We start from the raw sequence: 123,168 nt of genomic DNA on the forward strand, positions 1-123,168 counted from the left end.
TGCCATTCCTCACCATTTTGGCAGAAAACAGCACGGTTCCAGCCATGCTGCTCAGGTTTGCCTGGCACTGAGTGTCTTTCACCTCTCTCCAGACCCTCTAGTCCCAGCTGAAGGTCCAAGACCCATGATGCAGTTACAGGCACCAGGTTCAGGCAACTGAGTTCCTCCTGTAGATGGAGGCTTAGGCACCTGGCTCACACTAAGACGTCTACACAAAAGCAGCTAAATTTAGGCATTATTCTGCAAGCTGATTCCCAGCCATGGTAATCTGCAATGGTATTCTTGATGATCTGTCAAAGGACAAGACCTTGGGAAGAGAGAACCTCTTGGGGTTCCTACTATCCCAAGACGTCTCAAGCTCCATTTTCCCTGGGAAAATCCACAAGAAGTTGGTTAAAGCAGTTCAGAGCAGTTGGATATTTTGCAAACCTCCATCCTGACAGGTAAGACGTTGACCCACGGTCACCATCGGTCAGCCAGGCCCAGAGGACTGCTCTCCATCTTCCCTACCATCATTCATAATCATTATATGCTGCTCCACTGGCTCAGTGCCACAGCTGGAAGGCAGCAGCCCTTCCAGTGATGCCAGGGGAGCTGGGAACACAGCATGTTTCCACAAGTTAAAGTCCCCAAAATGCACTTAACATTGCATGCTCTCTCCTTCTAGGCTGTCACTACAGTACCAGGGGGCTTCCCAAAAATAATCAACAATATCGTTATGAGCTGCTCCCTTGTCAGCTTGTAATTAGCAGCTACTCAACATTTTGGCTGAAAAAGGGTACCAGTGGGCATTGACAGTTCATGTTTCAGAGGGGAGATTTACACGATGCACCTTATCATTGGTCACCTGTGGGCATCTGTGGTGCGTGGAGGACAGATTCCTTCCCAACACCAGGATGCTTTCTGACCTGAAGCATGAGATCTGATTACAGCAAAGAACCATGAAAGCTATTATGGGTCATAAAGTCACTGAGGTATAAAACCCTCTATTTACTGTTTGAGATCCCAGCTGTAGTCATTGCCTCCTGTGGCACAGACAGACACCCTTCAAGGAGGAATTTCTCACTGTTTATTCTGAAGGCATAGAAGGGGTGATGTTTTCAGCAGTGTTTTTATACCTTGTTCCACTGATGGGCTCTGGCAGTGTTAACCTCTTCAGTGAGGCTGTGTGCTCATCTACCAGTCTTAGAGGGATGTCATTGACCAAAATTAGCTTTGCACTTTAGGATTTGTCAAACTACAATTTTACTAAATGCTTTACCGGTTGCAAAGTGACAGTCCTGACAAAGATAATGCCATGATCCATTGGCTTCAAACAAGTGTGAGCACAACCCCTGGCCCCTTCATCTCCTCAGGATTTGCATCTACTGAGATATATGTCACAATAGTTTTTTTGTTTTGTTTTTTTTTAACAGGATAGTTCTTTTTCATGTTTCCTGAGAATTTCAGAGCTGCACTTGGAAAATGTTTTCAAAATTTCTTCCATATTTACAAGAACTGGAAGCCCTTTTTTATGTCTGCACTTAGTTACTTCACTGAGCATCAGAAGCAGCACTGAGTTTGGGGGTGGGAACAAGGACCAGGTATTTCAGGTCTCATAGTAAAATCAGGTGAGACAGCAGCACAAATAAGCTGCAGGGCTGCGGCAAGGACAGGAAGGAAGGACTTTGCATGCCACTCTACAGAGGGGCAAGAGCCCAATGAGTGCAGTGGTTTGGGGCCCAGCCCTAGCTGGACTCAAGCTGAAAGAGTAAGATGCCAGCTGGTCCAGAAAAGATTCAGTAGTATCAGATCTCCCAGTCCTTCCCACACAGACACCTTGTGCCATCACACAAGATGGTGCTCAGAATTTGGAGGAGCCAACAGAAGAAAACTGATTTTAGCTCATAAGGTGCTTAGTCCTGTTCATAAATCCATGTGTCGGTGTTAGGCACTATAAGTTGCTAGAAAATTCCAGCCCAGATGCCCAGCAAAGAGACACTGTTTCCTTGCACGATGACAGCCATTCTCAAAGTGGCACCATTGGGACCTGACACCACTGAAGCACACCTGGCTGATGAGCATTTGTAATGAATTAAACTCCCACTGCCCTCCTGTTGTCTCTACAAATGTCCCATTAGGATATAAGCAACAATCAGAGTCGAGAATGCAAAGACAATTAAGCACTGGAATTTAAACAAACCATTAATTACCAAGATACTCTGGCAGATGATGGCACCAACGATGCTTATTACAAGAACCTTCATCAAGTTATCTGCTTTTTCATGTAAGCAGAGGTGATGCTCTTAACTGAGATGAGAAAAATAATTAAAAACCATATAACAAGATGTTTTATTAATGACACGCACGTCTCCATCACTCTAAGAAAATTGGGCAATCTGTTCCTATACCACAGCTCTCCATCAAGGGTTTATATTTACCATCACTTTAATAACGACTTGTTAAAGTGCTATCTCATTCCATTGGGTTGGCTTGAAGGAGGAGGGGACAAAGGAAGCATTTATTTATTAATGGCACCCATTGAGAAGCAGTTCTGTGGCAAAAAGTGGGGTAAAAGAGGAATAGAAAAAAGCATTACAAAGAGGATTCCTTCTTAGCTCATAGGTCTGTTTTTAAGGAAGGGTTTCAGCAATGCAATAACAAAATGCAGATTACTTTAAAAAAATCTCTAGGAAAAATAATTCCCTCCCCCCCCCCCAAAAAAAAAAAAAAAATACCCACCTCGGTTTCTCTTTACAAACCTAAGTCTGTTCTCAGTTGAGCTGGTGTCAAAGGTCTTCAGTGGGAGCAGGAGCAGACCCACCAGGGAATTTGCAAGGTTCGGTGAACCTGAGTTCAATGAGGGGACCACAGAGCACAGCTCTGGGACATGAAACTTATTTTCATTGCCCTTCATAGAAAGCATGAGGTTGATGTGTCTGAAAACTGAGGTCCTCTCTTGAGCTTTGATCAAACCCTCAACCAAACAAGCTTTTCTAGACTGCTCTGTCAGCTCGCCTTGGTGCTGCCTTGGAGGACTGCACACAGGAGCATCCACTTTTCCTGTCCTCAGGCTGGCACTGACAGTGGAACCATCAAGGAGATGACTCACCAAGGTGCTGAGCACTTTGAGTGCTGTTCCCACTGAACTCTAATTTACTTAATCACTACAGATTAAAGCATGTCGAACTAAGGACAGGCATTAGATTTGATGGGGACCCGGTTCTTGTTCTGCTCACACACTATCTAGCAGGGCAAGTCCATTGTCCCTCACCTAGTTTCAGGCTCTAAAACTGAAATGTTTTCTTCCTTTTCCAACAGCAGTTCAAAGTGTACATTTCACCTAAAAAATGAGGGTATAGAAGAACCCAGTTTTCAGATCAAAAGAAATATTTCAGAGGCAACTTTCTCTCTGTCCCACCTATTTACATGAATACACTGGGTCCCAGCAGGGATTCAATAGCTGTGCTTATGAGTGGGCTGAAAAAACAACAAAATATTGTTATAAGTAATAGAGAGGGAAGGTCTCTCACCACAGGCTCACTGCCCAGCACAACCACAGCTCTGCAGAGAGACCAGGAGGGACTAGGACCCTTCTCTGCAAGGACTGCTTTACTCTCTGAAGGCACAGCCTCCGGCAATGTGGCACTGAAAACGGTTCCACCTCTTGCACATGTAGCCTTGGGTGAGTCACTTTACCTCCCTCAGATACTCATTGTACGGCTAGGGAGGCGTGGATACTCCATTTCTGTCATCATTTGGCTGATGGGATTGTAAGGTCTCTATGGTGGCATCCATCTGCTAATAGGCGTGGACACGTTTCTGACATTGGAATAAATAATAACAGCGATATTTGGCTTCTCTAAGGCACTTACCGCAAGTGGTCTTGAAGTGCTTTCTAAAAGGTGTAAAATTTCATTATTCTTGATCAGCAAATGCAGCCTTACCCCTGGCAGGAGTGTCTACAGAGTACCACAGCGCCTTTCATCCACTGTTGTCTTTGAAATACAGTAAGCAACCAAATTGCCTCATAGGATCATCCAGGGCTGTGGGCCACGGGTGGTTTGTGACTCTCATTCATCAGAGCACTTCCACAGCCATGTCTCCCTGACCTCCAGGAGAGCCATGCGCCCGCTTAGTTTACAAACAAGTTTCAGAAGGCGTCTGCTGGGCTGGCACTCTGAAGAAGCTCAAGTTTCACTTCCCCAAATGATGAAGCACTTGTTTAGCACTCATTTGGTCAGACAGTACAGTGCAGTTATTTAACCCTGCCAAGGTTTCACTATGAGAAAAGGCAAAATAGTTGAGGTCTACTATTATTTGGGCTTTTTTTGGTATTTAAAAGTAAATAATTCCAACAGAAGAAGCAGTTGCCTAACACTGAGGCGAATCAGGGCGTGCACAGGATTGTGCAGCACAGTGGGCGTCTCAGCCGCCCACCCTGACACTGTCATCGTGTGGCCAACACAGCCTTCAAGACCTGCAAAGGGTCTCTCATAACAGGTCACAACACGGATGTGCCAAGGGCTTCCCAAGGGTCTCACAGCTCCCTTCCAGCAGGATGCAGAGGGACCAGCAGTGTCAGCTTCCTAATTAGAGGAAGGGGCTGCTGCAAGGTCAGGCTGGGAAAGCAGGGTGCTGTGAGCACCATCTGTGTTGCAAACGCAGCGATGCCAAGGGAGTGAGAAGCGGTCTATCAGCCAGGAAGAATACAAGCCCAAGGCCAAAAGCAGGGATACCTGCCCAAGAAGAACCAGGAAATCGAAATCTGTCCCCCAGCAGACGCTGCATGCTCACAGCCTCTAACAGCTGGCAATTGGGGTGATGCAGACACCCAGTGCCCTGAGCTGTATGCAGGGAGCCATGCACAGGTGTGGCCACTGTGGCAACAGTGGCATTCGTACCCCCCCAAGGTCCACCAGCCCACGCATGCTATAGTGAGACCCCAGCTCTGCAGGCACCTCATTGGGATGCCAGGCGAGGCCAAACCCACATGCTTTCAGCGAAGAGAAGGAAACAGCAGGGAGTACACGTCTGCATGTGACCTGGGTGACACAAGCCTGCAGGCACAAATTACATACTTTACAAGTGACATTTGCTGCCATGGGGGAAGATTTGAGTAAGGCTATTAAAAATTCAGCTAAAATCTGCCTGGAAAGAGGACAGCATGTGGTCTTCTTTTATTTTGCACCCCCCAGGGTAACACTGTGATGCTTCTAGCAAGGAAATCCCTCTCCTGCTCCCAGATATGGCAGTGGGTTTTGCCCCAGGGATGGATTCACATGTTGCATGTGAATCTCTGGCTGCTTTGCAAGCTCCAGGCCAGAATCCCCGCCAGTAAGCACCATGGGAATTGATTTACACCATCAGAGGGTCTGCGTTAGACCAGCTGGAGTTACACAGCTCAGGAGATCCTCAGCAGATTTGTCCTATCAGCCACACTGTGCAGATAGAGAAACTGAGGCACACTGACTCCATGTGCCTTTCCAGTGCAGGCAGTCATAATGAGAGGTCATAACACAGCTCTGCTCCCCTTGATCACATCATCTGGAACAGCACCCACCTCCTCTTTCACACTACCTGCAAGGAGAGTGACAAAAGAAATGGCAGCCGTGCACAGAGGCTCCACCTGGGATCAGAGGCACTAGGTGACAGTGAGTAGGGGGTGCCTTAGCACTCTTCTGGGTTTTCATTCAAGGTTTTCTCTTGCTTGATGTGCAATACCCACATCAATGGACTTCTCCCTCACTCAGCCTTGAATCCTACTAACTTCAGGTGTCCTATATGCCTATCTTCTTAGCATCTCTCCCACAGGGTATGAGGCCAAGACCTGTGAAGTCATGGTGTCAGGACCCATTCTAAAGGAGATGAGATCACCTGCTAGCCGCACAATTACTTTCAGCCTTCCCTCCACTGAACTTTCTCCATTGCTTCTTCTAAGCTGTGCAGTTTCAAAGGGGGAGACAGAGAAGACCCAACATACTGTTCCAAAATCTGGGATAAAAGAGGGTATTCTGAAAAAAGTAGTCATAATGCTTCAAGAAAGGCACCTGTTCTGGGTTGTGCTGAAGCAGTTGTCAAAATTCAGAGTTGCTTCCACCAGGAGAGATTATTGTAGGATCAAGATCTCCGCAATGCAGTCTTGTTCATCGAGTAAGTCGGTTTTTTTATTTTTTCTCTCTAGAAATGGTGGAAAATAAATGAAAGCTGTTTCTGAGTTCACAACTCCAATATAATTTCCAGGTAGGACATGAAAATGAAATGTATTGTTGCTCTCCTCCTCTCCATTTTCTCAGCAAATGCTAATGGTATTCCTGTGACTACATCCATTGGATATTCTCTCTCCAGTTCTCTGGTCTTTCTCACTCTCTTTGGATATACACACTTCAATATAGTTAAACTCTTCAATTCATATGTGGCTTGCACATTACTTTGCTTTGTCATAGATGGCTACATCACCATGATGATGAGACAGTTATCTTCTTACATGGAATTACTTAATAACTTGCTCCATTTTTCCTCATTGACAGAAACAATGTGTTCAACCATGTGTTATCTCGGTTCTTAAGAATTTTAAGCAATCTTGCAAGGCCTTGAACAGCTCCAGCTCTTTATTTTATCAATGGGATGATCAGAATACATGACTCGCTGCAGTGCTAAAGGATCCTTCAATCTACTGAAGAGAAGCAGGACATAAACTGAAGCCAGAAGTTCAAACCAGGCAAATTCAGATGAGACAATTCCCAGTCACAGGGAAAATCTATCAAAGGAAGAGTGGGACTGCCTATCTCCCGAAGACACAATTCTTCTGATTAAATGACTATCCACACGGAAAAGCCAACACTGACTCCTGTCTCGCTATATACCTTTTAGATCCTGTAGAGATCTAGTCCATGTGGTCAGGAGAACCAAAGGGTTATTCTTGTTTTCCTAGAGGACACATCTATAACTGGGCAGATAAATCATGCCTTTGGAGCATGCATCTGCTACTACTGATGGTGAAAGGAGCTGGGAGCAGCCATATTAGAGGTAACTATCTATATTGTGATCGTCTACTTCGGAGAGAAGAACTCAGTTTTGCTGCTCAGCTGCTGGCAGATATGATAAAAGACCTATGGAGATCTGCACCTGTCTGGAACTTGGTGTCATCCAGACCTGGGTCTCCTGTAAGTCCTTTATCACGTCTGTCACTGCAGATGCCCACAGATAACCTGGGTATCAGCTGTCTGGGGTAACCTGAAGCATTTCACATAGCAAAAGGTGCCAACGCTTAGAAAATGTAGGCATTCAACAGAGCTGCTCATCTGACCAAATCAATCACTCTCTGGGATCTATTGACTGGATGGGCAAGATCTCCACTGACTGTAACTCAGACATTCAATGCTCACATGGACACCACTCTGCAGATGCTTGAATTCAGCTGTCTCTATCTGTGACTGAACCCTACCCTTCATACCATGCAGGGAGCTCAACTCTGTTGACAAGACATAGATCTCTCACACCTCTCAAAGGTCTTGGGGGTATCTTGCCCAACTTCCAGCAGCTGCTCCAAGACAGAGAGAGCCTGTAGACCTGCATCACGTCCTACTAGACTTGCATGGATGCCTCAGATTCCCACAGCATCTCAGAAAAACTCCATACACCCCCCTTTAGGCAACTGTGCCCTGTATGTTTTCCAGGAACAGACGCATTACTCAAGAATGCATTGCTGGACACAATGCAGAAATACGTGGGTGAATTTTTATGGCATGTGTATACAAGTGCTCAGACTCAAAGATCGACTGGTTTTTATGGCCATATAGTTTCTAAATGCTCCTTACCTATCTTACAGGATGTTTGCTTTGCTCAGTTCATTGGTGTAGGCAAGGTACTTTTACCGTGCTTTATCACAGGATCTCAAAGTATAAATGTTTTATATAAATCCTGATGTTTATTCTATCAATGGGAACACTCAGTGAAGTTAAGATATAGTCAAACAAGATGCACTAGGACAGAAAACCACGAGCTGCATTTCATACATGTCCATAAACAATCCCAGCTTATCAGAAAAAACAGGTCCAAATGTGTAGGGGGGGCAAAGTAAGCTCTTGGTTACACAGCTTCAAGATCATAGCCAATGTGACTATTAGACGTTTTTCAGATGAGCAAGTTATTATCCATGATGGCATGTGAGAAATAAGGAATTGGTGGCACTCATTAAGAAAGAAAAGAAACGGAAAAACACAAAAAGGAAAGTAGCTTCACTAGTGTTTCCAGTGCTGAATCATTGGCATTCAGGGCTGTGGCCAGGCTAGGGTGAGAAGGCATCTAATTTGGGTGCCCCACACTGACAAATCCTATGAGGGAAAAAAGCTAACCCTCTTCCTCTGGAAGCAGGGGGGGAAGGAGGGTTAGAGCTCAGCTGCTGCAAGGGTTTCCCTTCCTCCACCCTCCCCAGGAAAGCCATCCCCTTTCAAGCACCCCACTCCACCCTGGCCACATCCCAGCACTCGGCTCCCAGCCTCACTTACCCATAAAGGCTGCTCTTAAGATGTTCAACCCCCTCCTTTCCCAGCAGAGAAGGAAAATCCTGGCTGTTTAGAACTAATGGCAATATTCTCAGAATCTGCGGGAAAAGCAGAAGCATTTTCCCCATTTTCCTATGTCCAAGCTCTTACTGGTGCAGACTGGGAGCAAACTCTGGCCCCTCTTGCCAGCAGTGCTTTCCCTATAAAAATAGGAGTTTCCAGCAGAACAAGTTTCCCCTAATCATTCCTGGCAGGTGTTTCACCATCAGCCTCTCCATGGGCAAACCGGCTACCAGTCCCTCCACTAAAACCACAGCAAACAAGGTCTGGAGAACAAGACTTGAGATGACAGTCTTCAATAAAAAGGAAGGAAGGAAGAAACAAAACGCTGTGGCAGGCACATAATCGAGTGAACCAAAATGTTGCTACCAACAACCGGGTGACCAGCCTGCTTGGCCAGGGTGTGAGAGGCAGAGCAAATGGCTCAGCAAACCAGCCAGGGGCTGAAATTCAGCACCCGATGATGAGTTGCTGGGGCCAGGACTTGAATTTAGTGTGATTAGGAGTGGAGAAGACAACCTCATGCTGCCCGCAGCACCTGCGCTCTCCGGGGAGATGCCTGTCTCCTGCCTGGTCCAGCACTAGAGGGTAACAGTGAGTCAGGCTGCTGGTGACACATGGCTGGGACAGGTCTTGCTGATGGAGGAGTTGGAAATGGTGATCCCAGAGAGGTAAGAGCGGGGAAGAGCAAATGAAGGGGCAAGTTTCACAGCCCTTGCCACCCTTGCTATGGAGTACTTGTGGGGCTGGGCTGCACTGAGGAGACAGAGGCGGGTGTGCTGGGAGGGTGTCCTGGCACACTGGTGGGAGAAGAAATGAGGTGGCATTCAGAAATGGGTCACTGAGCTTTGTGTGAGCTCAGGGCCATGAGGTGGGACCCCAGGAATGGGGATGAGGAGCCTGGTGGAAGGTGCCTTCTGGCCCACACAAGATGACTTTGGGAAAGAGGCAGCTTTACTGCTCAACTTCTGCAAGCAGAGCAGGAGGTGCATGCACTAAACTCCATATGTTATTCTCAAAGCCTGGGTTGCCTGTATTTAGCAGCTAAATGACACGCTCTTGAACACATAATGCAACAGAAGCCCAGTGTAAGCTGTAAACCCACAGCTTGCTGCTTCTGCAGTTCAGGACCTCATCTTCTGCACATGGACATACAAGGCACTGCCAGACACCTCAGCTGCCCGCGACGGCAGGAGCCAGACCTGCTGCCCGTGTCAACTGGCATCGAGCCTAAGACCTCATGCGTATGCAGAGCATACACCAGATCAGCTCTTCTTAAATAGCGCTTGTATTCCCAGAGGGGCTGTGCCCGGTCATGCATTGCCTGGTAAAGTTGTAGTGAATTATTTTTTCCTTTAAAGCTCCAATATTTTTTGAATCTTTAATCAAAACTGTAAAGCCTAAGAACAGGTTCTCTAGCAATTGATGTTAGGTATCTAGTGGTTAGAAAGGACCAGCAGTCAGGACTCATGGGTCCCATTTTCAAATTTCCCACTGACTCTTCGAGTGACCTTGAAGAAGTCAATTAATTTCTCCATCATTTTCCAGACAGGTAAAAATGAGGAGATAATTCTTCCCCAGCTCGCTGGGGGATTGTGAGACTTAATTGTTTGCAGGGCACTTTGCTATCCCCAGTTGAGAGGTAAAGGACTTTTACTACACCATAGCTGGAGGAAGGCTGAAGCTCAGCATGGAAAGCCATGAATACTTCAGGAGCGAGACTGCAATGCTCAGAGGGCACACCTGTCTTTGCTGCAAGGAGGCAGAACCGCTCAACTCTGGCTCCCGCGCCTTATACATATGGAAAGCAACTTCCTAGCAGAGAAGACCAGCGGTGCTTTGCACCTGGTGGTCCAGCTCTCCCCATCAGCTGCCCTGCCCCAGGATTTCATCAGCTCTGGAGGTTGATGTCACTTTGCAGTCACGTTACAGAGACAGAAGCAATAAGAAGGAACCAGCTGCCTCCACCCGGAGCCACTCGCAGACATCCATCGTGCACCCCCCCAGGCTCTCAGCTTTGGCACGTTTGCCGATCCTCACCGATAACATGCTGATACCTCACCAAAAGGGATGATGCATTACCAGCTGGCAGCCTCTCAGCATCCAGCCACAGCTATGAAGTCCCATCTGGCCTATCAGCTGCTTTACAAAGCCTACCAAGAAATCCTTTAGGGCGTTAGCTTTGCTGGAAAATTGAATATTTGACATATAGAATGGGGTGATCCTTTCACTGGGGTGCTCTGTTGAGGTCAGTGGAACTGTGTCAGGCCATGCCAGCTGTCTTGGGGTGTAAACGACTCCTGTAGGAAAGGATCTCTGAGTTTATAGATGTGTAAGTTTATTTTTGCCTTGAAGGGAAGCTTGTCACTGCCCTGTCTGCAGAGCTGATCACTGCACAGGCTTCCCTGGGCAAAAGAGAGCAAGAGGAGCTGCCACCTGGGAACTCCATCCAAATTAACCTGCTTGCCAGGCAGCTCTCCTATCTGCGCTATGAGAGGGGCTGTTTGTTTGCTTTAGGCCATTTCTGTGCAAGGAATAACTAGAGATGAGCAAAATTCAGAGAATTTCTGCTCACATGGGAAATTTCAGCTTTTCAGAGGTTGGTTTGCATCCCAAATCGGGCTATTTCAGCAAAATGAAATTCTGGTTGAACTCACTTGAAACAGTTGGATTCCCCCTGGTGAAAACTGGAATCTGGGGAAAGAAAAGCAGGGAGAAATGGGGGAAGTTTTCTCTTACTTACAGGAAACTTCCCTTTTACAGAAATTGTATTTTTCACTTGTTCCAGTCCCAAACTGCTCCAGAACTTATGCCAGGAATTCCCTCATCTATTTATACTCAGTTTTGCTGTCTGGGTCTTATTGTACCTGGCATTTGCTGTGACACACGACCATGTTGCAAATAATACCAGGAACATTTACCTTGTGGAAGTGTCGAGGAGGGAGGGATTCCAAGAGCCCTTTGTTAACCTGCTGTCACCAACATGCAAGGACTGTCCCAGGTCCCTCCCACCCTGACAGCAAGGGTCCAAAGCCCTGTGGCTTTTTGAATACTGCAGCTGCAACAGCGTGGGTATGTTTTTGGGGGCCTAAATGCTCTTTTCGGTGAAAAAAAAAAAAGCAGCAATGCTGTGAATTTCTATCAGTTTTGCCAAATGAATTCATCTAGAATTAAAAAACATAAGTTGCTTGAGATGGATTTCACTATGAAATGTCTCTTTGTTCAGAGATTTCCTTTTACTCTGTTTTTCTTCTTAACGTGAAAAATGCTTAAAAGCAAACTTAAATGTTTTCTCTGGGATTGAGTGAAACTTTTTATTAGATCAGGAACAATATAGATGTGTGCAATTATCTTTCAGCATTGCCAGCAAACCAAAACATCTCTTACTCACCTCATTGTAATTGAAAGCGTCGTGGGACACCCCGTTAAAATTGAATCTGTCTGCAATTGGCTTGAATCCAAACAAATAACTCGTAACTGAAACTCTTGTTTTTACACAAAGAGCCATGAAAACATTACTATAATGAGTATCTGTCAGAGCTTACTTTGGGGGACAACTGCCAAATGGTGGCTTTGAATCTGATCTCATCAACACTGCTGTAATTACAAGTAAAATCAGGTCCATGGATTGCTGTTTTCTTGGTATTAAACTGATGTCAGTGTGAGATAGACCAGATCCGGGATGAGGTACATCTGATTTTATGTAAATGTCTGTGTTTGAGTGCCCTTTGCAGCCTCGCACAGGTCCCATCTCCTATCTGCCAGCCTTATGCAGATGCCTCTGATAACATGGGGCATCTAAAGCAGCACATGATGACTGATTAATTCCCTGAAGTTGCATGAGATGAAAATCATTCCCAGAGTCCTCAGGACAGTGGGACTTGGAAATTATGATTTGAAAGTCCCCCTGATGGGACAGTATTTCCAAAGATGGATCATGTAATGGCAGCCTGCAGCATGGCAATCCTGCCCAGACTTTCCGGAGGTTACCCAGCTGAGTCAGGCCATCTCTCGTTATTTTACATAATACACATGGTGAGAGGAAGAACTGCCATGGAGACTGTATGGTACTTTCTTGGAAGGTCCGTGCATTAACTTCTTTTGTCACCTTCCATATAATCGCTTCCATGATTTTCCCGCTGACAAGTCACACCTCTTGCTTTGGGGTGGCGCAGCACCATGCCAAACCGCCCTCCCTCTTTGCAGCGGCAGAGCTTGCTTGCACCACTCTAGGAAGCAGGAGATTTACACCAGCGGGATTGCATAATCGCTCCAGAAAAGAGGAATTTAACATGTCAGCACTGTCCATGTCTTTATCTCTGTAGGAAAGACATATAGGAACACGCAGACCTTTGTGAGTTGACAGAAAAGAATATCCTTCCCCTGCAGTCTGTCTGAACACAAGTGGCATAGAGCAGATAGCACCATTTGACCAACAGCCCCAGTGCTGTTTATCTGCTATTAGACCAGAGCTGGCACTGCTTTAAATCACACATTTCCTCTTTGCTGTCATTTATAACCAATAGAGATATTTTGCATTTATATATCTTCTTTCATCCTAAGGATCCCATGGTGTGTTGTAAGGTATGGTCCAGATGTGGCTCTCCTGTTCAGCAAGTACAGTGGCTCACGAGGACGTCGTGATGGGTTTTGTCCAGGGTGAACTTGCCTGGGTTTTCTGCCCTAGTTGCTTTTTTGCTCATGGGTGCTCTGGTCAGTGGTGGTTTCCCAACTAGTAAAGGAAAGAAGTACAACTGTCCCACTCACTCCCCTATTACGAAATACGTCCTAGAGGGTGGTTTGAAAGGGAGGCATGCCCCAGGGCAAGAAACTCATGAAAGCATGATTTCTGCAAAGGGTCACATGTGCAGATGTTTTACGGACCAAATTCACATCGTATCTCAGAAAGAGGGCAAATCCATCTCCAGAGATGACTGACTGAAGTGAAAACAGACGGAACAGAGGTTTGATTTTAAAATCCTGAGATCCAGAGAAAACTAGACTGTGAATCTGAGGCTCTCTAATCAAATCTCCATAGCTCAGCTGTAGATGTCTATCTCTGAGCTTACTTGCTAGACCCCATTAGAGTCCATGAAGACAGCCAGGGTCTTTTAGGGCATAACTCAATAGGGCATGTCTTGCAAATGTCTCCTTTAGGATGAGGTAAATTGCTGGAATGCAAAGAGAGTCCAGGATGACTACTCAGAATTAAATGTCCCCATCTCTCTTAACTTCAAGAGAGATTAAAGTTACCGGACTGTACCTTGTAGTGGCACCTGTGAGCCCAAAACAGAACAAGGGATGGAAGTCCCGCTTTCATCTTGACCAACACCTTTGTGTTCTCTGCCCTGCACCTTTCAAAGCAATGGAGATCTGGCAAACAGCACTGGGCAACTTGTTACTTTGGATCCGTATGACAAGCCAGGGAAACAGGCCTTGCTGGACAAAGCCTCTAAAAGCAGTCAAACGATTGCTTAGTTTAATTACCCAGGCCAGAAGTTGGTATAGAAATCAGCAAGTGCAGAACTGCTGATTCACACATACCCAGAAATAACAATCTTAATATTTAGACCACTGAAATAAAAAGAGTGAGCTGGAGATGGGATGAGAAACAGTAACCTTTAAAACACGGCCCATTTTAATGTTTCTTTGGAGATTATAATGAGAATTGTGAAATTACAGGATAAGATGCAAGTTCCCTATTTAGCAAATTAAAGAGAGGTTTCTAGGCTTTCCAGACGCTTCAGCCAGCTTCAAAACAGAGTGGACCAAAACTAAACATCACCCAGACTAGTCACAATCCTGATCAGAAGAACAGATCTAAGAGTATTCTCTCTGAGCATCTGATTCACAATTGATGGGAGTCTTTCCACTGACTTCTCTGGGGTTTGGACTCATGCGGAGCTTTTTCCCCTTAGACGCAGATGATCTCAGACCCATGCCCACAGCTGCTAACAGAGGCAGTGTCTGCCTGTCTGCATTCCAGAGCCTGGAATTCAGCCCCTGCAGAGGACTTTGCCTCACCTCCAATGCACAAGGTCACCTCACCTTTGATCCTCTGCATTGGTGTGAGGCTATCTGAGGAGGGCTGTGTAACAACTCAGCAGCTCACTGCCTGCAATGTTTCTCTCTTTAACTGGATTTTTTGCTCCAGTGAAGCTGTTCTCAGAATGGCTGAAGTTCACATGCCCGATCTTAAAGCTAGCGAGAGCGCGATTATTCAGCAGGTGTAAACCAGCTGATGCCAGTACAGTGCAGCTCAGGCATGCATCAGGCAGGATGATGTGTCAAATGATTGTGGTTGTTGCCATGGGAATAACAACACAGGAGAACAGCATCACGTAACATCATGGCAAACTGTCAAATGTCAGCAGGCCATCCATCTTCACCTGCTTCACCTCAGCTGGAGAAGGGCACCATGGTTTGGAGACACTGTGTACATTTGGGAGAAGTTTTCATATCAACTCAATCAGTCCTATTTGTGCTGCTAAACCCCAGCAGTGACTGACACTCCTGAGCTCATGAGACACATACCAGAATCTTAAGGTGGCCAAAAGCCACAAGACAAGTGACCAATGGAAAGACAGATTGAGGGGAGGGCTTAAGAAGGAGCATGTAGACCAGCTATGTCAACTGCTTCTTAGCTTCCTACTGTTCCTTGTGGGAAGGAGTCTGGCCATCTGCTCTAGTCCCAGAATGGACTCGTGATGTCAGCCTGAGCAACCTTGCCACCTCCACTCTTTCCTCAACTCAAACTCTAAATCACACAGCTGCTTCAACACCAGCAAAGACTGAAAGGTTTCTACATATCCTAGACCAGAATGGCAGATGCACGTGAGTTAACATGCAACTCAAGAGCCCTAGGTGGGCCACACTAGAGGCTTTAGGAGAAAACTTGCCTAGAGTCTTGCCTAGTTTTCCTTCACTCCATATCACTGGTACTCCTACAATCACTACTGCTAGTGAAGTCACATCAACTACTGGACAACACATCACCACATCACACAGCTCTCTTCAAACATCTCTAGAAGGACACGGCTCTGAAGACACCACAAGTACCCCCAAGACACTGGCTGCATTAGTTCTCCCTGAATTTCAACCCTTACTAATGTCCACTAATTAGTACTGTTGGGAACTCTTGAGATAAGCACAGACAAATACTGAGAAACTACTCAGTGCCAAAAAGCCTAAAATATCATGGCTTTACCTAGTTTATAGTGTATCGTAGAATCCAACTTAGAGCACAGGGCGCAAAAATAGCTTCCAATGATGTTATGATGGGCTAAATTCAGCCCTGAGGGGCCGTAGAAATTAATGGAGTTTGGCCCAACATGTGGTTAATGAGGATGGTCTATTTCAAGCCCATAAGGTACCACACTTCTGCCACTACAGATTGGCTGGGAATAATTCACCTCTTTAGAGGCAGTGTATTCACTTCCAGCCCTGGCTATGTTTGCTCTAAATAGAGGCAGCAAAAATAGACATCAAAACCAACAACATTTCTTTCAAACTCCAAATGCCTCTGGCTCTGATTTTGATCTCACATGCAGTAGAAGCTCAAGTGAGTGTAGAAGTTTATTTCTCATTTGTGCCAGTAAAAATGGAATCGGCCCACTATGTTTAACATCGCTTTACAATGCAGAACATTTCAGACAGTATTTAAACATGTAGAAAATGCTAACGCTGATTAAACAAAGCTAACCTTTACTTCTTCAGACCTCTTCCTATGGATAATCTCTTTGCATTTTTTGATTTCTGTAACCACTTAGTTTCTAACTTCCCTGCCCGTACAGCTAAATCCACCTCCCCAGAAGTCCCTTCTCAGGAACTTCAGAATCAAACTCATCCAGCGTCAGATTTCTAGTTCTGCACAACCCTGTCCTCATTTCTAGAAAACATGTAAGCCCATTCAGACCTATTCAGACCAATATATAAGTGTTTGCTTGTAAGAAGAAGTGCATAAGGATGCTTTCTTGGAGCCTGCATTGTTGCTCCTCCCTTTTGCATCTTAGTCTTAGCACTCAATTTGAACTTGGCCTTTATGTCTTTGCTGCTGTTTGTTTGTTTTGAGTCAGGACACAGACGGAGAGGCTCCAAATATACCCTCAGTTCCAGTATCCAAATTCTCCACCATGCCCTCTACTTTCCACAAACACTGAAAACCTCCAAAAATGCAAAATGCTCCAGAAAGTACTAAACTGCAATTCAAGTAGTGTCAGATCTTCCAAACAGTCTTGTCATTTTCAATGTGGATCATTTGTGCAAAAAATCTCATATATTCCCTCTTCCTTTTACAATTTATCTCAGCTATTCTTAGCTGAAGAGGTGGGGAAGGATTTCCCCTGAATGTCTGACTACAGCCTAAGAAGTTCCAGCTACACCTCTTCTAGTGGACTAAATTGTGCCAGGGAGTATTTTATGGTCCAGAGGCCAACTACCATAGACTGGCTGTGTCCATACTATCAGAGTCCTTCAGCCTCCAGAAAAGGGCAACCTCATCCAAACAGTCTATAGGGAAAGATTCTTTATCCATGTGAACTTCCAAACAGTGACTGGAAACTGTTTGGGACAGCGCTAGGTGGCCTGGGCCAAAAAATGTGCCACGGACCATTCTAACAATCAGAAAAATAATAGAAGGCAAATTCTATGGGATCAACACTATTTGTTTCACTATTGTAGAGGTATCCTCTAAAACCTTCCCATCATCACCAAAAAAAAAAAACAAACCCAAAACTGGGTAATTTTTTCTGGACTACTTGCTTTTAGCTTACAAGTTGTTCTCCTTTTCCCAGAAAGAAAAATATTCACTGCTGCTAACAGCTGTGTAAGTGGAGCACATGTACATCTTTCCTTTGGGATAAGCTTATGATTTCATTCCTCTGGCTCATAACCTTAGCTCCTCAAACCTGTTGACTTTCAGCAAGATAGCCAAAGGTGGGACTTGGGACTGTAAGTATGGACTCATGTCACCTACAGCTATGTAGATTAGGACTTTCCAAGGAGGCTAAAGAACTAAGCGCCCAGCTCCCTTCAGACCCAAAGGCTCTACCTGGGCTTCACTGATACAGACAGTACCTCCCAAAGCACCACTCCGTGTTCCAACAGAGATGATGAAGGGGAAGATAGTGAAGGGTTTATGTTTAGTCTTTTACCACCCCCAAGCATACTCCATTAATTACTTGGATCACAGTAAAATAAGGAGCTGATTTGAGATTCTCATCTACTTAGTCATTTGTTAACTTCTGATAAAACTGAGCTTTGTCTTCTTATCTCTCTTTGCCAAACAAAGAGGCCAAGGCCAGCAAGTGAACCTCATCTTTCACACTACTCACCTGATTCAATCAGTTACGTATTGTAGTTGATCATTACATTTTCTAGATAACGACTTGCCCTCTATTCTATGATGTAAAAACTGTTTGGTGTGCTAACCAGCACTTAATGGGAAGGAGGAGAAGAGACAAAGCTCCCCTGATATCATATCTTTGTTATCAGTTTCATTGGTGTAAAACTGGCAATAATTCAGCAATGTGTTTGGACCATAATCATTGGGAATAACTCATCTCTCCAGAATGAAAACATAGGCTTTATCCTCAGTATAAAGCCATTACACCTTATTCTCCACAGACCCTCGTAACAGAAAAGTTTCCCAATGAACAAACTCGACCATCTTATTTTTTATCATTATGATTTCTGAATTCTCAAAATACGAATCTGCTCTTCGTTCAGGGAGCTCTGACCCCACTTACTCCATTATACAATCCAGGTTGAAGGCCTAGCCCTTACTCATGGATGCTCTATGTTTCTTGGGATCTACCTCTCAAATACAACCACCACCAGGCTTCACTTTTCTGGCTAACATATCTGCTCATATCTATCAGGCCTCTCGTCTGGAAGACACTGGGACTTTCTTGGGAACAGACTGACATCTCTAGCTTACAGTCTTTCAAGTCACAACTCCTAACTAGTCATCAAATCTGAGGGAAAATGGAAACTTTGAAAACTTTGAAAATTTACTTTAGAAACTTCACTATCCGTTCTGAAAATCTCAACTTTGGACTGATGCCCTCACAGTGGAAAGAGATCTGTTTTCATTTGGTAGTAGTGATAAAATTTTACTTTCATTTCTAACAGCGTAATTCTGGAAGCAGGTTTAGTTAGCCCCTACAACTATTTCTTTTGGCTAAGGGCAGATTTACACATATGTAACAGATTATATTACCTTTCTCCCACCTACTCTAAAGCTTTGGCACCACATGTATTTATAGCATTATGCATACAGTAAACAATCACCCTGTAAAATAGGAAGGCAACTCCAGAGAGCGAGTCGTTGCCAATAGCAAAGAGCTGGTTACTTAAAAGGGTAGGTAATGTTCTGAAATACTGAGTGGTTAACAACATGTCAAGCGGCTGCTGAGACAATGCTCATATTTACTCAGAGGTCAATTATTCACTCATAAATTTATTGTTTTAATTTCCTTGTAGTCTATTTCCTCTATTACATATTCATAATCATCATCTCTTAAGTTCTCCTCCTACAGCTACTAATTATTCTCTATGTTCACCACATACCCTTTTGTGCCATATAGATGGTGACTATTAATTTCTGTAGAGGAGAGGTTTTTTTAATTAAAACAATGTTCTTTAGAAATAAATGTAAGAACCATCAATTAAATTTAACAAATAAGGAAAATTCATTAAACAGGAATGCCAGTCAAGATGCCAAGCTGAAATTCAAACAACATCCATCACAATTCTATTGTTCCAAAAGGTTGATATAATCAATACAAAGTCCATAGGGTTTCAGTAAGGGAACCATTCATACACTTCTATTTCTCTGGAAGATGTAGTTACCAGCTCTGTACCTGGGGCAATCAAACAGCATCTCAGCTACTCTGGAAATGTGTGCAAAAGGTGTGCTCCATGCAAAGTGCTTCTGAGAAATCAACAGAGAAGACATCTCAGACTTTGCATGGTGTCCTCACTTCTCCACATGAACAAGATCAGGTGCAACGAACTGAAGCATTTGAAATACATCACTGGAAATAGGGGGTCATATTCTCTGGGGACTCCAAACTATTTACTTCTTCAGGAGAGAATCAGGTGTCATTCCTTTTTCAATGAGGATCTTTAAAAAAAAAAAAAAAAAAGAAGATGCACAAGCCTTTTAAGGTCTGCAAAGGGTTTTTTTTTTGCATCAGCACTTCCCTATTCTGTTTAATTGAAATAGCTGAGAGGGAGAAACTAGAACTAGATTAAGAAAAGTAGTCTGGTGGGTCTCACAAAATGCAGCACTTTGGATCTTGGCTCCAAGGGAACGGGGTAAGAAATGCACAACTCTGGAACTGGATATTGTTGAGCATTCATTTCATACAGCTACGTTACATAGGACTGAGCAGTTACACATGGTCATTCATACTGTAGTTATACATAATAAAAAAACCATACAATATCGTGCATCTTGCCAATTCTTTTGTAAATACCTATTTGGCCCTGAGCAAGAAAGAAATAGTAGCTCCTGCAGTAGAGCAGTCTCTTGGTCCAGAAGTTGGATTGTGTCCTAGAGCTACCTCATAGATCTGCTTTCCAGAATTGCAGCCAGACACACACAACTCCCATTAAAGTAATTGATTGTTCTGTGAGTTTAATACTTCAATATCCCAGAATCTATAGATTACAATACGCTATATCATAATATATAGCAAATAGCACCGAAGTCAGTTGGCACCAGCTAAATAAAGACCAAACAGAAGATGGATATTAGAGTCCAGAAAGAGGCACAAGGGATATGTTAGAAGCCAGTAGCCAGCTGTGCAGAGTTTAACCTGCCTATGATATTTCTGTGAGGGCTGCAAGCAGAAAATCCCATCCCATTATCTCCAGAGAAGGAAGAAGGATCGTGAAGAGAAAAGGGTGAATTATTAAAGGATAGGCCAAGTATGACTGAGAGCTTATTAAATAGGGAGGAGGATGGGTAAGCGGAGAAACAGCTTGCCAGGCTGGTTCTATTAAAATCTAAGGCCAGATCCTCCATGTAAATTAGCATAGCTCCATTGACTCGTGTTGACTGGTTGACTTCTCTGGCTTTATGGCAGTTTACCAGCTGACATTTTAGCCCATTAACTTGAAGCATTGCATGTTTTCCTGTGAGCTTGGTCTTTGTTTATTCTGTCCCCTACTCTTTTTTTTTTTTTTTTTTTTTTTTTTTCCTGCCAGAACTGACAAAATTCTTCAGCTGAAACAGCTGAGGAACGACATCTCATCAAAGATGGACGTTTCCATGGAAATATCTGTTTCAGATGAAATTTTTTGAGCCTTTCACAGATAAAATATAAATAACTGGTTGGACAAGTTTTCAATAAATCAAAATAGAAACTTTGCTGGAGAAGCTGAAATGTTGTTTGGGTTGCATTTTTCCACTCTTTTCTCTAATAAACAACATACAATGCCTGAAGAAACAACCAAAATGAAAATTTGCTGAAAACTCCCAAGAGGAACAAAACCATGTATCAGGTTATTCCCCCACAGATGCCCACATTTATAGCCCTGAGGGCAGAAAGAGATGATGGAAGAGCTGGTGGCAGTGATTGCAAGGCAGAGGAGGGAGAGAGAAGCGCTCCTGGATTCTCTCTAGATGAGGGCCTTTTCTTTTTTCTCCCTCTTTTCCCTACTCCTCCCTTCCCACTCATTGCAGCTAGTGCCTCAGACCGTAATCTGCTGGAAAAAAACCCAGAGCAAGCTGTGCCTCCCCTGCACCAGCCGTTGCTGATCGAGAGATACTCTGACATGAATCTAGAAGGTTTTTTCTTCCTCATTTTGAGCACTGATTTAGCCATTCAAATGGACTGACATTTAATCATATGGGGAAATACATCCCAGGGGTGAAACTGCTGTCACAGTCACAGGACTGTTTCCCAAAATATGGTCCAAGGAAGCAGAACTCATTATGGAAGATTATGCACTGAAAATGATTTTAAAAATGAGTTTGTAAAATAAAATGCAGAGTTCTGTTCAAACACATAGAGGAGTCTGACCACAATGGAAACTGGTAACTAACATCCCTGAGAGTCCCGACTGGCAGTCTCGGCCCAAGAATACTAGAGGGAGCAGGAATGCACCCAGGATCCTGGACATATCCACATCTGTGAGTAGTCCCATGCCCTGAAATAATGCTGGCAAACCACTCTTGGAGGGCCTACCCACTTTGTGTAATGACAGCTTTACAATTGCTTTTCAATGCAAAGATAGTATTGAAGATAGAAGATTCAGCTGAGTATTTCCAGGGCTTTACCTTACCACCACTACCCCGAAAGCTCTCCATAAACAAAATGTTCCAACTTAATCCCTGCTTCTGGATATACAGTACTAGCTTCCTTGGCACAGTTCAGAAAAGCAAAAAATGTAAGAAGCCTCCTACAACTGGGGAAGAGAGCTAGAGCTACCAGCTGCTTTGAACACTTGTAGAGGAGTACTTGGGGACTGGGTTGCAAATACACCAATACATTCCACTTTCCAGGAGTCTGAAGTATGTTTGGCAATACACAGGAGAGAACTGCTGTTGGTGTGAAACCTCGACTGGGAAGTTGATTAGAGCAGTGCATAATCCCACACATGGATGAATATGGTCATGCTATTTCATTGCCGTCCATAAAGGCCCATAAAAAATATGTCATTTGACTTACTTTTCCCACATAAAGAATAAGATATGTTTAAATTATTGCTAGCTTTAGGCAGTGCTTAGCTGCTGACCAGTGTGGATATCCCATCTGATGGAGCTAAGGAAGAGACATGCAGATTCATCATCACTGCCAAAGTGCTTTTGTACAGCATGTGCTAATGCAGAATGAGACAAGAACTATTTATTTTGGTGGAGGTAAACTCCAGCTTTTCCCGTCAGCTAGTTAGGTGAGGTCAGCCAATTCTTTTATTTTTTTTTTTTTAAAAGGTTTGTTAAACCAAAAGTGCAATTAAAACCAAAGAGACTGCACTGGGGATAGGTGTTATTCAGTGTGTGTGTGAGGGGGTGCCAGAATCTGGCTCTGAATAGTTTTGATTAACAAACCTGAGTCCGAATTGTTAGAGAACTGTTCATTTCGTTAAGCCATTATTCATGGCCTGTGACTGGTCATAAGTAATGTTCTGCATCCTGATGAGAGGATTGAAGCTTACACTGGAATGATGAATGCCTGACAGCAGATAATGAATAGTGTACTTCCCTCACAATTCACAAATGCTCTAGGGTTTTTGAATTGTAAACTACCAGGCCAACTCACTGAACAAGTACATTGAAATAACATTCCCAAAAGCAGCAGGATTTCAGCTCTTTCTCTATGGGGTAGAGTTTAATTTCCCTAAATCAAAGCAGTACAGGTCAAGCAGGTGTCCTAGAGCTGCTTGTTGGTTTTGTCTCAGGCCCAGGCAGTCTGCAAATACAATCCAACCCCTCAGCCACAAAGTCCTCCTTAGGGAGAGAGCTGGGGGGTTCCCTGTGAAGGCAAAATGTAACTCTCCCAAAAAGTGTTATCGCTCCATGATCCAGGCACTTCCACTTGTAGTTGGAGCTGCACAAATATCTGCAAATAATAACCCACACAGTCACATAAATAGCAACCAATGAAAGCCAAGTAATTCATTTATCAATATATTGGCCAGCAGACTGTCTTAATTATTTAACTATTCTGGTAAAAGCTAATGCATAAAGAACTTAAATGGTGCATGGATCTTGCACAGGGCCTTTAGCCAAGGGGAAATTTCACACAAAACACCAGGCAGCTCAAAGTCTTCTCTGCATGCAAATGGAACAGAGTACACTTGTGCTACACAGAGCTGCAGGGGGAAAGCATTGCAAATAATGCTTGGACCAACATATGGTGATACTATTTCCCAGTTTTATCACAGTCTCCAAAGGCCAGTTTGGCTTGTCCTCCATCATATGTATTTCCCCAAATGAACGTAATGCAAGTATGCAAGGAAAATGTTTCAATTACTGTCGCAAGGGATAGTCAAATGTAGAATACCAGTCAAGTGATGCTTGGAGAAAATCACCTGAGAACATCAAGATGCACCATGTTGCAGCTGACATTTGACAGACAACCACATGCAGAACACCTTACCCACTACAGAAAAGAAAAAAAAAAATTGTTTGGCTGCAGATATCTGCACTTCTCAGGTTGACCTTTCAACCAAGCTGAGGAACCAATTAATTGAATTAACATGGTATATCAGTCTCCGGAGCGCTCAACACTTTGCAACTGTGTGAAGTCTGTTGCTGTGGCAGGACTGCCTACACATCTTCAGCTAATAGCGCTACAATCTATTTGCTTCCATTTACAGCCACGTCTTTGCTAGCTGTAAATGACAGCGATGGCACTCATTAAGTTGGTGGCTTGGGACAGGCTTCAAGTTGGAAATGGCTTATGTGAGAATCTCTGTTCAGCAGTATCCTGCTGGGATGGTGGCTCCAAAAATAAACAAGCAGAGGCTTCCCACTGACCCACTGACACAGCATCAGTTACATTTTTATACTTGGCACCTTTTTAGCAAACGATTGCGCTGCGGTTGCATGAGGCAATAGTACACCCTCTGTGAGTCCTTTGTGTCTGTTTGCAGGACCAAGCTCCCGCATCCCCATGGGCTGCTCTGTGCTTCTGCTTCTGACAGGTGGGTGACAGCACCAGGAATTATGGACTTTGCCTCTCTTCAAGGAGTAGTACACAACTTACCACACTATACTCTTTCCTGTGCCTTTACCGGGTTGATTTTAAAGACCTTAAATGATAGCTTCAGTCTCAGAGTGGAGAGGTAGCAGATCAGGTAGTCCCAACCCTGCCAGAAACTGTAATCTCAGTTGAATTACTCTTTCCATGCTTTGGCTTTCCACATGAAATTATATTTCTTTTTACACTTCAACTGTAAATCTTTAGGCTGTGGGTCACCTTCTACTACTCTTCATACAGAATCCAGCACAATGAGACTAATTTTGACAAGAGTATTGAGTTACCTTGATCTCACCATCAAATATTTTTATTAACATCAATTTCATCCTGATTGTCCTACATAATTGCATCTTCCTGATGCTTAGAACCTTCTGCTACTTGTAGATACTTATCAGAGAACCTGTTTTGTGTTCCTTTTAATGGACTACAAATTATTCAGTGTAAAGTGTAGAATATTAATTACTCCAAACTTTTTGTGGATGGCCAGTGTCTCCTGCTTTGGGAGTCACCAGGAACCAGTCAAGCAGCAGCATCTCCACAGCTTTGTATATTCAGGAAAGCAAAGTTATGTGGAGGTCCTGGTGTCCACTGTACTCCTTTTCATCACACAGGTAGCAGAAGGAATATCTCGAGAACAGAACCATACTATTCCCAAGCACAGCCACAGAACTCCTTTAAATTATCTTTGCTCTTCCAATATCTAGAGCTTCTTTCCCCAACAAATGCTGCTAAGTTTCTTTGCAGCTCTCCAGCAAGCAGGTGCTGAAGATCACCCCACATTTAAAATGCCCTGCTAGGAAATTCTCCAGGGGGAAGCCACTACAATTGAAATGCTGAGAGTTGTTACGAGCTTTTCTTTAACAATTTCCTATTTCCTACCCTTTCTGTGGTTCATTTTTCCTTTCCTCTGCCTTACCACTTCCCCCATCAACCCTTCCCCCTCACAGCTTGTGTACAGAACTCACACATGCCTAAGGCTCCCTCTTGTTACATCTGCAGATACTCTCCCCTCTTTTCCACACTCAAGCCTACCCACTTTGACTCAGATTTCTCTACTTCCAGCCACACAGACCACCCCACCACATGCAAAATGCTCTTTCACATTCCAGACACTCTCCTGTTTCACTAGCAGCCGTGTGAACAAAATTTCAATCAAATGGTCAGAGCAACAAGTAAGCATAGCTCCAAAGACTTCAAAGAGTCTGTGGGTTTCATGCTAGCAATTTTTTGTGGTAGTCATTCACTGCTAGTTAGGTCTAGTATCAGCCTTAACCAATCAAGCCATTTCACTTTCCAAAGCCAACCCATAATTAAAAAAGAAGGCCAATAGACTCTCAATGATGATGCAATGATGTGTTCTCAGGTGCTGTTCTAGGCACGAGGCCAAAAGCAAAGTTACCATTTATGCAATTTGAAATGAATGGCATAAAATTAGGCACTGACTAGAATTTCTCATTGCAATTGTTAATCGTTTTGACTTTATCTTCCCAACAGTCAGCAGGTTTTCCTTCTGAGAAGTTCTTTCAAAAAAAAATTAGATGGCTACTTACCATGACTATCAGTTGACAGGACATTGCACTTACAAGACCTTTCACGTTCCTCACCTCTCCTTTTCTGTTTCTCAATTAGGCCAAATTCTACTGCCTTTATTCATACCATTGCTTTATTTCATAGCTCACACTGATGATTTCAGTAGTGACTCCTAGAATAAATTACCACTTCAGTGTGCCAAGATGACCTGAAGTCCTTGCTGAGGGCTGTTTCAGGCCTTTGTCATGCTTTTCTTATCCCATTTAATCATCCACAAAGCCAGGATTTTCTCACAGCTCATCAGCTGGTTCCCCCAGATTTGGTAGACAAATATTTTTCCATGTGTACTGTACTTAATGGGAAAGCATAACTGCATCACTAACATGGCATGCATCTACTGTTGCTGTTATTAATGTAGCATTCCCATCATGTAGCTATCAGTAAGAATGGTATTTGTTGCCCTGTTTCAAGGAGGCAAGTTTTATATGTGATTTATAATGGTTGCATTAGTCAATGCCTCACTGAATCGGGTATTTCACCAATAATTCACATATTTGGGGTTTTTAAGAATAGGTACCAGTAATCGAGATGGGAATTCAGAACATTTAGAAGCATTTAAAAGTATAAACCTCTAAGAGTTATTAGAACACTGTGTACCTTTCTTATTTCCCTCCAGTAAAAGTCCAAACAACTCAGCAGATCGCTTTCAAGTGCTGTGAAGATACCCACCTGAGCTGGTGCACAAGGTAGAGCTTAGTTATGGAGCCTCTTCTTGGAAATCAGTTGGGACACTCGCAAGTATAAATCATGGAGCAAAACCAATTGCTTACCAATACCAGGAGCACAAAGTCAGATCTCCAAAAGATAGGGAAAGCCAGAGTTAAGATGAACATGACCTAGTCTGGAAAGGACAAGCTGCTACACTTGATGCTATGTAGCCTCAGGGGAACATGCAGTAACTGGTTACCCCAGTGCCCTATAAAATCTTCTCCCAGGCTTTCCATAGTTGCTATAAATAGGAGTTATAAACAGCCACGGAACCATAACACGAGATTAGCTGTTATTACATCTGTTTCACAGATAAACTATCCGACAACCAGTAAAACTGAAATGGAAACCAAGTCTCTACAGCTGTATTGGTAGGAATGCTATAGGATGATACAGGGGAACAGAGTGCTCACAATGGGTAACCAGATAAGGGCAAAGCCAAGTTTGACCCTATTCCACTGCTGTGCTCAAGTGAAACAGAAGTACAATCAAAAGTGAAGTCACGTCTTGACTGTGGTCCCTTGATGACACAGAGTTCCCACCTCTTGTCTCTGACCAACAACACAATGTTATAGCCTGGATATCGTCTAAGGCTGCAGATAGACAAGCAACTGCACTACTTGAAGTTACTGTTGCCTCCTAAATGGTTGTTTCTGGCCCTGTGGTATTGCTTCCGTAGTTTCATTTAGGTTGGAAAAGACCTTTAAGATCATCAGGTCCAACCATTCACCCACCACTGCCAAGTCCATCGCTAAACCATGTTGGTAAGCACTGCATCTACTATATGTTTTTAAAATACCTCCAGGTATGGTGATTCTACCACCTCCCTGAGCAGCCCATTCCAATGCTTCACCAACCTTTCAGTGAAGAAATTTTTTCCGAATATCCAACCTAAACTTTCCCTGGCATAACTCAAGACCACTTCCTCCTGTCCTGTTGCTAGTTATCTGGGAGAAGAGACCTACCCCACCTGTCTACAAACCTTTCAGGTAGTTGTAGAGAGCAGTAAGAACACCCCTGAGTCTCCTCCAGACTAAACAAACCCAGTTCCTTCAGCTGCTCCTAAGACTTGTGCTCCAGACCCTTCACCTTTGAAAGATTCAGAGTAAGCCCTAATTTGGTTTAGGCCATATTATTTAGGCTAAAGAATTTACATAGCTGCCTTCAGTCAGCTGGTTTTAACTAAGTGGGAGCTTTCTTGCAAATGTCTCTGCTAGCTGAATTCTGGTGGCAGCTCATCCAGCTCCAAGATGCTGATGCGCATCTTAGGGCAGTAGGATACTGTTTAAACTTGACCATATGAAGCAGAAGATGCAACTAGCACACACAGTGAATGGGAGACTTTGCTAGTCTTTCAAAAGGCTGGAACATGATTCGGTTGCTTGCTAAAAAAAAAAACCAAACAAAAACCAAACCAAAACAAAAAAAAAAACCCAAAAAAGAAAACAAACCATTCTCTCTTGCAAAAGTTTATCATTTGCAACTAGGGAGGACTGGATATGTCATTTGTAGTTCACCAGGTGATGAGTTCTACAGAGCCTTCCACCTGTTGGTCACCAGTTGAATTCAACTCATCACCAAAATTACAGCCAGGCATTTTAATTATATGTTTGCCTCATAGTGGGTTGAGTGCTTTTTAGGCATCATTTCTCAAGTGGGTGGCTAGCATCTGGCACAATCAGGCCACATCTGAGTTGGATTCCTTAAAGTTTCTGGATTAGGAGTCTATAGGAATGCAGGATTGAACATAAATTGTTAATGTTAGTAAAAAACCCATTCACCTTATCTTCGGCACTAACTTGACCCAAGCTAATGATGTACATTTTCTGCTACGATATGCACAGTGAAAAGTCAAGGAGAATAAAAAACAGGACCCAAAATTTGTAATGTTATCTTCCTCGCAGAAAAACTTTTATTTTTTTGTTTTACTGGGGAAGAAGAAGGGAGACAATTTATGTTACAGCTCTTAAAAGTGGCTTTCATGAATCTTTCTCGCCTTGACAGTAATACTGATTCCTCCCAAACAACTCAGCCTGAAACAGAAAACTCAGAATGTTAAAGTTAGGTACAGTTACAGTTGACTGAAAAAAGGACTTAGAATGGAAATTGTTATGCAACTGCTACTTTATGAATTGCTGCCAGATCTGAAGATAATACTAAAGCAGCCTTTTCCTTCTGATTCATTTGGTACTCTTTTACCCTTCCCTGGGACAGCAATAATAACCTCTAATGATAAGTATAGGTTGGAGTTTTCTCATTTCTTTTTGCACAGACAAAAAGAAATAAATACATCGTATGCAAAGGCACAGAATTTTTGGATTTCACAGCATTTGGTGAAACAAAAAATGATCAAGTAAGTACTAGTTTAATAAAATCTGAGATATTCCAACAGGGAATATGCTATGTTTTACTTTGGTGAAAGCAGAGTCCCAGCGCTCTTAAATGCTCTACTGTTTTCTCATCAAAATCTCTCCTGCCATATCAAATAGGTCACTGCACTGAAATCACAGCTACATTTTACGCAGATTGCGTTAACTTTATGAATGCAATCATAAAAAGGGAACTCCATAACTTTGTATTGACGTGTTTTACTGCTGCAATTTACCATTGTAATGGCACTATTTAGGAAACAATGAATGAACTGCAATGAGATAATTAAGGAATAATCTCTGTTACTTCCAAGTACACAAAGCAATAAATGGCTGCCAAAACTGATTAATAGCTGAAGTGAAGTTAAGACATGTAATCAATCTAATAAACCATCTATTGCAAGAATATAGAGGCTTACACTAACTATGAGACATTTCTCTTATTGATACAAACTGCAGTATTTTCCTTTCTTTAGGACATAATATCATGAGACCTTGATTGTTCTTCCATCAAAGTCAAGGGTAAAACTCCCATTGTGGGCCCAGGGTCAAGCCTGCACTGAGCTGATATCAATGAAAATAAATGCTTCCTTTTCATGTAGAACAGTTCTGCTACAAAAACATTTTTTCCCCCTGTTATAAAACATCCTATGGCATTGAAAGGGGGACACGTTTTAGTGGCAAGGACAAATATCAGAAGTCATGATGAAAATCTGGATTCCTCCTAGCTTGTACTGCCATTTCCTGCAAAGTGTTGTTTTGCCTGTGCCTCCACCTCCTATCTGTAACATGGGGATGAAACTGTTCACTTGTTCTACCGGATTATTCAGGATTTAGTTCATGTAGCATGTAAAGAAACATAGATAGAAGACACTGTATACACTTCAGAGTGTCTCTAAAGTCAAAGCGGAAAGGAAACAACATGGCTTGCTCTTGATTCTGTTGCACCCATCTCATAACCTGCACAGGAATGGGAGTGAGAGGGCTGGGACAGGCTGAACCACATGCTTGGAGGAAGGGAATCATTTCCTATGTTACAACAGTGCTGCCAGTACCCGCACGGCTGAGCTTCCCAAACTTCCATTCTGCCTCCCACTGCTGTGCAAGAGCATGGACTTCCTATAGCTCCTAGTGTGTTATCAGGATTCTGCTTTTCTGCTCTCCACTTTGGACTGGAGGAGTGACGGAGTGCATGACAGTGGCAAAGGGACAAGTATAGGGTGAGATATCCCCTCCTGGCACGTACTCTCATGCTACTTCCACTTTATGTATCACCATAAATAGCAGTTCCCTCTCTAAACTGAAGTAAGTATCAAATTCCTTCATAAGATAAACAAACAGCTAGCTGTTCAACTGGAGTTTTACAACTTAAGTTGCAAAACCAATCCTACCATCATTTAAAACATATATAACACATGGGCCCAAGGTGAACAATGCATTTGTCAAGCCTTGTAAAACGTGCTTTTGAGCAGACAAGTTGTTTGTATCTCCTCATCCCTGCCTAGAAAAGAGGCACTAGAGCACGTGGTCTCCTAAACACACGTTATAATTGCCCTTTCCCTGCAAAGAAGTGGAAGATGTTTTCAGCACTGGATGACTCTCAAACTTGCTCTGAAGCAAGCCCCTTTCGCTTAACACCAGTAGGAAGCTACTTTCGTTTTATCTGAATATAAATATTGATACAGAAACTCACACCAAATAATAACAAGAGGTATGAATTTATTGTTTCAGCAAAAGCTTCTATGCAAATTAACCCTCAGATAATTAAAAATGCCTCCAGTGCCTGGGCGGGTAAAAGATCAAGCACTTGCTAGATTACAACATAACTAGTGCTATGATAAAGCTTCATAATAGCTTAGGAGCAGGAGCTCTCCACCTTTGCAGGTAGCAGGACTAATTCCATCAGCCAACACATACTAACTTCTATTCATCTGTGCCCGATCTAACCTGTAAGGGACTGTTTGCAACTGCAGGACTCTTGTTTTGAGAAGCCAAAGCTAAATCGCAGGTTGAAACCTGCACAATTGGATGCAATGCAAGCAGTGGCATTGCGCTCATTCCCTGTGCAAGTGTTTGTCGTAAGAGTAGGACGGGCAAACCTAAAATACGAGTCCCAGAAACCTGCAATACTGGTATCTCTGCATGTACTGCTGTTTAGGGAGTGTTAGCTTTGGGAGAGAAAACACAGCTAGATTTTGAACAACTTTTTCTACATTGAACAAATGCAGCAATTTGAAGACTCACAGCAAAACGTTTAAGCGTGTTGACTGTAGGAATGCACTCACTGAGAGTGAAACAAGGCCCCAGAGCTTTAAACAATTTTCCCCAGAAACTAGATGTGGCACTACCACAGATCAGAAATTCCTTGATGCTGGGCCCATAGCCTCCCTTCACGGTAAAGCTCTGCAACAAGAACAGCTGCTTGCTGTTGGTGGAATTAAACACAACAGTCATTTCTGCAACCTAGCTTGGCAGTTGAAACGCCATGTTTCTGCTACTGCTAGGTAAAACTGTTCAGAACTACATATATATTTTTATATACGTATTTTTAAAAAGCACACAGGCAGTGGCTTTCTCTTTTAGGGCAAAAAAAAGATAGTTGTAGCTACTGTTACTAAAATTCACGTCACCTGGGTCTATGCCAGCTACAGAAGGATTTTCCCCCAGTTAGTTAATGGAACTTAAATTTATATCTGTCCTTTTTGTAGCAAGGTTGCAACAGAGGCTTGCACATGAAGTATTTTTTTCTAGGCAAGAAAGGAGGTTGCAGTTCCTTATTTAAATATGCCACCATGCTTTCTTAAAGGTTTTCTCTTGATTTTGCACTCTGACAATCCCATAAAAGAGCCATTTTTCCGGGTGGGCTCCCCCACCTACCTTCCCCAGCATCAGGGCCCAGCCCCTGGCCAAGGGCAGGGCCCTGAGGCGGGCAGGAGCAGGGCAGGCAGCTGCACCGTTTCCCGCCGCACACAGCAGCACTGGGAATTCCTGGAGAGTCAGACATGCCTTTTAAGATGCTCTAGGGGAAAAAAACCAAAAAAACAAAACCCGAAAATAATAGTGTTTTCTTCGAGAAAAGCTGCCAAGGCTGCCCTCTGTACTTTCTAGTTACACGCTCGCCTCTGAAAAACACTTCACGGCCACCTGTAAAAATATTTCATTCCCCACCGGCCACATCGCCTCCTCGGACGAGTAACGCCCATACCCAAAGTAAACCAGCCCCCACGCAGCCCCGCACGGCCACGGGACAGCCCCTGAGGGGGGAAATGGCGCTCAAACGCCTTCCCGCCTCCCGGGGCGGCCACACCCCGCCCGCGGCCGGCAGAAAAGCCCTTTGTACGCCACGACAATGGCCACCCCCACCCGCCGTCTCCGCAGGCCCGGTCCCGCCGCAAGCCCGGTCCCGCCGCGGCTCCGCCCCCCGCCGCGGCTCCGCCCCCCGCCGCGGCCCCGCCCTCGCCGTGGCCCCGCCCTCGCCGTGGCCCCGCCCCGTTGTTTACCGCGCAGCGGGGCCCGGGCGCTGCCCGCTCCCCGCCTCCATGTTGGAGCGTCCCGCGGCGCGGGGGCGGAGCGGGGCGGGGCGCGGGCCGCGCCGGGCGGGCTGACAGGCTGCGAGCGCGGCGGCGGCGGCGACGGCGGCGGGTTGTGGCGCAGCGCGGGGAGCGCGGCCCGGCTCGGCCCCTTTCCCCTCCCTTCCTCTCCTCGCACCGCGCTTCCCTCCTCGCCCGCGCACGGCGGCGGCCCGTGACCCGGGAAAGGGGGGAGGAGGAGGAGGAGGAGGAGGAGGCGGAGGAGGAGGGGGCGGCCCGGCGTCGCTCCGCCGAGCCCGCAGCGCTGCCCGCGGGAAGGGGGGTGGGGGGGAGGGAGGGCCGGGGCGGAGGTGTGAGGGGGGCCGGGGCGGGGGGGCGCGGGGATGAGATAGGCGCGGAGGAGGGCGGCGGCGGCGGCGGCGGCGGGGTATGTAGGCGCGGGGGGCTGTGCCGGGGGACGCGCTCGGGGGAAGGCCCCGCGGGGCGGCTCAGGTGGATGCGGGGGGCGGCGTGAGGCGGGGGCTCGCCGCGGGGGAGGCGGGCGCGGAGGGCCGGGGGCACTTCCCCCGCCTCGGGAGGCGGCGGCGGCTCCGGCGGGGGCTCGGGGGGAGCGCTGCGGAGGGCTTCCCGGCGGGGTGAATTGGATTAATTAATTTTGGTTTTAAGGGGGGGGTTAATTTGTCTCACACCCCCCCCCCCCCTTCCCCCTCCCCTTCCCCCCCCCCTCCCCGTGAAGAATTGGCGCCCGGAGGAGGCGGCGGTGGCAGCGCTACCGGAGGGGCCCCTGTGCACGGTGCTCCCCCCCCCTCCCCCCCCCCCCCCCCCCCAGCTTGGCATCGCTCCTGGAAGAGTTGGGTTTTTTTGTTGTTGTTTTCTTTTTTAAATATAAATCTGCGTGTTGATTTTTAAACAACAAACAAATCCCCCCACCACACCCCCCCTCCCCGCACACAAGCCTGCCTCTGGGAGGGAAATAGCCAGGTGGAATCTCACTCTGTTTCCATGGACAACCCGTCCATTATCACCCAGGTGACTAACCCCAAAGAGGAGGAGATCCTGTCCTGCACTCAGGATAAAGGTGAGCTGCCTTCTTTCTTTCTTCGTGTATTTTTTTTTTTGTTTGTTCTGTTTCGGGTTTTTTTCCCTGGAAATCGGTGCTTAAAAATGCACGTAGTAACAACTTGCATTCTTCAGTGACCATATAATCCTCTCTGGCTGCTGGGAATAGAGGAGGGTTTGTTGGATTTGGTTGGGTTCTTTTTGTGGGATGAAGATATTTGCATGAAGGTCTTGGAAACTACTTGCTGGATACAGCTGAGAACTTGTTACAGTGCTTTAACTATGGAGTTTAATCAGTAGCTATGTAAATAAAATACTCTTGTTCCTCGAGGGTCGGCGAGGTAACTTCATGAGGTTGTCACTTTGCAGTTAGTGCCCGGTTTCAGGGAAAAGGATACCTGTGCTGGATGTGTTGGAAAATTTTCAAATCTCAGCTGTAAAGATTTAATCCTTCCCCCCTCCCCCTCGCTTTTTGGAAAAAGGTTTCCTGATTACTCTCTACTTTCCTGCATTTCTCCATGCCTCACATTTAAGAATCTGTGTAGCTTTCAGGTTTTGCTGTTGGAGGATACTTAGACGTCTCAGAAAGAAACATGGGCTGCTTTTAAAAGTGGGCTCTGTTTACTCTGTAGATAAACAGTTGTTGCTTGCGTAAGGCATCACATTTGGATTGCGTTTTACTCCAAAATAAGATGAATCCAGCTTGGCCGGAGGAGCTGCTGCTTCTCAAAAGTCTGCATATTGACGAAATCCCTTAACCTTATTTCCTTTTGGAAGCTTGGAGTGGTCCTGGGCTGCAAGTGGTTGTGCCTTTGCAGCTGGCAATGAGGAAGGCATGGGTAAGCAGCAGTGTTCAGGTTCTGGGGAGTTGTGTGTGATTGCTCACAGATCTTGGAAGTTGAGTGACAAGTTTGTGCTTTGTTACAGGCAGTGCTGGTAAAAAGGGGAGAAAGGACAGAAATGAGAAATAGTGTGGCGATATGCCCTAGTAGGTATGGTAATAGACCTCTGAGTGGTCTTCTAAAAATGGAGATTGATATATCTCCCCCTAAAATCAATGCTTTTAGTACCCAGAAAGCTTCCATTTTTATGTGACTCATCTTGTAAATACTGAGGGGTCCTGTATCGTTGGAGAAGTTGATCCCTGTTGCTTTCAAAAGGCTGTATGTGAATTCTCTTGTCTTCTCATCTCACTGTGGTGACTGCAGGAGGAGTGTGGAGGTAGATTTAAAAAAATAAAAAGCCGTCAGGTTGGGAGGTGTCTCAACAAAAAAATATTTTTTTGTTCAGTATAGGAGTGCTGATGTAATTCTCTTTAATTCACATAGCTTGTGAAGTGATACTTCTACCACAATGCCTTGTTTGTCTCAAGATGTGTTTACCTCTGTTTTGGCAATGTTGAACGTGGGGCATCTACAGTCAATAAGGTGCTGGTGCTCTGCCTACGATGTCTCCTAAGACCGGGTTTGGAGTAAACTTACGTGATTCTGTGCTCAGATGTTGTTATGACTTTAATGGCCTATATTGTATGTACTGGAAGAGCTTTGCTAATATTGTCAGCAGCTGGTTGAAATTTTAGTGTAAAAAAGCCAGCTGAGGCAAGCAGGAAAATTTGACAGCTTGAAAGAAGAGTAAGCATCCACATCAAACAAGTGTCTTCAGAGTCGTCGGTACAGTGAGCTACTCTGTGTAGCGAAAATATGCATATAACTTGCATAACTATGCAGTAACTTGCATAATATGCATTGTGTTCTTGCTATTGGTTTGTCTTTGGCTCGGAATCATGATGGTCTTAATTGCATAGCAAGGGCTTTTCAGGCTGCGCGTTAGCAGGGGAGGGCTGGCAAAGAGTGGAAGGAGAGTAGTTGGAGTTTGAGGCAAGAGGGGACCTCGGCATGATCTTAATACAGGAGGTGGATTAATGTTTTTTCTCTGTGTTTTTTGGGGGAGGTTTTTTTGGGTTTTTTTGTTTTTTTTTAAATGCTGTTGAAGTGCATGCTTTGGATTGACTCTGTGGTGAGATTTTCCAATAGTGTCAGAACAACTTTTGCAGAAAAGGAATTGCAGGTCTGTCCATCCTGCACTCTGGAAGGAGAGTGCTGCTTGCTGCTGCCTCTTCCACTACAGGTTTTCCCACTGCTCAAGGTACAGAGCTTGTGAGAACCCGTTGCGCTACCTACTTTCCTTTCTGGTTGCATATGGCGTCACCCAATTTTCTGTTACATTTCTTAACAGTTTTAGCAAAGCCTTTGGGTTTGGTGAGCTCGCAGAGAGCCTGACACTGAAACGGTGAACACGGACAGGATCTTAGACACTGATGTTTAAAGTGAATCTTCACTGCTAATTCAGATTGAATGGAGTATATTGGTACAAAATGGCAAACAAATACTTTAAAGCGCAATGAATTAACTCTTTATTTAACAAATACAAGAATCACCTGAACCTATCTTAAATTTTACGATACAGTGAATTACAACAGCACTGTACTGTGTGAGCAAAGGCTGTCCAGTTTAATGAAAACCTGATTTTCCCTTAGAGTTTAGCATTTGGCTGCAGAAATATGCTTCAGGGTATTAAGTGGCATGTAGTGGCTTCAGGAGTCAGGGTTTTTGTAGGATTTTTGGAACCTTCTGTTGCTGTTTCTTATGGAAAAAATTGGTATTTTTCTTTAAGCTGGAGAGAAGCAGTTTTACAGTAGCTGAGCAACTGCTAAATAATGCATGTGTATACCTTCCAGTGTTCAGTTTTTTTTCCCTAAGATTTTCTGAAGCTTTTAATCAGCCATGAGTTCAGCATTTAGCTTGATTTGTTTTGTAAAAAATGCGGTTTATGTTTTTAATGCTTATGCCCAATTTCGCTTGTGCAAGGGAGCGTGATTGGCAAGAAACAGAGCTGTTCTCTGGTCCTGGGGCAGTTAAGGTTTTAGGTTAATACTGTGCTGTACAAATAAAAATGCCTGAATATTTTTTTGCTAATCCAGATGTATTAAAAATTAGCTTTTGAGCCAAGTGAAGCTGTGACAGCTCGTTTAAAAGGAGCTTTTTTAATACTAAGATGGGATTGTTAACATTTATTCTTAACAAATAGTAAAAAATTTTGAAAGTGGAAAAAAACAGATCTTGGTACGTGAACCATTCGTGAGTATGTTGCCACATGGTGGTGCACTGTATTTAGTTGTCTGTCAAAATGAAAGCTGAGCATGGAAAGTTGCTACAATTAAATTGTATTATTGTAACGTTTGTTCTGAAATGCCTGTGGTGGTCATGCCTCCGGAGGTTTTTCGTCCCTGTCTATGTTGTTAAATTAGTTCTGGCAAACAGAAACTTACTTTCTCCCTACTGGAAGTGATAGTAGGTGATTAAAGATATTTTGAGCACTAAATTCATTGAGAATTGAATTCCCTGTTTATTTTTTAAGTAATGAAAGTGGTAATTCTTGCAGAAATATTTTATGTTGTGGTCATTTGGCACTTCTGGAAGTTGGAGGCATTAACAAGACTTGTAACTTGAAATTAAAATGGGGGCTTAAGTTTGTGAAAAGGGATTTATTGTATCGCCAATAAAGGAGAGCAGCTAAGAAAAACTATAGATGAAAACCACAAAGAAAAACTGAAAATCTGAATCCCTGCATAATCAGTTCTACAGATAAAATGTTTATTTTTATAAGGAAAGTATTAACTCTTATTAAGGAGTTGAACAGTGACTCTAATGTAAAATCTATATGGTTAAATATAGAAAACAGTGCAGTACTGACAAGTCTTTGCACTGAGTGTAATGTAGAGAGTGTGATCATTGGTGGGTAATAGGCATTCAGTCCAAATAAGTGAATTTCTCTATTTTACCTACATGCTTTAATTTGATCCTCATAAATGATGCAAGTTCTTCGACATTTACATGTGCCAAGTTAAGTAGTAGCGTAATAATAGTCCAGCCTCCTTCAGGTATCACCCTCAGGCTGTGGTGTTGTGTTTTCTCTCTTCAGATGCATCTGTCCTGACTTCTATAAAATTTGTCTGTCAGCTGAGCATCTATTGTCAGTTATTTAGAGTAACTGAATGTTTTACTGTCCCTGCAGAAGTGTACTTTATTCTGCAATAGATTATTCGAAAAAGGTTCACAGTGGAAACTAAATCATTACAATAACAGTTCTTAAGATCTCGCATTAAAAGCCAAAAGAAGTGTCCTTACTGTGTCTTCAGTAAAAATAATTTTGAAAACCTATGAAAATATCTTGAATACTCTTTTTTGCCATTACATCACCTGGATTTAGAATACTCAAACATGTGAACGTATGTTAATGTTCCTGAGACATTGTTTCAACAAATTTTTATATTAACTTCAGGATTTTAACTATAAACTAGTGTTAAAAAAAAAAAAAAAAGGTGTTTGAAGCCACTCCAGCGCTACATTGGAATGTGAATTGCTCACAGAGGATAAAATTTTAAATCATTAACTAATGACAAAGCTGTTATATGAAACCAGAGTAACCATACAGTAGGTTTTATGTACCAGGGAGACTGTAGTAACCCAGGATTTGATTTAGGGTAGCAGTTAACAAGCTGAAGTGTGCTGACAGTAATGTGGATGATAATTTGCATGAATATCTAGTATTCAGTCCATGTCTGTAAGCTGCAGCATTATCATTTCTTCATAGTGCATGTCATCTCAAATTCATATTTGTTTCAATGCAGTGATTTAACTAAAGTGTTTAGAAGTTTAACATGCCTTTAAAAAACCAAGGTTGACCTACATTTTGTCAATTCAGTATTCAGAAATGCAAATACCATTTCTGACATAATCACTGAAATGCAGTGTGATCGATGCTACACTTTCAGAATTTAAGCTGAACATTCCGAATAAGCCTTTGGATGATGGGTCTATGTTTGTTTCTTTAAAGTGATAATGAAACTAAAATGCTGAGAATGTGAAAGCTAAGAGAAATGGAACTCGCTTCCCTGGTCAGTGTCAGTGAAAGATGATATTTCCATTTGCCAGGTAGATGGGTCTAACTGTGGTAAGCTTATTTTTCCATCACAGAACACTTAATTTATGGGGTTTACTATCTTGTAAAAATCATCACCCAAATATAAAAATGGTTGCAAATTAGTTCTAGCCCACAATTTTTGTATATGTTGAATCTTAAATATTCACTCAGTAAGCAAGTGTGCCTTTGTTTTCTGCTAAATTTTGGGTTGGAAGAGCTGTTGGTAATGATCACTAGTTGCTCAGTATTACATTTTCTATTAAAAGTCTAGTTTCAGGCAATCCTGGATATGGAAATGTTAACCCGGGGAGTGAACTGGTTCATTACTCAACCCTACCTGATGGAGAATTTTGCATGGATTTCTTTGAATTATATTTGAACTATTTCTTTCCACAAGATTTAACATTTTCCTTCCAAAAAAAAAAAAAAATAAGAAAAGCAAAGCTTGATCCTACAGCCTTCTTAGGTTTTTACCCACTGTGTGGATCAGTACTGGAAGATGTGGTTCATCCTTCTTCCTGCTCCTCCCCTTCCTCCTCCCTGCCTGGGGGATAGATCTTGCTGGGAGAGAAGATAGGCATGTGCATGTACATAGGACGGGTATGAAGTCTTGGTTCTTGAGGGCTGCTGGGCCCCTATGGGGGCTGATAATAGGATAGGGAATAGGTTTAGTGTCTGCTACAGGCTCTTGACCTGCTCTGACCCCATCCATCTTCGTACTACTCCTGGGTGGTGGGTACTCTTATGATGAAGTTGGTGGGTCTCTCCACCAGTTGGGGGGTTGTCTGTGTTCCCTTATCCCAGTTCATAAGTATTCCCAGAAAGGGGAAGGAATCTTCCAAGCTGCAATAAGAGAGTGGTTGATAGAGCTGAGCAAGCCTATTTAGATCTTTAAAGACCACATCTGGATAGCTAGTAAGGGTTGTGTACCATTTGATTCCTCTCAGAAGTGGATACTGGCTTGAAAATCATAGAATAATTTAGGTTGGAAAAGACCCTTAAGATTGTAAGAGTCTAGCTGTTAACCCAGCACTGCCAAGCCCTGCTAAACCATGTCCCTAAGTGCCACATCTACACATCTTTTAAATACCTCCAGGGACGGTGACTCCACCACCTCCCTGGGCAGCCTGTTCCAGTGTTTGACAACCCTTTTGGTGGAGAAATTTTCCTAATATCTGAAAAAACTCACAAAAATGTTCAGCAGCATCTCTGAAGTCTTCATGTGTCTATTCTGTTGAATGATGCTGATACAAGCTCATCTTCCTGGGCAGGAGGCTCAAACGGGATGACATTGTATCAATGGGTTTAACTGCTCTGCTCAACTTCCAGATCTTTTTGTAAGGGGCTGTGGGCAGGCAGAGAAGAAAGATGCTTTTTGTGCTGTAATGTAGCCAGAGGCGTTTTTAAGAGTTTCATGTTGGAAATGTTAATATTCTATAAACTCTGCTTTTGCCAGAGTTTCACGGGAACTTGCTTTATTTTTACTTGGAGAGGTTAAGGTGTAAAATGGACATAGATGTGACAAATATGGAAGCGTAAGTAGCATCTAAACAGATCAGAGTAAAAATATGTTCCACACTGTCTACTGTGGTACAATTTTGGCTTCTTTTTGTATTTCTAGAATGTTTGCTATAAGAAAAAAATCCCAACAAAGTCAGTCCTATACGGTCCTTTCAGGATCAGCTACTACTGTGTAATATAGATACTAGTAAAAATACCACCTTTAGACAGATGAGCAGAAAAAGTTCTGTGCGTGGTGTTGGGCCTACATAAATTTTGTAGGCTTTAGTCAATGTGTTATCAAAATGAACACTCACAATAAAGTGCCAGATGTTGTTTTATTTGTACAAGATAATAAAGTATAATTTGGAAAAAAAAAAAAAGACCCCATTATTAGAAGCGATTGGCTGTACTAGAAGCTAGAATTCTATTATCTAGAAAATCTGTTGAGTTAAATCTGAGTATATATATGGTAGATGGGTTCTAAGGATGTTGGGATTTTTTTTAAAATGAGATCTTTTTCCTTACTCCTTTTTGCAAGGAAGAACTATTACTCTCTTCTGAGTGTTATAAGTAAATTTAAAGCCTGACAGAGTGAATAAAATGCCCCAGGACATATTTTGTACAGAGAGCTACCCCGAAAGAATGATGCCTGGTTTGTCAAAACCTCTTTTGTATGTAAATTTAAATTTTTTTTATAAAATTCAGAACAGTTTTGTAGGAAACAAATATTTTATGAACATCAACCTGAAGTTACAGTGTGTATATTGATGATAGTGTTGAAAGTCAGATCATCTCTGGTGAGTAACTGATTGGTCAGTTATGTCCGTTGTTTTTTGCTACTGTTGCAGGACCTTCTTATTTTCTTGGTAGGAAGTGATGTATTGATTTTCATTCACCACAGTGCTCTCCCCTACCCCTGCAGCTGTCATGCTTCCTGAGTTGTCTTCCAGGATTCCCAGCAGAATTAGCAAGTTAAACTCATTTTGCTGTTTCCTTGTCTGCTGTAATCAGCAGTAAGATTTTCAATTTTCTTGTTTATTTGATGATTTGCAAAACTTGGTCATCTCCTTGGTGTATAGCACTGCTCTCCTGGCCTCTGGGAGTCAGAGGGAGGGAGGGATTTGTCTCCAGCACATGGAGATGAACTAGCCTCGGGGAACATTTTGGGGTAGATGGATTGGTTTCATTCTTCCTTGCTGTCAGAAAGAAATTCTTCCACAATGGGTGCTATTACAGTGGACATGCGTAGAAGAATCCAGGCATGTTTCTTTCAAGTGATGTTCATAAACAAATCTTTTTAAAGGTATGAATTTTGTACAAAGTTGTTCTCGGTGTGCATTTAACAGTTTGGATGCAGTGCTGCTTTAGTTTTGTCCACAAAAGCTTTTTTGTATATACGTACCTGAATACCTACGTACTTGCATGGGTTACCCATGAATGCAAGTACATGCGGTTACCGGGGATCTAATCGGAAAGCTTTAGTAAAGTTCAAAATGGTGGGCATAGGTTTTGAAGTTGTAAGGTTTACTCGAACTGTGAAGTCAGCAATTTTTCCTAGTGATAGTTCCAACAGAAGTATTCCATTCTGCAAAGGAATGGTTCATAGTGACATTTTCCTAGAAGATACTTAATAATTTATACTTGCTTCAACCAAGCACATTGAAAGATCTAATATTTACCACCTGGAAAGATTTTAAGATTATAAAGGATCTCACTAAACTTTAACAAAAGCCTTACCAATTTTTTTTTAAAAAAAGGGCTTATGGGACTTCTTGTAAACTAAAATTGGTTAAAGACCTACATTAACCGTTTGCTGAATACACTGTAAAGCAAAGCACGTCAGGAAAAACATTTTAAGCATGTCTTTTGCAGGGATTTTTGGAGTGAAGCTTTGACCTTTGGTTGTTTTTGTTGTTTTTTTTTTTTTAATTCTTTCCCTGGCTGTATTTTGCTTTCTTGCTGCTTTCTCGTCATAAGGTTCTGGATTGCAACAGCTGCCTCTTTGTGCTCTGATGCTGAAGTTTAAGGGGCTCAGAGGTGTTTGGCTCTGGTGACTGTCTCCAGGGTTAATTCTAGTATGAGAAGCTGTAGTAGATGTTTGGGGGTGAGATAGTGGTAATGAGGAACCCTGAACCATATTGCACGGGCAGATTAGCTCCTGGCAGGTTGGCCAAAATGACATAGGAGCTAGCTTAGGAGGAGATACATTCTCTCTTTCTTAACTCCCTATTAAAATCTAGGAAGATAAAGGTCTTCCATCTTGAGTCTGATGCAGGATCACTGCCACTGTATAGCAGCTTTGGTAAAGCAAAGACACTCATTTCTTCTTTGTAACTACCAGTTAAAAACCTTGAGTGAATGTTGTGCTGTGTTTAAAGGGAGGAGATGCATGAAAAATAACCAGTATAATAGAGAAGTATGCCAGGACTCTCCACAGTACAGCACAGCTTCAGAATTACAGAATATCCCATTTGGGTGAAAGTAAGCATTTGCTCACACATTGTACAGATGACCTGCATAATCCTTGAAGATATGGTTGCCAAAATAGTTTATCTGGGAATTCCTAAACTGAATTAAATGACAGCAATTTGCATTTATTATAATAGTAATCTTAGGAAGGTACTGAAAAATAACATTATAAAGGTACCGATCATGTTTCAGCATATGAATTGTGTGTCAGTAGGGGAAGGAAGGGGAAAATATCTTTACACAGTGAACAACTGAACATGTCAAGTATCTGCACTTGTATTTATCATGAACTTTCACCAACAATCTTCCTGCAATGGATTATGTGTGCTGGAAGGTGATTCGCTCCACCAAGCCATTTGTTGGCCAGCTGCCAATTCTCATGACTTCTTATATGAAGCTGATTTTGTTGAGAATCAGTAAGTTGAAAATTATTTGAGAGTTTTGGAAGTGTGGAGGGGGAAGGTTATGTTAAACTGAAAAAGTTTACAGATTATATAGATCTACACTGATGATTTAGATTAGGTATGAGGGAGAAATTCTTCCCTGTGAGGGTGGTGAGATGCTGGCACAGAGCAGCTGTGGGTGCCCCAGCCCTGGCAGTGCCCAAGGCCAGGCTGGACGGGGCTGGGAGCCACCGGGGCGGGGGGCAGGTGTCCCTGCCCATGGCACGGGGGTTGGAACTAGATGGTCTCTAGGGTCCCTTGCAATGCAAACCACTTTTTGATTCTACACGACTCTATGTTAGTTGGGGAATTAAGAAAAGAAAAGGAAAAGAGTACTGAATGCAATCTACAGTGCAATTCATTTGCTAATGAGACATTGACATAAATTGAAGAGTCCCAGAAGGAGTGGGTTTACAACATAACTGTAAAACAATTTGCATCTGTGTAGAGGTCTCTGCTTATCCACAAAGGAATGAGATTTTAAGTGGATTTGTTTAATCGGGTTTATCTGAGTACATAGTTGTGGGGCTCTTTTTTCCTCACATTTCAAAATCTTGTGTCTTTCTGGAAGATTCCCTCTTGTTGAGATTAAAGATGTCTAGGATGTAAGTATGGTGAGGTTTAATGGAGAATGAAAGTGAAACCATAAAAAAAACCCAGAGAAATGTCCCTCAGAGTGGATTGAATACTTGAATGTTTCTGGCTCCAGGCTATCGTGATAAAACTGACAATTTGATGCAGACTGTGACCTGAAATTCGAATGCTTTTTTTTCCTGCCCCATAAGAAATTTGAAACACTCCAGCAAATTCTTGATATCTGTATTGGAAAAGGATGCTTTCAACTTAGACACACTAACATTACTACAAAGAGCATTTACTGTTGATATTATGATTGTTTGAGGCAGGGGAGTAGTGGTATGTCTGTAAGTCTTCTGGTCTTGTTGGTACCCATCATGCTACCCTACAGTTGCTGCCACTTTTTTTTTTTTTTTTAAACATGTCATGGCAGGAAAAAGGATAAAAATTTGAACAAAACTGGAAATCAAACTTGGCAGTTTTGAAAGAGGAATCTCTTCAAGTCTCATTCCTGTATTTACTTGTACTATTATTGCTGAACTTTATTATATTACCTGTTTGGCATTGTTTGAGCAAGGAAGCGAGTTGTGAGAGCAGAGTGGTTTTAAAAATGTCACTACCTTAGTTGTTTCAGTAGTGATGGACTCTTCAATACCTTAGAAATACCTTTTAAATCCAACAGTTGTTAATCTTAAACATAGTAACGGAATACTTTTACTATCTCATGTTATAAGACTGTAATATTAACAAAAGGAGAAAAATGTGCTTACAGACAACACCTGCCTCAGGCGTAAGAAACAATTTCAATAGATTCCTAAGGACCAGATGCCCCTAGATCCATCAGAAAGGTGCTGTTTCCATGAGGTGCAGAATAGCACTTAGCAGCTACCATACCACATCTCAAGAAACAATGAGATCAGGAGGAGGGTTTCACTTTATAATTTCTGTTCAAAGTGTTCTTTCAGGATATGTACTAAATAGAGAGAATGAAATTATGCCATTTCATTTGGCACTGTGCAATATGCTAGATTAAGCCCTGAAGTGCAAAACTTAGTCTTGAGCTGGCACCACTGTGGTTCTGTTCAAATACAATTTCTGCAGTGGCAAATTCCTGTTGCACCAGAAATTTCTGGTTCTTCCCTCAACAACCCAAAAGTGTTTGTATCACCAAACTGTTCAAATAGCGCTTGCAGTCTTCCTACATTGTGTATCTAAAAATATTTATTGGATCTTTGCAACCTAAAACATAATTCTTCTGTGCTCCTAAAACCAAAAAAACAATACATACACCCCCACACACCAAAAATAAAGCAAACAAACCAAAACCAAGCAAACAACAACAAAATCCCAGTAATATTAGCAGGGATATACGCTGTGAAAAGAAACTAATCACAAACGTCTCAGAAGGCAACCTTGTGACGATGACCAGAAGGGATTAGCAGTACGATTTGTACTCGGTCTGTACAAAACATACTCCAACCCCTTGAGAAGGTGTGATGTTAGTGTACAAGGATGTGCATTTGTTTGAGTAGTGTTTGTACTAAAATGTAGAAGTAACACTGGTTTTGTTTTGGAAATAGCTTCAATGGGTACTAAGGAAAGATAAGAATAAAGTAGGGCTGCGCTGACTCATCACAGAATATGCTGAGATAGTCCTAAATTCAACATCTTAAGGTTAATAATCTGTTTCGTTTAGGCTTTGTTTATCCTTTGTGCTGTGGATGGGGCGATGTTGCAATTCACTTTAAATCTGTAGAAGTACATAGGTAAAAATTCATTATTTTGTTTCAGCAAACAGTAATGTATCTCCTACTTACCAGAATGCTTGGTTGTTTGGGTTTTTTTCCTTTACTAATGGTGCAAGGTTGAAGTAGAATGTTTCTTTTGGCCGATTTAAATTACCAGTTGGAGTCAAGGTGGGAAAACAAACCCAAAAACTGATGTGGTGTTTTTAAACTATTTTCAAATAATTGTCAGCCCAATACATGCTGTTCTTAAAAAACAAAACAACAACAAAAAAAAAAAAACAAAAACAAAAACAAAAAAAAAACCAAAACAAACAAAAAAACAAACCAAAAAAAACAGCTCTGCAGGTTTTTATTGTGAAGATGGTTTCTTAAGTCCCACTGTAGGTGGTCTTTGCATCAGAGCCTTCAAGTAACAAATTACTTTTATCTTCTCCTCTGCTAATAAGGTCAGTAAAGATTTATTTTTGGATAATAGTGGCTCAGTTTTGAATGCATAATAGTTCTGACTGGGGAACAGGTTCACAGTTATCACCTTTTTAATAGCTGATTAGGTGATAGTCAGCTAGCTGGCTGTTACAAAGTATTTTACAGAAGTAAACATTTCTTGCTTTAAGACTGTATGTTTACAGCAGCTGTGATTGTTTGGGAGTCTGTAGCCTGTGTTTTTGGTTAAATAGCTGATATAATGGTGCAGTTGTGAAAATGAAGTACCAAGTCCAGTAGGCAGATGTCCTTTGAAGGCAGTTTTAGTTTTGCTTTCTATTTCTTCTACAAAGCAACCAAACATTTATTGATGTTTGATGATCTTGTGCTGTAGCAAAATAAATACTGAATAATTTCCTAATGTGATAAGGTTACTGTTTAGACCCAGTATTCAGAAACACTTTTTTTTTTTAAATAAATCTCAATTTTACTAAGTGGCAATGCCTATAAATTCATGTGTTTTCTTTGCAAAGTCTGCATGGGTTAACTCCTCTGTAAACAATTGTTTTGCGTGTTAAATAATAGTAAAGATATATTGAGCAAGAGAGCTGAATATGAACATGTTAAATTCTTGATTTGTGTTCCAGTGAAAAGAAGCATCGAGAATATACTAGTGAAGTCACTTTTAAATTCTAGAAAAAATTAAAACATGTCAAGTGAATGGCGTACTCGGATACTTAACCTGAAGATACTACTTTGGCAGTGTTTGGGTAGAACTGACCACCAACACCCTTCCCTCTGGAAAACATCACATCTATTCATAGCACTTCCCAGAGGTTAAATGAAGCCCTTGGAACAGTCACAGGAAATAATACCAATGTGCTCTTAAACCGTGACCTTTTGGTCAAAGTGGCCAAATATGCTACTTTTCTTGATTACTGGGAGGACGACATATAATTATTCTTGCCCTGTATGGAGCCGGGAGGTGCCAGGAGGTGTCCCAGGGCCCTTGTGCTCCTGCATGGCCATCACTGACTCCCCTCCCTGCTGGACAGGTTTTTTTGCTGTGTTTATTCACAAACACCACCTGTATATTGATTTCAGCCTTTTGGTTCTTTTTGAGGAAAAGCTGAGCCAGATGTTCTGTTGTCCATCAGCTGAGGATGCGTAACTGAAAGAAATGGTGCGCTGCTCATCTTTGATGCTGTTCATTTGGCAGTATTTTCTTAGAAACAAGGCTTTCTGCTGTCATAGTATTTTAAGTACAGTCATTTGCCTCACTTGGAGGAGTTCTAAATAATGCAATACTTAAATATCTGGTAGATTTTTTTCAGTCAGGTACTCAAGCTGTTGGTAGCAATGCTAGAAGTGTTTTCATGTTTGAAAAATAGAGATGTTGCTGTGCCTTACCAGGTGGTCAGAAACAGGAGAATTTCCTTCCTTTGATTGATAAAATTAGAAGTCAGGGCATCTTCCATTTTTGTCAATGTGTTTCAATGTTTTTCAATTTTGTTTTGTTTGGTTTTTATGAAGTCTGTGATACTCAATAAAAATTAACGTGGCATTGTCATGTGTGCATGTAAGGTGAGTTTGTTTTAATAATTGGTGGAGGAAACACAGATGCTCGTATGATGCAGTTGATTGCACTGTTGTAGTTTTCTGCTTTAGGATGACATAAATTGTGTCCTGGAGACTCCATTAACAGTAAAGGAAGCGTGCACAGTTTTTCACTGATCTCCATGCTTGGCTGTGTGCAAAGATAGGTGGAATGGAGTTCAGAATCCTAATTTGACAATTTTGTCATCAGCTCTGCACACTGTACATGCCACACTGGTGTTTGGCAGCACTGAAGTGTAACCAGGGATACGGACTTGCAGAGTCCCGCTGTTTATCTTTAGCTCCTCTTCAGAGGAGGAGGAGGAGAAGAGGGAGAACTTGGCAAAAAAATTTCAGCGGTTGGTGGTGGTGTTCTGCTTCTCTAAGTTTAGCAGCATTGGGGGTGGTTGTTAAAATGGGCTTTCAGATTTTGAAACCTTCTGTTCTGAGCAGCATTAAGTAACTTGGTGCTTCAGCACAGTGGTAGTCTTGATTATGGTGCAGCTTCCAAAGCCAAAATACCTGGCTGAATTTAATCGGTAGTTTAGTAAAAATGGAAGAGATCTAAAAGCCTTCCCTGTTGCAGACAAGAATTGCGTAGTTCGCTCACAGGCAACTTCAGGCAACATACTCAAATTGCAATTTGTGGAAATTTCATGTCACACAGAAGTCCTGTCGCTTTACTCCATAGAGGCAAACCTGAACTCAGCATCAGCAGTGGCTTGTTGTTTTGCCACTGTAGAGAAACTTCTTGTGTCTGTTACACAGCCAGGAGAACAATATAGAGGGTTATGGAAAGGCTGCATTATTCCAGGGGCCTTTCTGACTGTTTTCACAGTTCTATAGGATGTTAGCAGATCTCCCAATGCAAAAAGCTGCAACTGAATTTGATAAAGTATCACCTCTTCTAATTCCTTCTCTGATGGATTTTGGTAGCTGGCTTCCTGAGTGAGTATTACCAACATTTTTATGTGCTTACCCTTCAGCATTTCCACAAAATCTGCTATAATTGTCTGTTTCTGAATTTACTAAGTACACTTGCAAGACTCTGATCCTTTGCATAATTATTTTTTTAAAGTCTTTGTAAGAAACTTTTTAGTTCCCTGCTCTCCTGTAGTCTGCAGCATTGAAGGGGAATCAATACAGAGTTATGGAAAGGGGGGGGGGATTCATCAGGGACAATCACTAACATTGGTTATAGAAGGAAATGGGATGCTGTTGCGGAAGGAAAGGGAGAGATCACACATACATAAGTGTCTTGAGTGGATTCTGTCTGGATTCATCTCTTTATGCTTGCTGATAGCCCAGGGTACTGCTAAGACTAAAAAAGAAGTCTGAAGTCTGCATTCCATTGCAAGAATTGCTATACTTCTTTTAACGTATTCGGGAAGCATGAATTTTCTGCAATCATAGCAAAATCAAATTTTCATAGCTCCTTAGAACTAAGACTTTGTATTTTTTTATAAATTTCCTTTGACTTAGACTTCAGGTTGCTTGCATCAGTAGAGGGAAGTGATATGAGAAGCCTTCACAGAGCTGCATGGCCAAGCCTGGGATGGGGTTCTGACCAATACTCTGCTCACAGGGCTTCCATCTTCCTAGTACCCATCTTCCTCCTTTCGTGAACTTAAAGCTGTAATATATTGGAATCTTGTCTCATTGATGCCACAGGTGTGTGGGGTTTGGCACCTGTACAGAACCGCATTTGTGTGAGTTTAAGCTCTAGTTCAAGGGGAGGCATTTTAATGCAGGTACTTGCTATGTGGTTTGGGTTGGGGAGGGGGTTGAATTTACAGCCAACCTGAACCTTCCTGTTCTGAAATTCTACTTCAGGACTGGATTAAGTCATTCCATAAGCTCAGTGGTATGATTTTAATGGAGCTGGTCTGTGATACTAAGGATAAAATTTAGCTCGCTGCTGGGCTTTTGTCACAGTAAGATGCATGATGAAAGTTTGCAGTTTGGTGAATATTTACAAGGTGTTTAGCAATTGGTGAGATGCTAACAGTTCTCATCATTTTTTTTTCCTGTGATGTGATTGGGAAGGCGGTATTTTTATTTCTACCGGCAAGCTATGGTACTGCTTGCTCTACCTTTACTATTAACATCCTGGGAAGTAATTTAAGGGAAAGAGAATGATGGTAAGGATCTGGAAAAGGAAGATAGGGTGATATTTCTGAGGTAAACAGAAAACTGAGAAAAAGGAGAGTAAAGTAAACTGGTGGAAAGATGCATGAAAGCTTTTAAAGTATTTAGTGTGATGTAAATGTCAGTTTAAAAAAAAAACACCTTTCAGATGGCACACAAGCCCTTTCTAGGTTTTCATATTTGTCAGTATAGTTTTTCAAGATAAAAATACTAAGCTTTAATTTTCTGCTACATAAAAGAATGTAAAAGAAAAGGCTTATTGTTCTACAAGACTGGCAGACTAATGTTAGAAAATGATTTTTTTTTTAAGTAGGAATTTTTTTTTAACCCATTAGTAGTATTTCAGCTGTTGTAAAGACTTCTATACATAACATATACAGGAGCGCAAACTATAGATGTTAATCATCTTTACGTAGCAGGGTTGGTTGTTGTGATAGGTGGTGTCCAGGCTCATGGCACCATACAGTAGTTTAGGTTGGAAGGGACATCTGCAGGTCCTTGCTCAGCGCAGGGCTGAGGATGCTCTTGAGTCTTGCCCAGTCAAGCGTTGATTATCTCCAAGGATGGAAGTTTCACAGCCTATCTGGGGCAACTTCTTTTAGTGTTTGACTGCTGCAGTTCTTAGTATTTAGGAGGAATTTATCCTGCTGCAGCTTGGCTTTGTTGCCTCTTCTACTGTTACTGTGTATGTCCAAGAGTTTCATTCCATCTTTAGGTTGTTGTATCTGCTTAAAATGTTAATCTAGACATACAAAAGAATAATTAAATACTTGCTTGTCTGATGTTTCCCTCTTCCTCAAGCAGTTCTCCACTCACTTAAATACAATTCATCTGCAAAGAGCTTTCTTTTCCATTATGTTTGCAGTAATTTTCAGTTTAAAGCCAGTGCTTCTGTTCTCTCACTTGCCTTGGCTGTATTTTTTCCTAAAGATAGGAAGATGCTATAGCTATAGGTTCCTCACTTTACGAAATAATACAATTTTGTCATGCTCTCATATACTTATTTAAGCCATTCTTTGGTTTAGCATAATCACCTGTTAAAAGTATTTATCCTACTGTGCATACACAGTTCTTAAAATTTTCTAGAATAAACAAAATCCCACTTTAAACAGTCATGCTGTGTGTCAAAACTCCCTCAAAAATGTTAAGTCTCTTGGGAAAATGGAAGCTGAGTACATTCAAAGGGGATGCTCTTCTTTTTCAGCACCCTCTTGTTGGAACTTACTGGTTCTTGAGACACTGTACCCAACTTACTAATTGTTTTAATAAATGCGTACTGTTAATCCATGAACTTTTCTTAATTGCCCAGTGACATATCCAGAAAAAATATTTTGGTAAGGGTGAAGATGCACCTCTGCTTTTATGACCATGTGTTGTACAGTGTTGCATGTCTGAGCTGTAGTTAACACCCCCATGTACCCACCCACCCCCTTCTAATTGGGTTGATTCTCTCCCAGGAGAGAAGATGGGACTGTATGGTCAGTGGCAAAGAGTTCTGCCAGTTTTAGCAGACTGTGTAACTGTGGTTTTACATCTTCACAATGTTAGGATAGGGACTGTTGTGTGTTAGGGTGATAGCTACAGTGTTACAGTAAGTAGGAAGCACACTTCTACAGTGTTACAGTGCTTATATCTGTTCATTACGGTAAAAGCCAAAACAAAAAGCATAGTCTCTCTGAAAAACAAGAAAAGGGTAAGCTTAAGAGATGCTGTTAATGAAAATATTGCATTGGTTCCTATTTCAAATAGAGCAACAGCATGTACTTTCTCCAAAAATAAAATTTCCCAAAAATGGAAGTTTCGATAGGAAACCCAAAACCTTTCATGGCTTTTTTTGTCCACTTTTTTGTGGATAAAAATTTTGTTTGAGGCCATCCTACAGAATGCCTAGAGATGCTTCGCTATGGTTGTATACAAACTATTTTTTCTGGTTATGTATTTATGTGAAGGTAATAATGGTTTCAGCTAAGCTTTTCAAAGATGGTAAGGGATAAAATGGTATGTTGTTATTAAATTACATGTGTTTTTCACTCCTTGATAAACATATTCCTGAGTAGTTTGCTGTTGTTACACAGTGTATACTCATTTGATCTTGAAATCAACTTCAGCTTGTCTGGTTTTAAAATATAGATGAGATCCTTTGCCTCTAAACTTAACTTTCTCTGCTTTAAAACTTGGTAGGTCGTAATATCCTGCAGCAATGTTGCATGGCAGTTTGATATATTTTCTGGCGACCACACAGAATCTGAGCCTGTATAATCTCAGTGAGTAACAGTTATGATAATGGCTCTTATATAGTACAGTATGAATGTGAGGAAACTGGGTACTAGTCCCTCCAGAAATGACATGATGATCCATAAACAGCTCTGCGTTCCTGAATAAGAAGCTTAAATAGTGGGCTACTTTTGAATAAATTGCCACCTGACAACTTCTGACATTTTTTTCTGTTAGATTCCCCGCCCCCCCCCCCCCCCCCCAACTGTATAATGATTTAAAATAGAATTTGGAATTATACTGTAAGGTGATATGTGAGGAAGTCATGTAGAGAAGATTCAGTTTTGAAAGAACAGCAACATAGAAGACCTTGGTGGTTTGGGGTACTTTTTCAACTCTTCTTTCATTCTGCCTGTTACTATTTTCTGTGCCAATTATGTCTTACGTCACCAGGAAGTTCTGCAGGTTGCACAAGAGATGGGAATGTCAGGCTGGAGTTGGTATCCTTCAAAATATTAATCTTTACTCCAACAAACTGTTGCTAGTATTTGCAGTTAACACAAGTCCTCTTTTCAGTGCTGTGCTTCCCAGATTTTCCTCACTTGTAAAACTGAACCACTGACAGTCGTATCTGCACAAAGGGGCAGGGAGAGCAGGGGTTAAAGATTGCAACAGGGGACAACTTAGCCCTTGCAAAATGTTCTTCTCGGGTTACAGAAAATTACTGTTAAGACTAAGTAGGGATTTTTTTGGTGGTATTAGTGCTGGAGGTGCTTTGTATTTATTTTATTTTTTTAACTGTTGGGTGGAATAATCTCTGCTGCTTCAGTTTAGCTTTCCCAGGACGTGTAGGATGACAGTGGTTTAGGTAACACTTTTTGCCTTAACTTCTTATTTAGCACAGAACCTGCAGAGGTGATATAGCTTAGTTCTTCATACAACCTGCTGTTCACACAGCCTCAGGAACTATTATTGTTGTTGTTATGTCACCTTAGCATTTCATCAGAATACCATGAATGTTACTTTTCAGCACAGAAAATAAAAAAAAAAAAATGCATGGTAGATACTGCTGTAGAAAATCTGTACCTCATTGTAAAATTTCCCCTGAATCCTGTCTTCAAAGAAAATAAAATACAAAATTCTTTCTGTGTCTCCCAATAAAATTCTGATGTATCCTTTCTTTAGGTTCAGCTTTACCTTTTGCAGTATCCGTTGTTTTATTGCTGTAATACCAACTAGTCCCTAAGAAGCCAGCTCTTTCCCTTTAAACTGCATTGTGATAGTAGGTTGCTTATATTCTGTTAATTCTGTCAAATAAAACAATGTGTGTTAATTACTGGTTTTGTTTCTCACATAGTTGAGCATACAGCTCTATTACACTCAATAGCATGTTTTCTGATTGTTTTAGTGACAGTATTAGTATTTCACTTCAGTGTTTTAAGATTAACATAATCATTAAGCTGTGTAATAAGATACAGTCTTTATTCTCATGCAGTGAAATGGCAGGGGAAGGCAGGGCATAGTTTTGTGGTTTATTCAAGAAAAGTAAGAAAAATAAAAATAAATCCCTGAAAGCAGATTAGCCAATTACTTGGCGTTCGCTGTTATGGGATAGCAAGGCCAAAACTGAAGCATTTACAGTAAAACCCATGTTCATGGGAGTGGATTATTTTTCCATTTTTTGCCAAATTTGCAAAACACTGAATGTTAGTACCAAAATAATCTTTGTAGCTAGTTTTTGCATATTTGGGAACACGTCTTCTATGATTTACCAGTAGTATTTGGTATACTTTTATAATATATTGTGCTGTATGTCTCCAGTATGGTTAAACAGAGATGACTCTGATAACTGCAATTTGGTAGATTTAAGAGTTGAGTGTCTTTGGTTTTGGAGGCAAGAAATTAATCTTTGATAGCATATTTTTGATGTGTTACTGAAATTCATTTTGTACACTAGCTCTGCTGCTTTTTTCAGTGTTTGTTGTGAGGCTCTTTTCAGCAAAAGTTCTGTCAATGATAGCCCCGTGGAAGCGAAGTAGCAGCTAATCAATATGTGTTTTATCTGTGGACTTAAGTGCTTAAATGGAAAATTGTTTTATAAAAATGAAAATCTTCCCAATGCAATGTGACAAGCTGCTGCAGCCTCATCTTCTCTGTTTCGTTGTGTGTGTTTGGCTCCCTTTCTGGGTGTAAGTTTAAACAGGAGTTGTCAGACAGAAGAAAGGTTGTGTCTTTTGGGTTTGTCTTTTTTTTTTTTTTTTTTTTTTAATCATTATGCTTCACAGGGCTTTGCCTTTAAAATGTGGTTCCACGTGGAATACATCATGGCTGTTTCTCTTGTGGCCTGTCATTGATGGTGTATTCTCTTCAATTACTATCTTCACTAGTACCCGAAAAATGTAAGACATTAGGCTATCTGCTGGTAGTGTTCCACATTGTTTAGCATAAAAGTATTTGGAAATCCTGTACTCTGAAGTATTTCAGAAAGGTTGCCTCAAAAGTTCTTGAAATGTGTGTGGTCCCTCTTGGCACAGAGACCTGGGATGTGGTCCTGGTAGTTGTACATCCTGGTCTGCCACTGATAATTGCTTGGCTTCTTATTTCCTAAAACAAACAGTATGTTTGGAGTGTGGTTAATAATTATTTCTTACACTGCTGTCCATGAAAAGCTGTTCTTAATGTGAACCTGCTTTTTAGTAAAAAAGGTTACAGCCCTATTCCTTTAAAAAAAAAAAAAAGGGGGGATAATCACGTCACTTCCTGGAAGTATATAGAGTCTGACTCTTACAGTCATCTTCATAAATTACAATGGTTTTCCTTAGGATTCATCCTTTTCTTCCCACTCTCTTCTGGACTTCATGAGCTACCTATAGACACAAATGTGCCAAACATTGTTAATCATTGTGGTTGCTTTTACTGGAGTCTATAGTAAGACATCTCATGGCTGAAAGGTGGTTGTACATGTTGAAAAGCTGATAGATGAACATGTCACCATTGACATGAAACATTACAAATGTGCCTGTAGTCATTTCATTCATCACTACAAATGCGCTTCTCTTGATCTGCTTGGCATGCATATATATGCACAGTGGCTGAACGGATTTAAGCATGCCTGTGTGTCAAATGATAGTCTAGATGGAGCATGGTGGTAGAAACACTTCTTGTTACAAGAGACAGTTGTAAGTTCAGGGGCCTCTGTTAGCTCTGCTGCATGACAGTGGTTATTTGGTTATTGCTTGGAACATGATGGGAAACCATTGGTGTCCATCTGAGCTGTAAGCATCATTGGTCTTGAACATTTTGTTTCCTCTTATATTTGCACTCCTTGAGTTCTGCAGGTTTTGGTTGGTTTTTTTCATGTTTAAGCTTCCTATTACTACGAACATTTGGACATATGTAATGCTGTTCAGAAGTAGTCCGTTTACAAAAACTATAAAAAAAAATAATCGGCCTGGGACAACCACAATAAAATTTTTATCAGTTCTTGTAAGGATAAATAATATTGGTTAAAGTAGTGGTTGATTGGTTTATATTATACTATGTAAATAAGGGAAACTTTAAGGAAATGCATAGGTGTTTCACTGACTATGAAGCCTGTGGACCTGTGTTTTTTACTAATATGCCACATTATCTTCAAAGGTTAATAAAGAAACAATACAAAATTGCGTGAAGTTTTTTTTTTTAATATATATATACACACATATATATCCTTTCTCCCAGGCATTTGAGTTCAGAATTAATTTAGAAAAAACCTTAAACAAAAAAAGCACTAACCCCCCACCCGAAACAAAAATATTTCAGTGTGGTTAGTCACAAAGTGGAAGCATTGATCTCTGTGACAGCTTTCTTAAAGGGAGCTGGGCACCTTTGCAACTCCCACAGAAAAGGCTATAGGCAGGTCCTCATTTGATCAAAAGGGGAAACGTGCCCTGTTGGAAGGTGCTTGTATGGGGATTTTGAGCAGAATTACAGATCACTTTTGTGTGTTACTGCCTGTGGCACTTAATAAACCCTGAAAATACTAAAATTGCCTGCTTAAGAAAGTGAGAGTCATCTCTTAAGGATTAATATGCACTTCTCTCAAAATTACTTCCATATTTCATAGAGACATGAAGATTTGTTACAGCAATTATTTTTTAAAAAAGATCTGAGATGAATTGTGCATTTGTGGAAAAGGTTCGGTGCAATGCACATGTTGTGGCAGATGTGGTAAAAGCAGTGGTTATGATGAAAGGAGGTGATCTGCAAAGGCAGGAAAATGCAGGGTCTGTCACAGGAGGGAATCTCAGTTAGGGCAGAGTCCTTCAGCTGTGACAGATGACACCTCTTTAAGCCACGTAAGAACTTGGGGGATGCAGGAAGAGACAGTCCATGGTCTACGTTCACACTGCACAGGTATTATAGGGTGGAGTAAGATGTACTTTATATGAACAGGAGCAGTGAAGATGTTACAGAGCACATAAATACTGTTTGCATTTGCTTTTTGAAGACTGCTGCCTTGCACTGTGGTACATCGTAACAACGGACTTTCAGTGCTGTCCTTGCTCAATAAATGTGTGTCAGCAGTGTCAGCTTCAGAGTGCTCTGTTATGTGGTGAAGCACCCAATGGCATTGTGATGGGTCTTTATGACATTGTAATAATCAAACTTCATTTATGGAGTTATCAAGAAAGATTAAGTGTTAGAAATAATAAAGTTTACTGTAAAGTGGTAGCACTGGAAAGTTTCTGCAGTAACCAAGTTGTATGAATCATAGAATGGGTTGGGTTGGAAGGGACCTTAGAGACCATCTAGTTCCAACCCCCGTGCCATGGGCAGGGACACCTTCCCCCAGCCCAGGCTGCTCCCAGCCCCGTCCAGCCTGGCCTTGGGCGCTGCCAGGGCTGGGGCACCCACAGCTGCTCTGGGCAACCTGTGCCAGTGTCTCACCACCCTCAGGTAAAGGATTTCTTCCTTATGTCTAATGTAAATCTCCCCTCTTCCAGTGTAAAGTCATTCTCCCTTGTGCTGTTGCTACATGCCCTTGTAAAAGCCCCTCTCCAGCTTTCTTGTCAGCCCCTCTAGGTACTGGGAGGCTGCTGTAAGGTTTCTTCTTCTGCTGTACACACTTCTGCTGCAAGCGCCTTCTCTTCCCCAGGCTGAACAGCCCCAGCTCTCCCAGCCTGTCTGCACAGCAGAGGGGCTCCAGCCCTCTGAGCACCTTTGTGGCCTCCTCTGGACTCACTCCAGCATGTCCATGTCCTTATGTTGGGGGCCCCATGTGAAAACACATGTCTCTTAGCAGAATAGGTGGTAAAACTGAACGCTACTGATGATGTAAATACAGCCATGTTGTGTAGATAGTTTTTCCTTGGATCTTTATGTCTTTGCATCCTTACTGTGCTTTCATTCAGGTACCTGACAGTATCTTGTAATTAGCACATGCCCTATGCTGTATGAGTCCCAGAGTGATTCAAACGATGGTGAAGCGATTTTTGCAGCTAGGTGCTTGGGGAAGGAGTACAGCAGGGCAAGCTGTCCAACACGTCCTCCTAGCATTCAAATAGACTTTGATGTAGGAAGGGCAGCTGAGAGAGATCCTTAAAGGCGTGACCCTGAAATCCTAGGGAAGGAGGCACCAGGAGCACAAAAGTGGAAGGTGACTTAGAAAGGGCGACAGTGAAATGGTGACATTCATCAGAGGATTCAAGGGGGAAGAGAGAGAAAGAGAGCGTAAACATTAAAATCTGTGAACTACAAGTTGGCAAACCTCAGTAAACTCAGAAGCGGGAGACGTGGTTCAAGAGGGTTCTTTCAGAGGCAAACCTGAAAGGAAAAGAGGAGACTTAAGATGAGGTAGCAGTTTAACAAAATTTTTTGTTATGGAGACAAGCACAGACTGTCCCAGTTCAAATGAAGGTAGAAAATACAGTAACACACTAACTTGATACGTTTTTCCAGCATGAGAGGGAAGTTAGGAAGGAAGCAAGCCTGTGGAAAGTCTGACCTAGTTTCCAATAGGGATAAGTATAAAAGAATGTTTATGTTTCTCTGGTTATTTTTTTTGTTGTTTTTTTTTTGATGTTCTGTGACTTGTGCTTGCCAGAACATGCACCTAGTAGTGGCTGTGGGGAAAACAAAGAATCAGAGTATTGTAGTAATGAAAGGAAGACAAAGGACTTGGTCTGCTGCTCAGCAGGAAGTTACCAACTTCTGACACTAAAATATTTTATTAAAATGGGGGAAGGGAAGCTTGTATCAGTCTTTGGCTAAGACTTTAATTGAGAGCAGATGGCAAATTAAATCACTGGATGCTGAGTGGCTGGTGTGAAATTATACAACTTCAGAGCTGTGAGCTGTTACCTTTGACACCTTGGGAAGAGTAAATAAGCTTCTAAAAAATCCCAGAAAGAATGAACATAACAGGCTGCCTTATTCATAATTTTTAATTTCAGTTTTCAGAAAGGAACATGGAAACATAAGAACTGTTGCAAGAAACCAAGGAAACCAATAGTATCCAGCAAATTTTTCTTTTCAAAAATAAACCATGTCAAAGAAACTGAATGCATTTCTGTAACTTGTTAACAAGGAAAGGATTAGTACATTACCATGAATTGAAGTGAAGCTTTTAAGATGCTAAACTAGAAAACTGTGGTCTGCATATAAACTGCTATAAAATGGGTGGAGAAATCTTTTCCTAATGTATCAATAGTCCAGGGCCCTGAAAGGGATACGGCAGGTGGGAGTGTGTAGCAGCCTGTTCTAGGTCTGGTGCTGGTCAGTCTTCAATGAAGTGGATGATGCAATGGAGAACATATTGAATCTGCAGGTATTGAAATAAAAGACACACACTGGATGTTTCCACTAAAAATAGAAAGGGACTGGATGAGCTAAATGTATAGTCTGTGTTTTTCATGATATTTCATCAGACTATTTCAAGATTTTGTGGAATAAGCCACTGTGAAAACTGAGAAGGGACAACTAATTGTGTTGCTAGTCTGTAGAAAATCCTGAGATACTTGTAGGAGTCAAATTTGACATGCAGCAGTAAAAAAAAGATATATGCCTGTTTACGCATTCCAACATGACAGCTGATTTGTGAGAATGGTGAAGTCGTCCTGCTGTACCCTGTTTCAGAAAGACTTCTTCTGAAGTGCCGTGTAAAGCTTTGAGCACTGGATTTGGATCTGAGTTTTCCAAGGAGCTGGGAGAAAGAAATCAGACTAGAAAAGCAGACCTTCAGTGAAAGGCTGAACAAATTGAGAATTTTTTTAATTTTTTTTTTTTATCTCTGGGAGAGGAATTCCTGATTTTTATTTATTTATGTATCTGTGTGTTGTTTCTGTGATTGATGTGACTGCAACATTTCAATAGTTTGTTTGCCAACAGAAATCATAATAGTACTGGTATTGGCTTACATTTTTTTCTTTTTTAAATATAGAAGAGGTGTGTTGGTGTGGCTAATTCTGCATGTAGTTAATGTGTGTCTAGTAACTTACTTTTTCCCACCTCTTCTTGATACTACATTGTTGAACATTACATATAAATGGCTATGGGATCTCTGTAGTTGAACATGAAATAAAGGATGAGCATTTAAAAGTGTCAGGTTCATTCATAACACTGGAAGCACCTTGAATCAGCAGGTCAAACAACCTAAAAGAAATCAAACCGAAATCAGTTTGTGTTGGAAGAGACCTTAAAGATCATCTAGTTCCAACCCCCCTGCCACGGGCAGGGACACCTTCCACCCGACCAGGTTGCTCTGAGCCTCATCCAAATTGGCCTTGGACATTTCCAGGGCTGGGGCAGCCTGTGCCAGGGCCTCACCACCCTCAGAGTAAAGAATTCCTTCCTTGTATCTAATCTAGATCTCCCCTCTTTCAATTTGGAACTAAATCAGTTCAGCTGTCACTTAAAGCAGTAGCTCTTCTTCCTGCCCTTTTGAGAAAATAACTTTTCCCTTAGCCATAGTAAATGCTTTTTGCAGAATACCTCAAGGGACTGATGGTAGGGGGGTGCTCCAATACACCCTCATTTTGTGGTGCCCTTTGCACGTCCTGCAGTACTTTTGGTCGGTAGCTGGTGTTACTCAGCAGACCATAGGCATATAGAAGATACATCAGCTCCTTTTGATGAGGCTGTCAATACAACAGTCAGTGCTTAAGTTAACAGCTGCTGTGCAGTCTGCATCTTAAATGCTTTAAAATTATTGAGAGTAAATCCAGTAGAAACAGTAGTGGAGTGGCTGCTGATCTTAGTCAGCAGCTGAAGGAATGGTGAGTCTGGGAATTGGGCAATTGTACCCTGAAGTGCCATGTATACAACTCAACAAGTTGCCAGATGTCTTTATGTATAGTATAGTAGTTTACCTGGAGTCAGTAATTGAGGAAGTGCCAAAATAACTGGAAAGGATGACAGGAAGGGGGTTTTTTACTCTTATTTTAGGCCATGAGATTCAGGGAGAAGGAATTGAGGAAAGCTGTTGGGACACACACACAAATAACATTACAAAACACTACATTTCAAGATAAAGAAATCTGACGGTTGGTTGGTTGGTTGGGGTTTTTTTCTTCCCCCTGGGTCATACTGGGGTGGTCTTGACAATGTTGTATTGGCCAAGGGAGGGAAGAAAAGGAGATATGCCTTCTTAAGCTGAGGAGGAAGGAAGCTGTTCTGAGGGTGGAAGGGGCTGATGGTAGAGCCTAGAGACTGGCATGGAGTAAGCAGGCGGAGCACTAGAAAGAGACATGCCTTAGCGCAGAGAAACTCAACTGCTTTGAGACTAAAAGATGATAAGTTGGAGTTGTAGACTCTTCCTTCCTCCCTTGACCACCTCAATCTGCTGCACTGTGTTCCGTGGTTGCCATAGCCAAGCTGTTCTGCTTGCAGTCATGTCTTTTCCGTCTTCCTTCCTATCTTCCACAAGTCTGCTATTGCTGCCACTTTCCCAACCCCACAGAAAAACCAGTGGAAGTGCTCCAGTGCAGCTGCATCAGGCTCACATGAAGTGCCTGAAGCATAATGCTGAAAGGTGAATAAAGCTATGAGGACATTGGTGGGTATCTGCTTGTTGTGGCGTTGCAAGGTTTGTTTGTACATTTGTATTTGGATTATCTGCTCTCTTGGTGAATAATGTTTAGTGTGTTTGTTCAGCTGCAGGAATTTGTTAATCTTTCTTTCCTTCACTTTCCTCCCAGAAATGAGAATAATCTCACCATGGAGCAGTTCAGCAAAGATTTGATTGCAAGAGCTTTCGCTGCTTGCGCTTTTCTTTCCTTTTTTTTTTTTTTCCTGTCGCTGGGAGAATACATTTGTAGTGGTAGCTGGAAGAGAAGAAAACTGAATGTGCAGGATTAAGCTTGAGGCCCCAGCTTCCTGTATAAGGGGAGAGGAGCTCGCGAGCCCAAGCCGCCAGGCAAAAGGAAAAAGGGTAATGGACAAACATAGACTGTGCCGTTTGCTGCGCTGCATTCCAGCTGCTGCTGGGTGGACCTCCTGCTGTGGGACATGAGTGACATTTGGGGCAGTCACCGTCAATGCAAAGCTGCCCTTTCGCTGTGCTGAACACGGGAGCTAATGAGGGAAGGTTGGCAGTTTCTCATGGTTTTAACAGTTCAGAAAGCAATAGGGTTTTATTTCTGAGAGGGTTTAGGTAAAAGAGCACCTCATATGAATTTTATTATTCAAGGCTAAAGCAAATGTTGAGAAGTAGGAAAATAGAAGTTCTTGGAAAAAGAGCACATGGAATTCGCCACTCTTCAGTTGAAGAGCCGCAGGTTTGTTGGAGGCTGTCTCTTGAATGCCGCAAAGCCAAGCAGCTTGGGAGTGCCCTGTTCCAAAACCTGCCTGGACCTCTCTTCCCTTTGAAAACTCACTTAGAAATGTGGGTTTTGTAGAGTTTACAGCTCGTTTTCAGTCTCTGATGGGGAACAGATCATCAAACAATATTTGCTACCAAGTTCTCTGCAAACCAGGCACTAGAAAGTCTCCATTTTCCATGTCTTGCACCTTAGATTTGTCTTTTTGTAGGGAACATGAAGAGCCACCTGAAAATCCAACCAGAGTGAAATCTTTGAATGACAGTAACTTAATGATAATTTTAAAAGGACTTGGTAGTAAATTAGGTTTAAAATAATACTTTCTGTTTTCTACTTTCTTGCTGTGATAATAAGCAGAGTATCCTAGCTCACATGCAACGTGATACCTTAAAGAAGAAAAAAGGTATCTTTAAAGGGTAATTGGGCTGATGGTTGGCTTAAACCTGTAGCTGCAGCCATACAGTCCAGTACGTACCATTTCTTTCAATCACTTTAACAAAAATGACTTTTCTGCCCTTGATATCCTTCCCCTGTTCTACTTACCCTTCCAGCAGCGACAATGCGTAGAGATGAAGACAGAGTTTATGTTTGTTATGTTTGTCCTTCGTTCTGCAGATTGTACTTCTTGTGCTCCTTTCTCAAAGGACACCTTGTCCAGTTCCTTAAGCGACAGCTTGCTGGTGGCTTCCTGGAAAAGATACTTGAAGGCTCCAGGGAATTGAACTTGGCGATACTGCCTTCTAACACAGTCTTGCAAGACACAAACACTTAAAAATACTTCTGTGGTAGCAGTATAATTGGACTCTTGCTTTCTAATTTCTGAAACATCTGGGTTCATATTCCGCAGTTTGTTTATTTTTATCCAAGCCTAAGGATTAGGAAGCCTGAGGCCGTAGCGGAGCCATCAGTCTGCAGAATCAAGGCTTAAACAAGAAGGATGAGATCAATGTGGCCATCGTTCTTAGAAGGACTTCTCTCTTCCTAGAAGTTTTCATCCTTTATAACAGGCTGTTCTTTTTCTCCCTCTGCTTTCTTACATAACTTTTTCTGCTGTAAATGATTTTGCTTGTGGGATTTATTTTTATTTACATATGCTGTTAGTACTGTGGACTATAGATGCTTACTTGAAGCCAGGATTCTCTTTGTCTTCTTCATGTAAACAAATCAGTTTTCATGTATAGCTGAAAAAAATCTGTTCCACTTCAGATTATAACACAGTTATGGACCAGAATGTATTATACTCCTTATTGTGGATCCGGTAAGTGATTATCTTTTTTTGATGGCAGTTATAAAGCTACAAAGTATTGTTTTAAAATCGGACTGGTAAGTGGTAGAATATTTTGTTACAGCTTAATTATGGAAAACAGGAGCTTATGGTTTACCCTTACTTAAATGTGTACATGAATCTTTTTAAAGTAATAGGGCAAATATAGTACTGTTTCTGGAGGCTTAAAAAGAGGATTTGTTCTGTAATATTAAATTTTTGATGTATTATTCATGAGGAAAGCAAAGCTGAAAGCTTTTTTCTCCTCTCAGTAGAAATGAACTTGGAGAATACATTATCTGTACAGAGAAAAGAAAAAAATAAAAGTGACTAACGCTTTCTCATACTGCAATGGTGCGTGCAAGTACTATGAGAATTTCCTCAGGGAGAAGAAGCCAGAATTTTATTGAAAATAAGCTGATACAATCATTGCATAGTTAGCACAACATTACTGTAATTCAGTTCCTAAAAATAGTTAAAGTAATTCTAGTTAGAATGTGTTTTTTAGAATGCCAGAGTGACTGTTTATTGAAGTTGCTTTAAACTCCATGTTTAGGAATTACTACCTCTGGTTTGGATACAGGGCTGGGCTGCATATTTTTGTTAGTTATACCACTTTCAATCTAGCTGTTCAAGATGTATGCATATGCATGCTATGTATTCATGCATGTGTGTATGTACTGTTGTTCTAAGGCAGGCAAACTTTGTGTGAGCTTTTCTATTTATGGCATGTAAATGGCATTTGGAGAAACATTTAAACATATTTAGCATTATGTAATATAATAAATTCTTTCAATATGGAATATTTTAAACCTGGTGCAAACTTAGGTTTGTAATTGTATTTTCTGCTATATATATATATGCTATACTACTGTCTGCTATGGTAGTATCACAATAAACAACAAGTATAAGCTAAGTGATGTCATTTTTAGTGTTCTTTTTCATTTGTACTTTCTCATTCCTAGATCATGCTTGGTTTAATTGCCTGAAATGACTCAAGAAAAAAACAAAACCAACCAAGCTGCATGTTTAGACAAGAGCTCTCAAGATTCGTTTTTCCATTGCTTTACTAGAATCTTAAGCAACAAATTAGTTTATTAATAGGAAAAATATCTGTAATTACTAATAGCCAAACACCACAATTATATTTTGTGGAAGGTGTACCTTAAATTGTTACTTACGTGCTAAGGACCTCGTCTAGCAGTGTTTCCTAGATATGTTTACTGTCATTTCTAGATGTTGGATAAAACAGTGCGTGATACCACTGCAGGAATTTATGGTACCTATGATAAGGGAATAAAGTTAGGTTGTTAGAGAATAAAGTTAGGGTGTTACAAGCTAAGTACTTCTCTAGACCTTACTATTAAATTATATGAGTACCTCTCAAATTTTTATATATATTCAGCCCCAAGCTCCTAGTGGAAGGCTGTGTGTGTGCTTTACCTAAGAATAAAAATAAAGGAGGAAATGTTTTGTACGTGTTTTTTACCCTGGGTTTAAAAAGTCGTTCTATAGACAGGGAACCATAGCACAAAACATATAAAGCCACTTGACGAAAAAACATGGAAATTCAGAGTGGAGCAGAAAAGTGAATCTAGTTCTCTTTAGACTTTAACTGGTGGTCTTAATTGGTGGGGTTAACCTTTTTCTCTTTGCAGTACATACATCCTATTTAGAAGCAGAATAACAGTATTGTCTTTTGTCACTTCATCTAAATCAATCCTCAATTCCATATGCCCAGTTGTTACTTGGAGCAGTTAGTACCTTCTGGCATTACTTGGATTTTTGTATTGTCTTTGCTTTTAACAGGAGTATCCAAAACATACAGTTGCAAAAGAAACTGCATATTTCTAGCTCTTTTTTTACATACTCACTTCCAGCCATATTCCTTAATATTTGCTGTGAAATTACAGTGACATAAAACACAAACTGATACAGATGTTTGTACCATAAGCAGAAGAGCAAGAGGAATGTTGCAGGTTAGTAGAACTTGGCATTTTTGAACATTATTCATGAAGATACACCTATCTTTGGGATTGAACAGAAGACTTAAGATAGGAGTGGGAAACCTAAAACCTGTGGCCAGAAAGCAGGCACAAACATTCGATGAGTGTTATAATTACCTCGCATTGTTATCGGATGGTGGTGAAGCATGTTTTAACGCGTGGCTTGTTGAAGGTATTTGGAAACAGTGCTCATCCTTCATTAAAGGGATGAAACAGCCTCTTCAGTGCTTGAGCTCATCTATAAATGTGCACTAGGTGATTAAATAAGATCTTTGAACAATTGCATTTTCTCAAATGAAGAAAAAAAAAAAACTGAGTTTTCTGGATAATGTGCTTGTTTAAGTACTGCACAACTCGGTGTCCAAGGTATTCTCTGTATGAAAAAACATTCCATTTTCACCTCTTGGCAAAAGGAGGGAGGGAGAGTGGAGAAGAAACTGCTGTGAAAGCCCACCCAGCAGGTTTGCCCTGTTCGTGTAAGCTCTTTCCCTTGCAAATTATGTTGTGGTCTTTGAGCTGGTACACATAATCTTTAGGGCAAATAATCTTCCATCAAATGTTCTTTCATCAGACTGTTCTGTACCATGGCATTTTTCACACAGCATATCATGGAGAACTTGCTGGAGTCCCCAGGAATCCTGAAAGCTGGGGTACATTTGGTGGGTGCAGGAGATCATGTTTGGTGTCCCTGTTCCTGATTCAGTCTTGCTGAGGAACCTCAGGTTAAGCCCTAGTCCCGTGTTTTGTTTTTCTTGCGAGCAATCTTTTCTGTTTGTAATTTGGATGTTCAGGTTTGTAGTTTCAAGTGGTTGGGAAGTAGTTGCATTGATATGGGTAGAGGAGTAGAAGGATTCAATGAAGGGGTTATTTTGCAGAATTTTTAGGATAAGCAGGCTTGATGGATTGTTTCTGGTCTTAGCCAACTCCACTGACTTACAGGAAAGACTAAAGCGGTGATGTGGGGGATGGTGATCTTTCCCCTAACTGTAAATGTTTGCAATATAAACAGCTGAGCTATTCATCAGGGGCTCTCAGTGGAGAGAAGAAAAAAAAATATTAGGTGTTTTTAGGGTGGGTTCTAGTGTAGACAAATTAAATGAATTACAACCTACAACTGCTTATCAGCTTGGCTTTGTGAACGCTGCCTGTGGTCAGCTGGACTGATGAGTGAGCTACCAGGAGGTTATGGAGGATATCCACATAAATTATTTTGGAGCTACAATGATGTAATTAAAACAAAAAATAATAATAATCATTCTGTTCAACATGGAGACCCATTACCACCCAGAAACTTCCCACCACCAGCCGTCTGGCCCTTGGCAGTAGATTTTTGGCAGTGTGAGTCTTAAACACAACGGACCTTACTTTGTTTATTTTGTAGGGCTGGAGTTCCTTGCTTGTGTTGGGACCATGGGAGGAGAGGACTTGTGCCTTCGTTCATGCACATGTGTTTCTGGAGTAGAGTTCTTCAGCAGAAAAGAGAATGTCTTCAGAGCATTGCAAGAGTTAGCTCCAGATTTGTACTGTTGGTCTTTGTTAAATTTTGGTCTGGGAAAATCCTGTTTGGTCATGTCTTTCTCTTGTCATGTTGTTCCCTGTGTCCCCAAGAAAAATAAGATTTTCCTAAGGAAGGCAGTAATGAAGCAGATATGCTGCTATTTGTCCTCCTCATTTTGGTTATGTAGGAGCGGGAGAGATGCCAGACAGTTAGCTTGTTTTGCAGCAGGCACACAATCACATACAATGCTTTTCTGCTTTAGCTTTGTGTAGCTTTGGGAGATTAATTCAAATGCAGAATTTTAGTAATTCATTGATTATGCTGGGGCTGGGCAGAAGGAGCTAAATGGGCAGGGAGAGGCTCTGCCCGAACTGATTAGCACTCAGCCAATAGCCAGAAGACAGCTTTTAAAACTGCTTGTGCCATGTTATAGTGCAGCAAGTAATACTTATTATTTGGGCCAAAAGGGATTTTTAAAGCTGTTAGGATCAACAGCGCACACAGCTGTGGCAGGTGTGACCGTCTTAGGCGATGCTTTTCTCAGTGCAAGTTTTGCTGCACGCAGCCGGGGATCCCGGAGGCACCCGTGCAGTTTTCGGTTAGAAATCGTTGTTGCTGCCCCCCTCTTCCGCCTCAGTGTAAGTTACAACCCACATCACCGGGGGTTGTTGTAGTGAACACCTGCTTGCAGAGCCGGTGCAGGCGTCTCAATGCCAACCGGCAAAGTCAGAGTCAGAGTTGTGCTGAGCGTGTGAGATGACTGAAGAGGAGTGATGCGGAGTGTTGGCTGCTGGCTGGAGCTCTGCAAGGTTAGAGCTTATTATTTTGGGGAGAGTAGAAGGGGCAGGTCTTAAAGATGGCCTTCTAAGTGATTGAGTATATGCTGAGGTATAAATTTCATATGATTTAAGATTTATGGGTCTGTATGCCTGGGTTTTTCCATCTAAGCTAAGTGCAGTAGATGACTGGATCAGTCATCTGGTTTGGGCTCCTACATGAGATCATACATCAGCTGCTTTTGTCCCCTGAGCCTAATTGGGACCTCTGCTATTAGAAGTGCTCTTAATAAGACAAGGGTCCTGTCTCCCTAGGAGATGAAGTGGCCTGAAAGACCTGGCTTTCCTTGGTGCCAAGAACAACAGGACAGTACGGTCTGTTTAATGCAAATGGTAAAAGTTTGGCTCCTTTATCCCAAGAAAGAAATGGATGCAAAGCGGTGGGGGATAGTATCGTGTTACGTGCACACCCTCGCCCCTGCATCGTTGATGAAGGGAAACAGCTCTTTATTTTTTTAAATTTTTTGCCAGATTGGGCAGAAACCAACTGATTGGAAATGTTCTGCATAAACGGCTTGGGCAAGAATCTACATTGAGAAACTAGGGCCTGGGCAAGCAGTAATATTAAGAGTAATTTCTGTTGCATCATGCCTTGGTTATCTCCTACAATTAGCACAAAGGCATGTCCTGAAGAAGTAAGCTAGGAAAGAGTGTTAATTTTGTTAATGGGTGCAGATGCTATTTTTACCTTCTTTTATTTTCCTTTGATAAGATCAATATATGACCTTTGTTTGGGGATAACAAGTGGGGTTTGTAGAATGTATCCACATAATTACAAATGTCATCATTTTTGCTTTGGTAAACAACAAAAAGTTACTGTACTGCTTCGGCTATTTTTGTGTTTAGTTTTTTTCTACCACGTTTTTTTCCTGGTAGAATTAAGGAAACAGTTTAAATATAAACTTCTGCAAACTTGGTAGTCATGAAGACACTGGGTTTTTAACATCAGTTATACAGCAGTCAGTCATTTATGCTTTCTCATGACGTACATGTACAATAACAAGTGGGTAGCTTTCTGCTTTATGGGATTGTTAGAAGCTAAAGCATGGGTATTAAATTGTGTGCATTCCTTCTAGTACAAAGTTTAGGATATTTCAAATAGGTCAAAAGTACTTGATGTTCTGGGTATTTGGAGAAGCAATTAAACATGTCTGCAGCTGTTCCAACCTGCAGCTGAACTGTCAGCTTGGTAGAGTCATCCAAGTACTTGTTCAAGGCACCAAAATGCTTTTTAAAAAATGTCCTCCTATTAAGATTTATGGAATAAGAAAAAATAATATTATTTTTTAAAATTTTTATTATCTAAATTTCTAAACAGGCAGTAAACTGTGGCTTTATTCTAGAAAGCAGTTGCTGGAAACTGGGCAAATTCTGTTACTTTTCTTGTCCAAACTGTAGTAAATTTATCATACAAAACTTGCAGTTTCCCAATATCTTTTGTTTCATTCTTAATCTAGCTTTCTGAATATCATACTTGCAGGTGGGAATTTGTTGCTTTTAATGGCCTGGGAATACAGGATGGATAAAATAATCTTGAGTTCAAAGTACAAGGTCAGAAGAGCTAGGAATTAATATTTTCCAATTTATTTCTTGGCATTAGTTAAAAATATACTTAATACTAAGCAGTACCTGCAGTCCATGCTGTTAAAGTGCTTGCTGGCATTGTTTGAAGTACTTTATAGACTGTTGATAGTTACCATTTCAGGCTTCTTAATTCTTAATGTGAAATACTGCATTTATCTCTTTTAATAAAATTACAGACTTGCTGAGTAAGGTAAGTTGAACATTTTCTTTAAAGGTGGTTTTGATATTTAGTTAAGCTTTGTGTTTTGGTACAACATACATACTCAGCCAGTGGGGAAATAAAAATCTTTGTATCAGACTCCTAAACATTTTTAAATGATGTAAGATGTATATTGGTTTTGGCTGTTCCTTCCTCTATAGTCAGGGTTTGTTGTTGTTTGGGTTTTTTTTAGTTGATCAGGATTCAGATAGACATTTAGATGTTTTAAACTTAATCGGAGTGCGTTATGTTTGTGTCTCAAAAATGACAGCATGTGTCCTGCTGGCATTTTTAAATACACCCCAGGGAAGACAAGTTTGAAAGCCAAGGAAGGAGGGTTTGTGCTTCACCAGGGCAATGCTAGGTATTTTAGCAAATGATTAATAAGAATTCACGGTACACTCGTGGGGTTTTTGTGATGTACCTCTTTACTTAGGAGTGCAGATGCTTTGTTACACAAAGATGAAATGCAGCTTAAAATTTTCGTCAGAGAGATCTGGCACTGCTGCTGTTCCACAAGTGACACGCTGAATTGAAAAACTGCAGTGATTGATGCTGTAATTACTTTAGATTTAATATAGTTACTGAATATGTGTAGGTCTTACAGAAAACCTAAATTCATCAAAATTCTTTCTAGTTTAACAGGTGAGGGCGGATGCAACAGTTTGAAGAAAAAAAGCAGCAAATACAATTACAAACATTTTTCTGTCTGTAATATGCACTAGCATTACATGTCCATAAATATTGTATTTAAAAAAAAAGAGAGAATTTATGAAGGATAATCTTAAGGTTGAGTAAATCCTATTCCATGGAAGCTGAAGCTGGAGGAGAAACTACTTTGGCAACAATTCTTCTAAGTCAGGTTTTGTCCCAGCAGATGCACTCGAGTGTCTCACAGCCTGCTCCTTGAGAAATCCCTGTGACTAAAGATGCAACAATTAAGTTTATAATCAAAACCTGATGTTTTAATTTTGCTCCCAGAAGCACTGGATTCAAATAACCTGCTAAAGTGATACTAGCTGTATGCTGACTGTAACTTGGTTTCAGGAGTGTTTTTAGTTGTTAGAAACAGCTGTTACTTTTATATTAATGACCAAAGCACAGATGATGCAGTGATTTACGGCAAGTTTCCTCTTCCAAACGAGTGGGGTTCCTCTTTCTTCCTTTGTATCTGGGTTTCCTAGTACAGAGAAATTTGGGGAGGAATGGGGAAAAACAGTAATTGGTCCAAATAACATCATCTCTATTAAAGGCGATGTCTTTTGAAGTTATGCAACATCTGGTTTTCTTCCAAAGAAGGTAAATATTTCAGAAGTAGTCATGTGTGTGCCCTTCTCCATTAAGACAGTCTTTTCCAGAAATTACATGATTTAAATGGCATTGGTTCTGTTAAACATGTTACCAGAAATGTTAGCATCATTTTAAATGTGTACTTTCTCGCAGAGTGGGTAATTTATGAGAACTGCACTCAATATCCACAAAATAGGAATGGGTTGGGAGAAATAAGTGGTAATTGGAAATAGAGATCAAAGGAACTAATTAAAGAAAAAAAGTATCCTAGTTTGATTTTTACTGTTAAGGATGTATCTTTTGGGGAGAAGACTTTGGATGAGCAATTTCCCTGGAAGGAATGAGAATTGTAGCCTGTCCCAAAATTATCCCCAGGGAGTGAATGAACAATTCACAAGGCAAAATGGAAAACCAAAACTTTTCCTTGCAAGGGAGCACCCTTTAACAGCATTTTGGTGAGATGCATCTGTTAGATAAGAGCTGTTCCTAGGAAAGAGATGAGAAAGCTTACAAAAATAGACTAATGCTTTAGATTTGATGTCTTACTGAAGTATTTTTTGCAAAAAGTACAGTTGGGAACATTGCTGTCTCTATGGGAACATCTTACGGCTGTATTTAGGAAAAGTAAATTAAGCTTACTGTCCTCAGATGAGCGAGTTTTTGATAAAGCTTTGGTTGGAGGTGTCCTAGTATTTCTGAGGGGAAAAAGAGTGGAAGCATTTTTTCTACATTTGGGTTTGATGAACCACTCATCTCATGCTTTCAAGGCAAAAAAAGTACCAAAACTATCCCCTGTCTTTGAGTCAACCTGTTTGCAGCAGGAGGCAGAAAGAAACTCAGCTCAATTTCACAACCTGAGGTTGTGAATCTGGTCATTGATGGGGAAGGGGGGAACCCAAACATCTATTTATTAAACTGAACAAACTTGATAAGGAAGCAGGTTGATCGTAGGTATGGTGCCCAGCAACAGTCTTAAGGTTTGGATCATGCTTTGACTTGAAAAATTAACAGATTGGGTAAAATAAGTGCAGCGGGTGGATAGCTTGGTGGTTTGCATGGAGCACAGAAAAAGGGGTTTTTACAGCTCGTCAGTAACTGCATACTGATTTCATGGCATAACTTCTTAAAGAAAACATGGCCTGGGGTTGCAGAGGTGTATGTGTCTGTGCCATGGGTGACTGTCTGTCTGTCTGTCCATTCATACCATGTGTAGTAAGAAAAACACACCCTTCAAAAGTGCTCTTCTTTAGCTTGTATTTCACTCTCTCTTTATTTTTAAGGAACACTGGTTCGAAGACTCGTGTGTCTGTGTGTGCGTGTGTGTGTGTTTGTTTGTTTATCATACCAGCTTTGAATTAAATTACAGTTTAGGGAAAACTGTTAACTGGTTTGGTTGGGTGGTGGCTTCAGATGCCTGCCCGTTGCTCGCTTGTATCTGCTTTTCCTGTGTTTTAGCTGCTCAGCATTTGGCGAATTGTTCTCTTCTGCCTTTCCCACCATGGTACATGTAAGCACAATCCAAGGCAGAGCAGATCAGATACTGTACATATTTTTGCTGTATAAACACATGCTTGTTTACATTTGCTTCGTTGCCATTTTGACTCCAATCCTCTTCCGATGCCAGAGGGTATCAGCCGTGACTAACAAACTCTGAGATACTGCCATTTTGACCCCGTGTGCTGCTCGTGTTTCCATTTGTTTGTTTCTCCTTTGCTTTCCCTCCCAAGTATTTAACAAATTATTATTAAATATCTTCCAGAATGTAAGAGGCCAACCTGGGAGCAATTCAAAAGAGTTGAGATACACAAACATATGTTCTGGTTACTAACCGTTTGTTACTTTACAATTAAAGGCAAACTTAAGTGCTGAGTCCTCGTTCATTAGTGCTGCACATAAAATGGAAATAAAACAATCTTTTTTGCAGATAGGTCTCTTTTGCTGTACAACATTCAGTTCTGAGTAACTGTTGCAGCTTGATTGTAAGCTGCTGCTAATATTTGGCAAAACCTTCTTAAAATAAACCCCCTGACATATGTGCAGTTACTGCTCACTTACAGCACCCCACAGAAGCTCAGCTTTGCAGATTTTGCATCTTTAAACTTCCAGGTCTTTGCTGATCCAGCTTCACAACACCATGACGTTACACCAACATTGCAAATGCATCAAATTCTTTTTTATCAGCAGAAAAGGCCGGTTTAGATTCATAGGCCACATCTGCTGGTGAACTTTGTGCAGTCTGCCTTTTTTTTTTTCAGGTTTTTTTTTTTTTCCTCTTTTACTAGAAGAAAGGTTTGTTTGTTGGCTGCCTGCTCGGGGTGGGACAGGAATGTAATGCATGCACAGACTGCGCAGTATTTCCTGTTCAACTGCTGCTCCAAGCTTCAGCACTGGGAAAATCTCCAGATGGAGCAGCTCAGGCCTCACTTAAACAAGACGAAATGCTACAGCTTCTGAAATGCGTTGGGTTTTTTAAAGAAAATACATTTTTTTTAAAGTGAAATTTCAGGGTGTGCTGCTGCTTTAAATGCATCAGGTTCTGTGGCATTGCTTCTACACTTTATAGATTACTGTGGCTGAGACAAAACACTTACTGAAGCACTCCATAATGTCACTGCAAAAAGTTATATTTATTTTGTAGCATAATACATCTCCATAACATTGCCTGCGTATTCAATTAGCTTCTTTTCCATCCAGTTAAAAACAGTAGTAATCTTTTGGCACTGGAGCTACTTTTGCATTATTTGCTATATTTTATTTTGCCCTTAAACTATTTTGAAGTGTTGCTTTTGCAGCACATGAATTACTTTAGAAGTGAAATACTTTTGGTTTAGCAGAAGGAAAAAAAAAAAATGGGTTTGATCACTTCTGCCAGTGAATACTAAACTCCAGTGCCGCAACCTTGCCTTGTGTGTAGCGTAAAAGTGAGGTGGGGTTGGGGGGGTGGGGGTGTTTCTTTTAATGTTTTGTCTTTTCTCAAGTGGTTCTGGTCCTTTGTATGTGTGGGAGCTCTGTTACCATTTCAGACTACCAGCTGATGGAAGGGTGACTGTGGGGCATCGCTGGTTATTTATTTTATTTACTAATTTTATTTATAATTTTAAACAGATACATGATTTGAGAATTTCTATCCGTAGGCTCCTCTGGAATGTATGAAGATGGACTATCTCCTAACTTCTCCCTTGTATTCTTACCCACCTTTTCTGTCCCTGGCTGTTGCAGTGGCAAGCAATACAGGCACACAAATGAAAGTGCTAAGCATTAATTAGTTCCTTCCCGGATCACAGGGAGACCTACTTTTCAGTCCTTTGGAGATACAGATGTACATGTGCTGCTTCTCTAAATTGGAAGTGGCCTCAGTGTGGCCCTGTTAGCTTGTCAAGCACTGGAGCAGGAAAGGAGGCAGCCAGAATCTGGTCTGTTTAATTTGAACTTGAAGGTATTTAACTCAGAACATAGTTCAGCAGGTTAATTAAGTTGTTAAAACAGTTTTTAACTTTTTGGCTTCATTATGAAATTTGGATGCCCCTGAAGCAGTAGATCTGCCTTCAGTCTTCCAGCTGAATAAATGCAAGACTTTGACAGATGCATTTCTTTTAACACAGTATTTCCTAGTAGCAGCTCTCCTAACTTTTGAATACTGCAACACTGCATGACAGTGCAGGTGTTTAAGTTATGGCTTATTTGAGAAGCTGACACACATGATGTGAAGGTTATACCATCATGTATGTGTGTCCAACCAAACCTCAGCCTGCAGACTGAAGTGTACCAGCTGCTTTAGGGTTTTGGAATTTGCCTTGAGATGCATCAGGTTTTTGTGCTGTTTTGAGCCTTTTCATGGTTTCTTGTCCCTCCTTGTCAATTGACTTCTGTGTACAGTTGCTGTTAATATTTACCAGCTGTATCTCATGATGCATCACAGCCTTGTACAGAGAAAGCAGTGCCACCTTCTCAGTCCTGTATTAAAAAAGTTACTTTAGAATTTCACTACTTTTGATCCTTAGAAAATGAGCATCCAATAACCGACAGCAGATATTTAATCCACTAAGATTTGAGGACCGTAGTAAATAATTTATGTAGGGCAAAAGAAGTTTTTTTGCTTTAAGCTGCCACAACAAAAATGTTTCCAGAGCTTGCTTTGGTTAGGTAGAGGTCTTATTTCTTTCTCATTCGTCCCAATGTTTTTTTCTCCTTTTGTCCTAGGTACTATGTGAAAGTGTATTTTTGTAGGACTTCACAGGTATGGAAAGCAAATTGTAGTATTCTGATATCCACTAGATAACTTCTTTTTGAATGAGATAAACTGTTCTTGCATAACAATTTGATCTTAGTGTACAGGTGCAACTTCTGAGCTTGTTTTCCAAAACATCACAGAATGGGTTAATAAGATTAGTGTTCACTTCTTCCTAAAATTCCTAAAAGTTCATAAATCATAGTGACGGTTTTTTTCAGGTGGAAGTGCAGTGACCTACTTTACGTAGATTAAAATGAGATAATGAGATTATCTCAAAAATAAAAATAAGTTTCTTGGTTATTTTTCCCCTATGTCCCCACCTGTGTTACGTATTTAAGCTTTTATTTCTTGGCCCCTAGCCATGCAGTCAGCTCCATCCAGAGCAGACTAATGTAATGTGTAGGAAAGGGTTTGGTGGGGAGGGGAGAGTTAAATGTTTCAGAAAGATTGTTCTTTCACTAAACTGGTCTGGGATCACTCCCTTCAAAGAAATAATTTCAGTGGAAAAACCAAAACTTTACGTTTACTTAATTATGGTTTTAGGGGGAGGAAGGTTGCCAGCTTCAATTGAAATTAAGATAATTCAGGGTTATATCATGCAGAATAATAAACAGAGCGATTTGCTTGGGTTATACATGTTTGAAAGTTAAACCAGTTGCGGGTGGTTGTTTCAGGTATGTGACAGTGCTGGTATTGCTGTATTTTCTGCAAAGCTTACATGGAAGATTAAACTTTTCAATTACAAACTGCAAATGGCATTTAAAACCAAAGCTGTGTGGGCATTGCTTACAGATTCAGTGCCAAGTGTTGTAAAATACTTTCTATCCTGGACAATACGTGACAAAACCAGGAGCTGTATAAGCAAAGTTAGTGGTTTTCTGCCACTTGACTGTTTCTAGCTTGAATCATGTAGGATATAAAATTCTGTTTTTCTAATAAGATCAGATGCAGCCTCTTAAGATGGACAAATTATGCATCTCTAATCATGTATACATTGCAAAACGGCTTCCTTTTGAAGAAAGGCTTTGTTTAATACCACTTTATTCTGGCTTGTATATTTCCATTTTGTATTATAAACAAACTTGTTAGCTGAGAGCTCACGATACACAGATGTTCTTTTTATTGCATTTAGCAAGTTCATCTGTAAGTGCATGGAAAGTCTCTTCATTACCCAGTTCATATTATTTGGGAGAACTGGCTATTGCATTCATTTAATTAGGAAAAAAAAATCAGTGGTAATTAGCTCAGTCATGCACTGCAGCAGGATGGGCTGGATTAGGAGTGCTTCTGTCAGCCCACTGTGGCTTCCTGCAGCAGCAAGGAGTTCATTGTACAAGGGCAGCATGACAACCTTTTTTTTTAATTTCACACAACTACAGCAAAACTTGATGGGAGAATCCCTGAACTATACCTTTTAGAGGACAGTGCGAGAGAGAAGCTTTTTCTTCACTGTTTAACTTCTGCTGTTGTTGAAAGTGTCCTGGGTGGGAGAAAAGCAGTGCAACCCTCTGCCTCCAAAGGATGGTTTGGGAGGATGCTGTTAGATTACTTCTGTTAGCATGCTCTTGTATTAAATTCTATTATAATATTTTTCTGTAATACATGGAATTTGTTGTGTTGTCTTTTGCTTCCTCTTCTCTTTGTATAACACAACCACCCAGTATGGGTGCATATCTTCCCTTTAAGCTTATATGATTATAGTAATTTATTTTAAAACTTGCCTTTATCTTTCCTTGAAGCCCTCCCCAGGCTTAGTAATGCCGTGGGTTTGTTAAGACTTGCCAGAAGACCTCAGTAAGCACATTTCTGTGGACCGTCGTTGGATTCCATAAACTTGTAGGCAATTCAAGAATTAACTTACCCGCAAGCAGCGGGTAGCACACAGGTTATGAGCAGTGAGGCTTGTTGTTAGAAATAGGATCTGGAAATTATAGGTGAGACCTTGCACTTTCAAATCAGGGAATATCTGTGCCAGAAGGACTTTGCTTCTAGACAGGAAGAGCTGTGCTCCTGTTTCTGACCCTGTCTGCAATAATCTACAAATCCAGCTAATTTGACAAAGTGCTTGGCTGAAGGCTCTTGCAAACCTCTGTGAGATTCCTGGGGAAGAAGTTACACAGAGATCTGAGCAGTCTGCTCTTCAGTGTAGCATTAAACCATATGGAAAAGGGAATAAGGAAATAAACTGACAAAATTTGTAAGGGAAAGGAGTGTGTATTTGTTTGTGTGCAAATATGTATGCATATATGTGCATCTGTATATAGATTTAAAACTGAAGAGTTACAGGAAGGTGACATGATTTTGAATGACTGGACTCTAAAATAGCAGATGAAATTAAGTGTAGATAGATGTGAAAAATTCTGCATGGGAAGAGATAAAAACTCTTGACTTAAATTTGCAGTGATGCCTGAAATAACTACTAATAAAGATATCTTGGTGTTACAATAAGATCTTCTGAAAAATCACATTAGTGCAGTCCTCACTTGTAAAACTCAAGTAAGATATTAGGAATTACTAGAAAAGCAAGAGAACAGAGAACAAAGTGTTGTGTGGGTGTATAAATTCATGGTGCTGTCCTTCCATCCCGGATATTGTGTGTGGTTCTAGTCCCTCTCCTCTTGCTCAAAAATATGAATCGGTACAAAGATAAGAAACAAGGAGAGGTTTGGAATTACGAAACAGCTAAACTGTTGGCTGAGCTGTGGGCCTTCTTGTCACAGAGTGCTTTTGGCACTAAAAGTTGACGTAGGCTCAAAATGGGACGGGACAAAGTCATGAGAGAGGAATTTGTTGAGGGCTGTTCCATACGCAGTTGATGCCTTTGGGTAAGTTGGTCCTTAAACTGTGGTTAGAGTGCACCTGGGGGGGTGGTAAGGGAAAGCATCGCCTCAGTCTTACGTTGTTCCTTTTCTTGAGCTCTTCTGTAGGTATCTGCAGGTTACAGTCTTCTCTGTTTTCAGGGATAACATGTTTTTGTATTGTGAAGTTGTTTTGCCTGGGCTTTTTTGGTATGTGGTGTTTTACATGTTTGGTATGCAGTGTTGAAGATGTAAAAGGTCAGTTAAAGTTGTCTTCGGCTTTCAGTGCTGATAGGGGTAGTGAGTGTAGTGCTTCTATGGATGTTACAGGAAATCAGTTCCGGAAAGAGAGGTTGTAACTCCTGAAAGATGGAGAGGAAAAAAAGAAAGTGCTCCAAAATTCCATAGGCCGGGTGCTGCTCAGGGTTGGAGTTGACATAATTCAGCTTACCATTCCAGTGTCATTACTAACTGGGTTTACGGATAAGCTTTTAAGGAACATCAGCTTTTGTCCTCTGGAGTTGTTTTTTTTCTCTCTTTAAAAATTGCTGGCATCCAGAATACCTAAATTTATGGTAGTGGTTCAATATTAATGTTTCTTTGCACCTTCAGAGTTACAAATGTTATATTTGTCACTGCTTCAAGAAAAGCAAATCTAGCAAACAGCAGCACCATATTGCATGTAGTCCAGTGTAACTAGGGAAGGAGAAAGTATTTTCTGTGATGCACAACACTGTCATAATTGCTAAAAATGAGACATGGTGCAGATCTTTTCTACATATGCAATACATGTGCCTGTTTATTAATTAAGCACGGCATATAAAACCGCTTGAAAACTTCTGTTCCTTACTGCATCCAAAATTGTAGTTCAATAAGTCACAGTAAAGCCTCTAGAATGTATTATTTTTAAAAATGGATCTCTTTAAAATAACATTCAAACTCATGAAAAGACCTATTTGAAACAGTGCTGTATTACGAATGGCAAAACTGCCAAGATGAAAACCAACATTATTTTTCCTCCAACAAATATTTCACAAAGTGAAAGTGAGTGGCCAGATTGCAAATGTATAATTTGATCAAGGAAAACAAGTGTTCTTAAAAGATTTGAACAAATCAGTAGCTTTTGTCTGAGATTTTTGAATGGTTATTTAGACTAGCCATAGAATTATTTAGCTCAGGAAAAATAAAAGCTTGTAATAAATGCTGTTTTAAGAGCATTGCTATTTTAAGCAGTCAAATGTAATTATTTGCTGTCATATTTTTAAGTAGAGGCTGAAGAAAAAAACCAAATTATTAGGAAGGTTTCTGTGGCACTAGCTGTAGGGAACAGCACACACAGCATTGTGCTTCCCATTCTAATTTCAGCGTATTTCAGTGTCTAAGGTCAGAAAGGAGTTCTCCTTGCCTGGATGACATTGCAATAAACTTGCTTGTGCTTGCCATACCAGTTTTCTTGAGTGCTGTTTTGAGAAAGTCCTTCATAGCTGCGCAGGCATCCTGTGGGAATTTCTAAACACGTTTCTGCAGATCTGTTGCAAATAATGTGACATTTTGAGAGTGAGTCTTTTTTTACTGTGGCTTGGACCATCAGTGGCCAGAGTTTTGCATATTTTCTGTTTAACTGGAGTATTGAAAAGCAACATTTAGATTGGTTTCAGTTTGCAAGTGTCTTCAAAGAAATAAATCGCTTCCTTAAACACACAACGCGCAAATCTGTACACAGTTCCAACTTTATTCTGTTGTCTGAGCACTTTAAATGGTGAAAGTTTAAAAAAACGATTCAGTTTTTGATACCAGTACATTTGCCTCTTAGTAGCAATTAATAACTAAACCTAAGCATTGCTTACTCCCTTAAGGCAGGAAAATATTGTGGGAAATATGTACTGTATAGAGAACAAAAAATTACTGTTAGACCCATTGGACACCTTGCAAGTGCTTTGAGAGGAGAAGGTGTAGATGTCTAGCTTATGCTGACTCTACAAAATCAGAAGATTTTGTTTGTACTTTCAGAGAGTGCTTGAAAGTTCACTCAAAATCTGCACCATGAGGCTTTCTTGTCAAAGCACATACATGTACCTGCACACCTTCTGACTTCAGAGGACAATGGTATCTCTTAAGGCTTCCAGGGGAGATTTGTTCCATTTCCTACACAACTCTTCTTTCACTGATATTTTCTTCATATAGTAATAATTGTATTATTTGTATTTCTCTTGCCAGTTGCCTTGATTGCACTTGATATATTTGTAGTATCAGGAGGAAGGTAGATACATGTGGCAGTTCCCTAACAATCTGAGAGAGGAGGAAAGAAGGGGAATTATATATTGATGTGTGTAATGGAATTTGCGAAGAATTTCACTTACCCTCAAACTTTGGGATGGGGAGAATGTTTTGTTCCTTCTAATGCAGCAAGTAAATAAACTGTGTAGCGCATGAATGGCTATTAATCTGTTTGGTGCTACAACTTCCACAGCATCCTTTTTTTTTTTTTTTCCTCAGTGGAATCCACCTTCTAAAGTTTGCTACTTCAAGGTGTGTTGCTGCATAGCTATGAAAAAAGAATAAAAAGTAACTTGTTCGGGCTTGTTTCCATGTATGTTAAATGAAATCATTTGTTGACTCTGAAAAGGAAGCCATTAATCTCTGTAGTCTAAGGTGGTACTCTGCTGAACGGAGGGGTGGGTTGGTGCTGGGTGAGGTAAGGCGGTACAGCTGAAGGGAGTGCCTGGCTCTGGCAGGGGTGCGTGGTGTTTCGGTTTGCACAGTATTCATGGTCACAGTTGCGGTAAAGTAGTTATTTACAAGATGCACATGCCCCGGCTGTGTCTCATTGTGTTACAACGTGATGATAACAAGTTAAGGATGGATAGCATACAGTTCTGTGTGTTGCAGTGGTGTAGATAAACATCAAAGAAAAAGGGCTGCGTGAAAGGCGTAAGATGAAGAGGATGCACCTGCTGTCCCTGCCCTGGAAGGTGCTAAATCTGTTGGGTATTGCACTCTGACATAGGAAACAAATAAACAAATACTTATAGCTAACAATAGGTCATTAAACTATTTGGTGATCAAATTGAGTATTACTTAAAATACTCTTAAAACTCTTTTCCAACTCTTTTTATTTGTATTTTAATTTTTTTACTCAATTATTTTATTTTCTATTTTATTTTAACGTGTGTTCAAGATCCTAACATTCAGGAGTTTGAATCTTAAAGAAATCACTAGATGCCTTATGTGCATTTCTCTTCTCCAAACTGTTGCTTCTATTTACAGGTTTTAGTCTTCAAAAATCCTATACTTGCTTTCATTGAACTGTATGTAATGTTTTACCAGTTTGGGGGTTTTTTTTAATCCTGATAGACCAATAAGCAAATTGAAAAGAAAGGCCAGGACTTCTGCTTGTTGAGTAACACGCTCTCCAGATTTATTCTGCAGGCAGTGTTGCAGCTCACAGTGCTGCCTCTGTCATGTCTTTTGTCTTCCAGCAACGCTGCCAAACAGTAACAGATGAAACTCAGAAACATCTCAGATCTTTTTCTGACCCTAGCAGGAGTTTAAATGTTGCACATGTGATCGTTAATTTAGCTAGAAAATATGCCTGGGCCTCAGTAGGCATTCATTGCGTTTCTTCTGTTTGCTTACTCAGTCCTGTTTGCTTCCTCAGTCCAGAGACATATTCTAGCAGCAAGTTATTTCATGTAATTTACAGTAATTACTACTTTGGATATTTCTAGGAAAACTCTCAAATGTATTCTCTTAGTGTGGCAAGATCTTTGTTGTGCTGATATGTCGGTTGGCTATAATAGGTTAATGTCACCATGCGAGTTTGACAATGAAAAAATGTGTCGATACGGAAGGAAGGGGATCTCAATGGGATGGAGAACCTCTTCGAGGTTATCCTAAGACTTGAGAAGGACTTATGAGGTTATAACCATGCGTCTTAAATTCAGTCATTGTGGTCTGGAAAACTTGGTCTGTACTACATGAATTTATTTTTCTGTTTGTTTTTTTTCCTCCCCTAGTGTCCCAATGTAATATCAGCTTGAAGAAGCAGAGGAGTCGAAGTATCTTTAGCACCTTATTCTGCTGCTTTCGTGACTACAATGTCGAACCACCATCTACCAATAGCACCAGTGCTCTTCCTCCTTTGGTGGAGGAGAATGGAGGACTTCAGAAGGTCAGATTTTTATCTAATTTTGCTGTCATATGGGTCTTCTGTAATGAAGGTTTAACTCTGCACTTCTGAAGGTTTGTCTTAATAGATTTCCCTCATGGGGAACACGTTATGAGTTAGGGAAAAAATTACTGTTTTGATGGTGAATTGGTAATACTACCTACTCAGCTGCAATTCAAAACCAACTGGTCCATGAAGGGTATTGGCACTATACATTTTAAAAAGCAAATGACATCTAAAGTAAGAGTAAGACACTAAAAAAATGTGGACTTCTCATAAATCTTCAGATGCTTGCTGAGTTGTCTCTAGCTTTGGTCCCAACTACAGGAAGGTTAAAATGTGTCCACTGGAGCATAGTGGAACCTCTTCAATGCCAGTTGAAAGAGTTTTCAGTGACGTGAAAACAGTTTGAAAATGGGGAGAACAATAATTGTTAGGACCTTTTTTCTAACCAGTTCACCTATGTTTAATGCACACCAACTCCAGTGGTACTGGCTTTTGGCCATTTTTCCAAGCTATTAAGTTTTGTTTACCTAGTAAGTCAAATTGATAATACCTTTTAGCACTTCAAAGCATTGTACGCCAGAGCAGCATGTTACTTTCCTGGAGTTCTAGTAATTATATTGCCTTGTCATATTCATAAAACCATGACTGTTCTTTTTAAATCTGATAACACTGAGAGTGTTTGTGTTATCAACTGAAGAATTTCCGTTCAATACAGCAACCATTTTTCCATACCATGTTGTTTTTCAGCACTCTCAAAACTCCACTAGTGCTGTACTCTTAACTGAAACACCATTCCCCTAGCACTTATCCCAGACTTCAAGAGATTGCAGATATAGGTGTATCCATGATGGGGAGTAATAGCAGAAATTGAGATGTTTCTGTCTTTTTACCCTTCTGCTCTTCACGCTAATTTTTCATATTTGGTGCAGCTGATTTCTTACCTGCCTTCTCCAGTCCATTTTATTTTGTTTTGAATTTTGCTGGTTATGTTTGAATTTTGAAAAGCTCAGGAGAAAGAGCAGAGGAACTGTTTGATGGGAGAGAGGAAAGGAAAGCAAATTTAAATGATGGATACTAAAAATACATGTAAAGGTGAAGGTTGAAGTGCAGCAGTTCATGCTGACACTGCTCACACAGAAGCGCACTGAATATTCCTCTGCCAAGGGAAGGAATTGTATGTGTATTTTTAGGCTTTTGCTAGCCAAGGTACATTTTCACTGAAATGAAAGAAATGTAGCCTGGATGTGCTGAAGGGAAAGCAGAATAGTGGGTAGCATGTGTGCGCACATTCACCTGAGAAACAAAAGGAATGGGAAACTAGTAAAATTTCCCTTTCCACTATGCTAGGGAATAGGAATGAGGCAGAAGTGAGGCTACTAGCAAAACTACAACTGAGAGAAAAACATAAAGAAGAGTTTTGGTTTTTTCTGTAGAAAAATGTGAGTTAAAATGGTCTGGAGTCGGTAGTTTTCAGATTGCATTTTTAAAACACTTAATTACTTTCCAGATGTATCTTATGCCTTGAGCAAGTGATAGCATGTGTGTTCACACAAGTTTCCATCCTCACTCTGTGCTGCCTTAGCGAGCAGTTTTAAAGTTGTTCAATAGTTGTACAGGAGCCCAAGACACAGATCACAGAATTCATAGGATTATCAGACTGCAGCTCAATAGAGTAAAGAAGTTCAAGGAATATGTTAAAAATAAATAATAAAGTTAAAATGATAAAAATAAAAAATAAATATTTTCTTCAAATAGAATGAAAGGCACTCAGATGCATACAGATCTTCATAGAAGAAATGAAGTATAGCTAAACTTTTGGGTAGTTCTTAAGTGAGTGCAAATAAGTCTGTGACATTTCTATTTTAAATGCAGTATTAAAGACTAATAAGCTTTGTATGTGGTTTTATATGCTGTTTTTATTTTGAGTGCTAACATGGTTAGTGTAAGTAGGAAATTCTTTTAAAGAAAGAAAAACAGCATTGAAGATTTAGATATATTTAAATACTGTTACACTGTCAAGCTAGTGCTTTTTACCAGGAGAGCTGTGGTTTAGAAAAATGCAGGCTGGTTGAATTTGATCGAGTTACACTGAGCATCTTGTCTAGATCAGAAGTGATAAGTTCATTGGGGTGTGGAGTGGGCCTCTACATCAAAATTGTTGAAATTAAATGTCCAAGAATGAGAAAATTACCTGTTCAAGGAAAGAAAAGAAAGCCTGACAACATACTGCTTAAACTTCTCTACTATTTAATTAAAGCTCTTTTTGCATTATTCTGCCTGCCAGGTTAGAATACTTTAAATTCTGTTGAGCTGCTGTTGAAATGGTCGCTTACTTATATCTGCTATCTCTTTTGTGTGTTTTATTAATTATTTATCACATCACAGGTGACCTCTGACTAAGACCCAATCAGGTCATGTATTGTGACTCTTCCCTTCAAAACTGGAAAAATAAAAATTGTCCTATCATTTTAAATAGTTACCATTAGAAACTAGTATAAAATGGCTTGGATGTGCTTTCCTTCTGTCTTTACTGGTTAGTAGTGTTGTTACATGAAAACTGGTGATAAAGACTTCAGAGGAAGGAAAGGAACAGAGAAAGCTTCTGCTGGCTTCACAGGAATTCACTGTTTGTTTTATATTGCTTCTGGCATATTCTTTGAAGTTGGTGTGACAAGCTAACTTCTCATTAGGAATCTTGATTTTTTAAAATGCTAACCTGTTGAAAAGGAGTGAAAGCAGGGAAGAGTATTTTATAAAGTAATTGAAAACAGTTCTGAAATTTTGTTCAGAGTAATTGCATTGTGTGATTTTCATTTTATTATTATTATTATTATTTTGCTGTATTAGAAAAAATGAAATTAGTGCTTCATTTAAAATTTTACCAAACGATGTGACTTGGTTATGCTTGGCAAGTCAAGTGTCATGTCACCTCTTCATAGGATTGGAAGAAACACCAAACCAAGCATGATTTCGAATAAACAGGGTTTTTCAGCACTGACTTCTATTCCATTAGGAGGAAAAAAAGCCCAAAAACTTCTTTAAAGTATTGAGTTAATTTTAAAAACCTTTTACTCACAGAGCAGCTGCTTGTCCAAGTGTGACTCTAATACTGGTAATGAATGGTCTGTTCTGTCTCTAAAGTTTCAATACAGCATTTTCCAATAATAACTTGTATTTACTGAAACTATTGTATATTTGGTTTTCTTAAAATGCAACAGCTTTTTAGTGCAGCATTAAGATGTATTCTAAGACATAATATCTATTACAGTGGGTATATCAGCCTCTCTGCAGCTTGGATGCCGAGCCAGATGTGTCATTGGGAGCACACAGTGTTCAGCCTCACGGAATCCTTGCTAATTTTTTCCTGCCTCCTCAGCAGCAGGCAGCTCACCAACACCTTTCAGCCAGTTGCTTTTTTTAGGGGATGGAGTGTTGGAAGAGGGAAGCGTCTTTTGTTTTCTTCTGAGTAAATTCAAATCTCCATTTCTGTTCTTCAATTAGCAACTTGACTCAAGTTGTCTATTTTCTGGGCATGCTTCTGGGTGTAAGGGGTGTGTTTTCTGGGTAAGTTTGCTACCTGAGTTTTGAAGTGTTTGCAGATACAGATTTCATCTGCAGACTTCAAGGAGGGATCCAGATAGAGAAAGGTGAGAAAAGCTAGATGTATACTAGTTCTTTCTTCCTTTTGCTTTCAGTCATGGTGGGTGAGGGAGCTCTGACAAGTCTGCCGGCAGCTTGCCATTTCACTTACAACCCACTTCCACTAGAGTCATCTTTACTTGTGTTTCACAGTTAGATCCAAATCGTGCGGATGGCTCATGTTCATTAAGAGAAGCATTCATGAGGAAAGGGGGTTTTATACTTGCTGGATTAGAGGAGAAAGTCTTGATCCACACTCAACAGGGAAGAAGACGGAATTAGAAGAAGGTTTATTCTGGGGGCAGCAGCTGCCCCTGCTGCTTTCCCTGTGACAAGAATGAAGCCAGAAAGGTCAAGTCCTTGAATTTCCACCTCACCCATCCTAACCACTCCAAAAGTTAGGTCTCCGTCTCCCCACTGCTTTTTGCAGCATAATGCTGTCATCTCCAAGGTGATGCTGGAAAGCTGTTTCAATGACGTGTTGTGATGTCTCCAGCACTTGTGCCTACTTCAGGGATCTCTGTTTATAACACAGTGCAGGAAAAAGCATCTTCTCTATACCATGTGAATGTGGCTTACCAAAGCGAGAAAAATGGCTTGTAGGGAGCACATTCTTGAGGTCAAAAGTTGTGTTGTCTTCATGCAGGAGACCTGTAGAAGCAGCCTGAGCGTGGACTCTTCGACGGGGAGGTTATTGGCTGTGGACTTTCTGAACAGATGTGGAAAGCAGTCTTACCCTGCAGTGTGGAGGAAGATGATTGAGATTAATGTCAGTAATAGTACTCTTTCTCTTAGCTGATCAGAGCAAGAAAATTCCTAGTGTTTGGTTCTGTTGGTCACCATCAGTATGCAGTATGACAGGTCTATTTAGAGATCAAAAAACCCCTCTGCACAGCTACGTTTGGCTCCTCTCTCTCTGCCAACTCATTCTGACCTCCTTTGCCTCCCAAAAACTCTTCTATATGAAGAGACAAAGCTTGGTATTCCAAGTCAACAAAAGAGTCAAATAGTAACTATATTATTGTTCCTAAAGAACTTACCGCAGTCTGAGATAACCTTTGTGTTAAAGAAATGAGTATGATAAATCTATTCTTTTGATCAGCTTCTTCTCTAAGGGGGTTATTCTTTAAAATGAAACAGCTTCTGATCTTTGAATACAGACTGTTCTGAAAAAAGCAAAATAGCGTAGCCTGTCATTTGATGCTCATTGATACCGTACATGACTGTAGACAGCATTAATGAATGGACACAGTACTGAAAATGTTGTGTGTCTTGCACTAAAATTACATAGCTAAGGGAAAAGGCAGAATTTATTGTTTCATCTGTATATATTGTGCCATAAAAAACCCCCCCTGATGTCAGTGGCTGGAGCAATCAGTTCCTGGGTTATATTAGTGACACAGTGGGGAAATTTTGGCATTCTAGGAACCGCTTTGTCCTGTTACCAGTATCGGGAGCTTATGGAAAAACTTCAACAAATGCAGTCATCTATCATCTATTTCAAACGATACCATTATGACCTATTTCCCTTCCTGTTCCAAGGCATCAGGAAATGAGACAGAACACTTTTTAAAGTTTCCCATAGCACACTTGTTTTTAAAAAGTATTTGCCTGTTCATGAACACTACGCTTTACCAGCAGACTCTTGCATTTATCTTCCTGCTTGTTTTTACAGTTGTCATCATTACCATTTTGATTTTTGCAGAGGTACTTTTAGGGTTCCTTTTAGGAAATTAGCTTGTTTTCCTTGTTTTTTGATTTGAGAAATTCTGCAAGAAAAGTAAAGGAAGTAGTAATGCAAGTCCTTTAGCAACTTAGGTTCTGGATTCCCATGAAAGTCAAGTTTAACAGTAATACCATGGGGTGCAGCTCTCTCTCAAGGAGACTGCCAAAATAGAAAGCAAGTTACACTGCAGTGAGTGCCTCTTGAAGCCTGTGGGAAAACCTGAAGTGATACAGCTGTATTTGTGTCCACAATTAAGATAATCTTGTACCGTAACTGTGGATATGCCTCTTCCTCTCATAGATTGTTTTCATCTGTTGACAGAAGAGAAGCTCCAGTTGAATTCTCTACCAGTCAATCCAAAAAATGCCTTTCAGAACTAAACAAAACATGGGTTCACAGTCTGTGTTCTGCCTGCGTAACCATATCCTTGATAACAGTTTGATCACAGGCCAGCTAATCCAGCTGGCACCTACTCAGATTCACTCCTTTCTGAAATGGCCTGTGAACTTTGGATGATGTTCCACTAATAGGACATTAACGTACTGAATTATATTTCTTTTCTTTTTGCCATTACCTTGAGGAAAATTTGGATTCTTACCAGGTCTGTGATGTCTTTCTTTTTATAGAAATCAGGTACTTTTTCCTAAAGCAAACTTCTTGATAGTTCATGGCAGTTGCTGCTCTCTAGCTGCTTCATCATCTTCTCTGGATTTTGGTCAAACTTCAGTAAAAAATTGTGCTGTTATAGCAATAAAAAAAGAGGACTTTGAGAATAGTATCAAATGACTTTTGTTTGTCAGTGATGTGTCAACACCATGTTAGACTCCCAAACAAGTGAGCATTAGACTTTTTCAGCTGGAAGAGGATGTTTTGGTATTGAAAACAGCTCTTTCAGTAGATAGTCAATCTGCTGGTAAACAGAGCCTGTGTTGTCCAAGTCATCAAAGAATGAAATCATCTACCTAAGCATCATCTGTACGAGAAGGGACAGCTTCCTTTTTTTTTATGTGCTGTGCCCACAAGAAAACAAATACTTATTTTTGACAGATCAGAAGGTTTAGAAAATACAGTTCCTGCTTCCCAAAACCTCTTAAGTATTTGAACTGGTGACCCAGTGACCAGCCTTTCTCCTTTGGAAGCTGTCTTTGTCTCCCAGTGTCAGGGCCCAGGATCAGAAGAAAAGGTCAAGTTGGCAGAGACTGTTTTGCCTTCTTCCGAGTACAATACAAAAGTGAGACCATGGGAAGAGCACTGATACTGTTGCCTCTTTCTGGGTGAAGAAAGTGGGGTTCCTTGGGTTAGTTTATCATCGTCATGTCCTCAGACTGTTTTGCTGTTGCCTGCATGGAAATGCCTTTTTTTCTGAGGCAGTTGTCTCAAGTGAACTTAACTTCAAGTGGGCTTCTGCCCTGCTACCGAGGTCTGGCTAAGCCTCTTGTTGCTGCAGTGAAAATAGACAAATATACCCATTAGTAGACCTTAAAGCTGAAAAAGTTACAGTAAATACAGGTACTTTCTTATTGTCATCTCTTATTAATCATAGCATGGGGTTTACCAGTCCAGTCTCCTAAAAATCATAAATGTTGATATACTAACAGATCATTTCAGTGACTAAAATGCAAGATCCTGTTTTTATTTATTTTTTTTTACCCCGGTTTCTTGAACACTTTGACCTTTTAGTTTAAAATGTTTGAGTGCTACATTTACTGCTTCAGACCTTTGTTCTACCCTTTAAAAGCCATTACCCTTACAGTGATTTTTTTTTTTTTCTTTTTCCCCAGGGTGACCAGATGCAGGTCATGCCTATACCAAGTGTATGTATTTTTATCCCTTTTTCTTTTAATAATTTTCATAACTTTTGCTTTGATTCATCTTATGTTGCAGTCTAACAGGTCTGTTTTGTGTTGCATGTTAACAAGAGGATTTTATGTTCTGTCTGTAACATTGTATACTCAGAGATGAATTGAACTGCACGTGTTGTACAGGGACCAAAAGAAGAGTTTGGGTTTTACATGGTTTTCGTCTTGCATCTCAGTTAAATTCATTTCTGAATTTTTATTGTTTTGAAAGTGCTTGAAGTAGTCTGTAAGTTGAAGTTACTTACTTTAATTGTCACAAAAGGGGACCCATCATCACTGTGAGAGACAGTTACAGAAACCTTTTCCTCTAATTTTTCCCTGTATTCTAGTTGAAAAGAAGAGTTAGAAACTGCGTAATTTTTTTGAAACAAACCACTCTAGGAACACAAAGAGTACACTGACCATAACTGCATTACTGCACTCGTTTGAGGTGATGCTTTCCCTGTCAGCTGCTGGTTTTATGGGCCTTAATGTTTCTACTTATCTTCCCTGGATATTCCCTTGGAATGCTGTTTGACATCTGAATTATTTTTCAAAACTAAATAATAGGGAGAAAAAAGATTATTCAAGCTGAAGAGTTTAGTCTTTCTTTTCATTGTTGTTGTTACACTTGGACTCTGTCTTAAAGGTCTTTTCCAACCCGAGTTATTCCATGATTTTTTTGGTTAAAAAGCTGCTCTTTTTTTTACTTATTTTTGTGTGTATGAGAACGTAGGCTTTTTAAAGCTGGAAATATTTTTTTTTCAGCTCCTGTGCTGTTTATAATACTTCTTTATTGCAGAATTTTCCAGGAAATAGCCATGCTGATGTGTGGAGTTACTGACACAGCCCTCTTTCTTGAGATATTTGGTAGCCCCTAAAGACCCAAATATTCCCCAAGATACCGTTTTTTTCATCTTTGCCTTCTCATGTAGCCCAGCACTGTAAGACCTCCTGTAAGAACCCTGGCTGTGCTGCGGGGCAGTAGTGTCAGGAGATTACCCTAACTCTGCAGATCACTTCTCTCCTTCACCACGTTTTCCTGGATTTAAGAACTGCTAGAAATTACTCTTTATTGCTTACCTATTATTTCTAATATGAAGTTAATTCTAATATGGCTCATGCATATGTTTGCGTGCATGTGATGTATATGTACACACATGTACATGCATGTAACTTGTTTATATGAAAGTCTGCAAATAGAAAACTTCGTATGTATGAAAATACTGATTTCTAAATTACTTCTCCTTTTACATACCTGCCAGATTCCATTTGGTAACTGTAGTTACTCTGCTAGTAGTTATTTGAATATGAAATATGTTCTGGCTGTGCTCTGAGCTGAAATAAAATTTTGACTAAAAGTGAGCATAGGTATTAATCAGAATTAAAACAAAACAAAATTTTGAAACAACAAATGAGTACAGTTTTGTCAGGTACAAACATGAAATTGAGATACTTTACTAGAACACTGTCTTTGCGATGTTAAAGCAGTGCTCTGTTAGATTTGGGTAGTGGTAGGCAATTGAGTGATTCAAGAATGGGGCTTTTTCCTTTTTCCCAGCTGTAATTGTGCTGACCTATATTCCCAGCACTTTAAGTTAGTAAAATTAGCATATCTTTGCAGTCATGACGTGCAGTTCACAGTGAGCAGGTGACTTTAAACACACTCATTCCACTTCTCCGATGCCATCTGATGCCTTCTTCCAGCAGGACATGCAAGTGTTGTCAAGCGACCATCAACCACAGGCAGTTGTGTCGCATTTACTATCGGAGTACAAGCACTTCTGGCTGTCAAACAGAAGCCAGCTAGCATTAGGACATAATAGTCTAAATAAAGACAGAAGCAAGCCGCCTATGGAGAGAGTGGTAGGAACGAAGATACGTTATATTATAAAAAATCCTAAAATGGAAGCAGTCCTCTTTGTCAGTCTTGCAAGGGTTGTTTGTCCTCAGCACGGCACTGGAGCCCAGAGGTTCACTGCGAAACAGCATTTAACTGTGTGTTTAAGACCCGTTAAGGCAGAGATTCTTGATGCTCTGCTACATGGATGAGAAGTGGGCTGTTGGAACTGTACATATTGTACATACCAGGAAGAAAATCTTCTAAACAGCTCAATCACAATTAAGTTGGGCATTTACTTTTTACAGGGCTCATTGCAAATGGAATCAAGTGTTTAGAGAATTCCTTAGTGACTCTGAAAAGAGTGGTGCCCGCTTCCCACTCATTAAACATTAAAGCTGAAGCCTCCAGTCAAAATACAAGGTTTTCTGGAGCTTTATCATGCATGTATGAAATGTGTCAGTCAGCTGAAGTCACCTGTTTGAAAACTTCCATTGCTTTACGTACATATGTGCAAATCAGTGAAGTGTATCTTCTGTTCAGTCAGATTTTTCCTGTATTAATTGCACTTTATTTAAAAACTTGAAGTAATAGGTATTTTCTCTTGGCTATTGATAGAGATAACTACTAAGCAAGAAATATTCCAACTTCAAGTTAGGTTCTTTAGAAAACAGAAACACTGTGACTTTGGATTTTTTTAAAGGTGAACTTTAACGGTTCCCAGATAAAGCATAGATTAAACAGCAGCATAATTAATTTTTTCTGATGTTGCAAAATTACTTAGTTTTAGGGCTGAAATAAACACACACAAAATTAGGAAAAACAGATGACACATTATGATGGACCTGACAAAAACATATTAAGCGTAGCTCAGAATGCCTGTGATTTCATGGATTTTTCTCAGCTTTGTTTGGAGAGGAGTACGGTAGAGAAATCAAAGTAGACCCATAGCAACTTCAGCAGTTGTTCTTACTCTTTTGAATAAAAAGGTAGATGTAAATACAAAGCCATGTTAATGCACCTTCTTAAATGAGTTGGAACATTTCTTTTGTTCAATTTAAAATCCTGGTGTTAAGGAGCAGTACCAAAATTAGTCCTCAGAGTCCCTGCAGAAGTTAAATCTTAGCACTGAGATACTGGTTTTTCGCTTATCCTCACATACTTTTAAACAATTTCTTGTTACAATTTTTTCTAGAAAAAATTCTGTGAACTGCCTGTTTCAGAACTGGAGCTAGCATCTTTTGGCAACTGTGTTTTAAGTGGGAATAATTTATCTTCTATAAGAGTATTTCTGTGTGTAACTGCTGGGAGAAGCTGTTAGCTACGTAGACTGCAACCAAACGTGAATTGAAGGGAACATGAACAGCAAATTAATGTGCTACGCTTAGGCTAGACAACATTTCAAGTATACGAAGAAAGGGCTTATTAATTCTGATACTTGACTCTGTGGGAAATACGGGCCTACAGGGAAGAAAAGTTATGATTGTTTTATACAGTAATTTTCTGAAAGGTTTGTGTTGACCAGCTGTTTATGCTTCAACCAAAAGTCCTGTTTTCTTGCCACCACCACCCCCTTTTTTTTTTTTTTTTTCTTAGGGAATATACTATTTCCACGGGACTGAAGCAGTGCAGCAGTCGTTTCACTACAAGGTCTGTTAAGCTGATCAGCCATGAGACCTGGCTGGAATGTATAAATTCCAAACAGTGACTAGTTTAAAAGCTTTAACTTGTATACAATTTATGTCTTGTTGGAATTGAAGACCAAGCTAGGACTTACAGTACTGAGATACCACATGTTATTTTTCTGCTGAGTTCTGTGGAAGTCTGCATTCTTTCAGAGAGTATTACATAGTAAATATGGGTTGCTGATAGCGACAATTAAATACTCTTAATCATCTTAGATATCTTTGAAGCTACTGTGTTTAAAAAAAGAAATTATCAAAGATCCATAACTATTTGCTATTAACTATGGTGGGAATCTGGTAATTAGAATTCTGCTTGGATATGTCTCCATTAGTGAGGAAATTAAAATACAATATTGAGTAATGCGTGTTTCTGCCTAAAAGCTTTGCTACTCTTGGCATGTGGAATTTGCTTTAGATCGAAAAGCTTGAACAGCGAAACAAATGGATTGACCCTATGTACAAATCCTTTAAGTTCCTAAAGCCTCAAAAATGTCATCCTTGCTCCAAAGCCCTACACAAGATGTTTAGCAGTCTTGCAACTTAGTAGTGCCTTCAGCTTCAGAGTACTTTCCTTATCCCTGTTAGATTATCAGGGGGCAAATGTGTTTTCAGAGTTGAGGCAACAGATACATGGGGTTTGAAATGGAAAATTTATTTATTCTTATCTTCACGTGTGCAAACTGTTGACTAGGTGTCTTTGAAAACAGGATCGGATTGAATTCAAGAAGCGAAAGCGTGTAGGAATGTTGGTGTGTAGTAGTGGGAGAGTGTCGCCAGGAAAAACCTTGAGGTGTAGTCTTGGTAGATCGTTAGGTCAATAATTACACATTGTCTCTTAAGGCAGTAGTGAAAAGGGAGAGAGACTAGCAGTAACCAGCATGTGTGTGCAGGTGCCGCAGGTAAGCCTTTTCTTCTCCCGGGTGCTGCTTTTGAGAAAGCAAACAAAGCTGCAGGTGGGTGAAGAAGATGGGCACAGGCAGTCTCTTGCCGTGCAGTCAAGGAATTCAGGTTCTCAGAGTTGAAGGTTCTCACATTTTGTAGCCCTTGGTCTATGTCCATCCTTTTCTTGGCGACAGGCATACTAGTTTCCAGATAAAAAACAAAGACATTTGTGATAAGACAGTGCTTGTATTTTTCATACTCATATTTGTATATGAACGAATATCTATTTCCATATAAAAAGATACCCATAGATATTTTCAGTGTGAAAAAGAATTCACGTAGCAGAAGAAATTGCTGTCTTTGGACTGCTTTTTCAGATTAACTTGGTCAAAAACTAAATACTAAGTCTTAAGAGTACAAAAATTAACTGAACTTTTGTTTAAAACAAGAAGTACACTTACATTTTCTTGGGACGTTCCTTCCTTTTTCTGTTCTTCAAAGACAAATCAGTATCAGAACATGGGTTTTAAAGATGATTGTCTTAAATGGGTTTGGGGCTTTTTTTCAATAACCTTTTAGTCTATTTAAGTTGCAATTCTGGATCCTTCTTACATGAAAAATTGAGATGGGGTGCCTAAATACCTTTTAGGTTTTGAAATAGAAGTGAGAAACCAAAATTCTGTAGATCTGATCTTAGTTGCAAACAAGCAGTGGTGGAGCTCAAGCAGTTGTTGAAGTAATGTATACATGGGACTGTCTATAACCTTGAAAGGGTGTCCTATAAATTTCAGCCTAAGTTACTGTGACAGATGGATACTTTACAGGCATTAAGCAGAAGTTGTTGGGGGTTTTTTTTAAGGTCATTGTTAGATGTGTGCTGAGAGAAAATGCATAGAGGCAAGGGGGTTGTAAGCAAGGCAGCTTCCATTTTGCTAGCTGAAGAAACAAACTGTTGTTGATCTTACTTGTAAGAAAATAAATCAGTTTCAGTAAGCACTCCTAAAAAATTCCCCAATAACTTACACCTCAGCTAAAGGCACTTTAAGTCCAGAATCTCATTTGTTAGTTACTTCATTTAAACAAGAACTTAGTAGGCATCATTGGCCAGTGTCTAACAACTGAAGATGACTGAAATCGATCAGCGGTTAATAAACTGTACTTGCTGCTAAAGCAAGTGTTCGCAGGGTGTCAAACTCATCTGTCACCCGCTGTCTGCAAAGGGGTGGCCTCAGATCTCTGCAGCCACCTCTACAAAAGGCTATTGAAAAGAACAAAAACCATGATAGATGCATCCTTACCAGAGCAACATTGTCTGAACAGATAAAAAGACAGCAAAAAAAATGAAGTTAGCATTCTGTATCCAATTCTTAATTAATTTAATATCCTCTCAGTCTTGAGCTTCTCCCTATTGATACTTTTCTATAAAGCTGGTCCTTTTCCTTCATCAAAAAGAAAAACCTCTTTAAGTGAGTGTTTCAGCTCTAAGTGGAAGCATTCTCTCCCATTCCTGTTATTTCAGGAAGCATCCAGTACCAAAGTGTAAAATAACATAACTGTATCGCAAACTGGTATGTTAAAGTGGGGAGTGAGCGATCTGAAGACTACATGACTGTCTGCATTGCTTTCAGAAAAATTGTCAATTCATGTAATTGGTACCATTTTCTAGTAAGGGCAGCGTACTGTAGAAGAGCCTGGTTTAGGTTCTTTACCGCAGTTTTAATACCTTGATTGGGAACGTAACCATATGAAAGCTCTTGGTCAGCACCCTCACAAGTGGTAAAACTGAGAGTAGAGATATGCCCTGGAAGATAAAACTACTAATGCTGTCCTACTCCAGGACTGATTTCTCCACTGTAGTGTCTCTCATGACAAACAGAAATCATTTATATAAATGTCCATCAGTGTGATATGGCTGGAAATGGCTTTGACTGTGAATAACCTAACAAACAGGATAGCAACTAAACCTCAGGTGTTAGGAAGAGGGCCACTGGAAAAAGATACCATTCTGTCAAATGTCCTGTTTTTCTCGGGTTTTTAGTTAGTGATGGTGTTTTGCCATTTTCATTTCCAGTGCTTTGGAGATCATTCTAAGTCAGTTTCTCATTAAAAAAAAAAAAAAAAAAAAAAGGAAAAAAGTCTATATGGGTATTGCGTGAGCCATTGATTTCCATACATGTACTTGCAATGAGCCCAGAAAAACATTCAACTTCGAGTCATGTATTTCAGTTCCCAGTAATTACTAGAATAGTGATGTTGGCAGAAGAGTGCCTCTTCAATAGAGGTTTTACTTTTTTTTGTTGTCTTCCTCTTTTCTTTTTGTTTTTAGCCACCAGCTAAATACCTCCTGCCAGAACTGACAGCATCAGACTATGGGAAGAAGTGTGTGGTCATTGATTTAGATGAAACTTTAGTGCACAGTTCATTTAAGGTAAGTAAATTCAAAAGCAATTTATTGCAACTTGAATCTGTCAGTGAATGTTGTAGGAACTGTTAAGCGTCTTAACACATTAACTGGTCTTACAGGCTCTCCCAGGAAGCCTGGTAGTTCCCATTGTTACCCCTATGATTATTCATCCGATTTTAGCTGTAAGGGGGGTAACACAGACATTGCTGATTTTTTGATTCTGAGAAAGTCACACTGACTGCAACAAGGCCTGGGGTAGTTACTGACTTTATGGCTTCAAATGGCAACTATTCCAACAGAGACCTGTATTTTAACAGGTATAAAACTTGTTGCTCTGAAAATAAGTTTCGTTTTTGATGTTTACATGATGCCATAGTTAGTCCAGGAGAGTGGAAACACAGTACAGCTTTATGCTGGGTAGGCATACCTTAAACCAGTTGATTTGGGGCACCAGTGATTGTTGTGCTGTGTTGCTGGAGAAGATTGCTTTCCGTATCTAGCTGCCGTCCCAATCGCAGTAAGTGTTTTTAAGTAATTAGCTTTCACAACAGTAAAGCAAATAGTGTTAGCTATAGCTGATGAGTCAGTCATCTTCTAGAAGCAGCTTCTATAACCCCTCAAATTTCAGTGTGTGATGGAAGTAGTGGTATTTTTCTATTGTTTAAGTAGGGCTAAAATTACAATAGGAGAATTCAAAAATACCTAAATTGGCTCAGAGTACTGTTAGCATTTCTCATCAGTGTCAGTATATAGTTTTGTACTTCGATTGGAGAATTTATAAGAATTAATAATATGTTTCCTTACTAGTAGCAAACTAGAATTACCAACTTCATAGTCTTCTAGTTTTGGTTGCGCTCCATTTTTCACTGCTAGCATAAACTCAGCATTTTAATCCTGCAATATTTAGTTGCCAGCATTTAAATACGCAAACCATGATTCATGTTGTGGTTAGATTTTGGCAACAGCCTGTCTTTGTTGACTTAAAGAAGACCTTATATGGAGATACTAGAACAAACATTCCTGTGCCTCAAACTGAAACGAAGAGATTACTCTCTTTATTGTGCCAAATGGTATGTAACAGTTTGTGGTGGCATGCAGGAACCTCTTAACCTCACTGCCAGATCCTTGTCTTCTGTACCCAGACTGAACTTGCAGTAGAGAATTTTCCACGGAGGTCAGAAACACAGCTGGGTTGGGAAGGGAGGGACCATGGCTCCCCAGTTATATGAGAGCCAAAAGCAGGAAGGGAAAGCTGAATTTAAAAGTCTGAATTTACATAAAAATAATGAAGTCTAGTGTTATCTGAAATGTAAAAATAAGTTTGCTTTCTGAGTGCTGTGGGTAACTGCTGTGATTTTTCTGGTTTTTGAAACAAAATGAGATTCAGTTTAGGTGGTTATTTTCTTTTAACCGTTTTTAAAAAAATATGTGTTTAATGGTTGACATAGTGTAAATCCTTTCTTTTGGGATTGAGGTTTGCCTTTATTGCAGAGTGCTTTTTTAGTGGGCTCATTTTAATCATCCCATTATTCAAATGATATTTAATGGGCATTTAAATGATGTTAAGTAGATACTTAAGAAAAATCAAAAGATTATTCTGTTTAATCTTGAACACTTGAATAATGTTTTGTGTTAGGAAAAGAAAACCGGTCCTTTTCTGTGTGAAGTAAATTAGGCAAATGCTGGAGTTTCTGCAGTGTTATGGCTACATGGCTTTATCTTGATGTGAAGTCCTGTGGTGGGAGTCTGTAGGAGAAAAGCAAGTGTTGGAGGAAATGGCTTTAGCTGTTCAGTGGCAAGCACTGTCCAGTGGTGCTGTTTGGATTTTGTTTCATAAAGGGAAAAAAAATCAGCTTAAGTAAGACCATTTGTGGTCATCAGAAATAACAAAGGATTTCCAGAAGAGCAGTGGGTTTAACGCCTATATGCACACTGCTCTGCCTGAATAATCAGCTTACTTTTGCAGTTTCTTTCAGTTGGGGTTCCCCCCGCCACCCCCAACTAAAACGTGTCTGCTCAACCCAGGCAGGTCCTCACTTAAAAGCTGTAAAACCATACATGAATTTGTGATTTTTTAGTACAATAGGGTTTATTTAAAACACATGATATTTTAGAATTCATAATTCTGTTATGAAATAGGCTTCATATTTCAAATGCAGATAATTTTTTTTAACAAAGCCAGAGAGGCAGAATATTTAAAGTGCTTTTTTATGAAAGCAGCAACATCTGAAGGAGGGTAATTCTTGTCTTTTTATGCCCCTGCATATTTGTGAATCTTCAAGGAGGTACTAGTCTTTCATGTTAAGTGCATATTAAAGGAATAAAGTTTGGGGTGCTTTGGCAAGAGTAAAAAAGGAATAGATAGACAGTATAGTTATCATTCCCATCATAAAACAATAATAGAAGAAAAATCGTAAATTACTAAATCAAGGAGATGCAAACATGGTTTTGTATAAAATGAATTAAACCACATGCAAGTCTGGAATGTAATCGTATTCAAAACTGGCTGTGAAACACTTTTACAACATTTAAAACACTGAAGCTTTTTATTAAATAGAAACAGTTCTAACTGAAGTAAAAATTTTCCATGGAAATACATTGTTGTCTTTCACACTGTCTCTGTGCTTCCCACTCAAGGCATGTACATGCTTCAGGTGTGCAACACCAGAAACCTTTATCCAGCAAATTCTTGCAGACTTTTCTCTCCTGTCTTCCCGTCAAGAGGAACACAGAACCCCAGTCCATGCTCCCTTCCTTACCACTTGTGCCAACAAGAAAGCTACATAGTACCTGAAGTAGAAGCGGGGGAAGCAAATAATGTAGTTAAGAGTAGTTTGGTTAGTGTTACAAAGTCTAAGGGCGAGTTTTATTTGTTAGCAAAAACTAAGTTGTCTAAACAGAATGTGGTTTTCTCTGACATCTGGTTGGCGTTGCTCCTGTTACAAAAGTTTAGTAATAGCTGTAGTTTTACCAGTGGGCTTCAAAACCTTAGCAACTTGCAGTGACCTATTCTTTTTCTGCTGCTACAGAATATTTATCTTGCTTAAGGGAGTCATGCATATATAAATTCTTCAAGTGTGTGCAAGTCTCTTCAAAGTATGCACAGAGCTGGCACCCACTTGAAAACTGGTGGCTGGGTCTTATTGACAGTTCGTTTGGGTTTCTTAAGGTGAAGCTTTAGAACATTTTTGTGTACCTGTTCTGTGGCTATTAAAGGTGCTGCAGAGTATCTCCTCTGTCTGAGGGGCTTCAAGCAGGTAATGAATGGGAGCCTCCCCTCCATCTTTTTCAGAAGCAGAAAGGGGAATATATCTTGGAAATTGCTTCATGTCAGCTAAACCCAAAAATAACTAGATTTTATCTGTGTGGGTATTTGAGGAATTCTTTAGATCATACTAGTGCAGCGGTCATCGACAAGATGGAGTTTTCCAACATCAGCTGCTCTGGAGGTTTGGTTGCCTTTACTGGTTGGTCAGGATGAGTAGATTCAGTGTAGCTTCTCATTTGCCCTCTGACACAGCACTTGCAGATGTCAGATCAAACCATCTTTCTTATTACTTTGCTGCTGAGAGAGGGTGTTGCCCTTCTTATAAATTCTTACAGTCATTTTGCTCTCCTCCCAGGAGGCTCGTTTGACGCTGGAATTGGAATCTCATCTTTTCCAGGGAATGGGGTCAAAGTGGTGCTGTCAGTTTAATACTGCAAGATTCTTTTTTCCTACCATTTTTCATAGAGCATAGACTCACCAGTTTGTGATCTGCTTCTCAAGGCTCCTTATGTTGGCTGTTTCTCTGCTTTCTTGGCACCCCCTTTCCCCCCACAATGGGTTTGAAGGCTGTTTCTATTCTCACGGATTGTTCAGAGGCACCTCCTTAGTGTGGTACTTGAGATCAGCCTGTTAGCTCATCCTGAAAACCAGGTGGGAAAGTCTGTACGAGTTTAATAGAGCTGAGTGCAGAGGTTTTCCAGCCTTAGCTTAGTAATGCCTTACCAGTTACCAGCCAGACTACTCCCAGCCTTCGTTTTAGGCTGTTACCGGTGAAGCGTATTGTCTGTCAATCAGTCACATTAAAACTCTATTTGGCAGCTCTGAGTCTCAGCCATTTCCAAGCTGCAGACCGTGGAACGAGTTACAAACTACAGCCAGGGATGTTTACGTGATCTTTTTTTTATCGCGGACATAACGCGTGAGCCATACTAGAGGGTTCTGCCAAATTTGATGTCCACTTGAACAGTCAGCAGTGTGTTCCCCCACCACCACTGCTGAGTAGCCAAGATTAGATTGTGTACTCTTAAACTGTCGGCAAGGACACTTTTCTGTTGGTCAAGTAAAATTACTTTGGAAAGCAGATTTTCATGGTAAGTCTTAAGAAATAAGTTGTAATCAGCAGGCTAGAAAAATGGATTCAAGACCTTGCTCAGAGTGTGCCTGCACTTCCCTTTTGAATTAAGTTTTACATGATTAATTTGATACAGCATGTTCTTGAAGCATCGCATCCTGAGAATCATTTAACTATATGACTTCAGTCGTGTTGCAGCTTGTTGCAGTTCCTGATTCAAATATAACTGTTTGGTATTACTTTTACCACTATCTTTATTTTTAATTAATTACTGATTGATGACCCAGAGTAGAATACGCGAAGCACATAGCTGAATTTCTTTGTCATCCACACAGACTTGAGGAAAGAGTTATCCAAATAGATTTTTTTTTTCCTGGCAAACACTGTCAGTGCTAGTGGGGGTTATTCAAGCAGTAATGGATATTACATTGTACAAACCTTAAAAATACAAGAGAAGAGGGAAGTGCAGTATCTGGTGAATACAGCTGTGTAAGGCTTCTGACTTACGTGTGTGTAAAGGGTGCGCACACAGAGTGGATCTGTGTAGTCAATAATGCTTATTAACTTGTTCCTGAGAAGTAAGTGCTCGTCTCTTTTATGCCTCTGAATTCTCCCTTCTAATGATCTTATTTTTAATGTCGATTTATTTCCTTGTCACTCTTCCTAGCCAATTAGCAATGCTGATTTCATCGTTCCTGTTGAAATTGATGGAACAATACATCAGGTAAGTGCTGCTGTTCTAGTGATGGAGCTGTCCCAGAGTGCTATCATTCTCCATTTGCTGCTTTACATTCAATAGCATGTCCTTTTACAAAATACAAAAGCTGTGTGTACTGGAATGTATCATCCAGAGAGGTGTCCCTGTCTGATCAGATATGTAGTTTCTAACTACTAAGTCTCAGTTTTAACTTTTTCAGTTCTCCAGAATATGTCTCTCAGGACTTCAATACTTCACTCTCAATTTTAAAACATTTTCAAACGGGAAATACACTAGGGATGAGTTTTCAAACATTGCTAGGCCCAGAAAAAACTACTTGAATACTGCATTTCACATTCTGTCCACAGATAAACAGGACAGAAGTTGGTTTTAATGTCTGTTTGGTAGTTCATATGGACAAAGCTTTATTAAAATATTAAGGAAAAACAGACATTTCTTCAGCTTCTGTAGCAATCTGTGTTTAAGTTCTGTCCCCATTTCTTTCTTTAAGTTATTTAAGTTCCTCTGATAAGGCTTTTTATATACTTCAGCATCTTTAAAAGGTCCAGACAAAATTGACGAGGAGACTAATTTTTATGTCTTATTCTGTAAGAACTTCACTTAAGACTCTGAAATGGTTTTCAGTAAATGCAAAATACCCATAATTTGAAAATCAATCCCCTTCATGTATCTTGGTGCCTTAGCTTTAGTGTATTTAATCAGTAGTCATCTCAGAAAGCACTGAATGAGAGAAATTACAGCGCCATAAATTTTCCTCTTCAGGCAGACATTAAAGTTCTTGCTGGAGATGGGTTATACAGGCTAATGTGAAGTTGAGCCTTCCTGATACATGAATCTTGCAATTTGTTTGAAACGGCTTCTGTTGGTTGTTATCGGTTAAAGATAATGCAGTTACTGAGTTGCAGATCTTCCCTGGCTGTGATTTAATGTAGATTTTAAATACTTTAATTTCTGAAATGTTGTGTTTTATGTGAATTATTTTCACTTGGACAAATAGGTTCGTATTTTGATCTTAGAACAATTGATAGGTCATAGTGTTAATTTCCTATTATGAAAACAGTCTGTGTAATTGTCACTCTTTAAATGATATACTAAATATCAGTCAGTGGATTGAAATGTGTTTTAAAGTGATAGTTGCTTTGACAGTTTTTCAACTGTGCCTGTTTTATGTAGAAAAATTCGATACCTAGGGTACTTAAACCTGTAATGTTCACCAGCACTGAATGCTTAAAACATGTAAGTGATGGTTTGGGAGGTTTATATTGTGGTATAGTTGGTCCTCATTTGACCTGGGCTTTAGTTGTGTTTGGTGCTGTAATGTGGACTTTTTCTCTCCTAAAACTTTCTAGATCGCTTTCAAGAGGGGACCTAACAGTTTTGAATTGTGTAGGATTGTGATCACTTAGCTTGTCAAGATGGTATATTTACATTTTGAAACAAAACCCAATAAAAGACTGGCTGGGCTTAACAGTCAAGCATTTCAAAAACATGTCGCTTTTCCACTCCCTGCTGCAAACTTTCAGGTTCTTCATCAAGCATAATGCAGCTAGGTACTTGAGATGACTGCATATGGGAGACAACAAAAGAAAACAAAACACCTGGTCAAAGGGAGTGGATCTGTGCATACCCTAAATGTGAACAGGAGGAAGGATGCTCTTAACAGAGAAGGTCAAGTGAAGTTAGTCTGACTGCTCTGCTGGAGACTTCCTTCGTCTTTCCAGGAAATTGCTTAATCTCTTTGTATTTCAAGTTCTTAATCTCTAAAATAGGTAAATATCTCAGTTGCATCAGGGCGGTAGAAGTAAAGTTAATTGTGAGGACTTTGCAATCCTTGAAATAAAGGTAATTTATATAGTATTTATGCAGAACAGGCAGTCTTGGGTTCCCATGTTTGTAATTCCTCTGCAGGCAAAGTAGTGTACTGCTAGCCAGCAGTCTTTTAAAAAAAACTGTAATAACCTAAAGGGCAAAAGTGGCTGTTCTGGCTTAGTCTCATGTGCATTAACACAGGCTGTAGAGCTTTGACAACCAGTTCCTGCTTCAAACCTGAATTTTTGTATTCACTTAGAGCATAAGCAAACAGCTATCAACAGGTTTTCTTGTCTGTCAGAATTTGTCATCTGTATAATGCTTGTCCGTTTTCTTAAGCAGTTTATATACTAATCATTGGCATTGGGAAATACAGCCGCATTTTTAAAACGTCATGGGATATGTGAAAGCATATGTTGTGGAACCATATTGTCCGTGGTGCATATCCCTACCTGCTTTACCAGTAAGCCTAGTATCTTGGTAAGCAGGAGATTGTCTGAGAGAGTATTGTTGTACTTGAACTCTGCCTTAGACAGAACCCCATGGAAATCAAGTGGAGAACACCCATTTCAGAAGTGCCCATTCAGAAGGAAATCTGAAATTATACGAGATGCTTCAGATCTCGTATACCAAAAATACAAGTTGTGGCAAATTCAGTATGCTTGAAAGAGTTTTGAGACTTACCGAGCAAGTTTTGTTCATGGTAAATGTAATTTTTTGTTGTGCAACAGAGGTATTCAAAGAAGATTGCCTTTGGTTCGGGATTTTATTTTCACTTACGGAATTTATAATCCAAAGGCCAGAGAGATTCTTGTTCTTCTATAGGGAAGACAATTTAAATCATAATCTTGATGGGTGCTTGGGTAAACCAGCTTCCCTAGATTAAAAAATAGCTTTTCTGAACACCTCTTTTCCCTCTCCCATCTTTCTTTCTCTAGCTTCATTTACCTTGTCTTTAGAAAGGATTGGTCATTTTATTTTACAAGAAAATAACTCCTGTGTTGGAGGTCCCTCTCATTCTGTTATGGGTCTTTAGATGCCTGCAGAGACTCAGCCCATCCACCCATTTACAGGGCAGATGAAGTTACAGGAGGTGAATCCCACACTTTCTGTTGGAAACAATGGCATAGATACAAAAGCACAGTTCTAATGCAAGCTGGTGGTTTTCTGGCCAATTCTCTCATTTCTCTTTAATTCTCTGAATAAAAGGAAGTCAGAGCTGGTCCCCTGCTCTACTGAATTATAGGTGAGAAACTTTGGGAAGTCCAGTTAAATGTGTTGCAACTGAGAGTGCCCTTTAGAGGAAGTTGCTGAGGGTGAAAGTAGTGGCTGGAGAAAGATGTTCAACCTGTTTTGTACCCTTGACGTAACTTCTGCAAGAACATGTCCTCTCTTTTGGAGCATGCTTCCCATGTAACAAGTGCAGGGCAATCACAATCCCCAGATTAGAAACTGTGCATCAAGTATAGCTTTAATCGCCCATGAGCGAAGATCTGTAGGGTATGGTGCTCCTTCTTCTTTTATCCAAATTGATTTGCAATGCCTTTGTGCCTTGCTGTCACTGTCAAAGAGTAAAGAGCCAGGCAGAGTTGGATTTGGTGTTGCTTGGAATTTCGTTCTTGAATGTAATTTATTAGGTGAGTAAAACCAGTTTTTAAGTGTTTGTGTATGCTGTTCTAATTCAATTAGCAATTGCTTGGGTTTAATTGTTGAAAGCTAAAGAAATGTTTCCATGCATACCTTGAATGTAACGTACAAAATGTTTTTTATTGGTGAGGGGAAATGCTGTTTGAATAATAAACTTCCTTTCTGTGAAGTACAAAATGTATTGATTTTCTTACAGAAGGCTGTGGCCTGGTTCAAGTAATCCAGGATAGGCTGTATCCATTCTAGCTGGCCTATTCTTGGTTACTTGCACTGGGAGGCAACCACAACTGCGTGAACCAGAAAGACGAGCCTCAAGGACACACGATAATTTCTGCTTGCTGTTAAGAAGATGCACCTAGTCCACAAAACAGGACGTTACGGGAGCTTGAATTTGTCACAGGCAGAATTCTTTGTCATTACTTGAAGATTTCGTTATTGTAAATCTTGTTTTGAAAGGCAGTTCTTTGTGACCTGTTTAATTGATTACAGTTGAGCTGGGTTTCTCTTTTGGTTTACAAATACTGAGTCTTTTTAAGACTGCTTTGAGGTATTGAAAATGTATGTGGAAATACCAAATGCTCGAAAACAATTAAAGATCATTGGTTGGGTTCTGCCATTAGCAGCTTAAGTACAGATTCCTGTGAAAACAGACCTACTGCCTGATTTGTGCCTTAACATTTTAAGAGTAGGGTTCATTTTAAACTTAAAAAAAAAAAGGAAAAAAGAGAAAAAAAGACTGTATTCCTCTGAATTCTTACTGATAAGGAAGAAATTAGTGAGCATACGATACAGGAAAACTGGAGGGGGGTTTTGTTCTTTAATGCCCTGAAGACTGTATATAAATCTCAGAAAAATGCCAGGAGCCAGTTAGTCTAGAGGCTTAAACTGAAGACATCAGGCAACAGAGGAGAAAGCCAAGCCACAAATAACCATGCGGCATTGAGATTCAAGTCCAGCCGCTAACAAAGTAAAGGGGAAAATTTTCCAAATGAGGAGGAAGAGGAGAAAAGAGCTGCACTGTCAGCTGAAGAAAGCTTTTTATGTGAAGTAAACCAAAGAGATTTTGTAGCCCAGGATACCAGTACACTTGAAATTTCTTCCAGAGTCTAAGTAGGACTTCTCAAAAAAAAAAAAAAAAAACACACAAAACTTCAAGGAGAATAACCATCCAGAGTATTAAGATATGTTGTTCTGCAGAAAAAACAGTGCTAAACAAAAATAAAAAATTTAAAAAACACAGGTGAAGAAGTTGGGGCTTTATGGAGAGGGAGAGAATTAAGGGAAAAAATTGGTGAGACCTGATCCTAAGAGATCATATTTATGATTAATCAGGTATGAGAAGTGGGGCTGTTGGCCAGAGCCCAGTAGATAAGATTTAAGGCCAAACAGCAAGAGAAACTCAAGCAGAGGAGATTGACAGTGCTCTGTGGTGAATCAGGAGATCTAAACTGCAGAAGGGAGACAATATAGCTTAAAATGCTGTGTACTTACAGCTAATACTGACTAGATGCAGTATTAGGACACCAACAAATTGCCAAAAGAGCATATGTTGCAAATCCTTGCTTTTATAGGGCCACTCCTGTCCGCAAGACTGTGGTTAAGGAGCTCTCAGTCTGTAGCTACTGAGTTGATTTACTGCATGCTGTCTTTATGGAGGAGGTGGGTTATGTTGCAAGCAGCAAAGTCATATCCTTGGCTTGGAGTTCGTAATCACATTCCAAGTGGAAATACTTCAACACAGGCATAGATAGGGATGGAGAGTGAAGAGGAGGCTTCTTTTGCTGTGGCTGAAGCCACTAGGTTTTGAAAGGGAAATAAATACTAAATTCCAGCAGTCACTATCCGAGCATGACTTTGAGACTCTGGAGTGTCCCTTTTGTGGCCTCAAAAATAAGCGTTGGAATATAATTTAAGGCTAAAGAATGAAGGACTTGATTATGAACTGTAGAGTCAAGGAGTAGTTTGCGTCCTGCTGTCTTTCCTCTTATAACTGGCAAGTCAGATAGTTTCTTTCTGGGTACCCAAATACAGAGGAACTGCAATTCTCTTTGTGTCTTTAAAAAATTTGAAGGTGTAATTTGGAAAGGAAATAGTACAGAACAACTTTGTTTAGTAAGATTGAAGTGAAAAATTAATTGCATTGTTATAGGAGAGGAAATTACTTGCTTTATGCCTAGTGAAATACAGGAAACCACTGTAATTATCTGGAAGGAGAATGGTGTTGAAGTGCATCTGTTAACTGTCTTTAATTCATAAAATGTCACATTTATTTGGTTAGGTGCTGCTGTGGTTTTGAAAAAAATACTACAAATCAAAAGTTACAAATTGTCATCTGTATCAAAGTTTGAATATATTGCTTGAATTGGAGGGGCCAGAAATAGTTTAGTTCAGCTGCATAAAAGTAACTTAAAGTGAAGTCTTCATGCTCTGCACTATATGCTACATTAAGTGGAAAAGTAATTAACATTTCTGCTTTAGTCATTGAGGTACAGCTGCATCATATATGTTTTTAATAAAACTTTGCTTTCAGATTTAGGTTTTCAGTTTCGGGTCCCTATTCCACAACTGTTTTTCTTTTTTTGCTAAGGACTTGGTTACACTTCAGTTCAAGCTGGCACTTCCATATTTTTCTCCTTCAGGCTTTTTCTCTGGCTGCCTTATGTTTTTTTCCTCTTTATGAATATGAATCTAGTAAAATACATACAATTAATCTTAGCTCTGCATATCAAAGAAAGAAATTACTGGAATTGCATCAGTCTTGCAATTCTTCCTGCATTCAGTTCTGTGCCAGACTTCTCCACTTGAAATGTCCAGTATTAAGGATTAGTTGCCAGAGAAAGATAAAATGCTGCCAGTGTTTTCTCTAAAACTTCTAATCTAACTGCAAACAAGATAAATAAGTATTTTTCAAGCAGACTCCCCTCTTCCCCGTACATTCTTCCCAGTATATTGTGAACTACTTCTGAGCTTTCTGAGCAGCAGTTATCTTATCTTGGTATTTTCTGTGACTGTAGATCATCTTGTTTGCTCTGGAAGGAGAGGCGAGGAGGCTCTGACACCTATTAATCAGGTTGTTGACAGTAGGCAGCCAAGCTGCCTGTATGGTTGTCAGTGCAGAAAGGCAATGTAGCATTGCTGAAACCAAGCTGCTCAAGAGGAGAGAGATCCTGAGTATTTACCATCTTTAAGGCAAGGTCCCAGTAGAAGGTGCTGTAGACTTCATCACTGAATTCTGAAAGCAGCATTTGCTAGACATTTGGCATGGTGCTGTGAAGACTTTTGGTGAAAGCTTGTCTGCAGAGCCAGGTAACCAGTAACTATCCATAGTGAGAGACAGTGCTTACTGTCTGGAATTTAAAAAATGAAAGAATTAGCCACAGGAAGAAAACAGTTCCCTGTTGTGCTATTCCTGTTATTGCAGAGGTTTCATCAGATTTATTGCTTCTGTAAAGCTCTTCAGGACTGAAGACACCAGCACCAAAATAGGGTCTGTTAAGAGACCTGAATCCTCGCTTCTTGAGAAGCCCTACTTTCACTCTTTGCCTTTAATGAGATTTTTCAAGAAGCATCACTCCAGATGATGCACAGTATTTGCAATTGCATAATCAGCATGGGTCTTGGCAGCCCATGCATTCAAATTTCTCATTATTGGATGACTACTTTCATCTTGTATACTTTTTTTTTTCCTTTCAGCATTTCATTTGAACTGCTTCCACGTTACCTTTTGTTTCTTCAAGTGTTAGGATCACAGGAGTGTTTGGGGGTTGTTTTTGTCCTTTCCTTTTACCTTAAACATCATTTGACCTAAGTAGTCATTATCATTTCAGGTTTATGTATTGAAACGACCACATGTGGATGAGTTTCTTCAGAGGATGGGAGAGCTCTTTGAATGTGTACTCTTCACAGCCAGTCTAGCCAAGGTATGTTCCTCTCTCCATCTCATTAGCCCTTACGGCGCTGATCAGTGGACTTTTGGTCGGGTTTTCTATGGATAATTATTTCCACAGTTGGTACTATCTTAATTTTTTCCCCTTCTTTTCTGCTTCTTTGTCTGACAGTGTGTACTTTGTCTGCTAGTGTGTGGGTAAGTGTTTCCATGGTAACACCATCACATATGGGCTTGTCTCATAATGTAGCCTCCATGCATTGCTCATAATGCCAATATGAAAGGCTTACCAAGTTACCATGGTTATAGTGAGAAATTAGAACAAATAGCGTGCAAGTAAAGCAGTATATTAAAGTTGGGCATGAAATAAAATACACTGTATTTAATGCTATCTACATGATCAACCAGTGATTCAGAAATTTTACTGTGTCTGAAAATTGGGAACACGTTTTTGTTCTGTCAAGGTGCAATTACAATCTGAAGTTAGAAAATTAGACATTTTGCGACGCTTGAAACATCAGCAGGAATATTTTGTGCCCTCTGGTCTCCAGTAGCAGTAGTACCTCGTAGGTAGTTTTGTGGTAGACATTACAGTAGTAGACACCTGAAGTTCTTCGTTTCTTTCAGTGTATTGTATTTGTGGTGGTTTTGTTTGTAAAATCATATTGATTATTTCCAGGTAATACTCTCCCCTAGTAAGCTTTTACTCCAACTTAGCGTAGAGATGGTGGAAGGGTGCAGGACCCTGTTTGATCTGCTATATAGTGCCTTCTGACCAGGGGAATCCTCCCTGCACTCTCATTCCTGTGTTCTGTTCAGCCACATTGTGAAAATCCTAAATAATGGAATAACTTCATACTGAAGTTAGATGTCTGACAGTTCTCATAGCTAAATTGGGATGGATTTCAACATCAGTTTTTGTTTCTTAGTTTAAAATATAGGAAAATGGTAACTCCTGTAAGTTTTAACTACCATTGTCAAGTACTTGGTTATTTCATGTTCTAGTTTATTTGGATACTTTTCCTTGGACAGTTTATATCAGTTGTTGGATTCTAAGCAGTGCCTCACTCAAAGTATCATCTTAGATATAAAATGATAATTTCCCAGTATGGGCATTTTTTGTAATAACATCTTTGTCTGATCTTTTATTGCCCAATTATGCATTTTGGTAATCTGAAGATTCTTACTGACCCAGTCGCTCCAAGGGCATCATTTGAAAAACGACATCAAGCTCAGATTCATTCATTGCAGTTTGTCTTCAGAGGCACATGGAAATGAATGGGCTGTGGAAATAGCTTTATGCAGTTTTTCTGTTAGCATTGGCTGGTTTTATGGTAACGTTAGTTGTGAACTCTGGATCCATCAAATTCTAGGTAACTGTAAGTTGGCCCTAAGAATAAAACCTAATCAATAAATCACAGAAAATATTAGGGTGCAAGTTAGCCTTCCACAAAAAGATAACTGTCCTACTTTTTGTTATCTCCCAATTAATCACTGCAGGTTTGCAGGCATGTAAGTTAATTAACAAGGAACAGGGAAGAAAATGAAGAAAGGGCATTCTATCTGAAATTATTGTGTGTGCCTTCTTTGTATAGTTCTGTGAATTAGCCTTATCTGCAGTTTGCTAACTTTGTGTTTCTAACTTCTATTTTTAAGTATGCAGACCCAGTAGCTGACTTACTGGATCGCTGGGGTGTGTTCAGGGCAAGGCTCTTTAGAGAATCCTGTGTTTTCCATCGAGGAAATTACGTGAAGGATCTGAGTCGACTGGGACGTGAGCTGAGTAAAGTTATTATAGTAGATAATTCTCCTGCATCTTACATCTTCCACCCTGAAAATGCAGTAAGTATTCTTAGTATTTTAAGTACTCAAGTGTAACTTTATCCTTCTGGTCCTTGCCCAGACTTTCTGATTCAGAAAATAGCTTTTCAGAACACTTAACTTGTACTAGTTTCTGTATGTTCTTAGACTGCAGGTAGGTTCTGGTATTCACTGCCAAATGGTGAAGGGCTAGGGCAAACTGATGTTGACAGTGTGTCATAGTAGTGACTGTTCGTCTGCTTTCGGTTTTAGCTTTTGGCATGAACTCCATCAGTTTTGAGAAATACCAAGCGGTGTAGAACCTGAATAACTAACCTATCTCTAAAAAGCGAAGCTGCCCTCCGGCGTAGTTTTTGTTCTTTGGAGTGGTGATTATGAATGGTTTACTTGAACTGCTTTTAATACTCCCATCTTTTTTCATTGTGTGGATAAAAAAAATATTAGACAAGATAATTAATGCTTTACTGGTTACTATCTGAGTTCTGTATTCGTGGCTAAGGGGAGGAAAAAAAATCAAGATCCTGTTGTGTTGTTATGTTTCTCCTTTAAGTGTTTTTGTGCTAACTCGCTTCATAATTAGAAATGTTAGTCAACAAGTTCTTCAGGTTTTAGGAATAATGATAAAAGGCAGGCAACAGTACTTCAAGGGAGAATAATTAGGAGCAATGTACATTTTCACTGTGTGTTTCATATCAACTCCAGAAGCTATGATGGAATGGTCTGGCACTTGCTCCATCCATTCCTGCAATCAGTACAGATGCTTACATCTGTTTTATAGCTGCCAGGACAGCAAGCTGGAAGTCCCCTTAGATATACTGACTTTTAAACAACCAGGCTTTGCAGGGTTTTCTTTGATGTTTTTAGACTGCCTTTCATGTGAACTGTTAAAATTAACGTAGGAAATTTTTAGCAAGAACCCTATTTTGCATGGTCCTGCCTCTCCAGAATTTTTTTTTTTTAATGTGAGCTATTTGTCTTGCAGCAGTCAGCTTTTAAGTTTGGATCCTAATACTCTGATGCCCAAAGTGATTGGGTGAAAATGTTTTTCTGGTTGGTGCCACACATGGTTTAAAGCTGCTGTTTATAATAACCAGGACATGTAACTCTAATTTATGTTCATGGTTAAAATTAAAAACCTGATCCAGATCATCATTTGGTATGTCGGAATTCAGTGCCAAGAAAATAACAAGCTGTAGAAATTTGGGAGGTGAAATTAAGGGCCTTGTCAGAGTGGTTTAATCACGTATGGAAAAGTGCTGCTAGCTAACTGATACTCGAGCCTGTGCAGAAACCAGAGCTTGTAACAAGATCCAAGATACTCTTTGGAAGACCTCAGTATACTTCCTTAGTGAAGACACACAGAGCTCCTTCCCCAAACCCAGCCCACGTATTTAAGGAGTGTTATTACATGCGTTACTTTCTGAACGTGTGCTCAAGGTCTTATGTTTTAATCAGAGAACTGCTCACTGTTTAAATATTTCCTCCACAACCTCATGCCAGAAGGGGTTGTTGCTGCATGCCTATGTTTAGTGACTCACACCGATAATACTTAGAGGGGGAGAAAAAAAAGTTGCCCGTAAATAAAGTGTCAGTACAACTTTATAACCGGTATCATCCTTCCAGTGTGTTCTGAGTGTCAAAGAGGCAGAGCAAATTGAGTTGTCCGGTGCTGGGTCGTGTAGGTTACCTGGACATGTAGGAGAGGGGCAGCTGCATGTCAGCTGGTTTACAGCTGGATTTGGGGGTGGATGTTGCATACTAGAAGACGTGGACTTGAACCTGGCGCTCTGCTTGAATGCTAATGACTAGCAGTTTGCCGTACTGTGATGGCGATGAGTAATCTGCCTAGGCAAAACTCACATGTTCTTCACGTCATGAAGTCATCTTAGTATTGTTGGTTGCTTTGTTTCAGGTGCCTGTGCAGTCCTGGTTTGATGACATGACAGACACAGAGCTGCTAGATCTTATTCCTTTCTTTGAAGGACTAAGCAAAGAGGAAGAAGTTTACAGTATGCTTCATAAACTCTGCAACAGGTAGCCCTTAACTTTGACTGACTTCTGCTACTAGATTGTAGTTGCTAGAGGCTGTCTCCATCTTTTTCAGCTCTTTCAAATGTAAGCTTTGGGGAAGTCGCCCCTGTCAGAAGTGCTACTCTTGATCTTCCTGTTACATTGGACACGAAGGACAATCATGAGTGATGCTATTAAGCCTTGAGAAGCCTGACTCCTAAGGTCATGTGTTCAGACTACTTTTTTAAAGGAAAACAAAAAAACAAAAAAAAAGAAGCTATTTTAAATGGGACTCTTTTAATGAATTTCATAAATGGACATCTTTTACTGGATCAGCTTTTCTTAAAACATGCCAAAAAAAGAAGCTTGTATTTCAGCAGTTGAATTTCTCTCCCTTTCTTCCCTTCCCACTATGCAGACAATTTTACCCCCTGCTTAGAGCAGTTGACCTGACTCTGAATTTTTTCTTACAGAATGAAGTGCCTTTTTGAATGTTATTTTAAGATAAAAATTCATTTTTGTATAAGACGTATTTCCAGACATCTTTTAGTCTTGTATTGTCTAAATGCTTTAAAAGGAAAAAGGAAAAATTTTATAGAGCACTGTAATATATAACAAAGGAAAAAGTTGAAACAAAGATGCTGGGTTCCTGTCTCCACAATGACATTAAGTTGTATTACATTTTGTCATGCTCAGAAGGTTGAAGCGTTTGTGGGAGGGGTGATTTGGGTTAATTACATGGTTGTTTCACTGATACGATTTTGGGCACAGTTTTGAACATATCTGCAGTTGTTTGAGTATTAGGGAATGATGGAATTGAGAAAATAAGGTGGCTAATAGATCTAAAGCACCTTTTAGTCTAGACAGATGAAGTTCTGTTGTCTCTGCTTACGCACAACTGCCATGCCTCTCGTTTTTTGGAAAACCATTATCTTGGGAGAATGGGGAGGAGATCTATTTATTAGTTTAAGATTCTTTTCTTAAAAAAAACCCATCTGGGTAAGCTGGATCTGTATTGAGCTGTTTGGAGTACTTTTTTCTTTTAATTGCTGCTACTGTATACTCACCAAATGGAGTTGACCATCGGCTGTTATACTGTTTTTGCCACTGTGCCTGTGCTATGAAACATTTTCTGTAAGCTGCAAACTTGGGCAATAAATAAAATGCAGGCTTCATAACCCACCCCTATGTATTAATCCTATGGTATCTGATATACCAGAGAACTCATTTAAAGGTGACCTGTAAAGGTTATTTAAAAAAAAAAAAAAATTCAATTGGGATGAAGCCCTCTCCTTTCTTTGTTATATAAAAATGCACAAAGTATTTTTCCCACATCTCTGTGAAATTGTATTTCTTTTTCCCCAGCGTGTAAGGTATAGATGGGGAGCTTTATTGAGTCTCACTAGAAGGGCGGATGTTACTAGCCTAGCCTAAAATTGGTCCTCTGGCTTTGGAGCTGAGTCATTCTCATCTCTAAATCTGAGAACCTGCTTAGCATCTTCTGTAGTGTCATAGGTACCCTTTCAAAAGGATTAACTTTTAAATAGATTAAGCCTTTGAAGAACAAGGCACACCTCTTTTTTTTTTTTTTTTTTTTTTCCCTTTCCAGTGTCACCTTTTAATTACCTGCACCAGAAATCTACAAACAGAAAAATTACAGCTATGTTAGCTGTCATCAGAGAAGACTAAATAGACTAGTTGGTGCTTCTAATTAGCCTAGCGCTAAATTCTGAATGGTAGATCCCCTTGGCCTTTTTCATTTTTTTTCTCAAAAAGTCTTGATGACTTGGAAAAAAAATTTGGAATGGACTTGGATCGTCATCCTTGTCTAAAACATTGGTGAAGCAGCTTAACAAATTCCTTCATAGAAGGGCAGGCCAGCCTACGCAGGCAGTGAGTAGGTTGTCATAGGTGCAGTATAAAACTGAAAGATGACTTGTCCCCTCGCAGTGCAGCTGTGCGCCAGCTTCTGACTGTGCTGGGTAGCGAGGGATGTTGGAGGCAGTCCCGTGACACTCGTGAGTCTGTACGGCATCACCGTTTTGTTTTCTTACCAGTTGGCATTACCTTAGTACTGTATAATTCTGTGCCACAACAAAAGACAAAACCTGTCAAATAAAAAAAAAATAAAAATTAAAAAAAACCCTATGTTGTTAAAAAAAAAAAAAAAAAAAAAAAAAGACGTATGGATTCTGGTTAGTCCATTAACGTTTACTTTCAGTTTAAGATTGTTTAATTTTGTATTTGACTTCAGAGTAATGAAACTGTAAGCTGCCAAAAAGTTGTTCTCTGAGCAGTATTTTCAACTGTGTTTGTAGCTTCTGGGCTTCAGATGCAGTTTGCAGGGAAGTATTCAGGTTGTAGTTAGTTGTGCAGGTATGATAGAAATGGCTGAAAAAATTCAAAGACTTTTTCGCTAGCATTAGACCAAACAATCTTCCAATTAGACAATAAATGACCCCACCGAGACATTACCATTTAATGGTTGTGACCTGTTGTACGAGATGAACCATGTCATTAGTTCGCATTTATAAAAGCAGTGATTTCATGAACCAGTTGCCTTAAGTCTGTGAATGAATGTTGATTATTAAAGTGTCTTGTATTGTTTTAAAATCCACATATAATGGACAACTGAACTTCTGCACCAGCTTCTGGAAGAACGGTTCTGATGATGTTCTGTGCAACCATTCTTGTTCTGTAGTGTTTATTTTGGCTCTTGAAATCCACGAGTTTAAAAATAAACAACCAACTTTATTTTAACATAGTACAGCGTTAAAATGATACTTGGTGACAATACAAAGGCAAAACACAACAGTTTTGATCTCTGCTAGTATCTTAAGAGTGTTTTCTATAACTTTTGATGAAAAAGTTATTTATTTATTTTTTAAACTCACTCCCATTGAAATAAAACTTGGAGTGCTCTGCAGTCAGGTTTGGACTTGCCTGGGTACTCAAATTTGGCCAAAGGGATCAAACTGTCATACTTGTTTATTTTGATGCGCTATCATCGTACTTGAAATTTCAAGTGTTAAGTTTGCGTGAATATATACGCTATATATTTAGAGTTTCTAGATTTTAACAAAGCAATATAGTTCTGTCCATAAAGTCAGATAATGAGTGGAATGTTTGTAAAATTTGTAATACGGGTATTTGATTGTATTTTAAATACAAGATTTTAAAAATCAAAATAGGAAAAAAATACTACTTTCCTACATCTCTTGCATATTTTGAAGTGCAGTTAATGCATGCAGGTCACCAGGGCGGTTGTTAAACCCTGGTTTTCAATTCTGTTTCTGGATATTACAGAAGTATTAAATAGTCTTTTCCAGTTGGTCATTCTGTTCAGCTAAAGAAATGCTGCCTGGCCTGAAGTTCTGTTGTCCTTTTTATGTCGGGCTAAAAAAGGTTCTTTGCCTGTATAGGTATTTTTAAATTAAGCTGTAAGGCAGAATGCCTTAGATTCTTGAAATTCAACTGAAGTGTTACGATTAAATTGCCATTTGTAAACTAGGGCTGTGCGCAGAATACTTGTTAACCACCAGGAAGCGGGGCAGGTTGTGAATGGGAGGTCGTAGCAAATGTACAATATTGCTGTGTTCATTTAGGTAGCTTTGGAAGAATAATCTGTCTATTTGTTTTGCCTTTTAATCTTTTTTAAACAGCAAAGTTGTACCTGGAAGAAACTCAGCACCTGAAGAGATTTGGTTATCAGTGTATGCAATCACTTTATCACAGCATGATTTGATTAGACTGGTTGGGGACAATAAAGTATCTAAATGACACTGGTGTGTACTGATGTTGCAGCTCTTGAAATTTCAGTGTAAAAAAAAATCTGTAGCTCTCTAATTTACAAATTAAAAAACATAATCCAATGTTTTACAGATTCTTTTAAAACTAATAAAACACAGTACCGCACAGCCCTATTTGTAAAACAAAAACAAGTTTGTGCCTCTGATTTCCAAGGTGCTGTGATGTTATGCCTTTGTGGGGCGAGGAGGGCAGGTGAGACTTGCGTGGGGCAATTGCTTAAAAATCTCTGGGCTAACTATGCAAAACCAGCTGTCACTTTTCTGTTTCACATTATATTGTAAAAATCCAGCTGACTCTTTTTCTTTCTTGTTAAAGATCTATTGGGAGCTTCTTAACAGAGGAGTAAGCAATGGAAATGTTTCTTTTTTCTTTTTTTTTTTCCTAATAATGGAGCTGTTTACACTTTAATGCAATGAACAATCCAGCGATACTTGAGAAACACTACAGATACCATATGAGTGTTTTCAGGAGAGAGAAGTGTTGTCAATCAGGTATTGAATGGTTTCTTTACTGTCACAAATAAAAAAAATTTAACAATATAGTTACTTGTGCATGTAATACTTCTCTGGGAAAAATAACTTCTGCACTTCTTCAGTAATAGTCGCTGCCCTAGTTTGACAGGGACTTTATTCCTGCTAATGCATATCCGTGTTAGCTAGTAAAATCACCCATCTCTCTCCTCCTCTCCTCTTTTTAAGTCATGTATAGGACTCCTCATTGACTGCCCTGGCACCTGCTTGTGCAAACAGAGCTGATGAACTACTGATGAACTCTGCTAAATAAATTGGTGGTGACTCTTGCAGATGTTCCAGCTATTTAGATCTCTTGGATGAGATCATACAATAATTTGTTCAAGTCTCAAAGCTGTGTGACTTCTTTTGAAGGGCTTACTTCAGCTACTTGAATAGCTGTTCTTAAAATCACTGCCGTGTCCAAATGAATATCTGAATAAAACACTTTATTTGGTTGGAAACTCTATTTTGGGACTTTTTATCTGACACAGTAAGACTTGGGCAGAGCCGTCCTTTCTAGGAAAAGGCACATACTATTAATGCTTTATGAGCAGAAAACCTCAGGCCTGTTAGAATAAGCAGCTGGCTCAAGATAACACATTAGTTGCAATTAAAAATATTTTTTTAGTTATTCCTGTAATCAGTTGGAATTACCTGGACTGCCTGTACTTTGTACTGGTGGGTTGGGGGTTTTGATCTATTCTAATTTTTAGGTTGGTTTTTTTGTTTTGTTTTAGTTTTACGAGTCTCCCTAGCTGCTACTTAGCATAAAGATGCCTTTCTTTCACTCAGCAAAACAAGTATTTCGAAACTCATAAAACAGCTCTTTTATAGTGGTGAGAAAGGTACTGTTTTTCTATCCTGACTGATTGAAACTGTCTGCAAAACTGAATACATGATAGTCTATATACATATATGCCTTCCAATATTTTTTTCCCCTTTTTTATTGTGTTCTGACTCAGAAGGAAAGCCAACCGCTCTGAAATTCCCTGCAAGGTGGGATAGGGCTCTTCCAGGTGGGCTGCAGCTCCAGGGGACCCTGCAGTCTGCAGCAGTTTTCCTGGCAAGCGACCTTCGCCTTCCAGATTTCCCACCAACCCAGCTATGCTGGCAGGAGACCAGGTGAAGTTCTCCTGGACTCCTCTGTTGGTTCTGCTGCCGCTACTGGAAAATAAATTATCTTTGGGTATAAAATATATTGGTTTGGACAGATTGGCAAACTCTAAACTTGAAAAGCATGCAGGTGTGTTTTGTTTCAAGCCTTCTCAAGTGCTGTTGGGAAGGGCGCAGCGCTGAGGAGCGGGCTGTCCTCTAATTGCCTGATGCCGCCGTTAATCAGCATTTCTGAAGCACAGGACGTACACAAACATCTTAGTCTTAATGAGAGATCGATTCGACTCCGTGAAGTAGGTCCGCATCTGCAATTACACACCTTCCCAAAGAGCAATTTAACAAGGGTAGAGTTGGTCATCGCTGAAAGCAGCAGCAACTTGGATTTTGGAGGTGCTGGCTGTGTCGGTGTCGCTGTGCCCCCGGACCCTGGTGGAGCCCGTGCTGCAGTCGTACCTCCCACCGCTCCTCTGTGCAACTGGCATCGTTACATTTTGCAACCGCCTTTTAATTTTCGGGATGTAAACACGTTTGATCGGGATGTAAATTGCAGGAAAATGCTGGACAAAGAAACGCAGCTGGCACCCCTCAGCCTTGGCCACCACCCCGGGCTGGACTGCAGCTAGGACAAGGCTGTTGCTACCTGAAGGCGAACAGAGGAGTCACCGTTAAGCCAGAAACATGTCACCCCCTCTGAGAGCCACTGTTCTTCCAGAGAATGAGGGTTGATCGTTTTGTTCATACAAATGCCATGTACACCACCCGTGAATTCCCAGCATTTCAATAAATGTTGCACTCAAAGAGTCTGAGGGTTGTTGGAGGAGTTACTGGCTTGAAAATGGGTTGTTTTCTTTGTCAGATTTTAATGAGCTTTTGTGGTGAAAACCAAATTTCTTTACAGTGTAACTTTGTGATGATTTTTTTCATGCTTTGATTCAGTTTGACAATAAACTATCTGTGTTATTTTTTTCATCCTCTTCATGTCTGATAATGCATATAGCTGAGGTCCGCTCCCAGAAACGCCCCTTTCCCAACACATGCCATTCTCCGGGGGAGGGAAGCAAGGACTGTGTAGCATCAAGTCAGAAAGTTCTCCTCGTTCCATTCCTGTCCCAACTTTTTGGACTAGCTGGGATATAATAAGGATTAAAGCCTTGACCGCTAACCATCAAGGGCTTCTTCCTCTACCAGCGTATTTGGGTGGGTGGTTTCAGTTCCTGCTCGCTCTTGTTGACTTGCTGGGATTTGAGTAGCACGATCTTGCGTCTTCCAAAGCCACTGAAGCCCGTGTGTAAGCTGGCGGCGAGGAAGGGGCATGATCTTGGATTCTGGGTGGGGGTAAGGTGGTGGGAGACAGCAGATGATAGGGTCTGGTGGGGTTTCCTCTGCAACCCTGGTGCAGGTCCTGCGTAGTCCCTCACGTGGCATTCAGGCACCTGCCAAAGCAGAAGGTCGGTTCCGTACCCGGCCACCCTCGGTGCGCTGGGGTGGGTGGGGGCACGTGGAGCAGGAGACACGCTGGTCACGGTCACCAGTCACCGCGTTTCCCTCCAGGCTGCGCTGGCATCTGCCTCTGTAGCTTGGCAGTCAGTGCCTGTCGTCAGAACATCCCTCGGCAGGTGACCTGATCCTGGCCTTGGGTTAACCAGTGACAACCAGTGTACAGTCAGACAACGCTTAGACCTGAAGCAAGCTGGAGGGAACTGGGGGAGCTGCCTGTGACTTGACTTGAGTCAGTTCAAGGTGACCTTGTGCAGCTGCTTTTCATCTGGCACGTGTGTCCGAGTCGGGTCTCCAGACAGCAGCATCTAAGCGTTGTGCTGAAGAAGTTTGGTGTAAGCTAAGCACGTGCTAGCAGATTAACCCACAGAAATAGGAAATGTTTTTAATAGGAAAGTCATTTTATAACTGGTTTTAGAATTTTTTTTTCTAATGTCTACCTAATCACCTGGTTACTACGTGCCATACCATGAGAGGCTGAGACCCGTAGATACATAGAAAAATTTATGTGTGTTTATGCACCTAAAGTTTTCAGGGATAGTATGTCTTGGGCCATTTTGCTCCTTCATGAGTAAAAGCATTGATGGGAAGAAAAGTGGAAGATGCGAGACCTGAGCCCGTTTCTAGCCACGCGCTGTGTAAGAGTAGGGCTAAGACTGAGCACACACAGCTCCTGCCCTTGGCTCTGCATCACGGGGCTGTGTAGCTCCATAACCCTTAATTTTCCTTTTATCTCTAAATAGCGAGTAGAGCCTTGATCTCGTCTGAATCCTCTGTAACACAGCTTAGTGATTCAGTAAGGCGGGTTTGGGTGGGTAACGGTTCACTGGCCCGATCCCTAATCTGCTGAATAGATCTTGAGCTAGTAACTGGAGGGATATGGGCAAATCCTTGGGATGATGATGGTTGCAGTTGGAAAATGCTTGGGCCGTTGCATCCCGGAGAGGAGGATGAGCAGGCAGGAAGGGTGGGAGCTGTGGGAGGCGTGGGGTGACCTTGTGGCTCCGGACTGTGGTAGGCCAGGCTGTGGCGGGGTCCGGCGGTGGGTGCACTTGGCTTTTATACACCCCTGATGACAGTTTATGAAAATGGAGAGGGTTTCGGAGGCTGGGGCCGTGCAGGGCTCGGTCGCACCACGAGATGGTGCAGCGGTGCAGCACTGGCTTTTAAAGGCACCTAAAGGAAAGCTTAAAAGACGTTATCTCAAGTAAAAGCATCACCATAACTCTGGTAGCTGAATCCCCTGCCAGGCTTGCACTCCACAGGTCCACAGATAACCTCTTCCTTCGGTTAAAAAAAAAATATCTCTCAGTATTTCAGAAGCAATTTCTTCATTTGCGCAAGGACTGCTGAGTTCCCTTTGCAAAAGGAACTGGTGGCTCCACAACCCAAGGCAGGGCAGGCAAGTATTCACGGTAATTTTAGTTGCTGATTATGAAAATGCAGAAATGTATGATCAACACGTGAAAAATAACGAGGGAAATCTGCACTGAACAAATAAACAGTTGAGTTCAAATTGAACGTCCTTACACTTTCCTAGAATGGTAATCCCATTTTTTTTTCTCCAAGAGCTTTGCTGTTAACCATCTTCTTCCTCCTTTTTAAAGCAGCGTCATTGTAACTTGTTTGGGATTTGGCTGAAGTGCAGCAGGAAAACTGTGGACAAATGTTAAGTCTCCAGGAGGGGAAGGAAAAAAAAAAAAGAAGGAAACCTGGTGCCAAGCTGGCTGGTGTGCCTCCTCCGCTTCCCTGCGGACACGCGTGCGCTGAGCCCTGCGCACTGGGACCGAGCCAGCCTGCGGAACCGGGGGACGCAGCCGGCCAGGACAGGGCTTGGAGCTGGGCCAGGAAGGCTGCACCTGCCGGGGAACGGACCACACTGGCAGGGCTGCATCTCCCCCGCAGTTAGCGCATCGTCCGGTGCCATGTGCCCAACGCGCTGCCAACTGATGAGAGAAGGTGGGTTTGCAGCCTGTAAGCCCCCCTTGCAGCTCATCTCCGTGGGTTTCTGCTCTCATTGCATTGACAGTTGCCTGCTCCTTCCCACCTGGAAGAACCTGCCCTATGAGGAAAGACTGAAGGAGTTGGATCTCTTCAGCCTGGAGAAGACAAGGTTCAGGGTGGACCTCATCACAGCATTCCAGTAATTAAAAGGTGGCTACAAAATGTATGGAGGCTTTTCACAAGGAGTCATCGAGAATATGGTGGGCAATGGGTACAAGCTGCACCAGGAGAGGTTTTATCTTGACATACAAAAGAAATTTTTTATGGTGAGAACAGTCAATCACAGGAACAACCTCCCCAGGGACATGGTGGAGTGAGTCCCCGTTGCTGGGGGGGTTCAAGATGTGACAGAACAGGGGGCTAGATCACCTCACCTAGGCTTCCCTTCCCACGAAAGGTTGGACCAGATGATCTTTCAAGGTCCCTTCCGACCTGAGCTGTTCTTCGATTCTACAGTTCCCACGTGGCTTCTTCCACCTCCTGGCTGACTGTCCCCAGGGATGGGGTGGCCCCATATCCTGGTGAAGGAGGAGGGCTTTGTGGCTCCAGCAGCTGATGAAGATCCATCCAACCAGGGTATCACCCCCAGCTCTGCTATAAACCCTCCAGCCTACCTTGGACACGCTATTTGCTTCCGGCTCCGTTGTTCCCCCCTCTTTTGTTCCTTCTTTTAGAGGAATGAACAGGTTTCCCTGAGAGTTGGTTGTTTTATTTCTCTAAGTACAAAACATCTGGATTGGAAGGCGTGCTAAACCCCTCGCAATCCTGCTCCTCATTAATTCTGAGGAGCAAAACTGCCCTTTTCATTCAGTCAGAATATTTTTATTTTGCACATACTGCCATTTGATAAGAGAAGGAGCGTTACTAGAAGGGAAGAAGGGCATTCACAAATGAGAACACATGGGGCCAAGACATGCTGATGGGTGTTTGCAGACACACATGGGAGAAGCAAATCCTGTCTGGCTTCACCAGGGAATATGATGCACCACAGGGTGATTCGTTTGTGTTTAACCTGAAGGTTAATTCATCCTCTTACAGCCGTCTGAATTTTTCAACAAGACTCTCAGCTGTAGCCCCGAATACATGTTTTGATATAAGCTGCCCTTGCAACGAGTGAAAAAGGTCGTTCTTGTGGATTTAAATAAGCACTGCAGGTTCTCCTGCCTTCCCATGGTGAGGGGGAGGCTGCCTTGAAAGTTAAATCCCAAGCCTGGGATCCATGCCTGAGCCTAATTCCTGGCTTTTCTAGGTGACAGCTTTGCCTGTCGTGGGCAGCCTTTAGCTGCACGGGGCCCTGGGGGTGCTGGAGCAGAAGGGATGCTGCTGCAAGTAACACCTGCATCCCTGTTAGCAAAACAAAGATGTTCTCTGTGCTCAAAAAAATCAGATTCTCAGCAAACACATACGCCCCATGAGATGCAGAATGAAGGTGCAACTCGATTAACGTAACCCAGCCAATACAGAGAATTTAAATTGAAAGGAAAAAAATTCCTTGGGAGGTGTCTCCCAGCCTTTCCAGTGATGTACCAGTACCAGGGAAAAGGTCAGGCTCCAGTGAATGACTTGATGTTAAACATGGCTCCCATCTCTCCAGGATCCTGTTTCTCCTTGAACTATTTCGGTTCCCTGGATGCTGTTGGGGCACAGGCGCTTACCACCGTCACTCCAATGGAAAGGAAGGAAATTACCTGAGTTCCCATTGTCCAAGGGGTAAAAAAAACCCCATAAATAATATGTTTTCTTATATCTTCTGTAAAGGCTGAGGCCACATGCCATTGGACTCCATATCACCCTGGCTCAAATCCGTACTTTGGGAGCTGGGGGATAAATGCTTTTAATTTGCCTGCAGTGACTCAGCTACAGGCAGCAAAGGGAACCGGTTTTTCTGGCTGCTTTAGATTTTCTAAATTTCAGCTTTACAGAAAATCAAGTTCTTCTTTTAACTTCTTCGTAACCAGGTTGTCAGCTCTGGTGCTTTCTTACTATGTATTTTAAAACCATGAATTTGATGTGGTCTCTGACAGGCTGGATTGCATGGGCACCGGGTTTGTGTCCTCTCACCCATTTTTAGGGAGCTCACCGAGATGGGTATCAGCTCCACCCTGGAAACAGAAGGCTGAAGCAGGGGCACTAATGAGCATAATAGCGGGTTCCCTTCCCTAATACCTTTTTCAGCTTTAGAGCAGATATCCCCTGAGAACTATTGCATGATATTAGTGAAGCAGATACGGGATCATTATGAACTTCCATAATTAAAGAGAAAGGCAGCTCATCCTCCAGTGAGACGAGGCATTTGGTAAGTGCACAGAAGTGCTCTAGCAAATGAAGTGGTTCAGGATCTGAGGAAACTTAACCCAGAGGGAAGTGAAACACAGCTTAGCTGCCGAGATTGTTGGCAGGATGAGAAATGGTTTATAGGTCTCTGCCTTCAGAGAAGCAGAACGCAGGCACCGTTTCATGTTCCTTGGCTCCATCAAGGGGCAAGGTACCCATTTTACAGATGGGAAGTGGAGGTGGAGGAGGGAGAGGGAGAGGCTACCCCAGATCACATAGGTGACCTGTGGCAGAGCTTCTGGGTCCCCTGTGTCCCACCCCATGGGACACGATGTTGTCTCCCCAGGTATCTTGTGAGCCCACACACTCACTGCCGAGGTGCTCACAGCTGCACGGGCTGTGAGTGATGAAATACTGC

General features: G+C 40.8%; 1 protein-coding gene across 3 annotated transcripts; it reads left to right on the top strand.

Annotated features, from left to right (window-relative positions):
- Window positions 1–33,245: 33,245 nt before the first annotated feature.
- Window positions 33,246–117,944, top strand: CTDSPL (CTD small phosphatase like). 3 transcript variants are annotated; one of them, XM_080383020.1, is made up of 9 exons: window positions 33,246–33,534; window positions 81,138–81,292; window positions 88,442–88,474; window positions 91,935–91,988; window positions 95,232–95,333; window positions 100,317–100,373; window positions 107,651–107,743; window positions 109,366–109,551; window positions 111,443–117,944. In XM_080383020.1, exons 1-9 carry the CDS (start codon window positions 33,459–33,461, stop codon window positions 111,566–111,568), a joined length of 882 nt encoding a protein of 293 aa, XP_080239146.1. In that variant the 5' UTR covers window positions 33,246–33,458; the 3' UTR covers window positions 111,569–117,944. The 3 variants fall into 3 exon arrangements, with proteins under 3 accessions (XP_080239146.1, XP_080239147.1, XP_080239148.1); XM_080383021.1 differs by lacking the exon at window positions 91,935–91,988 and having other exon boundaries at window positions 33,248–33,534; XM_080383022.1 differs by lacking the exons at window positions 88,442–88,474; window positions 91,935–91,988 and having other exon boundaries at window positions 33,248–33,534.
- Window positions 117,945–123,168: the final 5,224 nt, after the last annotated feature.

Source organism: Falco punctatus (assembly GCF_963210335.1).
Source record: "Falco punctatus genome assembly, chromosome: 4".
Lineage (NCBI taxonomy): Eukaryota > Metazoa > Chordata > Aves > Falconiformes > Falconidae > Falco > Falco punctatus.

Bases quoted from the DNA above. Each gene is read 5' to 3' on its own strand.
- CTDSPL (XM_080383020.1), top strand. From the start codon at position 33,459: ATGGACAACCCGTCCATTATCACCCAGGTGACTAACCCCAAAGAGGAG. The intron at 88,475-91,934 runs GTATGTATTTTT...TTTTTTTCTTAG, and splicing joins AGGTCATGCCTATACCAAGT to GGAATATACTATTTCCACGG. The intron at 91,989-95,231 runs GTCTGTTAAGCT...TTTTGTTTTTAG, and splicing joins AGCAGTCGTTTCACTACAAG to CCACCAGCTAAATACCTCCT.